The sequence below is a fragment of the Mugil cephalus genome, chromosome 3 (assembly GCF_022458985.1).
Source record: "Mugil cephalus isolate CIBA_MC_2020 chromosome 3, CIBA_Mcephalus_1.1, whole genome shotgun sequence".
Lineage (NCBI taxonomy): Eukaryota > Metazoa > Chordata > Actinopteri > Mugiliformes > Mugilidae > Mugil > Mugil cephalus.
In genome coordinates, this window is record NC_061772.1 from 17,710,874 (window position 1) to 17,854,061 (window position 143,188).

General features: G+C 42.2%; 6 protein-coding genes across 13 annotated transcripts; 4 read left to right on the plus strand and 2 right to left on the minus strand.

The window, feature by feature from the left end:
* Window positions 1-10,675: 10,675 nt before the first annotated feature.
* Window positions 10,676-52,969, plus strand: kif13ba (kinesin family member 13Ba). Of its 3 annotated transcripts, XM_047580327.1 has the most exons (40): window positions 10,678-10,734; window positions 11,805-12,006; window positions 12,260-12,620; window positions 18,054-18,147; window positions 26,766-26,778; window positions 27,306-27,366; window positions 27,979-28,071; window positions 28,335-28,515; window positions 29,433-29,520; window positions 30,079-30,213; window positions 34,140-34,252; window positions 34,625-34,736; window positions 34,857-35,069; window positions 35,169-35,279; window positions 35,391-35,525; window positions 35,927-36,057; window positions 36,214-36,300; window positions 37,399-37,589; window positions 37,673-37,952; window positions 38,064-38,226; window positions 38,321-38,476; window positions 39,730-39,879; window positions 39,976-40,101; window positions 40,196-40,369; window positions 40,452-40,609; window positions 40,685-40,817; window positions 40,914-41,069; window positions 41,146-41,245; window positions 41,407-41,533; window positions 41,667-41,722; window positions 41,814-41,938; window positions 42,993-43,268; window positions 43,358-43,498; window positions 43,593-43,670; window positions 43,780-43,827; window positions 44,398-44,554; window positions 45,334-45,464; window positions 46,218-46,277; window positions 46,886-47,462; window positions 47,544-52,969. In XM_047580327.1, the coding sequence occupies exons 3-40, from the start codon at window positions 12,551-12,553 to the stop codon at window positions 47,747-47,749; spliced, it is 5,406 nt and encodes a 1,801-aa protein (XP_047436283.1). In that variant the 5' UTR covers window positions 10,678-10,734; window positions 11,805-12,006; window positions 12,260-12,550; the 3' UTR covers window positions 47,750-52,969. The 3 variants fall into 3 exon arrangements, with proteins under 3 accessions (XP_047436284.1, XP_047436283.1, XP_047436285.1); XM_047580328.1 differs by lacking the exon at window positions 11,805-12,006 and having other exon boundaries at window positions 10,676-10,734; XM_047580329.1 differs by lacking the exon at window positions 10,678-10,734 and having other exon boundaries at window positions 11,699-12,006; window positions 45,367-45,464.
* Window positions 52,970-54,596: 1,627 nt separating this feature from the next.
* LOC125005114 (homeobox-containing protein 1-like) lies at window positions 54,597-72,314 on the minus strand. Of its 3 annotated transcripts, none has more exons than XM_047580121.1 (10): window positions 72,116-72,314; window positions 65,179-65,670; window positions 63,228-63,313; window positions 63,028-63,138; window positions 62,449-62,605; window positions 62,276-62,358; window positions 61,152-61,247; window positions 60,893-60,981; window positions 60,351-60,434; window positions 54,597-60,250 (listed from the first exon to the last, which is right to left on the minus strand). In XM_047580121.1, exons 2-10 carry the CDS (start codon window positions 65,667-65,669, stop codon window positions 59,918-59,920), a joined length of 1,530 nt encoding a protein of 509 aa, XP_047436077.1. In that variant the 5' UTR covers window position 65,670; window positions 72,116-72,314; the 3' UTR covers window positions 54,597-59,917. The 3 variants fall into 3 exon arrangements, with proteins under 3 accessions (XP_047436077.1, XP_047436076.1, XP_047436075.1); XM_047580120.1 differs by having other exon boundaries at window positions 60,893-60,984; XM_047580119.1 differs by having other exon boundaries at window positions 60,893-60,987.
* Window positions 72,315-73,441: 1,127 nt separating this feature from the next.
* On the minus strand, window positions 73,442-81,364 carry tdp1 (tyrosyl-DNA phosphodiesterase 1). 2 transcript variants are annotated; one of them, XM_047580117.1, is made up of 16 exons: window positions 81,304-81,364; window positions 80,126-80,725; window positions 79,944-79,987; window positions 79,494-79,549; window positions 79,248-79,344; window positions 79,122-79,156; window positions 78,792-78,884; window positions 78,437-78,607; window positions 78,222-78,300; window positions 77,571-77,747; window positions 77,266-77,314; window positions 76,981-77,047; window positions 75,865-75,972; window positions 75,252-75,354; window positions 74,982-75,087; window positions 73,442-73,669 (listed from the first exon to the last, which is right to left on the minus strand). In XM_047580117.1, the coding sequence occupies exons 2-16, from the start codon at window positions 80,721-80,723 to the stop codon at window positions 73,596-73,598; spliced, it is 1,857 nt and encodes a 618-aa protein (XP_047436073.1). In that variant the 5' UTR covers window positions 80,724-80,725; window positions 81,304-81,364; the 3' UTR covers window positions 73,442-73,595. The 2 variants fall into 2 exon arrangements, with proteins under 2 accessions (XP_047436073.1, XP_047436074.1); XM_047580118.1 differs by having other exon boundaries at window positions 81,233-81,324.
* A 1,069-nt stretch (window positions 81,365-82,433) lies between these two features.
* Window positions 82,434-102,827, plus strand: eprs1 (glutamyl-prolyl-tRNA synthetase 1). Of its 3 annotated transcripts, XM_047579977.1 has the most exons (36): window positions 82,434-82,578; window positions 84,150-84,234; window positions 84,360-84,459; window positions 84,550-84,706; window positions 84,813-84,949; window positions 85,215-85,309; window positions 85,389-85,515; window positions 85,620-85,812; window positions 85,901-86,072; window positions 86,160-86,393; window positions 86,483-86,567; window positions 86,754-86,813; window positions 89,976-89,996; window positions 91,280-91,390; window positions 92,224-92,360; window positions 92,445-92,652; window positions 92,738-92,850; window positions 92,932-93,049; window positions 93,427-93,606; window positions 93,683-93,850; window positions 94,128-94,400; window positions 94,877-95,125; window positions 95,215-95,445; window positions 95,517-95,782; window positions 97,959-98,010; window positions 98,112-98,321; window positions 98,475-98,547; window positions 98,696-98,775; window positions 98,914-99,015; window positions 99,186-99,341; window positions 99,465-99,662; window positions 99,903-100,076; window positions 100,565-100,725; window positions 101,468-101,546; window positions 101,634-101,698; window positions 101,813-102,827. In XM_047579977.1, the coding sequence occupies exons 1-36, from the start codon at window positions 82,536-82,538 to the stop codon at window positions 101,961-101,963; spliced, it is 5,064 nt and encodes a 1,687-aa protein (XP_047435933.1). In that variant the 5' UTR covers window positions 82,434-82,535; the 3' UTR covers window positions 101,964-102,827. The 3 variants fall into 3 exon arrangements, with proteins under 3 accessions (XP_047435933.1, XP_047435935.1, XP_047435934.1); XM_047579979.1 differs by lacking the exon at window positions 94,128-94,400; XM_047579978.1 differs by lacking the exon at window positions 89,976-89,996.
* Window positions 102,828-104,465: 1,638 nt separating this feature from the next.
* Window positions 104,466-109,496, plus strand: glo1 (glyoxalase 1). Its single transcript, XM_047579980.1, has 6 exons — window positions 104,466-104,631; window positions 107,658-107,740; window positions 107,894-108,034; window positions 108,247-108,314; window positions 108,538-108,627; window positions 109,097-109,496. The coding sequence occupies exons 1-6, from the start codon at window positions 104,563-104,565 to the stop codon at window positions 109,186-109,188; spliced, it is 543 nt and encodes a 180-aa protein (XP_047435936.1). The 5' UTR covers window positions 104,466-104,562; the 3' UTR covers window positions 109,189-109,496.
* Window positions 109,497-126,082: 16,586 nt separating this feature from the next.
* On the plus strand, window positions 126,083-132,072 carry LOC125004978 (putative gonadotropin-releasing hormone II receptor). Its single transcript, XM_047579839.1, has 4 exons — window positions 126,083-126,247; window positions 126,941-127,540; window positions 128,878-129,082; window positions 130,653-132,072. The coding sequence occupies exons 2-4, from the start codon at window positions 126,992-126,994 to the stop codon at window positions 131,084-131,086; spliced, it is 1,188 nt and encodes a 395-aa protein (XP_047435795.1). The 5' UTR covers window positions 126,083-126,247; window positions 126,941-126,991; the 3' UTR covers window positions 131,087-132,072.
* The last annotated feature ends 11,116 nt before the right edge of the window (window positions 132,073-143,188 follow it).

The window sequence follows — 143,188 nt, forward strand, 5'->3', positions numbered from 1 at the left end:
TTGAAAGGAAAGACTACATTTAGGAAGCGCAAGGAGTCAGGAGCTGAACAGGTGGAGAACGATATGCGGAGGAGGATGGAGTCTGTGACGGAAAGGGGCACTAATAGAGGTCAGAACCATTAGCTAAGAAATCTGGATGTGGACAGGAGGCCATAGCACCAGGGACTGAGATTCCCATCCCACTGTGTTTGTGAGTTATTTTTATTTCCCTCTAGGAGGTGAGTCCAAACCGATATGAGAAAAATGACTCAAGGACAGCTGGATCAGCAATACTGCAGAAATGTTTAATATAAAATTTTTAAAACAGTAAATGGGTCTTTGTCACACATGCCTGGGTAGACCTAAACACACACACACACACACACACACACACACACACACACATACACTAGTCTGCTTCCATTCCTCCGGGCTTTATCGGAAAGAGAAAGTGATTGGTATTCAGTAGAGCGGGGAACAGAAACACTCTGTTATCTGGCCTACCAGTGTTCCCTGGACGCCTCACTCCTGCAGTGTCTCTGTCTCCCACACACACACACGCACACACACACACACACACACACAGAACACTTGCTGACTTTAAAATGATGCACGGATGCAAGCACACACTCCCTCAGACACAACTGCAGCAGCCTGAGTTTGTGCAGCGTGGGGGAACTTAATTTACAGTTAAATCCTCCTGAAAACTCATTTAGCCTAAAATAGAGGACATATTTCAACTTAAGGGCTGAATCTGAAAATCCAGTGCTCAAATTCTAACATTTACACAGTGCCACTGCCCAACAGTTTATTGCTTATACAATTATAGTATGTAGAAAGGACTGAAGTGGAGGATGACACAGAAAATGGAGACAAAACTGTGCAGGCTAAAAATACTAAACTATGAAAGCTTTAGGAGCATTTCTGTTTCTGTGCATGTTACTGGCACCTGGCACGGACAGTTGATGGAAAAAATGAATTTCTTCCCTGGGACAATGAAGTCCAACCAACCAACCAACCAACAGGAAGTTTATGTAAGTTAACACTGAACATTGTCTCACTAGGGGCAACAGTTAGTAAAACAAGGAGAATAATGTAGGACCTTATTAACTGAGAAAGCTCATGGAGATAGGGAAAACTTTGAATGAACTAAGCGGTTTGGAGAATTCATGTGTGAATGAATGAAGTCCAAACTAGTTTGTGCACATGTTTGCCAAAACTGCTGCACACAGGGAGTGCCTGCACATGATGTTGTTTATGTTGCTATGTGGAAAATGAGAGGAGAGGTCAGAGGGCTCCACCACATCTGACTTCATTCATCTGCCTTACAAGCATTAATTATGGATTTTGATTGCAACTATACTGACTTACTTGTCTGTAACCTAATACCAGGCTAAAAGCTGCCTTTACTTTAATTGAAGGTATCATGCCTGTTTTCCCCTGTAACCACATCAATGATGTCATGATGTACCGATATCACCCTGGGGTACGTTTCTACGTCACTACAGTCTGGGGAGAAGAAAAACCACTGGAGGTCACACAAAACAAGATTCTTAGCTGGTACTGAATTCAAATTAAATTAGTGGGCATCATTCTGTCCACCTAGCACACACAGGGGAATATTACACAGTGAAACATGCTGTATTATCTGGGACAGGGGGCTTATCACAAACGCTGTGCAATTACACTCTGAAGAAAATCAGCAGCCGTAGTAGGTGTGGCAGAGTCAAAGTTGGCATTACAGAAACCAAAATATATCTGTTGTGCAATCAATGAATCAAATGTGAAATCGCATTTCGCCCTCACCACCACAAGCCTGTTCCCTAAATCCTAGACCGCTGTGTACCATCAAACCCTGGGTTTAAAATAACCCTGTCAGTGGCCGATGTGTGAGATGAACCAAACAAACTCCTGCAGCTCTCTATTGAACACTGCAGACCCAGGAAGCACCAGGCTGATGAGTCGATGCAGGAAGAGTTGATGCTGCTGCTGTTTTTCATCACTGTCTGCCAGACTGCTGGTAGGCATCAAGACAGAGCACACTCACTTGCAAACATGTATGCTGCTGTATTTGTAATCTTTCAAGGATCTCAACCTGTCGGTTACCTCAACACAAACTCCAAACTCATTGCAGTTGTTAAAGCCTGTGTAAATTGGAGTCGGCGTTGTGCCTCTGGTTAGTGGTTTTTAGGGAGTTAAACATGCAAGGCAGAAAATATGATATCTGTCATGCTGCACAGGGAAAACCCTTTGCTCCATTTTTACCCACAAACCAGTTTGTCTGTGGTCGCTGGTGCTGCTGGTGATTAGATTGGCCCGTCTAAGTAATGAGCTCATGGCCATAAAGCTGCTAAAGTCATTAACCTAATAGAGCTCGCTGTAATGGAGGGCCATATTCTGGCATAGACCTCCGCCACCAAGGCCATAAAGAGCAATCTCCACTGTCTCCTGACCAGGGCTCGGCTTTTAGCATATCTCATACCTCCACCCGCCCCTCCCCATGCACGCCCAGCACTAACTGCAGCCCTCACCCCAGCCATGCCCTCCTCAGACAATAGGCAATAAAGACAATTACATTTAGCAACCATTTGAGATCCCATTAAGGTTTGGTTGGATGAAGTTTTTTTTTTGGTTTGGATTTGGGATGTGGGAGATTTGATGCATTGCTTTACCTCTTATAATTGACAGGGTGACATCACATCTCTTGGGTCGTGATCATGTCTCAGTTGGACTAATTCCAGGCCACATGCAGAACGGTGTTGTTCGTCTTTCTGGTTCGTTCAGTTAACTGAGACACACTTGTTCAGCCTCCACCAGTTACAAAGAAATGTTGGGTCTCGTACTCTCATGTTCTTACAAGACTGTTTCAAAGAGTGATTGTCAGTGGAAACTATCATGATTGACATCTTGAAATCATCCCGTTTCCATAGCATCAAATAACAAAGGCAAACCTTAACTTGAACAGCATCAGCGTTATATTAACTACCTAAAATAACAGAAACCATCCTTGAAAACATTTGACGTGCATTTGAATGTTCTAGTTTGACCAAAGTCCCATCCACTATCATGGAGGAGGTGTGTCTTAGTACCACATGCTTTGGCTTCACTTTTCAGGAGCTGTCATGGCGTCAACTTTTTTCTCCAGTCTACGATATGGACCGATGGATGAGTAAATTACAGTTTTGGACACTTCCTCATCATGATCATCATCATTATCATCATCATCATCATCATCATCATCATTATTGTCGTAATCATCATCACCAGTTTATGACAGCTCACTGACAGCTGTAAAAGAAATACGCTTCAATTTTGTGAATTTCATTGTCAATTTCAAAGGCCGGATGAAATTATACATTCAGAATTATGACATTCAAAGAAAACGGCCAACATTAAAGGTCGTGCACTCTATAGTAAATAAGGAGTGAATTCAGAGACAGCTCGAGTGTCACACCGTCTAGTTTTTGCTCTCGATTGACTGAGGGTGCAGAGGGAGAAATCTCAACCTGGGGGCTAAAATGTACTAACCGTCTTCGGAGTGATACATCATTCATGTGTGTGTCTGTAGTACACTGCTGGAGGGTTGCATCGCTCAATTGTGTTGCCATCCAGCTTGGGCCTTTTGGGAATTTGACCGCACAGCTCTCTGATCACCAGCTGGCACTTGTAACTTGTTGCCACTGCTGGCAATATGTGGAACATCTAATTTATCACAATACGGCTTCCTGCTGTGGGAAGAAGAATCTAATTCTCACAATTGTCACGATGCCCATGTGCACCACAAATATTTTCATTTTTAAAATTGAAATGTTAAAAAAATTGGAGGAGAGAAGAGATGGATCTGCTTCTGAAAAAAAAAAAAAAAAAATACACACAGACACACACACACATATATGGTCCATGATTGAGATTTCATACACAAAAAGTGCTTTAACAAATATGGTTGGTCAAAAAAACTATCTATGGGGTCTGCCAGTCTGCGGACTGACTGCTGAGTGCGCACACACACACACACACACACACACACACACACACACACACACACACCATGTCCTGCATTGGTCTGATTAGTGGCCGGAACAATTACTGTAATCGTGTCATCTTAACAAAGGAACAGATAAGGAATAAAGAGTCAGGCCTTCCCCTCCGCCCCTCTGCCCTTATCACTCACATCAACATCGCAAACACACAGGCACACACACTCACAGCGGAAAAAACACAGAAAACACAGAATGTAAGAAAACTCCACTCCCTTAGACTCTCAGCTATAAGAAATACAAATGATAATATAGTAAGAGTAAAACTAAAAATAGTTACTTAAGTAGCTATTATGGTGCATTTCTTGAGTAGCCTAAGTTTGTCCATGTCAGTTGACTTTTTTTAGTTATTTTTTTTCTGAACAGGATCTCAAAATAGATGTCTTGTTTTTATGTTAGTTTTATTCTTTTATTTCTGTATTAAAAACTATGTGTGGGATCAATGTCCAGTTTGGTACAGATTCATAATCGTTTCAGCACAAAGTGAAAATAACTTTGGTCATTCCTTTTCTTTACTAACTAGTTCCGATGTAAGGTCACCTTTCAAGTTTATCGTCAGTAAGCTGTTGCTAGCAAACCAAGGGCAGTGAAAAAACACAACATCAGCATATTAGCATGCTTAAGCTAACGTGTCTGTGAAGGTTCTCAGTCATCCAGGTCATGGTAATCCAAAAAAGCGTTGAATAAGGTCAGCTGGACTTGTAGAATTTCTTGGATGAGTGGCGAAACGTCTTCAAGAAATTCTACAAGTCCAGCTGACCTTATTCAATGCTTTTTTGGATTAAGCTAACGTGCAGAGCGTGCTTCTTATGTCTGAAGTTTGCCTGTTATTTTCATCACTAATGATAAAATTGTGCTGAGTTAATTGCAAGTTAACGACTAGGTTGCCAGATTAGTCAAACATATTTAGAAGATCTTCAAAAAAAAAGAGAAAAAGATTTGAATAATGAAGCTATACTGTTAGCTTATCTATTACCTGTCTAATCACCTGACAGCTTGTGTTACCCTTTCTTATAGCACTGTTTACCTGGTAAGTAAAATACCATCATAACCAGTGATTATGGTAACTCTTTCATGAACTGAAATTATCCTTTTACTCCTTCACGTGTTCCCATCAGGGGTGCTTCTCCCTGGTGACCTCTGACCTTTCATTTGACATGTGTAGGCTTTATGTAGCTGTTTGATGGAGATAACAAGAGGCTAAAACATCATTACCCTCAGCAGAAGATGCTGATTGAAATTGAATAATATGAACAGTAATATTCTTCAAAGCCTCCTGCCCTTTGATATAGGAAAACCCCTTGGGAGTCTTAATCGCTCTCAGCCCTCCAGGTTTCCTTCGGTGATGGGCTGCAAACATTTACTTTAAATTAACCAGCTTGAAAGAAAGTAAACAGGCCTGTAGGCTATTAACTTGATTTTTTTTTTCTATCTAGTCATTCATGACAGCTGCGACGTCCGTCTCTCCTCCATACCCTGACCCCCACCTTTTCTCTTTAAATCTTCTATTTCCAGTTCTCCTACGTCCAAAGGGAGTGGTGCGTCTCACTAATCATTTGACATCCGCTCATTCACTTCTCTTCAGCATTTACGTAGCCAACTACGTCATTTGTGTGGCCACTGCAGGGAGGAGGCACAGGGTGGGGGGGAGCGGAGGACTGAAACGCATCTGGCCTTAAGCAAGCGTAAACTGAAAATAATACATGATGGAATAAATTCATTTAAACTGGAAACACAGGCTCTGTTTGAAGTGACCACTGACGAGAAGTCAACCAAACAATCACAAAGAGACATGAGACAACTACAAAGAGACATAATACAACTATAAATAGACATAAGACAACCGCAAAGAGACATAATACAACTACAAAGAGACATAATACAACTACAAAAAGACAAAAGACAACTGCAAAGAGACATAATACAACTACAAAGAGACATAAGACAACTGCAAAGAGACATAATACTACTACAAAGAGACATAAGACAACTACAAAGAGACATAAGACAACCACAAAGAGACATAAAACAACTACAAAGAGACATAATACAACAAAAGACATAATACAACTACAAAGAGACACAAGACAACTGCAAAGAGACATAATACAACCACAAAGATACATAATACAACTATAAATAGACATAAGACAACTACATACATACAAAATATTTACAAAGACAAACAATACAACTACAAAGAGATACAAAATAACCACAAAGAGACATAATACAACTACATAGAGACATAAGACAACTACAAAGAGACATAAACCAACCACAAAGAGACAAAACAACTACATACATACAAAATATTTACAAAGAGAAACAATACAACTACAAAGAGACAAAATAACTACAAGGAGACACAATACAACCACCAAAAACAGCTACAAAGAGACACAGGATGAACACACATTGACAGTGGAAACAACAAGAAGGAGATCCATCTAAACACAAGACAATAAACACTAAGTTGCCTCTTGAATCTCTGGCCCTTACAGAGGGGCCTGGGGGCTGTGTCTTCTATCTAGACCTGGTTGTGTGTATCATTGTTCACTTTTCTTGTCAGATAATGAAACATCAGATGGCAATGAGGATTCTCATCATGTGTGTGCCAGTAGCCTGGGGGAAGCTCCTCACTCTGCCAGTCACCTGATCCCACCGCCTATATCACATTCACCTGTCTCCCATTGTGCATGTAGGACAGTGTCATACTCCCCATTTTGTCATGTTGATTGTTGCTTCATTAGCTATAATTTTAGATCCTGAACACTGTGGTGCTACTTTAGACGACCTATCCACTCGTCTTGGCCTTAGTTTCCTGAATGCTGGCTACTTAATATGCAATATTACAATGTCATTCTTTCATTTAATCCATGCTACACAGTATTTATTGCTGTACTGAATCTGCTGTTTTACATATTTTATATTTATCATTGCAACTCTTTGTAGATACTTCTGCCTTATTACCTCCACAGCTGTTACTGGCAGCAGGTCTGCCATTACACACAAAATGCTGCTTTCATTTTATGTGCCGCTCTTTGCCCTCCAAATTACCTCCTACCTAATACCTAATAAAGTTTTTTTCCGATTCTGATTCTGAATTTATTATCCCTAATATGTCTTTGTAAGATCTCTGCACTCAGACCTGGTAGTTTCAGTCCAAACTACCAAAATATTGTGATGAACCACTACCGGTCTCTCATTCATTTGAATGAATGAATGAATTCTTCTCAGTCTTACCAGGCTGAAGTGTGGAAAAACATCGTTTTTTTTGTTTAATTAATTTAGTCCATAGTACATGCATTTTCTCCTCACTGCCTTTCTCCATTCACGTGTCTAGTATATTTTGCATGAGTATACTGTATATATCTGGTGTGTTACATGTTTATGTTTTTAAATATGATGCACATTGACCTCCCTTGTGGTTAAGTGCAGTATATGCTGTATGTATTTGAATTATATCTTAATGTCTCCATTATTATATCTATGACACATGATGGGTATATCTACCACTGATCTCACATTACATTAGACAACTGCTTAAATGTCTAAACTGCAACAGAGTGTGTACAGTATAATTAATCCCAGTGTCTAAAGCATTCCTTAAAAATAAAACACTGATTTGAATTTTACATTTTTTTTTTCTTTTACTGTATCTAGTGACTGTAGCTCGTGGAAACTAGTTAGACGCTTAAACACTAACACATATTTTACTGCTATTTTACACATATTTTACTACTTAATTTCAGTTTAAATATACCTTTTACAAACTGTGATTTCTAAGCCTCTGTTTTTTTGTACTCCCATATACAGTAGCACCGCAGCACATTCACAATAGAAGTCATCCAGTTAAAAGAAAGTGGAAAAACTTTGTGATTGATGACCCTTCAGACGTAAGCAGTGACAGCAAATGTGTACATGGTTCTTGGAAGAAGAGGCGAGGGGGCGGGTGCAGCTTTGACTTTTCTCCCCTCTACCTACGCTCTCTGCACTGTGACGCGTTCAGATCCCCGCCTCAGATAGCTACCACTCACATGGGGAAGGGAGTCTAGTTTCACTAAGCTTTAGTTATTTAACAATACGTTATAAAACTGCATAAGCTATGACCTCCAACTGTGTATCATCACCAAAACTAATGCAAAAATAATCCTATTTTAAATTGTGTTGTTAATTAAATATGATTTCAGATTAAATACAGTTTCATTTATACCAAAGAATTGCAGTATGTAATAGGTAGAGATGACCTCAACGCTACTCTGCAAGGAGGGCTTTTTACAAAGACACTCACCACATTAGTGAGATACATATTGTTGGATAGTGCCCTCTAGTGGTGTTAACTGCTAACGCTGATAACATACAGTGTCGCAGCATTTGCGCAGCTCCGGATTTTTTCCATTTATCCATAAAATAATTAAAAACATCAGTGGATTGATGCCTAGTCAGTAGAATTAAACAAATGAAGTAGAAATATTATGCTTTTGTGTTTGAGTATCCAAGAAAGTAAATCATTTGTGCTCTTTGTCTCTCTGCATGACACAGTCTCTCATAAGATTCACCATTTTTCTCCAGAAATTTGCTAATATAATTCAGAATCCGTTGGTCCGTTGATAATGGTAAACTGTCCTGGCCAAGATGCAGCAAAACAGGCCCAAACAAGGACATTACCACCCCCATGTTTCACAGACAGGATGCGGTTCTGGAACTGGAATGCAGTTTTGTTTAGTCTCCAAACACAACTCCTCTTATTTATACCAAAAAAATCTAATTTGGTTTCCCCTAACTACAAAAAATTTTCCTAATAATTCTCCTGATTTGTCCATGTGATATTACGTAAACAGCAGATAGGCATAAATGTTCTTTTTGGAGAGCAGTGGCTTTGTCCTTGCCACTTTACCATGCACACTATGCTCGGTCAGTGTTCTCCTCATGGTGGATTCATGAACATTAACCTTAGCCAATATGAAAGAGGCCTTTAGTTGCTTAGAAGTTACTCTGGGTTCCTTTGTGGCCTCTTGGACTATTGCCTCTGCTTATTTCTTTTGGAGTGATCTTTACTGATTGACCACTTGTTCATAGCCTGTCCGACTGTGGATTTATGACTTTTAAACTCTTTAGAGCACAGGTGTCAAACATACGGCCCACAGAATGAATTTACAAAGTGTCAAAGTTACATAGAAGACTGCAATAAAACTTCAAAAAAAAAAAAATAAAATAAATAGTTGCTATTCCTTATTTGTAATCCACTGTTTTATAGTAACCTCTCAGGGGTGAAGCATCAAAGTCAAAATCACCAGTGTGAAATTTCATTTTTTAAAGGATAGTTTATTAAATGGTAAACATTCTCCTAATTAAGTTGCTCTTCTTTGCACTAAAGCAAATGGAAATAATCTGGAGTTGCCATCCTTATAGGTTATTATACTGTTATCTTACTGGTCCAGCCTCACCTGAGATCAAATTGGGCTAAATGTGGCCCCCGAACTAAAATGAGTTTGACACCCTTGCTTTAGAGAATAGAGTGTTTTGTCACATTTTCCAGTTTCATTACACTTTAAGCACTTCCAAACAAATGAACTCTAATTTGGACTTCACATTAACTTGTAATCCCAGAGATGCATTTACTTTTGAACCTTTTTGAACCTTATAGATATGTAATATTGTCGCCTCTTCCGTAAAAAAAAATGCTTTGAATACAAATACTGTAAACTGTACAACAGCCCATAAACAAGAAGCAACTACTCTCTCCACTGAATCTTTGACTGTGTTAAGACAGCAAAGAAAACCAGTTCTCAAACTACTCTCTTTTGGTTCAAGCAGACAAAATATAAGACATTTTGCTCATGTCTTCCATCGTTGTCCTTTTCTTTCAACACGCCATCATTCAGAAACGTTCACCCTTCACTGTGGCAACTGATCAAGCAGTCTTTCACACCTAATCAATAATTGTCTTCTTAAGCTTTCAGTCTCTCACTCAGACGGAGCTCGAAAATGTAATGGCGCAAGATGTTCTAAAACAGTGCCTGAAGGGTCAACCTTTACTACTGTGTGTGCATTCCTCTTTCGTCCAGCAGGTGTCAGAAACCTTCCAGTAACCAGGAATCCTTTGTTTCACACGATGATGGGTCTCTACTTCGTGTACCAATATTATATTATATTATATTATATTATATTATATTATATTATATTATATTATATTATATTATATTATATTATATTAAACACAATACTACATACTCAAACTACATACTCAATGAAATGCCTACCTGTTCATCTGAAGTACTACAGTGGTAGGGACCACTAATAATATTTAGGTATTTAATGATTCCACAATTAAGTTAGGGAATTGTAAATTAATCCTCGCCTCATGTTTTCACATACTGAGGACGTCTCTCTCGGTCTGTCCTCAATGATGAGAGTATACGTGTAGCTGGGTGCATGGGTATGTTGTTATTTATTGTAAAAATATAAAAGCACTGCATGATTCATACACCAGTGATTTCTATGCAAAATAAGGGTCCTGAACGCCAACGCTCCACGACATTAAGGGTGATATTAATTGACGTGGTATTTGGTCGTGTGATGCAATGTGAATGAAACACATTAAATTTACCCGACTTTATTTTGAAATATACAGGAAGCTCATTTGACGGTGGTCACCGGAAGTGTCGCGTGACTGAGATGGAAAGGGCTGCTCTTAAATCTTGAACACGTTTGGGTAAACAGAACTTTTTTTTCTCTCCTACGTTTTATCTTTAAAAGAACATGGTTGCAATAGTTGAAGTGGACTTTTTTCCCCTCCTGGTTAGAGAGTGTAAAAGTTAAAAGTTATGAATGGACTAACTTTACCCGGCTGGGCTGGTGTAACACGGGGGGAAACTTCCTCTAAACCACAGATTAAAACCACAGATTTAAGAAATACGTTGGGGACGTTTTCGGTAGATAATTAATTCTAGGTACTAAATACAAACAGATACAGAACAGAAAACGAACCCGTGGTTATTATGAGTAATCGGTCAAACTTTTCAGTGGGAGCAGAAGTTGGTGAAGCAACGGAATCTGAGCCAGTGGCTGATTTCACTTCTGGGAGTCTGACTCAAATTTCTGGTTAACGCTGCTTTTAAAAGACTATTTAATTAGCTTAGTTTAGCTTTACTTAGCCGCTGTTTTGTCACGGTCCCCGGCTTCTCATTTTAAATGCTACTATTTCCCCCTCTCATTATACCAGCATTATCTTTATGCAGCTTATATTTCTTACTGCTCCAGAACCAAAGAGCTGCCAAGCTGCATTTCATTGTTTCTCACCGGACAATAAAACACACGTCACCACATCAAACTCACCACCATCCCACAGTAAATGTTCCTTTTGTTGTATATACAGTATGCACTGTATATAAACTGTATATACAGTGTGCACTGTATACACACGGTATATACTGTTTATACAGTGCATATACACACTCAATACACAAAATATGTACACTATATTTTTGTACTGAGTGGGTATGTTCACTATTTATTTTATATTGTCTTACACCAAGGCAAATTGCTGTGCTATGTATGAATATACTTGGCAATACAGTCTTTACTGATTTAGAAAAACTTCTTATTCTAATATTGGCGACGTAAAAACAATGGAAGCCATGAATAAATATCATTAACGTAAGGTATAAAGTGTGCAAAAGCGGTACAAATTAGTTAGCTTTGCAAACTTTAGTTGGGAAGCAAGCTGTCTTATTCAAGTTGGACATTTTTTTTTTTTTTTTTTTTTGCTTTTAATTCGTAAAGGGGTCTATCCCGAGGCGGAAGGGCGGATGCTGCAGTCTGTTTGTAGCTCGACACTTCGGGGAGGGAGGTCGGAGGAGGAGGACTCCGTCGGGAAGCTCGTCGTGCACCGCCGCTAGTAGGCAGATCTCCTCCGCGGATCCCTCTCGGTTGTCGTACTCGTTTGGTAATAACGGTGTCACCTCTCAGGGATGAACCCACCTCGGTACGTTGCTCGGGGATCGGCTGCTGACCGGGGGTGTTATGCGGTCAAATCGTAGGAAATGGTGAAAACGTGCTCCTTTCCTGCCGCTGCTCTCCCCTTCAGTTTGCCTGGCAAATTAGCTGGCTAGCCCGTTTTTTTTTTTTTTTTTTTTTTTTTTTGCCTTGCAGATAGCATATGTTTGCTCAGACACAAACCCGGGCAGCTGTAAGATTCTGCCTGATTTAACATTTCTCCTTTCCCTTTCCCTTTCCAGGCTCCACGCCCATGTGGATCTAAATTAGCCTGGAAATATGAACAGAAGAAGAGAATAAACGGCGGCTGGCTTCCTGCGGGATTTTGCCCAAGCTTTTATTTTTTTTGTTGTTTTTTTTTTTTGTTGTTGTTTTTAACCCCCTCCACAGTGGACATGCCTGATCTATGGAGCAAGGCTGCGAGAAGCTAGCTGGCCGAGAGTCCGGCTAGCGCAACATTTGCAGGGCTTTTGGATGATTGTTTGATTTATTTTGGATCCGCGCTGCTTTCCCTGTCTGGGTGAGGAGTCAGCATGGGGGAGCCCAGCCTGGACGACTCCAATGTCAAGGTGGCTGTTCGTGTACGGCCTATGAACAGGAGAGGTAAGAGGGGTCCAGACTGATCAGATTTGGGTGGCTGTTTATTTTGTGTGTCAAAATAATAATAATAATACAAATCCCGTGCAGGGATACTTCCTCTATTTGCACGGTCCTCAGCTGACATATCACATCTACACTGATTGTTATGTTGTCAACATGGAACCGCTAAAATTAAACATGTATTGTTGACTGTGCTATCTGTAGCTTAACTGATGCGTAGACAACCTCAGAGTTCGACTGCTTCTCACAATAGTATTGTTTACAGGAGATTGGCCTGATTTAAGTTCTCCCTATTTAATCTCCTAGAAATGGACTTGGCGGTCAGAAATCACCACCCATTAGTGAAATGAGCTGTTGCGGATTAATAAAAAGCCGTAGACTGGATGGCACGTGTTTGCACAGAGCTGCCACACAGCCTAATTTAAAGCCGAGCTTCTCCGTGAGCTCCTCGGTTAAAAGGTCTAGACTCCTCGTCTCATTTGCCGGGCGATTGAGATGCAAGTGCATTCTTTGCTCCACCTGTGACTTGTTTAAAGTGCCATTAAATTGAGGATGGTTAGAAAACAACTGTGTTTGTGGAGCATCATTGCGCATCATTTGCGAGTGCATAATGATAATGTGTTTTTCTGAGCACTGGCTTTCCTTTCGCTCCCTGCATGTACACGTTGGTCGTTCCCGGTCTGCTACGTCTCTATTATAAGAATAGCCCGGATAACAAAGGCACAGTGTTGCACGGATCTTGATGCATGCTCAAATTCCCTGGTCAATTATACTGCAGATTTTCAGGGCTCCACATAGGAAGGCACAGATGACATTTCTTGGTCCGTTGCCAAGTCGTGTTTGTGCCGTGGGATACCATGTGTCCCATGAAAAGGGGAGGAGGAGCAGGAGCTGCTAAGGCAGAGCTATGGTTGACCGACAACCGGCGAAATGAATCACGTGTGCCCCTCTCTAACCCCCTCCGGGCTGGAGATGTCGGTCACAAGATCAAGGCAGTGGAGCACCACGCTGTTGCCTTAGACAACACCGTGGGATTCACCGTGAACTAATGTGGAGAAACTCTGAAGCAGAAAGATGCAGTTTTGGTAGTGGATCTCTGTAAGATCATACATTTGTGTCAGTGTAGAAATGTGACTTCGACTGCATATATCTGAGGTACCTTTGAGGTTGTTGATATGTACATAGTGAAGGAGGGGGTGTAGAGTAGAATTAGCAGAAATCTGTGTCAGATCAGGTACATTTGAATTGACAGCGGCAGGTATTTACTATAAACACAAATCTCTTGCCCCATCCCTTTTGTGTTGAGTTTCTGGGTATGTGTGCTCTGATCCGGCAGGTGGAGGTGATTGCAAGCTGTCAGACAGATTCACGAGTCAAAGTCACCTTCCTTTCTGTTTGGTTCCAGTTGTTAAACTGTCAAACCCTCCCCACACGGGCGAGCAACGACCTTAACGTCATCCTTGAATCCCTTCTGTAAACTCTAGATGGTGGAGGTAGATGTGAAGCCAGGTCAAAGTCAATCTGCATTACCAGTAGCTATATAGAGTTTTTGCCTTGAATGGCGTACACACAGAAATGTCTGCATGTGTCTTTCATTACTCACCAAAAGAAAGCCAGTCAGAGCTTTGGTGAAAGAGAGCAAACTGGCAAATTGCTGGACGGCTAAAGGGGGCAGGAATGGAACCAGCAGTGCCAGGTTTCCAATGACTTTCTGTCGGGTTCTCTGTCTGAATAGGGCTTCTGTGTTAATGTAATATTTTTATGATTTCACATAAGTATCCAAAAACCAACTGGCCCTGAGTGGATATAGCCGTCTCTTTCATGCGGCGCTTTGGAAGAGGTAAACTCAAAAATCTAATCAATGATTGGAAAACTTCCTTTCCGTGATCTTTCCGAGTTTTTTTTTGTTATTCAGGTCTCGCCGCATTTACCCCTTTGAGCTGCTCGGCTCGGCCACAGCTCTTCCTCTGACTCCTGCTGTCGAACCGTTGCTTTGGGACGCAGAGGCAGTAGTTAAATGGTTTCCTCGCTCTCACATTTTTTTCCCAGCTTTTGTTGTGAGCCAGAGCTGTGGCTCTAAAAGAATAACTAGGCTTCTTTAACCTCGAGGCCACCATCCCCGCGTATCCCAGGTTTGAGAAGGAGAGGTGGCGTAGCTGCCTCGCCGGACAAAGACAGGAAGGGAGTGAGTCTGGAGTATTTGCTAAGGTTGCATAATGCTCCATGTTCCCATGGCTGAGGCCTTCGAAGAACAGAGCAACCTCAGGCATGGCAACGGCAACACCACGGCCAATTGCCTTCCTGGCTGATGTCTGTGCTGTTGTGCCAAACCTCAGCACCGGTAGCCCAGGAAAAGACCCATGAGGAGGCTGGTGGAAAGTGGGAGCTGGTTATGGAGCAACGAGAGGCAGATAACAATGGGTACATTTATCCTCTCGACCATAATGCATCACACTTTCCCCTCAGCTGAGCAGGAAGCACGGCATTTGCACAAGGGGAACATGGGTAATGTAGGCAGTAGCGGAAGAAGAGATGGCAGAGCAGAAACCCTTCTCAGTAAAAACCCGCTTCATCTCTGTCATTCTCCAGATTACCTTTATCTTCCGTTCCTCCGACTGTCTTTTTTGTCATTCACTCTTGGCTCACCCCACTTTTCTGCTTTGGAGTATCCTTGACAGCAGAAGAAACGGAGGGTGATTCAGGCCCTCTGACCTTTGACCACTAAGTTTCCATGGCTCTACCCCCGTGTTCCTGCCAGGAACAGTAGTGCTGAGTCTTTCCAAACAGACAATTTAAATGGAAATACCCAGTTCTTCTGGTTTGGGCGGCTACCGCTAGCCTCTCATCAGATGCAAAGATTGGCCAGGTTTGGGATTCTCTTTTGTATCTCTGTCAGGGAAATGATAGCTAGTGGCCGCATTTGTGTCAGCGTGTAATGGTTAAGTGTGTTTGGAAAAGACAGCGCTTATAATTAGGAATGCAAAAGAAAATAAAGCCTTGATGTCCACCTACACAGCAGCTGGAAATACTTTCGTCCGGGACAGTGTGGCTGAGTGGTGCTTAGCAAAGATTTTGAGCATTTACACTCATCACCAAAGCAATAAGTTGTCTGATGAAATCAGCGCACTCTGAGGGATAGTGTATTTGAAATTGCTGGACTCTAAACACTTTAATCAACTCCACGTAGCACATTCAGTGTTCAGCTTGTTGTTAAACGTGTAGCATTGGCACATGGCAAGCAGCTGTCTGCTTTACCGTATCTATTACCTTGTGGTCTATATGTACTATACTGCTTTACATTCACCTTGAGAAATGCAACTGAAGGCTGACGTACTGTAAAATGACACTTGTGTTACGTTATCATGTTTAGGCAGTTGTTGAAGAAGAAAGGAATTGAAACTACAGAACGTTTTCCTGTCCTAACGCATTTGCTCATGATTTACACCCTTGCATACTTTTGCAAACCTACTGCACAATGGCAACAATGATCATTGACATCTGTCTCCTTTGTGCCAGAGTTGCCTGTTAAAGCATCTTGCATTGTCTAAATATTATTAATATCTGGCTACAGGCTACATGAATCTAGCCTTAACACCCAACACAATACGTAACACTTCATGCTTACTTCTCTTTTTGTGTGCACTATATTTTGTGAATGTAAATACGCGTTAACCCTTCAGTTTGTACACATAAAAAGCAGTGAGTGGACTTGGAGCAGTGGGCAGTCATACTAGGGGCCCAGTGACCGTTCAGGAGCTGGTGTCTTGCTTGAGGGATTTCCTCAGAAATGCATAAAAGAAAGTGGTAAAAATACTGGTCCCGTTTGAAGGCCAGCTGAGCAATTTGGGCGTTTATTTACATGGGGGGCCCTGAGCAAGGTCCTGCAGTTGAAGGTTAGTATTTACTATCGGTAAGTGTCCTTGAGCAAACAGTGATTTGCAGCTGAAGGAACACTGTTGCAACATTGACCTCTGACCTCCATGTGTGCGCAGGATGGCAGTGTAGAGATGGTCTGTAAGGGGGAGCTCATGGGTGCTAAGAATCACAGCCCCATCTTTATCTTATCAACTCGGTTAAATAATAAATAAGTCTGACAAATAAACTTCCTGCTGAGATAATGGTCTGGATTATGTGACCTGCTGATACGCGGTTGATTAGAACCATTTCCATTAAAAATAAATCCTATTGCTGTTTGTTCAGTAGAAATCAAAGTGTTCTGTTCTGTCTGATCATGCTCTGTCTTGACTTAAATGTGCAGTGACGTTTCAAAAATTCAGAAATTCATTGAAGCCAGGAAGCGTGGAACAAATTTGGAACCGCTGGAAAACCTTGAAGACCGAAAGAGAAGGAAAGGTGGATATGACCCCACAAACTTTCTGAATCAAGCTGTTGCTTTAAGAATAAAAATTGCAGCTACTGTGCTGATTAGACGAAAAACCATGTTTGGCATGTTTTCATCTGCGTTTCTCCCACGTCTGTAAAGTGGTTACAGGTAGAGGGACGTGTAAACATCAGATCAGAATAGATCACCTCACATGTAAACAGGTGACCTGAACCCTTCAATCAGAATGAGAAAAAAGTCTCCATGTGAACCTGGCTACGGTCCTGGTTTGCTGTTAATAATTCCCACAAGTAAAACATATATGATTTTGCTACCGGTAAATTTGTCTTTGAAATTCCACTTACACTTCTGATGCTAAGGACATGCTAACATTACCTAGCTCATGCACGACCACCTTTATGGTTCACTGACAAGACCAGTGAATGAAGAGACTTCACAGCTTCACTGCTGCTGTTCTCCAGTTTCCTTTTTGCATTTTTGCAATAATGCTTACCTTGCAGTTTTAGGAGCAGTTCTTCTTTTTATTAAAAAAGCATATCGCCTGATTGTATTTGGCAATGCAGTGGTACTACAATCTTAATTAAGTAGCATCAGTGGGCTGCTTGTGTGCTGACAGATTATAGAGACAAATACCTGAATAGACAAAGAGATGTGACCACTCTTCATGCTGAGTTGGAAATGGCCGGTTGGTGAATTGAAGGCTGAGCGCTGCGTCCTGTGACGAACAGGCCAGGGTTAAAAACAGAGGTTGTGTAAAAGGGCCTGGATAAGTCCTGTTTTATTGATTAGCCTAATGCTCACTCAGAGGTAAAAGGTCTTTTTCACAGTCTGTGTTTCCCGGCCTGCTCCCACAGTTATTTGAACTTACAGCTGTTACTTAACTTTCGATCGATACCTGATGCAGAGACTAGAAACGGATCAAATGTTTGGCGAGGTTTCTGTGCCCATAAATCCAGCCTTTACACGGGACGCTGAATGTTTTTTTTTTTTTTTTTTTAACCATAATCATGACTGTTTGGAAACTGAGTGGTGACTGGGGTGCGTGTTGTGAGTTGCAGTGCTCTAATGGTAACACTGTCTTGTTTGATCAACAGAAAAGGAACTAAACACTAAGTGTGTTGTGGAAATGATGAAGAACCAGACGATCCTCCATCCTGGGGGAGCCAACCTTGGAAAAGCAGACTCCAGGTAAGTCTGTTAGTAGTGTGACTAAGTTCTGACTAATCTCAATGACTTATTTTCATGTACAAACCCGTTGCTACTGAAATAATGTGTCACCGAGGGCTTCCATCTTGGGGAGTACTAAATAAAGTGGTTTAGTGTTTGTAAAATTACATTCAATTTCAATATCCAGTGATGGAAATCTGTTCATCCATGATTATACATAGAAAAGAAAACATCACAATAGATAATGGTGCATGTATTTATTGCTTCTTGGCCAGCGTAAACTTGATGATGCTTTAGGGGCTTGGAGAGGATCCACAATGTCTGATTTTGAACAGCCTCAATAATCCAGCCGTGGAGCTTTGTGTCTTCTCATGAGCGGCCAGTGACCCCTTTCTGTTTCACATGTATACACTCAGTTTCTAGGTAGATTTACAGCTGCGCTGTACTTTTTACACTTCCTGTAATATGCAGTGCCTTGGGAATTGCCTTGTAGCCTTCCCCGAATCGCTGTTTCTCAAAAGCTATTTTCTCAGATTGGTTTGGAATGTCTCTTTGTCCTCATCGTGTAGTTTTTGGCAGGAAGCGGACCAACCACCTGTTGGGCCTCTCGAAGAAAGGCGGATTTGAACTCCCATCACTTGTCGCTTGTTTCCCCTTTTTTGGCTGTCACTCGGCCTCATCTTGCTAACCAGCAGCTGTCAGCGGGTAATGCTAAGTCAGGCATTGGGTCGCGTCTTTCAGTCCCTGCACTGAAGGAGGCACAAAGGGTTTGTTAGGATTCGTTACTCGGGGCACATCAGGGCAGATGAGACAAGTGCGCGCGTTGTCAGATCTGTGACATCTGTAGTGGTCAAGCCTCTGGGCGGACACGTTGGGGATCAGGCCACCTAAACTCCAGTGAAAATCTGCTATGAACCGTAACTATTTATGGTGAAATTTATCACGTACTGGGGAGCCTCCAGGACATGTTAAACTACTGACCCGCCATCTTGGAGCGAACCAGCTGCGTGTGAAAGAAAGATCTCCTTGTGACTGCAGACGGCTGGATCAGAAGCAGTCAATAACGCAGAGGTTCAGGAGCAGACGGGAGTGTGTTTCGTTGTGTGTGTGTGTGTGTGTGTGTGTGTGTGTGTGTGTGTGAGTGTGTGTGAACGAGGCCTCGAATAAAGACAGCAGCGCAGAGACACAGACAGACACAATTATACATGAAAAGGCAAAGTCTCCACTCTGCTGTTCTCTTCCCTCGCTCCGCCGGGTCGTAACTCCCCACCGACCGGCTTCCTCCTTTTTTCTCAACTCTTCCGTTTCCGTGGCAACACAGTGGGGAGGTTAACTCCGGGTCGCTGCCGGTGACCGTGAAGCCCCTTCCTTGAGTGAGGAAGATGGAAGAGGGGGGAAAAAAGCCTCATTTAGTGGAGCATCTGTCGACCATAAACTTCCTCCGGTGACTTTTATGGAGGACCGAACAAGAGCTCGGCCCTGGTTTCTCTTTCCGTCTCCCGGTGACAAAGGGGCGAGAAGTGACAGGAGGATGGGCCGACTGACTGCGGCCCTCAGCGTGCAGATGCTGTTCTCGTTTTATTTGTTTGGGCCCGAGTTACATTGACATAGTGTTTACATTAGAGGATTATCTTTTACTCAGTATTTTACTTGGGCTGTTAAGTTGAGAACGACTGGAGTGGGTGCACAGAGGAAGCATGCAATGAAGTTCGGATGTTGCAGGTGCACGCTGTTTGCTTAAGCCAACAGAGATTCTCCTTTGTTTAAAAGCGCAAGACATACTTCCATTACATTCTGTTAGGACGAGAACGTGTGCTATTTTAAATGCGCTTAATGACTCACTTAAGTTTTGGTACCTAATTGACTCCATTGTACCTTCAAATGATCTTCATTTCCTAGATTACTCACCACAGGGAGGTGCATCCTGCTCCGCTTCCTCTAACCCTCTTACGTATTGGCCTCCTTTCCATAGTGCATTACTGCTGTCATTTGATTTTATTTAACTTCATTTATGTCATGGGAGCGTGTCCAGAGTCAGAAGTCATTGACCTGCGGCCCTAATGGAGCAAATATTGCTGTGCATACAACATGTACGGAGAGGGGAACGTGTGCAGTAGCACAATATAGCTGCGATGGTTTCAGTTTTAATTTTCCAAGTAGCTGTAGTCGTGTGTGTGAACAAACGCATCCTTTATCATTTATTAAAACGAAGCCATGCAGTGTTGCCAGACACTATATTTGCACGTTGTTAGGTTTCTACTCTCTTTGAGTTGATCAAAATCTGATTTTCGAAGTTGGATTTTACCCCAAGCAACATGACCCCTACAAACTGATGTGTGTGTTGTTTTAATGAAGGGCTATTTCCAGCGCCCACTAAATGTGCTGTTATTCAGTGAAAGTTATCGGCTCATCGTCTGCTATGGCGTGTGTAATCACCTTCTGCTAGGCTAACTCCTAATCTCTCAGTTCAGGCACAGCTTTCAGAGAGTCTGCATTGGTGTTGTTTTTTGTGGGGGATGGCTCAGGATTAGTTCTGTTTAAATACAAATGAAGAATTTTCTCTTCCTCTTGGCCCCGTCAGAAAGGCTTTTCCGTCTGGAGCGAGGGGAAAGCCGCTGCTATTGATCTGGTATCTAGTGGTAGCTGAGAAGAAGAAGAGCTCCTGTTCGAAAGTGTTCATTATCTCTGTTGTGGAGTTTGCTCCTGGTTAGTAAATGCATTCAGGCAGACAGAATTATAGCTGGATTATAAGGCTGGCTGAATGCCCTGCAGCTAATACGTTAGCACTTGTTGTTTCAGTTTTAGAGTTATAGTTCTCGTTAATTTGAATCCCCCCCTTTTTGTTATTCAGCTGAGAACAAGTGGAGGACTTATTCTTAGAGGCTGTATAATAGTTAATTAGCTGTTAAACTTTATGTTGTTGTTCATTAGAAAAAGATATTAGGACACTCTGTCTTTTATTTAGTTTGTTGTGGACCTCTTGTCTACTTAACTTTTCCATACTACATAATGTATGGTTTAGGCTTTTTTGATCAAAATATGCTCACATGTTAGTTTTTGTAGCTTCTCTCCTTTGGTAACTTCCCATTATGCCATTTGAAAGGACTTCAAGGTCATTTCCTTTTTTTCTTTCTTTCTTTTTGTCTGGTTCAGTTTTTCCACCAGCGGTGTACACTGGGCAGACGACACTTCATTTGCTCCCCTGTTTTACGCACTGTAGGGGCGATTTTAATCTTGTCTATCAAAGACAAATTAACGATACAATGAACTACTTCTTTACAAACTTTACAGCAAAGATTTACACACACAAGCCTGTCGCACATATTACAAACATTTTCTCTGGTGTTCTGCTTTTCCTACGTGCTGCTTTTTTTTTTTTTTTTTTTTGGGGCCGTGCTTTGCTCTCAAAATAAAATTGATTGAATAATGCGCCGTTGCGCCCGGCCTCTCCGATTCTCGATGAAACAACTGGAACTGCGCTCACCTCCAGAGCCTGAGTTGCCGGACCAGGGCGCTTTGACAGACAACTAACACCGTCGCTGCCATTTGGCCAGACACTGTGGTTTGCATGATGACCCGAGGCTGTTTGCATTGGGCTAGTGAAGCTGGATGTTGACACACTCTGACAAAGACCGGTCTCCTGTCAGATGTCAGCAAGCAAATACGGGCAGCTTGGTTTCCAAGACGATACACAAAAGAGACTGTGTGGCCCTGTGTCTTGAACTGATGTTGGATGTTTTGTGTGTGGTTTTATAGTGATTGCTGAGATTTGTTTTTGAAGTGAGGGCTCTGTAGTGTTTTATGTATGTATGTAAATGTGCTGTAAAGTGAATGCTTAAACCTCGCTTGAACCAACCGTGTTATGGGAGTTTGTAACAGTCCACTAACATAATGACAGGTTTAGAAATGAAGGAAAGAGACTGTCATGCGTTGACAGACCGTGCTTATTCATTTTCTCCATAATTTTCCTCCTCTGAATTTTGTCATCTTGAACCCGTCACAGTCATGTCCGAGTTTATACCGGTTTTTCCATTCACTTTGTCACGTGGAACTTCACCGCTGAGTTAACAACATCAATGTGGCGAATAAGAGAGTTAAAAAAAAAAAAAAAGTAGAGCATTGTGAACCCTTTTAATCATAAGCCGGTAATGTTGTGTGAGGCATTCCTTTGCTGGTTGCAGCTCAGACAGCGACGACTTTTGCGTCAAGTGCTGAGCAAGCAGCTCATTTTGCGTTCTCAAAAACAACAACAACAAAAAAGAGTCATTAGTGGAAAATCAAGGCTTTTGTTGCCTGTTAAAATGATTGCTGTTCAGAAGCATGGGGCTGTACACAGTTAACCCATGTAGTAACTTTTCTAATCACGGCTTTTAGTCCTTTGTAGTTGCATAGTCGCACACTATACAAATATCCCAAATCCCCCATTAACTTACACTTTCACAGGGTTTATTTTCGTTTCATGTGTACAGCAAGTGTACACGGAACAGAATTTCATTTTATTGTTTCACCACATTATTATAATTAGAATATGCCGCAGTAGACTAGCTTTGTATAGTACTGGGTATGTTGATAGCAGCATGCAGGGTGCAGTATAACACACAGAGCGTTGCATAATAACCAAACGAACAACGTGTGTTAAGCTAGTGTTTATTACTAGTGCAAATAGCATGTAAAGTGTGAGGTGGCAGAACAATTGATTAATCAGTGCTGACTGTGTGAGAGGGTGGAAGCCGGAGTCTAGGAAATTAGCATCGAATTCACGTTTGACTTCATGCATCACGCCAGAAGGGAAGTGGGACCGTCTCGTTTGTATACAGGTGGTTCCATTACTCAATTGGCTCATGATGGAGGATGGTTAGCATTAAACGTGTTCACTATTTGTACTTTACAAGTCAAGTTTTCTGCATAATTTCCTTACTGCACTGGATTATATTGGAAATCTGTACATCCCACTGTCTTGACATGGCATCTGTAGATGTGTAACCCACTTCATGTAGCGTGGAACATACAGTTTGTGTGTATATTTACAGGATGTGAGGCCTTGTTGTTCCATAACATAGCAGTCAGCGTGGTCTGCACTCAACCGTTAGCCCGTCCCGTTGTCATGTGCCATCGGTACGTACTATGTGCTACGTTACTCAGTTGCCCTTTGTGCTTCAGCTTAACATTCCAGTCTCAGGCCCAGCCTCTCTCTTCCCTGAAGCCCCCGGCTACCTTCAACCTTCTTTCCATCCTCCACCCTCGTTCCTCCCTGCGCAGCGTGCGGATGGTACGGTCCGGGAGAGAGTGGAAAACAGAATGCAAGAACAGTAGAGGAGGAGAGAGGAGGGCGGGAGCAATCATGCATTAAGTTATTTTTTAAATGACGGCGATCAGAGCGGAGGAGCGGGCCGAGGAGAGGACGGACGAATGGAAGCGTCCGAGGACCGAGGGGGTGGTGGGGGGCGGGTTCACGGCTCTCCTGACCACCCCGTTCTCTGCTGTCATTGGCCAGGGGAGGGGAGCCCTAAGCTTCGCTAATGGATGTGTGAGTGCAATACACGGGTGACCCCTTCTCGCGTACAGTCTTTCAAGCAGTCATGACAGCTGTCACCGCTACGTATGTCAAAACCTGTCACGATTGTTTCGTAGCCGAAGGGGAGACGCCGCTGTAGGGAGGTAGTTGGCTGTGAAGAGATGCAAAGAAACTAAAATATCTGGGATTCACTAGCGTTTTCAAATTAGAAAAGGATTTAAAAATGTGGTTTAGGGCCTTGTGTTTGACAAATCTGTGCTTAAAGTGACCCCATCTATGAAGATTTCACTTTACAGAGGTGTCATTAGAGAATTGCCCCGCTTCCTGCCTTTGTTCTTTTAGAGGGTTGGGGTTTTAGCTCAGTTTAACTCGGCGTTAAACGCTGAAAACCCTCAGAAACACTGACCGACTGATTGTTGGGGCGTGTATGGAGAAGAAAATAGTGCAGTATAGTAGAAGCCCTTATTGCATCCTGATTTGAGCAGCTACTGTTATTAGTTACTCCAGATCAGAGTCACTCAGTCTGTGTCTGCTCTCTGAGTGCATCACGTCAAGAGTGGAACGTCAGTGAAATATGAAGTGTTGCAGATCTCTGGCTGGTTGTGCGAGGACTGCAGCTTTGGTGGTTTATAAAGAATGTGCACGGGTAAAAGGAAACAGGTGTGTGAGTGTCTTTGTGCGTGTGTTCTTGCGTTGCTGTCTTTGCGAGGGCCAGCATGCGCTTTAGACATTTGTATTGAAGACGTTTTTGCAAAATAAAAAGGGGGAAGAAAAAGTTTAGAATATGATACCAGGTTGTTTTAGAGTCGGTGAATGTCGTCTTCAAAAGGATTTATTCACTTCTTTGTTTGATGTGGTGGTCTCTTTCCTCTGGCCTCATCGTCTGACTTGACACTTCAGTTTGTGGACGGGTCCAGTGCAGGAAGAAGACGACAACAGGAAGAGTTTTTTTGTTGTAAGCTTTTGGTGCATTTCCCCTCAGAGACCACCTGTTCACCAAAAGATTGCCCTTTATAACCTAATTACATTTAGCAAGTTTTGCATGTTTTGATGTCTTCTTTCCAGTCATCAGCATGGCTAGTGCAGAGCTAAGAGTTGCTCTTCTGTTTAAGTGTTGTGAATGGTAGTACACTGTGTTGATGTTTGGCCTATTGCCCCGTGCTGTTAACTCAGACCACTGTCACCAGCTTTTCAGCCAATTCATCTTGTTGACTTGAAGACTGAATGAGTGGGCACAGAAAAGCCTTAGTTTTACCTAGAATGAACATTCAAATACATCGAAGTATTTTCACAATGACATACTCGTCCAGAATTAATAAACCGTTCGCCCACCTGTGACCATGATTCAGAATGAGCCAGTTCCGTACAACTGTAGCTTTTTCTAGTCCCTGACGTCCCAGCTAATAGTATCCCTTCTAGCTTCCCGGGTCTTTCTTAGCACAGTACGTTGGCGGTAGTCATTGCAGTGTGTTCAAGAGCAGCTTTTTTGGCCCGGACACCGGCAACATGAGATGACGACACAGTCAGCCTTCGTTGCTGGTAGTTGTTTTATTTTAGTCTGGTGTGTTCATGCTTTAAGGCCACGTTTACACAAATATGACTTTTGGGCAAAACCGCATCAGTTTTGTACGTTTCTGCCAACCGTCATGACGGATCCTGATTTTTCGGTGACTGGAACCGCACCTTTTTGAAGTTTTTTTTTTTTTTTGAGTTTTTTCATCCGTGTGAATGCTTGAATACCAACACGATGATGTCATCACCTCGCCCCTCGAGCCCCCGACGTCTCAAAACAACAACAAACAACATCAATGGTGGACTACAGTGCTGCATCTGATATTGACCCTTGTTAGGTGTCTAGCGCAATATATTCTGTTGCTTCATCACTACAATGAGCTAAAAAGGATTACGGACTATAATCCAGACTGTATGTTTGTATACGGTCTGCAAGGTTCTTATTGTGGCTGTGTTCTGTAGCAGAAACGGCTACGTAAAGGTCTGGGATATGTACTACTTTATACACGGTAGATGTGGTTTTGCAATGGATCAGTCTTTGCCAAGAAACTCCCGAAACGTCGCCAAAGAAAACCGAAGAAAAAAAACATTGTTTTGCTGCGTGTGAGTGACCTAATAGGCCGACGGTGTAAACCTGAGCATGTGCCGAATATAAAGCCATGCTGCTGTGCTGCTAATCAGAAAAGCTCTACCATGGTAGTTAACCGTGTCCTAACACCACATTAATATGAAATTGGTGTAATTATTTTCTAATAGTCCCATTTGAAGATGGTACAATCTTATGGCCAAATCTTTCTAAAAGCAAACCTGGCGTAATTCACTCTAATGAGCCGAAGGAACGTTGAGAGTTCTCTGTTTGCGTTTCATGTTATAAAGTTCTTATTGCCTTTCATTTTCATAACACGCTCTTTAAAATTAGATTAGCGTGATCTGGCCGCTCTGACATTTCCTCGGAGAATACCAGATGGCGTTGACCGCCTGTGTGCTGAGGAGATCACTTTTTAAAGGACATTGCTTTTGGCTGAATGCTGATAACAGTGATATGTTTGTATGTGGGTGTGTGTAGTGTATGCGTCTGCTTGCATGTGCTTTTCTGTTGTTTCTCTGTAAAAGATTAAACATGTCTTCAAATGTCTTCTTTTTGTGCGTTTGTCTTCCAGCTAGTTAGTTTTTTGCCCTCATGATTAATTTCTGTGCGTGGCTTTGACACAGTAACCTTTCTACGCCCGGTTCCCCCTCACTCTGTCTCTGCCCTCTGCTCCCTTTTAGTTTCCAATCAGCTCCACCACCCTGCCTCTCGCACACAGACACATTTATATCCACACACATGCACCGTTTTTGACTCACCGTATTAAAACAAAGTGCACACACACCCATGGATGATATCCAGTTAATTTTCATGACTGGTGCAAACAAATGAAGCCGAAAGCCTGTGACCTTTATCCGAGTTTCCTTCACTCCGATCCGCGTGCATATTTCTTCATATTTCTCATTTTTGCTTAGAAATTGTACGAAAGAAACGTGTAAGCGTTGCATCCCGTTTAAAGTGCACTAAACGTCATTCTGTCTTTCCACATGTTCCCGTGGACCTTGACCCTCCCAACATCACCAGGAGTCAGTCCAAGGTAACTGCATGCACAAACACACAGATACGTTCGACACCGAGCTAATTCCACGGTTGTGAATCATCGCTGCGTTAAACAAAGGCACCGCTCTATTTCTCCTACTCTGTGCGTGAACGCTGCAGCCGTGCAGGCAGCAATACAAAGCGGTGGTTTGTGAAACTATTATTAAGAGTCTTTTTTTAATATATTAAGTCCAAACCCTTTAGGAAAACTTTGAGTATGTTTTTGGCCGGCTCACTTTTACCGTTTTTCCCTTGGCCTCTCAGTCATTTGCCAACTCAGTTTAAAGCTTTTTGAACCGAACTTATTATTAACTTGTTAAGGAAAATAACACCTAGATCACATGTGATGATTCACTGTCAGTAACAAACAAGATATTACTTTTTAGCTGAAGCTTTGGTGTGAATGTAAAGTCCAGTCCGTTCATGAACATGTTAGATATGTCAGTTAAAAGAATAAATTTGAGTTAGAACCAGACTTATTTTCTCTTATTTCTCACTCTGCTGCTGTTTCCACTGTTTCCTCAGGTCTTTGCTTATGATTACTGTTTCTGGTCCATGGATGAGACGGATAAGGAAAAATTTGCAGGTGAGTTTTTGAAGAGAGATTTGCTTATGTTTTATTTTAATTTATTCTAAATAAAAAAATATATTTTTTCCTTTAAAGAGTGATATTCACCTGCTAATATACATTTGCTTGCCTCAGTTGAAACATGAAACAGGCCTATATCTGAAGCAGACTTGCATTAGAGACCTTTATTTCTGTCTGACAAGTACATTTGTTCATGTTTTAGCACAGCTTTGTTTTTGATGCGCTCCTGTCAGTTTTGATTTAACATTTCTTGTAACTGTTTCTCATTAAGGGCCCTCTGGCTACAGGAATTCCTCATTTCTTAACAATCTTTTCATTGTGAAACATTTGCATGCAGACTATATGTAGCAGCACCATAATGAAAGATTAAAACCCAAACTAAAATCTGGACGATATTATTTTACATGGGTAATTCAGAACAACATTCGTTTGAAAACAGCAGAATCATATTGAAGAATTTATGAAATTTTATGATTTGAGGGCACTATGCCTCTGGTTTTAATGTAGAACACTGCTTTTAATTTACTTTCTGTTTTTATTTGAGGAAAAACAGTGACTATGCAGTACAGATGTATACAGAACTATTCTGTGTTTGTTTCTTCCCTCTAGGTCAGGAGGTGGTGTTCCAGTGCCTTGGGGAGAGTCTCCTCCACAACGCCTTTCAGGGCTACAATGCCTGTATCTTTGCCTATGGACAAACTGGTAAATCATAAATACACACCACAGTATTCTGTGACCAATATGTTGATATATATATGTACAGAAAACAGTATATTTTATAACTGCGGCATGTAACAGTGAAACACTTCTGTGTTGCCTTTGCTAATGGTTTTCCTTTAGAGGTGTGTCAGTATAGATGTGTTTTGACAAGAAACTTTTCTCCTGTGCAAACAAAGTGCAAACAAATGCCAGCGTCTGTGTGTGCGTAAGGCATGTTTCAGACTGACGCTTGTCTGTGTTTGCAGGTTCAGGAAAGTCGTACACCATGATGGGTTCAGGGGACCAGCCGGGGCTGATTCCTCGCCTGTGCAGCGCTTTGTTTGACCGAACCCAGAAGGAGCAGCGGGAGGAGGAGAGCTTCACTGTTGAGGTTTCCTACATGGAGATCTACAACGAGAAGGTCCGAGATCTGCTCGACCCCAAAGGGTATGAGCTCACGCTGGTCTGCCAACCCCTTTACAAATGAAAGGATGATGTTATATCCTTGTGATATCCTTTGAATGCGGATTTTGTCTTTGTAACAGTATCCCGTTGATGCAAATGCAGCTGATTCAATGTGAAATTCTCTAACCAAATAGACACCAGGAAGGAGGAAGCTGTATTGAGTTATAGCAATGTAAGGCTCATTTCCAAATGCAAATCCATTTGGATGTGGACGATGTTATCGTTAACTGCCCTAAAAATAATCGCCAACCAGTTTGACAATGAAGTAATCGTTTAGGTCATGCTTCAAACTACCTCTCATAATAATGTACTTATACCTGTTTTATAGCATAAAATCTTTTGACTCAAACTCCTTTTTTTAGGAACATTTTATAAAGTAATGAATTGACTCATGAATAGAGAAAATAATCTGCAGATGATCAAATAAATAATCCACACATATGTTATCTGGCTACATTTTTGGTGGAAGGGCTAACGTTCGAGTTGCCTGATAAATCAAGGAGAGTCAGTGATGGATTCTGGTACCAGCAGCTGCTGTGGTCAGTGCATAAAAAGATGAGCCCTGCAGTCACCGCTCGAGGCCAGTTCATGTCCAGCGGGTCAGCAGTAAATCAGGGGCACTGGGCTGTGTCTGCTGGCCCAGACAATATAACCTCTGACCTCAACTCGCTGCACGACCTTTAACCTCAGTAAAATGGACCAAAGAGAAGCCGACCATCTGACGGCCATATGCGCCTCGCTGTGGTGCAGGGAATGATGAAGTTCTCAACCTGGAGCCTGTTAGAGTCGGGGTCAGAGAGCCAAGTTCTAACACAGTCTGTGTGAAGTGTAGGGAGCTCACATGATAAGATACTGGATACATAGAAATCTTTTGTTTTAAAATTCTCTTTTTTCTCCAGTGGAAAACAGACTCTGAAGGTGAGGGAACATAAAGTTTTGGGTCCTTATGTGGATGGCCTGTCTCGACTAGCCGTGGCCAGCTACAAGGTATGCACATTTATCTTCTTCTTTTTTTTTTTTTATATCATGGATTCACATGCCCACTCCAACCCTGACATCTACCGAACAGCTCTGAGTCTCATTCAGTCCAGAGACACCTGAGCTCAGCATCTTACATCCCCTCTTACACTGATCTTTACATTTTAAGGATTTGTAAGGGATTGCATAGCATGTCTGTCTGCTTAATAGTCGTTTAATCACGTTAGAAAGAGACTATTTATAAAGATTTGTTTGTACTGTGCTTTTCAGAAGACTCAAAACCAGTCTTTGAGATAAACAAGGTAAAAATAAACCAACGGACTGTGCATGTGGAGCCAAAACGACATGGTGTCAGTTATAGTAGCAAGAAAAGACGCATACAAAACTGAAAATATACTTAGATGCATATAAAGTCATATATTTTAGAAATTGCTCTACTACACAGATAATTGATTATACTTGAAACACGTTAGTTTCTTTCATCCACAGTCTGTATAATTATCAGCCTTTGCTAGTTTGGGATATTAACAAATTCCTTTTATTATTTGTTGCGTGTCGTTTCGTCAGGATATCGAGTCTCTGATGTCGGAGGGGAACAAGTCTCGCACCGTCGCTGCTACCAACATGAACGAGGAAAGCAGTCGATCTCACGCCGTCTTTAACATCATCCTCACGCACACGCTGAAAGACTTGAAATCTGGGGTAAGGTGTAACCACTCAAACACACACACACACACACACACACACACACATATAGCTGTGCTAAGACTTCAGTGATTTCAACACTAAATGTCTTGTAAACACTGCTGAGGAAACCTTTAAAACACAGGGTGTGGCTGGAGCCCGCTGACAGCTCCGGGGTCGGGCCGGGGCAGCCGCTGTTGTTGCACGGCGTGGAGCCGATGTAGTATGTCCGGGGCCTTCTTTCACCGCGGTAGGCAGGTTGGGAAGTCACTTACTGGGATCCAAGGTTCACTGTACCTTGGATTCTGATGCCACAATCTTATCCCATTCACTATTAATGATGCATCATCCACCCACTTACAACATACCTTATACGCATCATGCCGTCCACCCACATTAAGCCCACATCATTTTGGCGAGTTGCTTTCTAATCATTACGTCTTGTAAACCCACTTTGTATGAACAGCCGCGATATTGCCAGAATTGGTTCGTAATAGTTTTTGATCACTCCGCTGCGGCAGGCAGCAAGTGAAAAGGTAGCCATCAGATGGGATGATGATGTCAGCACAGTCTAAGAAAAGACCTCGATGACTAATTCTCCATCCTCACTGACCCACTTAACCACTGCGGCTCCTTCGCTCTTATTTCCCAATGAACTTGCTTCCAGTGAATCCTGTTAATAATTCACAGGCGTGACTGCGAGTTTGTCAGCTGATACAGTCTGCTCTGTTTTCAAGGCACACCCAGGATCGGCCACAAAGTTGGTCAGACAGTCAGTCATTATCAGACTAATCAAACAGTCTTAACAATCGGCTAATAGCTACCACGTCATTAAGTCATTAAGCGATTCACTCAGTTGGCCAGCTGACCCTCAGAGCCGACTGCTTTCTGTTCGTGTGTCCACTGATGGTTGCAGTGTCTACTGCGATTGTTGTTTTATTTTTGCAGTACTCTGACCTGAGATGTTGAACAAATACTTTTTCTTAGTGGGAAGTGCGTGTAAAAAAAAATAAAAACCTAATCAGTTTAGTCCATTTGCAGACTGTATAAATAAACCCTGATATGACCCGTATTATATTAAACTGTAGCCTTCTTACACAAGGAGCAACATGAGCCTTTATTTGGACTCGTTTCTGGTTTCCTGATGAATGTGGTTCAAAGTATTTACGTTTTACTTTTGGTTCTGTTTTGATCTCATCATCACACACATCACACACTTAAGCTTGCTCATCTGTTACTAATCCATTTCCACTGATAGTCTTAATATAGTCCTCTTTCATAAGGGTGGCCAGTAGGAAAAAGTTTTTCTGTATCACAGCTATGTGTTCAACACATACACTGACCAGGCATAACATTATGACCACCTTTCCTATTGTTGTGACTCATCAGAGAATGGACATGGGCCTTCTGAGGGTGTCCTGTGGTGTCTGGTAACATGATGTCTAAATCTGGCTAATTGAAAAAAAAACAACAACAGGAAGCCTCATATGTGCTTCACATCAATCTAACCATTCAAGGTTCATCAAGTTAAATAACTTCCACCATTCCTCTAGTGACTGTAAATCATCAGTCAGCTCATCTCTGCCCCCTAATGGTGCAGCCAGTGTACAGAACCTGTACTAAAGGCACATGTGGAAAGAAAACACCCATAGACAACCAGAAAGTCACCCGTTATTGGATGAGTCATTTCCAGCTCCCAGAAACTCATCACAAGACGTCCATTCAATAACATGCCTGTTTAGACTCAAGTGAAAGGCCTGTGACTTTGCACTTATTTGTCCCCTATTTTTTCCTTGCATTTACATGTATATGTGACGTATACTTCATCAGTTATCACGTGCAGCTGCGTGTTGATGCCCTGATGCTATTCTGTGCTGCCAGGTTGGCTGAGAAGCTGCACGCCCTGCCCACTGATCTGGTTACTGACCCAGGTATCAACTGTCCTGGTTGCAAAGTCGCTAATTAACCAAGAAAAAACCACATGTCACGTATTGAATGAGAAAAGTCCCATTTATTTTGAACATGAAGAGCCTCTATATACTGCACAATGTTCATAAAGCATCATGGGCATTCATGTGTTCATTTAAAAACAAACATGAGTTGGTTTCATTCCAAGTCTTGGTAGATAAGGCCCCCTGCTCTGAAAGTGTCTATTTTTGGATCTCATTCGCTCTTTTTCCAGATACACATCTATTGTTTGTTTTAATGATTGGCTGTTCTCTCTGGGATTAGAGGCCGCACTTGATCTGTTGATCTGTATCGTTTCTCCCTGAGGTAGATCTCATGTTTCCACACTGGGTCTTTTCAGGATTCGGGTTCTGAGTTTTCTCCACCAGAATTAAGCTCTGGATAAGTCCGTCCAAATGTTAAAGATTAAACTTGCCCTCCTTGCGCACATACACCCGCTAATTTTACAGCTCCACATTCATCACACTGCTGCAGCAATCTGTATCGTTTGGAGCCGAGTGAGGAAAGCCAGGATCAGAAGAAAAATGTGGGCTAAGGATAAGGAGAGAGAAGAGATACTTAATGGAAAGGAGTGAAGATGTGTCAGTTGCGCTGTTGTGAGGGAACAGTCAAAGGTCATGTCACTGAAGAAAAAAAGCAGGAGAAGCGTGGACTCTGGACCGACTGGTTCGTGAAGTTATTGGTTATCTTGTTCTACAAGAATGTTGTCATCACTGCATCAGTATGCAGTTTCAAGCCCCTCTTTGGAAAACATTTTAAATTTGTAGTCTTGGCACAAAATCGCCTAGTAGCTGTAAGAGCTATTTGTATTGTATTGGGTTATGTCAAAATACTTGCACAGAGGGGTGGTTGGACAGATTCTCTTTAAACACAGACAGAGGTCTGCTCATGTTTAGCTGACGTGTTCTGGCTTCACAGCGGGTGTTGATCAGTAGAGGTGGGCATTGGCAAGGACTTCACGATACGTATCGCGATACTTGAGTCATGATACATTTTTGCGATATTATGATATTGCAATAGTCTACATAGTTCACTGAGAAATTTTAAGTGCATCTGAAAATACACACAGACACATATTTATATCAAATGACTGATAACTCATTGGACAAATTGAGTCAAAAAAACAATATTAATCCAAACGATCCATTTCCAATTTATTGCATTTGTACAAAAAAGTGGTGGTGGAGGTGCGGAAGTTATTCACGATCGGCTCAAAACGTGACTTTTTCTTTTAAAATCAGTATTAAGATGTTCAAAATCACGATGTATTGCCATATGGAGGTTTAGGTATTACATTCATCCTTGTCACATTTGACTAGGAGAGGATCTGGCCCAGTACAGATAGGGACGTGATATCCACCTCTTCATGAGCCCTCGGGAAAATTGAAGAGACTGAAGTTGGTGATGAAGTCATCTGGTTTGTAGAATCTGAGGAAAGCACAAAAATGTCCCTTTGAACGAGAGCGCACCAGAGAACCTGACCCAGATACACACACACAGCAAAATGTTTCATGAAAACTCTCTATTGTCTGACGCTTTAATGCCCAAACAGAGGAGTGTTCAATGAAAGCTCTGCCCAGAAGCCAGCAGGTGATCGACTTGATGATGTGCCTCTGTGATTAATGGGTCATCGGAAATTTATCAGGCACCCATGTGGACCCCATGTGTTCCTGCTTCAGTGTTGCTGAGCGTGTTCTACATAAACATCCTACACTAGAGGTCTTGGATGTTTATGCATGTATGTCGGACCAGGACATTCCTCACTGTTGTATGAATGTCCTCTCTGAATACGAGCTACTGGTCGACTGTCAGTAGCCAGAAATGACGTACGCACCTTCGGCTGCGAAGCCCTGGCCAGAGCTTCATTTCCTTCCAGACTGCATCATGAAAGCAATCATTTTCTGATACACAGGAGCACAGTGCATTTTAACGTAGCTAAAATTAAACTTTTTCTGCCTCTGTCGTTCATTCTGCAGACGAGTGGGGAGAAAGTCAGCCGCTTGAGTCTGGTAGACTTAGCTGGGAGTGAGCGAGCAGCAAAAACTGGAGCAGCGGGGGAGAGGCTGAAAGAAGGAAGCAACATCAACAAGTAAGCAGAAGCAGTTAAACCGAGGCACCGTTGACACCTACACGTGTTTTACCAGATCGACCAGCTGTTTGAGCCAAAACCACAGATGTTTTCACCTTAGCTCGCAGCTTCCTTTCACAATATTATGATTTTATGCCACAAAGCATAAAGTGAGACATTAACAGTTGAGTCGGCCTGCATGACCTGACATGATATACAGTCACCAAATCCACATACATTCAACATAATCTTATTGCTAGCAAGCTTGATTATATATCACCTCAACACATGAATAGACTGGCATACTGATATAAACCCACAAACCAGGAAGGAAATGAAAAGCACCCGACCTCACTGCTCAGTATTCAATGTGTCTGACTGTTTGTTTCTCAGATCTCTCACTACACTGGGTCTGGTGATCTCTGCACTGGCTGAACAGGGAACCACCAAGAACAAAACCAAGTTTGTTCCTTACAGAGACTCTGTTCTGACATGGCTGCTGAAGGTACGTACACAGTGAACATCAGCGTCCACCACAGATGAGGGAAATCCCAACGTTTTCACTCTTCACTGCATGTTCAATACACATTTATCTGAATTAAATGCCCCTTCATTTCACTCTCAGGACTGCCTGGGGGGCAACAGTCGCACGGCTATGGTTGCGACTGTGAGTCCGGCGGCAGACAACTACGAGGAGACGCTATCGACGCTGCGCTACGCTGACCGAGCGAAGAACATCGTTAACCACGCTGTTGTCAATGAAGACCCCAACGCTCGCATAATCAGGGAGCTCCGGGAGGAGGTGGAGAAACTGCGAGTGCAGCTGAACCAGGCAGAGGTGTGGTGTCCTCAAAATGACACATATATATATATATATATATATATATATATCACAGTGTAGGACTTCCTGTGTTCTCATTTGCTGTCTGTTGTCCAGTCTTTGAAAGCGCCGGAGCTGAAAGATCGCCTGCAGGAGTCTGAAAAGTTGATTCAAGAGATGACCATCACCTGGGAGGAGAAGCTTCGCAAAACTGAGGAAATTGCACAGGTGAGACAAATAAGGAATGTGAAAGCTATTCCTTAGTTATTGGAGAAATTGCTATATTGTTTTGTGTACACTTTTGTATACATGTGCATATGCTTTTCTTTGTGTCTGTAGGAGCGTCAGAAGCAGTTGGAGAGTCTGGGTATTTCTCTCCAGTCTTCAGGGATAAAAGTTGGAGATGATAAGAGTTTCCTTGTCAACCTTAATGCTGATCCTGCCCTCAATGAACTGCTTGTGTACTACCTGAAGGTATACCTGCAGACACATCCTTACCGTAGCACACTTTATTGTGTAGTATTGTGTAATTTAATTAATCTTCTGTGTTTGTCTGTGGGTTTTTAATATATTATATTTGAACTGAGCAATAATAATGTAAACATAATAAAACTAACTCCTTTCACAAGTGTTGCTTGGATCATTCAAGTTTGACTTGTAAAACCGGCTGAGTAGACGTAAACTGTCATGTGACTGACAGCAAGTGCTTATAAAGTTGTGAAAGGTAAATGAATTCAGTCATACCAAGTTAAAAAAAAAAACAAAGCACCTTTCATGACAAAATAAACAGGCTGTAATCCTTGCCCAAATACACATGACTCTGCACTGTTTCACAGACTCGTCTAATAATTAACTTGTTGAACGTTGTCTCTCAGGAACACACAAAAGTGGGCTCAGCAGATTCCCAAGACATCCAGCTGTGTGGGATGGGTATCCAGGCAGAACACTGTGTCATTGACATTACAGCAGAGTGCGCTGTCGTCCTCACCCCCTACCGCAACGCTCGGTAAGGAACGCCAGCACGACAGAGACAAACTGATTGAGGAGGAGGGCCGAGGGCGATGTGTCTCTGGCTCACGGCCTCTGTGGCCTGATTCTTTTCCAGGTTTCAAAAGGTAAATGTCACTGCGTGCTAATGCCTCTACTTTGTTTGCTGTTATAGGACGTGCGTTAATGGTTCTCCAATAGCCAACGCTCTCCAGCTTCACCATGGCGACCGAATCCTTTGGGGAAACAACCACTTTTTTAGGTAACCTCCATAATCATGAAATAGTTTAACACGAACATACTTCAGATAAAAACAAAAAGAAGCTTTCATAGATTATAAAAATAAAATGGAAATAAGGATTCAAGGATTTTTATTTTGTCATTCGCAATTATTTCCCAGAAGTAACTGTAGTGTATAGATACCAAATAAAAACAGTATAAAAGACCATTAACTCATCTTCATCCTGCTCGACTCTCACTCTTATTCAATTTAAAATATGTCACAGGATTCATTATACTAAACAAAGACGAATGTATCCAGACCTTTTTAGATTCATCTGATCGATGTTTTTCAACCATCTACACATTCAACTCGCATGTTTTTTGGTGTTGCCCAGAGTTAAAAGAATGTTGTGACTCTTTCTTCACGTTTTTATCAGAAGTTTTACAGATGAATATTGAGCTGTCACCGCACATAGCTGTTTTTGGCCGACCTGGGAATAGAAATTAAATTGAATTCAATACAAAAAAAAAGATTTCTTTTTCATCCCTGATCACTCGTTGTCCTTTTACAGTGGAAAGATTCTTCATCTCCCTCAAATAAATCTTGGCTTGAAGATTTAATGTAATTTCTTAAACTAGACGAGATTGAATTTGCTCTGCGTGGATCTACTGAAAAGTTCTATAAACATTGGCAACATCTCACAACAAAGTTTGAAAACATGAACTGTGTTTCGGCAGATTGAAAACGTGAGCAGCTATTTCTGTCGTGTACCTTTTTTTTGTCGCTGTGGATTTCTCTTTATTTTTATTTTCTAAGCCTGTATGTGTGTAATCCTCATTCACGTCCATGGACTGAGTAATTATTATTATTATTATTATTTTTTTTTCATTTTTTCATTTAAATTTTACATTATTTATTTATTTATTCTTAAGTAAAAGTGATGAATAACAACAACAATGAATTTGTTCAAGTTTGTGCAAAACAGTTATTTTGATGTATATGTATACGTATGTATAATTTTGTCAGCATTCACTCTTCCTGTCCTTTGCTTTTATGGCGTATCAACGTTTCTTTGTGCTATGTATATTATTTGTAGCACATTACTAAGCCTAACGTGTACGTTTCCCCAACTCAAAGGATCAACCTCCCTAAGCGGCGCTCTCGTGGAGCCGATGATGAGGAGGGTGAAGGCGGTGTGATGAAGAACAGTGGCAGCAGTGAGCAGCTGGACGCAGACGGTGACACAGCCAGCGAAGTGTCCAGTGAAGTCAGCTTCTCTTATGAGTTTGCCCAGACAGAGGTCATGATGAAAGCCCTGGGCAGCAATGGTAAGATGTGTTTGCTTACTTCAACTCCGTCCTTTCCAGTTTCCCGTGTTTTCCTTCTGATAATGTGTGTTGTGTCCTGTCAGACCCAATGCAGGCCGTCCTCCAGTCTCTGGAGAGGCAGCATGAGGAGGAGAAACGCTCTGCTCTGGAGCGACAGAGGCAGATGTACGAGCAGGAGCTCCAGCAGCTCCGTAAGAAGCTCAACCCAGACCGCTTGTCCACCGGTCAGTCCGGAGGGCCGACGTCTGGCCAGCAGGTTTCAGAAAAGCAGTCACACTACCGCAGCCTGGAGAGACTCAGCGTGGGAGGGATGAGCCATTCAACCAGCGCTCAGAGCAGGCTGAGGCAGTGGAACGAGGACAGGTGGGAGTGTTCGGCCGCGTGTTTGTGTTTTGTTTGTTGTGTTGCTGATTAGCTTCCTCATCCGTATTTTACTGTTTCCATTTTCCTCTCTCGCTTCCTGTCCCCTCGCAGGGAGGCGGTGTTGGTGAGGAGCCTGCGGAGGTTGAGGGAACAAATAGTGAGAGCAAACCTCCTGGTGCAAGAAGCGTGTTTCATCTCTGAGGAGCTGGAACGACACACCGAGTACAGAGTCACCCTCCAGATCCCGTCGGACAACCTCAACGCGAACCGCAAGGTCAGGCACGCGGATGTGAACGCTTCACGTCGTGTGTGTGAGTGTTCTGCCTTCGGTTTGTCAGCTGATAATCTAACTACATCTTTCTGTTCAGAGGGATGCGGTGCTCAGTGAACCAGCGATCCAGGTTCGACGGCGGTGTCGAGGAAAACAGATCTGGAGTTTGGAGAAGATGGAGAACCGTCTGGTCGACATGAGAGAGTTGTACCAGGAGTGGCAGGAATACCACCTCCATCATCAAGACGACCCGGTGAGTAGGCTGAACATACACTCACCTGTCACTTCATTAGGTACACCGGTTCAATTGCTTGTTAACACAAATAGCTAATCAGCCAATCACATGGCTGTAATTCAATGCATTTAGGCGTGTAGAGGTGATCAAGACAACTTGCTGAAGTTCAAACAAAGCATCAGAATTAGGAAGAAAGGGGATTTAAGTGACTTTGAACGTGATGTGGTTGTTGGTGCCAGACGGGCTGGTCTGAGTATTTCAGAAACTGCTGATCTAGTGGGATTTTCACACACAACCATCTCTAGGGTTTACAGAGAATGGTCCGAAAAAGAGAAAATATCCAGTGAGCGGCAGTTGTGTGGATGAAAATGACTTGTTGATGTGAGAGGTCACAGGAGAATGGGCAGACTGGTTGGAGATGATAGAAAGGCAACAGTGACTCAAACAACCACTGGTTACAACCAAGAAATGTAGAATAACATCTCTGAACGCACAACACCAAGAAGAAGATGGGCTAAAAAACGTTGCCTGGTTTGACGAGTCTCGATTTCAGCTACGACATTCGCATGTCAGGGTCAGAATTCTGTGTAAACAACATAAAAGCATGGATCCATCCTGCCTTGTATCAACGGTTCAGGCTGCTGGTGGTGTAATGGTGTGGGAGATATTTTCTTGGCACACTTTGGGCTCCTTAGTACAAACTGAGCATGGTTTAAATGCCACAGCCTACCTGAGTATTGTTGCTGACCATGTCCATCCCTTCATGACCACAGTGGACCCATCTTCTGACGGCTACTTCCAGCAGGATAATGCAACATGTCACAAAGCTCATATCATCTCAAACTGGTTTCTTGAACATGACAATGAGTTCACTGTACTCCAATGGCCTCCACAGTCACCAGATCTCAGTCCCATAGAGCACTGCAGCAACTGTGTGATGCCATCATGTCAATATGAACCAAAATCTCTGAGGAATGTTTCCAACACCTTGTTGAAAGTATGTCACGAAGTATTAAGGCAGTTCTGAAGGCAAAAGGGCATCCAAACTTTTACTAGCAAGGTGTACCTAATAAAGTGGCCAGTGAGTGTATCTGGTCTTAAAAATAAACCTGCCCAGTCACATTTATAGTTTTGTCATAAAGTTGTACTGCGGTTCATGATATAGCTATATATAATGGGAAATGAGGCCATAGTTCTTTGTCAGCTCTTACAACCATAAATCACAAACGCCTTTGGGACCTAACTGTTGTCAACGTTCTCCTCTCTTCCAGGTCATGCGCTCATATTTCCGTAGAGCAGACCCCTTCTTTGATGAGCAAGAAAACCACAGTTTGATCGGCGTCGCCAACGTCTTCCTCTCCTGCCTCTTCTACGACGTCAAGCTGCAGTACGCCGTGCCCATCATCAACCAGAAGGGAGAGGTAGCGTCACACCATTTACTTCAGCATGTTGACTGATATTTCTGAGGTTTAAACTCCAACTTCTCTGCATGTCTCCCCCCTCCTTCCTGTGCTCAGGTTGCAGGGCGCCTGCATGTGGAGGTGGTGAGGGTTGGAGGAGGCTTAGAGGACAACATGGCTGGGGGAGACGAACCGGACGGCAACCAAGAATCTGAAGTGCAGGATCGCAAACTGGTCTGCATGGTAAGAGACGCAGCTCAAACAATCACATTTTACATTTTAACCAAATAGAAGTGGAGATATGTTTGGTGACTTACGACGGGTGTGATCTCTCCAGCTTAAGATCCTGCAGGCCACCGGTCTTCCTCAGTACTTGTCCAACTTCGTCTTCTGTCAGTACTCGTTCTGGGACCAGTCTGAGCCCATCATCGTGGCCCCTGAAGTCGACCCGTCGTCCTCGTCACCCAGCACCAAGGACCCACACTGCATGGTGGTGTTTGACAGCTGCAAGGTGAAGAATCCTATAAAAGCTATCCTGATCTTTGTATTGTTGAACCACAATAATAATAATAATATGTCTTTGGGTTCTGTAGGAGATGGCCGTGTCTGTAACTGAGGATTTCATTGAGTACCTCACCGAAGGGGCGGTTGCCATTGAGGTGTATGGACACAGGCAGGCTGATGCTGGAAGAAACCCTGCCCTGTGGGACCTCAGCATCATCCAAGCCAAGACGCGCACGCTGCGAGATAGGTAATCACACCCAGAGACAACCGCGTCTTAATCTGCGTGATGCTCAGATCTGCTAACGGGGTTTGGTTTTTGCAGGTGGAGCGAGGTAACGCGTCGCCTGGAGCTGTGGATTCAAATCTTGGAGATAAACGAGAACGGAGACTTTGTCCCGGTGGAGGTCGTTCCTGCTAGAGATGTGCGGACCGGGGGAATATTCCAGCTTCGACAGGTAGGGTTAGCCCTAAAATGAGCTTCGGTAACTTGAATAATTCGATCTAAATATTCTGACTAGCGCCTTCTGTCTGCTCCACCTCCTCATCTTCAGGGTCAGTCACGGCGAATCCAGGTAGATGTTCGTTCGGTTCAGGACTCGGGCACTATGCCTCTCATAGCAGAGATCGTGCTTGCGGTGTCGGTGGGCTGTGTGGAGATCAGAAACACAACCGCAAATCAGGAAGGAGATGAGATGGACAGCTATCAGGTACGCCAGTTAAAATCGACTCTCCGCTCAAGTGAAGAAGACAATGCTGTGATTAACCGAGTGGTTTGATGGACAGGAAAGAGACCTGGAACGGTTGCGGCGACAGTGGTTAGCTGCTCTCACCAAGAGACAGGAATACCTCGACCAACACCTGCAAAGTCTGGTTAGCAAAGCAGGTAACGCACAAACACACGTCGTATTTACAAATTACACATTCAAGGTCTTTAACACCACTTTGTGTCCCTCTAACTTTAGTTTAGACTGCTTCTATTACTTCAGTTCAGGTTTTTAGTTGATTTAGTGTGAGAGGTGTTTAATGGACACGTGTTGCTTGCAGAAAAGACAGAGGATGACATGGAGAGGGAGGCCCAGCTGCTCGAGTGGCGTCTGACTCTGACAGAGGAGAGAAATGCCGTCATGGTGCCCTCTGCTGGCAGCGGCATCCCCGGAGCACCCGCTGAATGGTACGACACGTATGCAGGGCGGTGCACGCCTTTCAGATTAGTTACGTGTTTTCTTGAGATTGTAAAGTAAACCACTTTGAAGCACAAAGCTACAGTCAAACACATACAGATGTGTTGTGTGTTTTATTGCCAGGGTTCCTCTGCCAGGCATGGAGACGCACATTCCTGTCCTCTTCCTGAACCTCAAACGTACGCAAGTTCTTTTTATTTTTTTTTTATTCTTACTCGTGTAGTTTTATCTACTCCCAAGTTTATTTCTATTATTTTGTTGATTCTCTAGCTGACGACCTCAGCTCTCCGGACCAGTTTGAGGTTCCAGAGGCCGGAGGTTGGGATGCCACCTTGAGTGGAGAGGATGAGGACGACTTCTTTGACCTGCAGATCGTGAAACACTATGACGGAGAGGTGAGGACGAGCCTCAGTTCTTAGGCACTTTTCTGAGCCCACTGACACTGACTTTTTCATTGGCTAGACTAGTGGTGTTGATGTGTTTCATTTGTACTCAGAATTTAAAATTTCTTAACTGAGAAGTAACTGAGAAACCATACAATAGTGTAGCATCCGACTGGACGTTACAAGGATTGAGCTGAAATAGTTACTGTCGGCCGTAACTACGCCACAACATCCACAAACTTATCTGAGAGCCCTCCAGAACATAACTTAAGAAGTCATTTAAGGTATGATTTCATCAAAAAATACAGCATAAATTAATTATTACCTGACACTAAATGAGAACCACAACATCAGGTTTCAGTGCCTGGATTCCAGTTGTTATTTCTAATACAGCGATCAATTTACTTCTGCTTTCTTTTTTTTCTTTTTTTATTCATTTTATAGTTATTTCAGCCAATGATTCAAATTGATGCTACTAATCTCTATGTTCAGCTGTCACCATTTGCCACTCAGTGGCCGTAACCACGGAGACGTCTGCTTGCTGTGATGTCACGTGCATACCCACTATTAGAAGTTCTTGTAATATTCCATTTATCAGCTCTTCTGATTAGTTTTTGTTGCACTAAATTGGTCGTACAGACGGTATTTATCCACATATATATTCAATTGCTATTATTGTGTAATTTAGATTTTCATGTGGTGCATGGGAACTGCAAGCCCATGTCACGCTCAGCTAACAATAGCTAAAAACAATAGCCTGTGATGAATAGTGTGTTTTTTTCTACATTTAAATGAAACAATTAAAAATTTCTACCTTGTGTGGATTTCATCACTGTAAATAATTTTTGTAAAAAAACTCAAGAGTTGGTTCAAGTTATTTGTACCATTTACAATTTGTGTAACTTAAATGGCCTAAATTTAGTTTAACGTCTTGGCAATAATGTCAGTTAACATGAAGACATCAGAAATTTCTCCAAAAATGTAAATATTGAACACAACGAGTCATCATTCCTAGTGTCGTCCGAGGTAAACGGAACTCACTTAAACTGTGCTTGTTGCCTCATAGGTGAAAGCGGAGGCATCGTGGGACTCCACTGTCCACGAGTGTCCTCAGCTCAGTCGCGGGGGAGCGTGGCCGGAGCATCGAGTCTATCTGACGGTCCGAGTGGTGGTTCAGCTCAGCCACCCCGCTGACATGCAGCTGGTGTTGAGAAAGAGAATCTGCGTCAATGTTAACCCGGGCCGCCAGGGTTTCGCCCATAACTTTCTCAGAAGGATGTCAACCCGCAGCACGATACCGGGCTGTGGACTCACCTTTGAGGTGGTCTCAAATATTCCTGGGGTAAGTTTACACCACAAAAGAAAAAGTGTCATTTAGAGATTTTGAGGTGAATTATTTAACATCAACCTTTTTAATGCTGTGATCATCAGGACGCTCCCGGTTCAGAGGACAGGGAGATGTTGGCCCGTCTGGCCGCTAGTCAGTCGTCTGAGGATGAGGCCGCTATCGAGAAATACCTCCGCAGTGTCCTGAGCCTGGAGAACATCTTGACTCTGGATAGACTCAGACAGGTAGATCTGTAGGCAGATACATAAATAGTTAGAGAGTAATTTCTTTTTACTTTATCCTTCTTGAATTTTTAATTCTCTAATCTGTGTGTTTTAGGAGGTGGCAGTGAAGGAGCAGCTGACTGGCAGAGGAAAGAGTAACAGACGGAGTATAAGCTCTCCTTCTGTCCACAGGGTAAAACATGATTACAGGCCGAAGACATGATACCAGAACATGATGCCATATGATATTGCAGTAAGATACAATTATTCTTGTTATACTTACTGACTGTCCCGTCCTTTAGCTTTCTGGAAGTAGACAAGACCTGTCCACGACCTGTCTGGATGATAAGGTAATATGCACTTTTTTGCAGTTAGAACTAGGGCTGGGCGGTATACCGGTTCATGATATTAATTTTTAATATACTCTAGCACCGTTAGACACTGTTTCAGACTGGACCACTTTCAATGTAGCGCTTAAAAACATGGCGCGACATGTAGGTGTAGTGAAGATAGAAATGTCTGAAAAATGAAGCGGCAGAACAAGAAGACTAGTGCGAAAAAAAAACAAAACAACCGTGTCGGTTGTTTTTTTGCTTTTTTTTTATGGTGACCAGACCTCTGATTTCTGGGGACAGTCTCTGTTTTGAATGACCTGTCCTCTGGCTAAAGATGTCCCTGAAAAATGTCCCCAGTTGTAGCTTTTTATGAATGATAAAAAAAAAAAAATGTTGCGCACAGACTACAATTATTACGGTAGCAGGTTGCATTGCTGTTGGCGTTAGACGTAGCAGTTTAAATATGAATAAATAAGTTTAAACTACTTTGTGTGTAACTGTGGAAATGAAGGATTAAACGTCATGTAAAAACTAAGGTGTGTGTAAACTCATGTCCCGCCATCTTTCCCTTCGTCTGATTCTTAGGGGCGATGGGAGAGTCAGCAGGATATCTTCATGCCATCTCAGTTCCAACGCACTCTCCCCCGTCCGGCCTCGTCCCCTTCCACCTACTCCACCTCCCCCTCTTCATCCCCGAGTCCCTTCGCCATGAGTCCCCCACAGAACCAGGAACCAGAACAAGGTAAGCCTCCTCCTGTCACACTCCATATATCTCTCTCCTATAAATGCCATTTTTACTCGACATACCGTATACTCCAGCAGTTCTCCGCTATTTTACTCTCTGAGCCATCCATCTCTTCTCCTCTTCTTATTCCTCTGGGTTTTATTCAGTTTGAAACCCTCTCCCTCTCTCGAAAACACTATATTTTACCACACTATGTCATGTTTCATTGGAAAGGTCGATTTCCACTCTTCTCCAGCAGAAGCGTCCTGCAACATCTTACCTTTCCTGCTCCTTTTCCAGCCATTTTTGCTTCGTTTAATGCAGTGTTATCATCTTTCTCCTATCCTCATGATCAAAGCTTTGTGATGTCTGGTGTGATCAATCTGAATATTTGACTGTCTGCTAGTTAATTCATAGTGACTTCTTTTCCATGTCACACAGATTACATGTTACTGTGACGTCTTTTAGATTAATTCTGCTTTAAAAATGAGCAGGATTAATCATTTTTGCCAAATGTGTGTGTCACGGTCCACTGTGTTTATAAATCATATTTAGCGTAATGGCTAATTCAACCATTTGTGTGTTGGTGTGTTTTGCGGGCAGCTTCTTCTGTCAGCCTATCACTGTGTTTGGGGTATTTGCCATTTTCTGGACTCGCTTTCAACTTTCTCTTACTCTTTCACACCTGTCCTGCCTCCCGGACCTTCCTTGCTTCTATCCCCTCTTCCACCTCCTCCTTCTCTTCCTCCTCCTCTCTCGCCACGCCTCCCCATCCTCCCCCTCCTCCCCCTCCCCAGGTCGTTCAGGACTTGCTGCCTCTTATCTTTCAGTTAAGGCGCTGGTTCCTCAGATGCCGAAACTGCTCAAGTCTCTGTTTCCAGCTCGGGATGAAAAGAAGGAGCTGAGACCTTCGCCGCACAACCAGCAGGTCAGCGCAGATGAAGGAGATCATTCAGCTCTAATGTCTTCCTCATTCAGATCATGTTTCAGTCAGAATGTAACACAGGGCTTAAAGTGTGTTGATGCGGGATATTGTCCGGTTCTAATTGAGTTCACCTTCCAATGGAATGAGAGTAAGGCAGCTTTCCATCTCCAAACTAACATCACTAGCCAATCAGAATTTGGATGGGGATTGGGTTGGCTGAGATCCAGCTTAAGTTGATGCTGCATTCAAGACAACTTGGGAAAAAATGAGCTCTGTTCTTGTCAACTGCTTCCAAAATATAAATAAATAGCTGCTGCACGTATTTTAATGTTCAGCAAACGGTGACAATATACCAAACTTATTTTTTCTCCTCTGAGTTAACCTGTAAGGTGAACGCTACGATATCAGAAGTCTGAGATTTCCGAGTTGGATTATAGAATTTCCGAGTTTTTGTGAAGGCATCATCCAAGCATGCATTTTTTTCATTGAAGTTAAAAGATGGAGTACATTTATGAAGCTAAGGGAATGAGTCCTAACTGCAAACAAAGGGCTTAAAAACAGTAAAAATAATAACTAAATTAAATGTAAGCATGTAATTGTTTGCAGTTAGAATATGATCTACAGTTGTTCTTCTATGAATTCAAACTAAATTAAACGGTTAAATTGCTAATCGAAAAACCGATGCTCGATCGAACCGAACCGAACCTGAATAACGTGCTGTATTTCATTGTCGTGATCCTATTTGTGACTCCGCAGCATGTGCCACGCATCATGACATCATCAGGCGGGGACGACAACAAAGCCAAGCCTGAGACGGTGAGATTGTGACCTGTCCTCTTTGCCCTGACATGCTAACCTCAGTTTTTATTGCTTCTGTTGGAAGATTTTTTTTTGATTGTAATTAAGTTAAGGTTAATTAAGTTATTTCTGCTTGATAGCTGCTTCAGTATTACAGGAGTCATATTTAGCACTGAAGTTCCATAATGGTCCTAAATACGTCCATATTAGAGATAATATAGACTGATTGCAAGGTTACTTGCATATAACCTCTTGAGTCATAATAAGGAAAATATAAAGCCCTCTCCTTTTTCACCTGATCAGAACAATCAAAGGGGTTTCTTTCAGAGTTTTATTATAAAAAGTTATTTCAAACTCTAACTATAGGAGCTCTGTTCTTATTGTCCAGTATTGAGAGGACGAACATTACAAAGGTTGTGTTCTTATAGGTTGTGTAGTCTAAGATTTTTAAATTAATTTTCACGTTGGCACAAAAACAACGAGATCACAGACTCCTTTTGGGCCAAAATAGTGAAATATACTTGGGGAAGCTGATTACTATTGTTAATTATTGTTTTGTTGTTTTGCCTTGTCTGCATGCTCTCGTCTGTCCCTCCGTTCCTGTGGCAACCGCTGGTTTCTTGTAGACCTCTATGGCGCGGCCCCCCTCCAAAGACAGACGGGCAGAGTTCCCAGAGGTCCCTCCTCTTCCTGTGCATGACCCGCATGACACCACCCCTCTCAGCCCCCTCAGCCAGTCGTCGAGCGGCTACTTCTCCACTAGCGTTTCAACAGTTACCCTGTCCGACGTTCTCCAACCCTCCTCCTCGTCCTCCTCCCTCCTGGCTGCCGAGACCACGTTGCCCACAAACCCCCAGCAGCAGGGCGCTGACAGGAACGATGTTGTGACCTCTCCTTCTCAGTGTGTCGCCAAGGTGGCCGCCGTCGCTCCGGCCGCCTCCCGCGGCTCGGCCAATCACAACAACGCGGAACTCTCCTCTGAGCAGAGGCTGGGGAGCTCGGGGAGAGGAGGCGAAGGCTTTGAGAGGCTGGAGATCTTGGTGGACGACGAGGAGCGCAGTCACGACGGCGCGCTGCCCGAATGGCTGACTGAAGGGGCGTATGTTACAGTGGGAAGCAATAAGGCGGGGACGGTGCGTTACGTGGGAGTGACGCAGTTCGCCGAGGGAGTGTGGGTGGGGGTGGAGCTGGACACTCCTGTAGGTAGGTATACGATAACCCATTCATTAATATACTGGTATTGCTCTGTGAAAGGGGTTGACCGTTACAATTGTCCTCACGCAGGTAAGAACGACGGCTCAGTCGGAGGTCAGCGGTATTTCCACTGTAAACCGGGCTACGGGGTTCTGGTCCGCCCAGACCGGCTGTCCTGCCGCGACCGCGCCAGTCGTCGGACAGGAGACTCCGTCCCGCCCGCTCACGTCCCCGTCCTGCGAGGAGAAGCTATTGTTGCACGGCGGGGGGAAAACCGCAAGTCCTGGAGCAGCTGAGACAGGAAAACTAGGAGCTGGATGTGAGAGATGAACTCCCCACAGTCCTCCTCCTCCTCCTCCTCCTCCTCCTCTCCTCCTCCTCCTCTTCCTCTCTTCCTCCTCTCCCAGCTATGCAACAGGCTCACGCATCCGAACGGACCTACTGCCTAACCACACGTAGTCGGAAGCTACACTCACCGCGAGCGTTCACAGGAAATGGATGGAAGCAGACTGAACGCAGTGGAGAAACTTTTCCAGAAAGAATTTAAGTAAGTTGATGTGAGACTATGCAGAGCATGTTAGAAGTCCGTGGAAGGAGTGCTCATGTGGGAAGGTGATACTAAGCAGGTAGCAGTCAGTGGGAAGACTGCTGGAAGCGAACGGAAGCCGACTTGGGATCATATTTGGACCTGGGCGCGAGGATTAGACGGTGCAGTGCTGGATGGATGGTTTGACCCGGAGGAGCTTTTTGAGACGTCATACAGGGATGCAAACGGCTCGTGATTTAATTGAGGAGGGGCACATTTCATTAACATCGGCCGTCGTAGCCACTAAAAATATAGACAAACCTGAATGAGGCAATAGATTACGCTAAAAAACACTAAAAAAGTGAAATAACAAAAACCTCACCACTGTGAATGCAGGATTCTGCTGCATTTTCACGCGTTTGCATCCCTGCATACGACGCCTCCGCCCCGGTCGGACCCGAGACTCGACGTCCCAGAATTCCCTGCTACAGCTGCCACTCTCCTGTGCTCTGCAAGTCCGGTTTGCAGACTTAAACCTGGACTCACTGTTTGAGACACGTCTCTCCCTCCCGGACTCCTTTTTCTTTTGAAGACGGATCCTCCCAGAATGTGCCTTCGCTATGGCTTTGGTTTGCATTTGTTTTTTTGTTTTTGTTTTTTCTGTGTAATTTAATTTCTCTCAGCTGTGTTCGTGTTGAAGAGAATGCCTTGTGCTAAGTGTGAGGTGATCTCAGGGACTGCAGAGAGGGAGTGTCGCGGGGAGGGCGTCGGTGACGTGGTGGGGGCGTGCGTGTCTGTCTGTGTGCGTTTGTAAATGTTGTACAGTGTCGTGCACAAGTAAGTTCGTGTCGTCGTGTTTCGTGCCGGTGTTAAAAGTTTAGACGCGCAGGACGGGAAGAGTCGGACGAAGCCACTATGGGAGCGAGCTGCTCGTACCGAGAGGCTTTAAAAGTCGATTTTGCACTGGAGATGTCAGAGAAGAAGCTTCTGCATGTGAACGGGACGTGTCTGTGGTGACGACGCAGCGAGTGTGGTTCAGAATGAGCTCTGACGAAGGTGTCGCTTAATGTCGTGGTGGAGACGGGGCGTGAGTACGTGTCGAGGAAAAGGAAGCGACTGGATGTTTCAAGCTTGAGAAGAAGAGAATTAATTTGCCTCTATGCATTTTATCTTTTTAACCTGGTTTAAAAAAAATTTTAAATACTGACGCAACTGGGAGAGTGAGCTACTATTAGTTTTAGAAGCAGTTCAGACTGAACATTCCTGCAAAATACGAGATGACGTGGGAGATGTTTCTTTTTTTTTCTAACTTATTTTTTTTCTTTTATATCAAACATTCCACGTGCACTGTAACATTTTATCGTGACCTTGCGCGTTCACTTATGGAAAGGAATTCTCAGCACACAGCAGCATTTTCGGTTACGACCCGCGTGCGTCCGTGAGGGATTCAGGTGGCGCCCACATGTGCTCGCTGTGGTTAAAGGGCCGCTTGGCTTCGATGTTTTCCACATGGAGTTCGGCCTGCGACGCCCTTTTGTAGCCTCTGACTCCTGGAGGATGTCACCGGGGGTTACTGCTGTACAGATCTGTAACAAATGCCACGGTGGTGTCCGTCACGTGAGGAGAAACGCGCAAAAGTTGCATTGTGGGAGATGCGGGAGAGTTTGTAGCGTCTCGGCCGGTTTGGCTTGTTGTAATCGCAACACTAAGGCCTCGTTCAGACTTTCCAATAACATCCAACCTGGGGAATTCAATCTCAAGTGTCCAGCTTAAAGTGCAGGTATGAACACACCTGGGAGGCATTGAGGTCTCATTTGAGGGATCTGATCTCTGATTGGAGGTGGTCTGAGACACACTGGACCTCATTCCTTTGGTGGAATAGCTCCTGGGTCACATTAGCGGCCACCTACTCAGAGTTTTCCCTCATTCATTCAGAAAAATAACCCAAATGATCTCTTAAATAACATAAGAGAGATAAATAAATTAACAAAACACACACAACTAGTTGAGTTGTAGAGGTAGGAAGTTATCAATTAGAGGCTGCAGATGTTATAATATTCTGCTACATTTAAAAATGATGCGCTTGTTTTGTCCAGGTTGGATGTTAACGCGACGTCTGAACGAGGTTCATGTCTCTGGAGAATCCTGACTTTACGATGAACGTTTCACATCCCGATCACAGCCGCCCTGAATATATTGTCATGTTGACATGCGCTGAAACAGCTTTTTACCGGATGTAACGACGTTCGGTTTATTCACGTGGAACTGAACGGAGAATCTCTCATGATGATGATGATGATGATGATGATGATGTAATGAAGCCTGTATATTCACTGTACACTACCGTCTCTATGGATACGTGACGCCTTCCACTCATCGTATCGCGCGTCTCTTCAGTTTGAGGGCGTTAAATCTACTATTTATATTAAAATGCTTGTACACATGCCTTTATCGCGTGGGAAATCGTTAAAGCCTTTTTTTTCTCTTTAATTTTAAATAATGTTGCACAAATTATTTTATGAAAATTGCTGCTATTAGCATTGTAAATTTACCTGTAAATGGATCCGTTGATTTATCTAACGCGCTCTATCTCTTCTCTCTTTTTTTTTTTTTTTTTTGATGCCCAAGCAGACGAACTAAAGTTGGCACTTTTGTTTCCGTGGTCAATATTTTTTTTTTTTTTTTTTTTAAATGAAGCAGTTAAATTCCTACAAATGAGGCACTTTGTCACGTGGGCCTTGAAGGAGAGAGGGTCGTCTTATTTTCTGGGTTGTTTTCTGTAGAGAAACGAGTAAACTATAATGTTGCAAATGGAAATACGAGACCGGGCAGCAATATATTATCGTAGTCTAGTTTATTATCAGCGTATTTATTTTCTGGCCCCCGAACCCTGGAGCCCTCTGATTGGCTGTTGTAGGTCGGCAGGCTGTGAAATGATCTGTAAGCTGGGCTCTGGTCCCGGTTATAGTTTGGTCATATTTTTAAAAAAAATAAATGAAAATAAAATAATATTGTGGTTCATAACAGTTACGTTGGTAATGAAGGAAGGGAGAACAGTTCTTATGTGTGTTTGTGTCTGTGCTTGTGTGTATGTTTGGGAGGATGTGTGTGTGTTGGGGGGAGGGGGGCGTCTTTACTAAGATGGGAAACGATCACATGTTGTGGCCGTCGTGGACTTTCCCATCCTGGTCTCGGCTCTGACCCGGTTCAAGTGGTTTTGAGATCACTTCAGGCTTCTGGATGCTCCTTTATGTTATTGTGCCTCAGAAACCATGTGACCATGTATCTTCCACACACTGTTTTTCATATCAGTGCTTTGACTCATTTGCACAAAAGTCTCCAGGGGGGAACTGGAGAGTTCATTTCTGGAACACTTGTATATGTAAAAAAAAAAACAAAATACAAAAAAAAAACAAAAAAAACACACAAGTAAAATACGAACCTTTTTTTTTATGATTCAGTGTCCTTAGGTTACACGTTCCTCTCATTTCAGTTCAAGTCTTTGATGTTTTGAAGCAATATTCTCCATTTACGTTCCTTCATTCGCTGCTTCAAAGTAGAAAATAACACAAACTGGTTAAAAAAAGGAACAAGCCAGGTGTTGGATGAGGCGACAAAAACACAACAACGCACACCCTCCTACTCCACACGGGATGAGTGCATCAGGTCGAGCTAAGACGTGATCTGTGGCATTTTCTATGACGAACTTTACAAAGGAGGTGGAGTAGCAGCAGCAGCAGTTTTAATTTAATGTCCGCCTCCATCCTCCGTCGCCATGGAGACGGTGGCTCAACTGACAGTGTTATTTACCGAAACTCGAAAAGTCGTGATCCGTTTGTGTTTAAGCGATTTGGATATGAGCATATTGTACTGATCTTCTGCGTGAGTCTTTTTTTTTGTTGTTGTTGTCTTAAGTGCTTTTATTTCGCTCAGAGTGGATCCCATATGTCATAAGTGTGGGACGACTGGTCTGGAGCAACCCCTGCCTTAACGTGGCCTTCAACCTGGAACCTTTTTTTTTTTTTTTTAAGCAGCTCTCTACCTAAACAGGCTGAATTAAGCAGGAAGCATACGCAGCTGATTTTGGTCTAGTATTTAAATCTAAAAATGGTCAGTTGGGAGTCATGTGGCTGCAGGGGGAGCTGTCAGGTTTATTATTATTATTATTATTACTGCCTGATCCAGCAGAAGGAGGGCTGTGTCGCCCCCTAGTGGAGCGCTCGGACCAGGAAAAAAAAAAAATCCTCCGGTCTTCCTCCTCTGGGAATTTTATATGCAACCAGGAAAAAAAAATACCACTGCCTCACAGCCACCTGGGATAAAGCCACATCTTCTAATCAGCTGTTTTTTCGGTAGTGAGCCTTGGAACTACCTCTGTCCCAGCTCTCGGCCATCCGGACGGCTCTGCCACCCCCTGCTCCCCCCTTCCTGAGGCCTTTCTCTGAGCTGACAGCATCAGTTCTCAACTACAAGAATAAACGCCACAAGCAAGCAATACACGGCCTTGTTGCAGGTGCTCCCCCCTCCCTTACACACAAACGCGCAGTTGTTTATTTCAGACTCCTCGGCCGCCGTATTTAATGATGATGGCGAGGACGAGGTGCTTGCTACGTCAGGGAGTAAACTCCTGCTAAAGACAACAGCTCCTCCAGGAAAACAAAACAAAAAACAAAAAAAACTTTTAAATAGTCCTCACTGTGTGTTTTTTCACCCCTCCCACCCCCCTCCAGGTCGACAGTGTTACTACATCACCCTGACTAATCATTATCAATCACACCGCCACTGTTGACTCCGCTTGCCTCGACGTTTGTGTACGCGCCATCGGAGCGGTCGTGCTGTGTTATGTGTACATATGCGTGCATATTAAGACTCCATAAAAAGGAAAAGAAAAAAAAAATCTGAGCACAAGTTTGGGTTTTTGATTAATTTAATTGTTTTATGTAATTCTATGCTGCAATCCAAAGAATAAACGTGTATTATAATACGTTGATCATTTTCTTTTTTTTTTTTAAAGAACCGCCCACTAACTACGGGACATAGATGTGTCTGCGTGTGATCCCATAAACTAAAGAAAAATAAATGGCAAAATATATCCAAAAGGGACAACAGGATGTTTAAAGTATAAAGTTCTTTTTAACCATGTGTATTTGCTATTAAAAATGATTTATGTAGGAATCTGTTTGTTCTGGAGAGCTGCAGGGAGCCTGTGCTTTCAGTAAACCGGACCCAGAGATCCTCAGTGTATTCAGTATCTTTTATGGATTTATTGCAGGAAGAGAGATGCTAAGAGACAATAAGACGTACTTATATAGGTTAATCTAAACCAGAGGAAGGGCAAGGTTCAACAGCACCATGTAAGGAGTTGCTTTTCGCTAGGTAGTTACTAGCTATCCCAACTGATAAGGCATGTGCACGGTAACCATCACACAACTCCAGGAATATCTCTGTAGGTTCACACACGGATAAACTCAACTATAAGAGAATGCAAAGCATATATAGGGCTATGTAGATTATTGGTTAATGTCCGTTACAAAAAGATAACCGGATAATGGGAACAAAAGATCATGTCCACTCACTGGAATGAAAACCCTTGAAAGGCTTCTGGGTTGACCTACTGCATGTTCTCATTAGTGTTTAACCTGGTGGCCCCATCCATGGGTTCCAGCTTGGATTTTCTATATGAAGACATCCCAGAATTAAAAGGACTTTCAGAGACAAATAATAAAAATAAATATATGAAACAATTCTAAATGTGATACTTGTCTGAAGGTGTCCTGTTTTATAATTGTGCCAATGTTATTTTAATTATCTGATTATAGTTTTTCTAACCTCCTGAGATCTGAGCTCTTATTTGTTACATTTGTTTATTTGGTACATTCATTTCTCCAAGATATTTGGGATTAGTTCAACCTAAAAAGCATAAAAACCACGTATCACCTTTGAACAGGAAGTATTTTTTTTGTTGTTGTTTAAAAAAAAAATCAATGTCATCAATGTGCAAAAAAATATAAAACTATATATTTCAATACCTGAACATGGCTGTGCAAAAACAGGATTGCAATCAATAAAGTCCCGATGTCCTCAAACGAGTACTTGCTAATTAGTGACATTGTAGCTCATTACTATTGATAGAATGTGTTAAATCTTCATGTCATATTAAACTAGAGAAGTCAATAAGCACAAATAAACATGTTACAACCATATAATTTGATGAGGTTTTGTATCTTGTTCACTTACAAATCCTCTGAAAAAGCCGCTGTCATGTTCTCACACAGAGTAGTGTACTGACCTTTTGCTACCACTAGATGGCAAACTAAAACGTCCACTTATGAGGACAACGGGTCTAAATGAAACAGAATAAGAAGCTGCCACAAACCTAAAACCTGAGGTCCCCATATGAGGACGCAGGGTCTCAGGAGGTTAAAGTCACCAAAGCAGAGCACATGGAGGCGATGAATATCTGTTCAATTTACGACAGGAAATGACCTCTGGTTTGGAGCTACACTCTGTAGTTGTAATAACTTTCACCAAGACTAACACGTCTTTGAGTTCACTCAGGTCCAGACGGTGCAGAGATGATTCTGACTTTGGTATAAACAACACGGAGACACGCCGCATGGAGTCTGATCAGTTTTTATTCCCTTGTAAATAGAATATCAATAAAAACGCACCTTAAAAATAACAAATAAGGTTTATCCAACAGATGAAAAAGTAACAAAAGGCATATGTAGATTCTCTACATAGCGATTACACAACAGTCTACCGTCCAAAAAAGGCACTAAATCTTGAAATAGAAAAGAACAGGAGGATAAAAAAAAAGAAAAAAAACAAAGAAAATCAATTGAAAACCGATACAACAAACATCCTGCTGAGGTTTGATATTTTTCATTTTACACAGATTTATTGGAGAGCTTATTGCCGGAGTGGAATGGCAACCACCGTTTATTTATGTTTTACTCTTGCGTTTAATGTCGACTGCATTGATGAACACGAAACAGTATTTCTGTACTGTCCGTCAGAAGAGGCAAACGACGACGACGACGACAACATGAAGGAGCTCTGGCCGGCGCCACGTGTGCGTGTGCAGGTTAGCATGAGAGCGAGGGAGGCTCATCCTTTCAAAACAGAACAGCACAACAAGGCAACAGAGGACTGAAGGCAGATGGCAGACACTGCACTCGAACCAAATGAAAAGACACAACGAAGGCGGCAGCCCTGACACAACTGGAGGCTCCTTGTGTCGCCGTCTCATCAGGACTTTGGCTTAACAGACAACTCATCAAAAACACACTGTGGCACAAAAATAATAATAATAATAAAAAAAAAGAGGCAATAAAAATGGACATCTAGACAAACCAAAGCAATGAAAGAAACCACAGAAAAGATCGTGAGGTTGCTGTTCGGTAATATGTCGTTTTGGTTTTAATTCGCAACATCATTAGTTAGGTATGTTTTAAATACTGCTAATTAAATCTAAGCGTTTCCCCTCTTGAATGTTTTGAACACTGCAGTGCGTCCTGGTGACCTTTCACAAATGTTTGACACGTGACAAGATTCACCTTGGACCCTTCCAGAGGATAATACCAATAATTCATGACGTTCGTTTATGCTTTTTTTTCTTTCCGTTTTCTTTTATTCTAAATCCATCATTCTCTCGCCTTTTTTTTTTCCCTCCCATCTCATAATTTGCGTCATGGATTTGGTTTAAATTTGCATTTCCTAAACTAAACAGAAATAAACTAAAGCCGATCTGCTGCCTCAGACCTCTTAATACCATGACCGCGATGGGAGAAATGATTTAAAATCCTGGAAGTAATCTCAGAACAGCATGTTGTCTCAAATGAATCCACAGATTCATTTCAGAAAGGCTTCTGCTTAGCAGATTATAAAGAAGAAGAAGAAAAAAAAAGACACATTATTTAACCCTTTGTGGGACACTATATTGTCATGTTTCTGTGTAAATCACTCAAAGAGATGACCAGTGTTTGGTGGTAAAGTCTGAAATGCTTAAAGCAAAGACACCTGGGACAGCTCGGCTGCCGTACAATTAAAGAGACATTCCACAAAACGTCCATTTTCTCTGGGATTGGGGGGGTAGGTGAGGGGGGGGGGCTATTTAAGTATTTCACGTCTCAGAAGCTTATGAATGAATACTTTTTTTTTTCTTTGAGTGGAATTTCCCTTTAAGTTCAAACTTAATATTTATTGGCTCAAGTTCGAGGAGGAATTTCCCTTTTAGAAGACACTGAGCGTGAGTCGTCTTTACAGCCTCGTCACAGTTAGCCGTCAGTCTCCTCCGAGTTAATCTGCTCTACAGTTCCATTATCTCTCCACAGTCCAAACTCTGATTCACATTGGAGCAGCCGTGGAGGAACCAGTGGGGTGTAGCTTATAGCTGAGGGGGACGGGGGAGTGAGGTATTTGTGTTGAGTTTTTAACTCTGAACTAGTAGCTTAGCCTGAAGAGCACCTGGTGATGGACTATGATGAACCGGTTTGAATGGAGCCACTTTAGTGTTAGCTGTAACAGAACATCATGAGTTTAGCTTTCTTTACTATAGTAGAAGTAGTTGTAGTAGTAGTATTAGTAGTAGTAGTGGTGGAGGTACAGTGATGTGTGTACAGCCACTGGAGAAGTCTGCACTGAGCCCGTGTTGGTTCACTGCAACGAATAAGGCACTTGAACATAAAAAGGTCTGAGCAGAAGTCAAGATTTAGGATTGGATCTAATGCTATGTTTACATGTATCATTATTTAATTTTTAACCACTAAAAAGTGTCAGTACACTGTAAGGAGACTCTAGTAATGCATTAGAATTAGAGACGCTCCTCTCTTGGTTTTAACTCAGCAGAGACTACAGCCAATGGCAGCTAATACATATCGTCCTCTTCTTAAAATAACGGCCTAAGTCAATTTTTTTGACAAAATTACGTTTTAATATATTCAATATTTGGTTATGTTTTTTTTTTTTTGAAAAACCTGAAAAAAAAAGACTGGCTATTATTTCAAGAGGGTGTCAATACGTGAAAGGAAATAACTCTCCACACCAGTAGGTGGCAGTAGTCAACGCTCATAGCTTAAAAGCAGCTAGTCTACATTTTATTCTTCGTATGTGATCATGTAGAAATGTAGGTTTTGATCAACATGTAAATGTGTGACTTTTAAACTTTTAAACGTGTTTCGTTTATTTTCTCTTCTGAAAAGACACCGTCTGAATAATTAACCAGAATTAATCAGATACTTTGTGACTTCTGAACCAATAAACGAGAACACTTGCTGCTGTTTCCATTACCCTTAGAAATGCGCAAAATCTAAATATTGCGATAAAAACCTGCTAATGGAAACACCTACCTCTCAGATATCTCTAAAACACTTTTATGCTCTCACGATGTGTTTTTTTTTCCAGATGTATCGATATAAAAGTTTATCGCAAAAGTGCAATGGAAACACTTTTTTAGCAATTTCCTGTCACCTGCGTCACCAGAAATAAAAAATCTCGAGTGATCAGAATTTAAGAGATTTATGAGATATCCACGAGAGTTACAGCTCATTCACAAAACACCTTTCAGTGGAAACACGTACAAAGCGCAATTGTACTTTATCGAAATTTCTGAAATAACGCTTTTATTTTGAAAAAGTGTAATGGAAATGCAGCTATTGAGCATTGTTTATGTATTTATTCTTTCTAATATTTGAATGTGGTTAAATATGCTTGGACATGACTTCATGGTTAAAACAAAAAGGCAAACTGTGATTTATAGTAATTGCTTATAGAGATCTCAGCGTATGGACTTCTACAGTGGCTGTAAAAACTGAAATATTTGAAATTTGATGTATATGAAACCTTAACTGGAGTTTTTTTTTCCTTTTTTGCCTCGTTCGGGAAGAGTTCATTAAACGCAAATTACTGTTCTGAGGAAAACATTCGTTTCCTGCCGTCGCTCTGATCTGATCTGATCTGATCGGTTGGTCACTCACAGTGATCAATTAAATGTTTAAACAGGGGCTCTGAGCACCACGGTACTGATCCAATAAAGTGTCGATTCACATACAAGTTCAACGTGACGGCGTGTGTTTACAACACATGGCATATCGAGCACAGACACAGATATACCTACGAGGGAAAAAGGATGCGTCTTGCTTGCGATTATTCGACACATCTGATGTGCCCTTGATTAGCATATCTCTAACACATAGATCCAACATACACTCGGAAAAAAAATACACAAATTATAAAACAATACTTTGGCTAATGTTTCACTCAGCTTTCACCAACAAGAAAGACTCATACTGATAGTTTCTCTCATTTGAAGCTAATAAGTCTACATACTGTATATAGAAATGGATTAGGGTACATATACTGTATATAAGTACGTGTGTGTGTGTGCTTGCACGCGCCCACACACACACACGTCGTATATGCGTGTATTCACGTCACACTTTAGTCTGTAGTATCTAAACAGCTTTAGGACACTCTTGGATTCCTCCCACCAAACTGATCTATTGTACTGATACAGATTATCACAGTGATCCATCATTCTGCCTCATTCAGGCACGAATGAATAAACAACACCCGCTCGCGTGAACGTACACGTCTCTTGATTTTTTTTTTTTTTTTTTTTTTTTTTTTTTACACAACTCTTTCAACAGTTTTGGCTCTTCTTGTGTATCAAGAAACGTAAAGTACGTCTTACTGATATGGAAGCAAAGCTCCGGGCTTATCGGAAACAGTGAAGACCTAATTGTGAGTTTCGCTCTCGACTGAATACAGCTTTTTTTTTCTTTTCTTTTTTTTAAATATTATTGAATTCATAGTATTGAAATATTTTATTTTACTTAGAAAACCGTGTATTTATGAAGTTTAAAGTCTGGTTTGAAGTATCTACTGAGTGCATTTTAAAAACACTACATGAAAAATAAGTTATGTAAATGATATCGATGTTGACATCAAACACTTGAAATCTACGATTATTTCAAAGTGGAAACTGAAAATGTTAAATATGTGGAATAAATACAGTAATATTTAAATGACGTTAGGTATTCAGTAGTGATTAAAAGTCCTAACTAGGTATTCAGTTATGTAATAATGCAAATTATGGCATTTCATTGCTTCCATATATTATTGGGCTTATTATTATCATCAGACGGGAAGTTGACTCTGTTTTTTTTTTTTCCTTTTGCACATCATCTTAGACTCACAGCAATATTCTCAACGCGCTGTGAGCTCAGACGTCTTCCGCCGCCTCAAACTAAATCGGCGGGAATCTGAAATATAAAGAACTGAGATGAAATGCGCTACATCGTCTTAAAACCATCAGCGAAGATGAACTTTCCAATTAATGTATTCTCTCTTTTGAGGCAATTCAGTTGTGTTGTGATCACAGTGCAAGACCCTGAAACTATTTGAACCCCGTGTCAAATACAGTGTTGTCCTGCTGTGAGAAACGCAGTTTATGCAGGACAATCCCCACGAAGCGGCATGTCCTGTTCACCAGCTTTACATGGAAGGTTTAAAATGCCTCGATATGACACAAGTCAACAAAGAAATTAATGGAGAGGAAAAACTTTTACAGTTTCCTTATATTTGCTGAATATCATAAGTGATTCTACTTTCTTTGTTGAGTTTGTTTTATGCACATTTTAAATCTTCCATAAATTGCTGAACACAAATAAAAGTATATTTATAGATTTATTATTATTATTATTGTTATTATTATTATTATAGTACATTAATAATGCCTATAAGAGCGTAGCGGAGCAGGTTGGTGGTTGGAGGTAGGGTTGGGAGGTATCTCAGGGTTGGAGTTTACACGACTTTTGGTCATTTTTTTTTTTTTTTTTTTTTGTTTGTTTTTCAACTTGTTACATTCCTATAAAATCTGCTTGCATATAATGACACCTGTTCATCTCTCTGACAGCTCCGGTATCCACCGTCGCTTTCAGTCATCCTCCAGCGTTTCCGTCTTGATGTCACTGCCCAGGCCGCTCCCCGCTCCCACCACGTGGCCGGCCACGGCCTGGTTGCTGTCGCTCGCCGACGCTGCTTTGTCCAGAGCCACCGGGTCCTGGGGCTCGGACAGCGCGCTGTGGATCGTGGGTTCGTCCTGGAGGGAGGGAGAAGGAGGGGACCAGGACACGCCTGTTATCCTGGAGCCTTCTGGCTGGTGGCCCGCCCCTGGCATTATGGAGCGGCCCATCAGAGAAGCGCCCCTCTGTCCGGACATGGCTCCTCTTCCCAAGGCGGAGAACCAGCTGGGAAGCAGCGTGGGGACCTAAGAGAGGAGGAGAGAAGCGAAGGGGGGGGGACATGGATGTAGCTCTAACTGAATTTACTAATGAATGCGTGTGTGGTGTGGAAATAGTCTCGTTTACCTGGGTTGGAGAGGACAGATCAGCTCGACTGAAACCAAACTGCCTGGCTGAAGCTCTCTTGTCAAATAAGGACACCTCACAGGCCTGTAACAGAACCAGCACACAGGTTAATCTGCGACCATGTACATCTGTATATCACAAGGAGTATCAAACAGGCACAAGTTAAAAAACGATCCATCTGGGAACCAAATGAAACCAATTCTGTGTTCGTAACTACACAGGATGAGATGTTACAATCCCTTGTGCTATGATCCGAGACAAAACACATTTAGAAGCCTAGTCTGACTGAAAAGCCAACCAGCAGGCTAGCAGTCAGCTACCAGCTAGCAACTAGCCTAGCCAACAACAGCAGGTAAGAAGTGATGAGACATGCGACGACACTTCAACCAACACTTCCCCCTCTGCCTAAGAACGAAAGTAAAACACTAAAAGCCACCAGCTGTAACCTCAATTCAATTAATTCAGTTGTGTTACTCTGTACAAATGCAGCCACGTGTGTTTACGTGTGTTGTCAGTTGAAGCTCTGTCTGCGTTTAGTTCACCTGGTCTGGGAAGTCGTTGCCATCCACCTCGTCGCTGTTGGACTGACACCCAGGACTCTGAACCTCGATGCCATGGCTCTCCAAGATGGCTGCTTCTTCAAAAACACAAACTTCATCATAGCATATCAGCTCTGCACAGCAACACACTCAGACACAAGCAACGGCGCTCATCCAGGAGAACGGCTTAGTCTGTACAAAGTAGAATAATATCTAATACTTCTCATGCATGCACACAATCAAACATAGAGATAGACATTACCAATGTTGGCACGTCTCTTGATGTCTTTGCGACGGTTGGCAAACCAGTTGTAGACCTTCAGAGATGTCACCCGCTCCAAATCAGACAGCTTCTTTCCTGTAACGCACATTTTTTTTTTTAGTTTTTTTTTTTTATTATTGTTACACTCTTTGGTGAATCTTTGAGTGAAACATCCATGCAACTGTTCAGTTCTTCTAGGTATCGGTTTGCACTGGAATCTGTCTGGAAAACAATCAGAATTTACCCAGAATTCACGGCGCTACCCAAGAGAGTCAAGAGGTAAACAACTTGCCCAACAGATAATTGTAGACATCTACAGACATGAAGCATCCGGGCCAGAACAAACAAACTGTGCAACAGCTTCGGGCCATCACAACACTCTCCCCACTCCAAAGACCCACTAACCCCTGCAACACACTGCACAAGCCCTACGCGATTTGTTTTCTACTTTAGAAATGATGCAGCAATATACTGGATATACACAGTAAATGTGGTAGATGTTGGAAGTTTGGACGGCAGTCCAACTTCTCACACTCATAAAATGTTTGTGGTGGAAAGTTGGTCTGAAGTCGCAAAGATCAGGGAGGGAATGAAAATTTACTAATAATGTATAATCTCATATAATCCCCTTTGTATTCTCTTATACATGAGTTTAGTGTTGTAGTAACCGACAGACACACATAATGGGATGATTACCGTGCACATGCAGTAACCGCCAGGATAGACTAGATAAGAGGACTTAACCGATAGTAACTATCTCTAGTGAAAAACAACTCCTTATACGGCACTGTTGAACCTTGCCCTTCCTCTTGTTTAGATTAACCTAAACAAGTACATCTGATGCTCCCTATCAGCAGAGATACAACAAACTCCGAGTCTCTGAGCATCTCTCTTCCTGCAATAAATCCATAAAAAACACTGAATACATCCAGTCTGTATTTTTCACTAGAATCCATCTCTGCAGTGGAGGACGCTGTTTCCAGTAGTCATAAACTCCAATTTCGCTCTGAATTGAATTTGTTTGCAACAAAGTGGCTCAACAAAATATTGTGGCTGTGACAGTAAATGCGACTTAAATATAGACACGACAGTAATGTAATATTTCAAGAAGTTAAATACGGTACCTGGCTTCTGAATGACGGCGTTGCAGGCAGTGGCAATCTCCTCTCGCTTGGCTTCATCAGGATACTGGTTATCACTGAAGTAGCTGCACATAAACATATATACTCCATTACTTTCAACGCTTTCTCAAGTGAACTCTATGCACTCTCGCTGAACTTTCTTCTTCTTCTCTCACCTCTCCATGACGGTCAGACACTCCTTCCTCCAGGTGAATCTGCTCCCTCGTCGCAGGCGGAAGCCCCCGGGGGCCGAGCCAAAAGGGGGCGGGGCTTGGTGCCAGTCCATCATGTCCTCCAGAGCCAGTGGGGCGGCTCGCATGGCCAGAGTGGCACCTTGAGTCACAGACGTCACAGTGTTAATGATGTTTATTCTACTGAGCGTTCCTACATCGGTTCATTGTGAACATCATCATCCCGTGTGGAGGCACAGAGCAAACTGTTCCCAACTCTGATAAAAGTCACAATGCTGGTTTTCCCCCTAGTGAGAACAAAGGCCAACTTGAACCAGAATGCAGTGAATTCCCTCACTGTGCATTCCACAATGCTGACCTCAACGCAGCACAATGAATGTAGTCACTGTTCAATAAACACTTCACAGTCTCGGTGTCTATGATTAGGACCGTCTCAAGATGCAAGCACATGTCACGGCTTGACAATTTGCAGTCTTCACTGCCCCTTTCGGTGGAGCCCAAAAATAAATCTAAAGTGCAGGTTAATATACGAAATGTGGGCCTGATGTAAGAAATTGGTGTTACCAGGGTTGGTCTTTTCCAGCTGGTACCAGCGGAAGAAGGCTCGTTTCTTCTGTTCGCTGAGGTCTGATCCCTGTTGTAGGAGCCAGTGGGAGATCCGACTCTGACTGATCCCTGGAGGAAGAAGACACGAGTCAGACCTGCCAACGCTCCACTAATGTCTTAGTGGACTCGACTAAAGTACCACTGAGGCGGATACTCACCTGTTACCTGAGCCACCACAGCCTGAGAGATCCTCCTGTTCGCCAGAAAGGACTTGATCTCCTCTTTGATCACAGCACTGTCCCTCCTACAAGTAAAAAAAACAAAGTAAAAAACTGTAACATTAATGTAAGCATTGTCCTTCACACAGCCTTACAGCACCTGGAACAGAGACACACCTATGTCTGGATACTGTTCATCAATTACCGCTCAGATCTCTACACCATTATTTTGACATCCTCACTGGGAAACGTCTCCTCACATCTATGCTCCTAGATCCCGGATTTCCTCTCACACACTGTCCCCAGTCTGTTAAAATGGGCTCTCATCTCTTCCCCTCACTAACTCTAAATACAGGCCATCTATACATTTGAATGTACACTTACCTACACATCAAACACTACAGATAAGACCACTCAACCATCATTGGCCTCATCTAAACTGAACATGCGGTGCTCTGCAAACAACTTGATCCTAAACACCAACAAAACAAAAGAACTGATTACAGACTTCAGGAAGACCTGCAACATATGGACTGACAGTCTGGTGTGCAGGCTGCACAGCAGCAGAAGGAAAAAACGTCTCTGCAGAGTATAGTAAAAACAGGAGAAAAGATCATCGGCTGCCCTCTTTCTTCCCTGGAAGACGTTGCAGATGCTCGATATCTATCCGGAGCCAAAAACATTTTAAAAGACTCCACACATCCCGGTCGTACGATGTTTGATCTCAGGGAGGTGCTACACAGCCATAAAACACAAACAGACTCCTGAACAGCTTCTCCCCGAGAGCCATCCAGTCACCAAACAAATCACACTGATAACCCTGGGACAATGTGAAATAAAGAGACTGTGCAATAACATTTTATTTTACTGTTTAAATTATGCCACTGTGATGAGGCCCTTCCAATTTCAATGTATCACTAAAACAGTGACAATAAAGGCATATTCTATTCTGTATTCTAAAACAAACAACACAGCAGTCAGTGTACTTAGCAGATGTAGCTACCGTGTGCCAGCTGGATGTGGACAAGAAACAAAGCCTGATCCTGCTGTAATATTCTCTGCTCTCCCTGTGGTTTGATTCCATCTTCTTCACATATCTTCAAATCAATACCGCTCTGATTGCTGCCGTCTGGCTGCAGACTACAGATGAGAGGCACTGGAATGCACGTGTGCATCTGCGTGTTCGATTCAGCGTCAGCTACAGGCGGGATTGTCAACCAGCAGGTCATCTGCTGCCATGGAGCTCGAACGCCACATGGGTGTTAATTCAGTTACTGATTACTCTGATGGCTGCAGGAAACTGAACATATTTGGGTTTTAATCACGCGTCAATCTTCAGACCTCATCTGCACATAGAGGATGAGTGAGTTTCAGTTGTTATGTCGTAAAGTTAGTTCCTGCCATTTTGCTACATTTAACTACTAGTAGTAACAGCTGCATCTGCTGGAGAATCTGTTACCAAGCATTGTGGTCAACTCGCTCAAGTTAAATCTATGGTACTACTGTGACATTCAAAGTATTAACCAGTGAAGGCTCTTTAAGAGAAGTGTGGGACATAGATAACTATACCATTTTGGCTATTACACTATCAGTGACATTTGTTTGCTGAAGAAAGGTATCTGTCCTACAGCTGGAGTGCTAGTCTGTCTCCTTATGGCATCGCCCACAGAAACAATTGTTTTGCTACTGGAGTTGGAGAAGTTAACTAAATGAACATTTGGCCAAACTAAGTAGTTGATCCTTGCAAAAACTAAGACACCAACTGTACTGATGGTTCTTAGAGTGAGATGAAAAAGATCCCCCACACAAAAACTTAGTCAGGCATGAATGAATAAAGCTGAACTTGGTTCTCAGTCTGACGTATTTTCAAAGTAATCTAATTCTCAGACCTAATGTGGTTTGAGCTGGCCTGAATCTGTTCTAGGTTAATCTAAGTTAAGTCTGATCATACCTCATCAAGTCCTCCACCTTTTCATCAACGTCCATGTCCTCTTCGCCGGCCTCAAACCCATAGCCCGGCGTGGTCACGCTGCCACTAACCACGGCGAGGGGGAATCGAGGCGGCGAAAGCTTTCCGTTGGTCACGGCAACTAGGCCGTTCTGGGCCACCGCTGCCATGGCAACGGGCGAGGCTACTGCCACCGGCAGAGGTGGGGAGGTGGTGTCGAAATTGTTATTAGGCGACAGCGAGAGCCGGTTGTCGGGGAAAGTCGTCTGAGTGGAGGTGGAAGTCATGGAGGAGGAGGCTGCGATGGCGTTGGAAGACGAGGGCGGCATGTAGGAGGGTTTGTGGGCCAACTTGTGTCCATGCTGGCGGTCCAGGTGGTCCAGGGTGTCCAGCGCGTGGAGGACCTCGGCCTGGGTGATCCCCGTCCTCCGTAGCCTCTGGAGGAGGTCGATCTGCTCAATGGTGAAGCGAGGCTCCTCACACTGCTGGAACATCCTGGAAGAGGTCAATATTTTACCGTTAATGCTAGAGTACTTGAACCGTTACAATATGATGTTACAAAGGATCTACCAAGACAGTGAGTCAAAATAGTTTGTGCAAATGGTCAAAGTGTAATTTTGAATGAAAAGGTGCAAAGGTGGTTCTGCACGGAGCACTACATGCACCCATCAGCCACAACACTAAAACCACTGACAGGAGAAGTAGATAACATTGACCATCATGTGACAATACAATGTTCTGCTGGGAAACTTTTGGACCTGGCATTAGACGTGTACCACCCACTTAGACCAGACCGGTCACCCCCACCCCATAACAACAACGCTCCTAGATGGCAGCAGGATGAAGCCTGACACAGACCCACACAAAAAAGGTTTAGGAACAACCAAAAAAACATGAAGATGCCCCTCCCCTCAGCCCATAGGACCCAAAGGGCCCCACTAACAACATCCCGTTGACAGACACCACGGACACCCTCATGTCCATTCTTTGATTAGTGACAGCTGTTTTGGAGGCACAATATTAGGCAGGTTTTAATGTTATGCCTGATCAGTGTACTACACAACCACGCTTCAAACCATTCTTAACAATGCATCATGCAGAGATTTTTGGGACACAGTGGTTCAAGTTCTGTGCATGGTTACAGCACAAATCACATTCTGGCACTGGTTTAATGCTGTTGTGGTGGAAACCAAGAGCATCTGAACAGCTTCTGAATGCGTTCAACACATCACTTAGGGAGAGTGGAGAGAAAAGGAGGTCGAAGTGGAGAGGGCTGTGGAGCATGGAGGCTAGTAGGATTAGATTTATGACAGGGGCTATTTATGATGTGCTGCCATCACCCCAGACCCTAAACCAGTGGTCAGGGGAGGATGCTGCCTGTCCACTGTGTTCGTCTTGTGTACGTACAATTAGCCACATTCTGACAGCTTGATTGTAGCCGACTGCTAGCCTGCTGGTTGGCTTTTCATTTGGACTAGGCTCCAAAATGCGTTTTTTTTTTTTTGCCTCGGATCATTGCACAAGGGATTGTAACATCTTGTCCTGTGTATTTATGAATGCTTAGACTCAATAACACAATACTTAGATAATAACAAATCTCCTGTCATGATCATGGAACGACATCTTAGATCTTTTTTATCAAGAGTTTATCTGAATAAAAAATAAAAAACACACATCCACAAGTGGAGACAAAACATAAAAAATGTCCCGTCCAGACTAAAATAGAGAGTCATCAGGATTGTCCACCACAGTGACACTAACCTTGTGAATACAGCTACTATAAACTCCAGAGAGGTAATATATTAGATTACTTTTGCAAAAACAAAAGGCAGCTCTTGAGAGAGCCGTAATGAAAATCATCATTTTCGAATTCTGATTAGCTGAAACATTTTTAGCTCATCATTGACCTCCCTCTGCACACGAGCCTCACGTCTCTGAAAACCTCCACCAGTGAACAGACATGGCAGAAGAGTCACATCTGCTAGCTTCCTGCCTGCAGATACACAATACACACATATGCATACACTTTAGGACATCACTGCTCAGCAGCTGCATTCCAGATTTAAAGAGCATTCCTCCAGACTGAATAACGCGTTTATTATCGTGGATATAGTTTCAACCTCAGTAATTATTTAATGTTATGCAGATATGTTATAGACCCAGTTCATAATGTACCACTATATGGTACGAGTTCAGTCAGCGCAGCTTTAGCACGTCGACACGGCGTATTTTTAAAGCCGAGAGAAGAGAGAAGAGGAACATAAGCAGAGAAATTAGAGATAACACATCTGTCTCGATGCTTTTCTTTCTGACGCAGAGAAGAAAAACAGGCCACAGCACAAAATCAAAGTCAGCAGACATATCAGCGCTTATAGATGTGAGGGAGGGAGGTGGAGGGTGAGTGAGTGCGTGTGTGTGTTTGTGCGTCTTGGGAAAAATGCCAAGAAAAATTTACATCTCAGGCAGCCAAGCTTCATGCGTTTTCTCCCTGCTGCAGAGGATGACTCATGCTGTAAGAAGTTAGGCCGATGCAAAGGATCGATACGGGACTGCTAAAAAACCGAGTCCCTACATGCTACATTTCACTTTGTGACAAATGATCAAAATTATATTTGGCTAGACAGACAATATTTTGGAATATTTTGTCATACATTAACAAATGAATATGCTAATGGTATATTTTCACTTGTTTCAGTGTAATATGTCTTAGCCTTGTCTGCACTGCTTTCTGTGATGTAATTAATACTGAAACACAAAACGATTATTTTGACTTCTAGTACGGCTGCAACGTAAATTATTCTACAGTATATGTAGTCTTTGTAATGGGGCGTGCAAGGAAACTTGAAGTATAAGAAACCGACTACAATTACTGTAAAAACAAGCAGAGGATAAGACTGGAACTTTCTTTTTTTATTTTTATTCCTTACGCAAACTTGTTCCAGATATTTTATATGCTTGTATATTTTATTTGTTTTAAGAACTATATATCTTAACAGCCCTGTTTGCAGTGTACTAGTAACACATGGGGACTTTCTTCTCTGATCTTAATCCTGCGCCAATCAAACATGTCCAAAATTTGCAAAGCAAAAAAAGACCCAACATATGCCTCCAAATGTTCGGGGACTTTTATTTCTTCTTTTTTTTTTTCTGTCTCTGGCTCGAGAAGGATGTTGCTTCATGTTACGGGTTTCATCACGTAATGCATTAATGTGTTCCACACGACAGTGAAGGTGAAGCTGATTCATTTAATCTCTCACCTACCCCCCTGCCCATCACTCATTGATACACAGGATAAGATGTTAGAATCCCTTGTGCCAAGATCCCAGTCCAACTGAAAACCGACCAGCGGGCTAGCGGCCAGCGGACCAGCTACCAACCAATGAGAAGACACCAGATGCCAAGCGTAGTCAACAGCATACAGTACGCAGCATGGCACTAGCCCTTTTTATGTAGCAATCAGAGCAAACGATCAAACTTTAAGGTGTTGTGAATTGCCCCATTCATGAGGACTGAACTACGACCGAAATACAGCCCCTTTAGCGAGCGCCCCAGCTAGCGTGATTCCTCTTTACCCACAGCCATTCGACTGATCGCACTGGTAGATTATGCCACAAACCCACCTCCACCGGCTGGACACGGTTCCTCCAACCTTACTGTTCTGCTTCCATCTTTGCACACGTTACTCTAATGTGGCTCATTAGCCCCCTTCACTATATCTTCCCACGGACAGTAAGTTCAATAAAACGGACTACCTTCTCTGATTCAGACCACAGTAGAAGATCGGGCCGTAGCAGGGTGCTAACTATTTGGGTCGGGATAATGAGCTGCTCGTTTAAGTCAGCCCTCATCTCCCAGGCTCCTCCTATTGTCTGAAGCACCTAAAGTTATTAAAGTTTATTAAGTGTAGTGGTGTTATATGGCCAATCTAAACCCCTGGCAGAGAACTGAAGAGCCTTGACATAATATCCGATGTCGGTGCACACATGCGCTTCCTGTAAATAATACCTTATCTGCACTTCTGGTTAGATGCTAACTGTATTCCAGCGTCTCTGTACCTGCACTCTGCACAATGACTATATTCTGATCTAATCAAGTGAAATACAGAGTTTGCTTATCCCGTTCAAATGAACCACGCGGACACACAAAACGCAGACACAGGCGAGCAAATGACTTGGCCAGGTAACACTAATCCCATGAGGACATCACTTTAGATAGCTGTGAGTAGAGAGGTGACAGGAAATGAAGGAAGAAAGAGATCTGGAATGACACGCAACGAAGCTCCTCTGCAGGATGCAAACCCAGAATGAATTGGTTCATAGGCGGCAGATTAAACCCGAGGCCACCAGGGTACTCCACCACATTAGTGTAACTTTTAATTAACCCTACCCAGCCTCACAACTATTGCCTCACATTACGTGGTCCATTATTGATCCTCTTTCAGTTTGCCTCTAGAGATGAGTCTTTGAAGAATTTAATTGGCTACAAGCGTCTTCTATTTTTATGTCTTCGTCTCTGCATGCACTGATAACTGTGGGGAATAGATAATGTGTGGATGTGTACTGATATATATAAACCGGGAACAATTTAGAACAATCAAAATGCAATAATATGTATGATTTCTAGGGAGGCTCAGTGAGTTTTAACATCTGCCAGTGAGCCCTTAGTGTGAATTATGATAAAGGATAAAACTGATTGAAGCTTACAAAACGCACATAAGAACATTTAAATAAGGAATTATAAATAAGGGGTTATTATGAATACATTTAGATTTTTCTTTTAGGAGAGTTGGCTGGCACACTCGTAGTTAACTGACGATAAAGGCCGAAACCAGACATGCCGCGCCAAAGAAATCTAAAATATTGCTGCATCCCTAGAGAAAAAAAAAATGAAACGCAAGAATTTGTTTATCATTCAACAGCATCGAAGAATTCTTTGAAAAACCAGCTGGACGGCAGCTGCTCGTGGTTTTGACATTTTCATGCTTATTTGTTAACAAGTCTGTTTTAATGTTAAAGTGAAGTAAAAAATAGACTACAAAGGCTTGCAGCAAATCCGCTGCTGGCATTTCTAAATGCTCCAAAATATGTTCCATGAGGACTGTGTGGCCGTGACATCTCTGAGACTCAACTGATAATTGATTTTTCCATCTGTAAAAGAGGTTCCGATTGTTGATTTGTATTTAAATGCCGTATTTGATTACAGTGAATGAAATATTTTCACCCTCTCCAAATCTGACAGTCGAGCACAGGCCTGGTAATTTAACTGGCTGACACACACACACACACACACACCTCTAACCTAAGTAACTTCATAATGATTCTCATTTCCCCTAGTTCCCAATATAGCATTAAGATAAGCAATAAGAAATCAAATTATAGTGTATGTTATTCTTCAGCTATTACCTGAAAGTCATGCCCACAGGTATGTGACTTTCATCGCCAAGGGATTATATTTAATCCAGGTCCAAACAAAGATTGAGTTGAAGTGCATTAATCATACTTAAAGCACATGTACTGTATGCACATGGAGTGGCAGAGTTGACCAAGTTTGACTTTGAACAAAATTGCAATCACTCACCACCAGAACACTCGGGTTAGTGAGTCACTTTCCTAAACCACACAGGCACAATCAGGTATTCAGTACAACGATTTGATCCTCTAAATTAATCACCGCTAGACACCTTTGTCCTCTTTTAAAAAGGTGCCGCTAATGTAAGACATTTTATATTTACACACAAAACTAAGCGTCTTCCTTCCCGTCTTGAGAAAACCATTCAGATAAAAAAGTCCCACACATTAAAGTCACCCACTCATTTAACACTTTGACCCCCAAATAGTGTGCCCTTCCAAAACGACCCCACCCCAAAGCGCCCTTCAAAAGGACGCCGAAGCTCGACCAGCAATCTGACTTCCTCATGGGGCAGAGAACTTACCAACAGAGTTTCCAACAGCAGATTACACTAAAAACCAACAAACTTTGCAAGTGTCTCCAAGTTGAGACTAACCAAGCGCACCGCGCAAGACTGGACTGTCACTTGATCTGGTTTTGTCTGTGGGCTGTTTGTCCAAAATAGCTCCATGTTTGCTTGAGGGCTTAGTTCTATGAAAAGTCTAACACAGCAGAGATAAACTTTATTGCAGCGCCTCAACTCAGTGACCTGCCTAAGCTTCAAACCAGACGTGGCATGAACTACTGCATCCTGCTTGCAGACATGTGCCAGCTGAGCACATAAACTCACAGAGACATGAAATTGCAGCATGCAACTTTGTCACTGGATTCGGGAGAAACATATAAAACAAGCAAACAAACAAACAAAACAAAAAAAAAACAGCTGGTCTTGTCCGGAGGGGGGTACGATGTGGTAGTCCCCCGCTGTCAAAGTTACACCCGAGAACAGAGTGAGACTTTCGACTGTCACGCCGAAGCACGTTAATAAAAACAGGTTTTTAATTTTGCCCCCCTTCCAGCGATCTTAGTCCGCTCAACAGAAGACGTCTTAAGACGTTTTACACATAATGGAAAACAACACATAAATTCGGCACATATCTTACAAACTAACCCATCGTAACCACAACAAAATCGTACATTTTACGGCTGGGTGCCTGTTAGGCGTAATTATCACCCTGTGCTAGGACACAGTGCATGGCATTGGAGAGCGTTGTAGTGCAACTGGAAAAGTTGACATTGTGTTTGATTGACTGTTTCTTAGTGAACTACAAACACGCCGAATGACAGCCGGACTCTTTGTCATTCAGGCGAGATCGTCAATGTCAGATAAGGTGGCGTGAAACTTCCCCGACAGAGAAACAGCGGCAGGCGATTTTTTTTAAGGAGTTTGCATTTAACAGCGTAAGGAAAGAAGAAAAAAAAAAAGGAAATGCAGCGGGCTAGCAGGACCGTTTGAAGACAGCAGTAGTTGGAGCTGCAGGACTTCACTTACCTTATTATTCCAGTTTAAGAGCCTCCACAGACGTCGTTTTTTACCATGTATCTGTCGCCTTGGGGCACAGGGACACACGGACACTGACAGTTTTCCCAAAATGTCTCCCCTGCTTCTAATTGGGCTTCAATCCGCCGTCAGACAGATTCGCCTTTTGTCCGGTAGACAGGCGCCATGTTGACACAATGACGCAAGGAACGACGGGAGTCGCAGTTTACAGAATTTACTGTAAACACTGCCAGTTCATTAGGCACACCTTAGGGAATTGTGCACGGTGATATTAATTTTCCTTTACTGACAGTGATAAAGAGGTGTCGAATGAAGTCTCTAATGATGACTTTTACTTTTTTTTTTTTATATAGGTGCAGCCAGATTTTCCCAAATATTTTGTCTTCCATGTAACTTTACATTGTTTATATGCACACCGCAACAAGCACAAACAACTTCTCAGCTAGTTCGTGCTTTTTTTCCCCACAATGGCTAAAATCAGTTATTTTTACTATTTAATTTCTTGGTTTTATTCACAACGTAAGCATTTAGAGGAAAACATTAGTCTGACCACAATTACAGATTAAGAAAAAAAAAGTGAAACTCAACCAATTGCCTTATTTCACATCCAGTGTCAAAACAGTGGGATGAAGAGAAGTGCATATTGATCCAGTGTCATGTGATAAGAACCACCTGTGAAACTTTTACCCAATCATGGTTAAATACAGTAAATGCTTTAATCATCCTCCCTACAAGTCTCCCGCAGCTGACAACCAGTTCTTCTAGCTCTTCTACCCAGAATGTTGTTCATGTGTCAGGAACATTAGACGTCTGTGTGGCTTTTTCTCATAGCATTGGTTTGCTTTCAAGCCGTGTACTCGGTTACTAATTTACACATGGTGGACCATGAAGATACAATCATCAACATGGCAGTTGAGAAACATGTCATTAACAATAGCAACCTCCTTAGTGTGCAAGGAGACATGTGCTTCAAAAGTCCCAGACTTTAATATGTGCTCGGGACATGGGATAAATCCTCCCTTTTGACATTTTCCGATGCAGTGATTTGATGATATTCAGGAGCAAACACTTCCTGCCAAATCCACAGATCTTGAACCGTCATGAAGCTGCTGTGCAGCTGTTTTTTCGATTTGAAAGAGGTGATTTTTGCTGAGCTGTCACTAAAGATCGTCTCCCCTGTGATGTAAATTCAAGAACAACGCAGAATCTACAGCAATGAGGCAAAATATGATCCCAGTGGAACTTGTAACTCAAACTAAATGGCACTTCTTATGAAATTTCAATCTTGCTGCAACATTCGCAGAAAGAGTTATCGTAGTTGGACAAAGACAACACTTGTTTTATTTATTGGTAGAAAACATGTTCGTCTATGGTACAGTATAAAATATCCAAAGGAATGCTACTAAACTAACACCAAGACACAGTGTTGACAGGTACAAACAGCAGACTATTAAATGAGAAATGTGTGTGTTCAGGAGGGAACCCAGATGTTGCCGTGCGTGTCAGGAGCTTGGCTGTAAGGAATGTTCCAGATCCAAGGCTGATCTGAAAACAGTGAAAGGAAAGAGGTCAGGAAAATTAAAATAAAACTTGACTAAATAAATGGGACACAGTTGGAGAGAGCGCCTGTGCATTTTTTAATACATAGTGTCCCGCTAATCACATCGGTTTCAAATACCAAATGAAAGTGCAATTGTAATGAATTAATATAAATTTGAATAATTATAAATTTCTTACACCAATATGTATTACTAAAACACGGTAAAGTAACACTCAGGCCGTCTGTTTCTTTAATAATAATTTAGTTATTAAAATCTATCCATCCATCCATCTTAAAGATTATTGCAAGTGTTGAAATGGGTTAACAATATGCTGTCATTTCTGAGTTCAGTTTCACTGCAACGCAAAACACTCACAAGCTGCCACTGTCTGTTTAAATATGAACTGAAAATTAGCTTGAAAAGCTAAAAAGTTCTGCTTGCAGACCTTCCAAACTTTATTGCTGTGTTGACTTTTATTCTTTTATCAGTTGTTCTATGTTTGCCTCCGCCACTAGATGTCGCTACTGATACGCAAAGCGTCCCTGTGGAGTTTAATGATGAATGGATTCTTTTTGTTAGTCTTGTCTGTGTGTAGACAGCATAATTCTGCCATCTATGGCAAAAATGAACACACCTGTGGGGCCAGAATGGTGTTTTTTTGGGGGGAGAGGAGAAATATTCAGCCTTTGTGTGTCGTGAATCAAATGTCTACGCTGAAGAAAACATCAGCTTGAACAATGAGATATAAGACGGTGAGGGGATTTAAAAGCACACACCAGGAAAATATAAGAATGTGGAGACAATGTGACTTAATGGATTCAAAGCACTGTCGTGTATTTCAGATTTTGAGTGATTCCACATGGGAAAGGCGTTTATAGAACATTAAGCTCAGCATTCACGACGCGAGGCTTTAATCCAAGTCAAAATAGGTGAGATATAGAGAGGCTGCAGGCCCCGCTGTTGGAAAATTAGACATTTGGAATGAATTAATCTAAATCTCACCCACTAAGAGAGCAGACGGTGTCTTATACAAGTTCACTGAGACTGAGCTAAGTGTCCTTGTTAGAATAAGCACATGTAAGAATGATAGAACTGGTGTTTGTACACGGTGTACACAGTATACGGCTCTAGTGTGAATGTATGTGATATAAACACTTGTCTATGTATTAGTGTCTTTAATTTAAATCCATTCTTGCAGGAGGTGAAGAGAAAATAAAAATAAAAATTCTATTTCATGAAAAGGAATGAGTCCAGGCGGAACCAGGAAGTAATCCGTCGATAGAGATTTCACGTACACACACACACACATCGTGTACCTTTAGGAGAGTAGCATGTAGGGGGGAGGTCAAAGGGCACCGGGAAACCAGAGGAAGATGAGGAGACAGGAAATGGGTTTCTGTCAACTGGGAAGGTCTTCATGTTCTGTAAGGAGGAAACCATCACATCATGAATTATTACACAAACCTCAACCAAAACCAACGGAACACTCGTCAATCACAAGTAATATTTTCTTTTCTGCATTATGTCATCACGTCTCCGGGGGTCTGACATGCTGGAACAGAGTCGCTGTTGTGTGTTGCTCTTACGAAGGCGGACGGCACGTAGAGGACCCCCAGCTCGTAAGAACGGACCATGACCTGGGTGTTGTTCTTCTCCAGCGCACCCCACGCTGCCTTGGACAGGTTGGCACTGAAACACACACAGCACACATGCACTTAGTTAGGAGGATCTGACTCAAGGAAACCTGGAGATACAACCACACTGTAAACATTATGAAAGTATATTAGGTTGTCATGACGTCCAACACAAGATTTACTCTACTTGTGGAGTTGTAAAACCTCTATTGTTTGTCTTTGTAGAGTAAAAGACAAAATCTGCACGTTTCTATGTGAACATTTATGGCAAAATTAAAGACTCTTTATGTTTAATAGGCCAGAAAAACAATAATAAAATAACAAAAGAAATAATCCCTCATTATATAATGAATATATAAAGGGTAATTTATAGTCTTCTCTATGTTCTGTGTCTCATTGATAGTGAAAGTTACTGTTGATCTCCATTTATTAACTTATGCTACAACATGAGCTGTTCAGTTCCTGTTGTTCAAGGTGCTGGACTGTCGCCACCTCATGTTTCAGTGGCGTAATTACAACAATACAGAAAACATCGCCGCCGTCATCATGCAATGGTTGTACCCACCTGGTGACGAGGAACCAGGCGAGCTCAGTGAAATCCGGCGATGCCCTCATGTACGTCTTGATGTGCGGCATGGCATGACTCCTCCCTGTCGTATTTGCCTTCCAGCGGCTAAACAGAAACGCAGAGTGTTTCATTGATGTGTTCAGCTGTTCTCAAAGCTACGTAGTAAACTAGAGTCATGCTGTACATAGGCTTCTCCCATAGTTTTCACACAAATGCCAAAGCAAAAACATACAGTATGTGTGTGCAGATCTTGTACAGTGTGTACAGCTACAGTGGAGGGTGACCATTTCTTGGGTCATATGCAACACGCGACTGGGTGGATTCAGGTAACATAATAACCTGTGTTTATATATAACTATGCAATTCTAAAAAAAGATAAACACCCATTTTCTTTATTTTGAACGTAATGCTAGGCTTCTTCCATCTTTTTTTTATTACGTTTTATTCTATCCTGTCTGCTCTGTCTCAGTAAGTTGTTATTAAGTTGTGTAAAGTGGCTATCAAACCACTGACTTGTCTAAACTCCTAAAGGAGGAAAAAAAACACATGGCACTGGAACAGGATGATTTTCTTTGGAGTTGTTTGCTTTGAAGATCCACTCCTGTGTCACCGTCTACTCTAGTACTGAGGTATTATAAATGTTAAGCAAAAAGCCTGCACAGCAAAATCACCCTGCCCCAAAAACTGCTGGAGTAATGACCCATAAGGAAACCACTCCTTGCTGCTAACCGTTAGCCACAGCTTGGTAAATCTATCTAGATAAGTCATCATGTCATGCCATGCTGCATGTGGCCCAGATATATTTTGCTATCTGGGAATGAAAGCTGGTTAACAAGCACGTGGTTATGAGAGACGGGCTCGTCTCAGCAGATGTTAGATTAAATAATCATATCATTAATAACAGTCATTAACTGTCTGCTTTTTTTAGCCTAATATAGACAGTGTATGGATTACAAATAGCTTTTAGGCACTGAATCGTGTTGACTTGCAACCAAGCTGTAAGCTTGGTGAAAAATAGAAACTGACAGATAATCTCAACTAAATGAGTAAAAATGTCTTGCAAATAATAGCATCCTACAGGAAGTGACTAAGTGCTAAGTACAATGAACTCACTGGAAGTAGGCGTGCAGCCAGAGCTGTTTCTGAGCGGTCTGGATGCTGTAGGGCAGAGAGCCTCCAGCTGGAGGGCAAAAAGATTAGCATCACAACGGAGTACGAGACAGCGCGATCAAAGACTGTCAGAGCTGGCGTAGCAGGAAAATTAAGTTTTCATAGAGGTCACGGCCCCTGACGCTAATATTAAGCTCTTTTGGAAAACTTAATTTCATTTGCATTCTCCGGGATAATATAATATCCATTATTAAATTAATGTTTAAAACATTAGTAAAGAATACCGACCTGGGTAGCCTTCTAAACTCGTCCTCACATCCTCCACTGATGGATAAACCTGCAAATGATTGCCCCATTACCTCCTTTTATTAGAAATTCGAGCCTTATTGTCCCATAAACATTTAACTACAGTCATATATGACAGTTACATGATAGATTAAAAGGTTAATGTTCAACGGAGAAAACACAAGAAACTACTAAACTGCCTACAATTTAAATTATAGCAAAATCATCACACAGCATTTTTAACATTAGAAACCACGAGCTATTCGATGATCTGCCGACCACGTTACAGTTGTTTTACGGAAACGTACCAAGTGCATGGAGGGATCTGGGCGAAGAGAGGATTTCCCCAGAGTGGTCAGGGTGCGCTGAAATTCCCCCGTCAACCATTTAGTCTTATCCAGTCCCATTGAGCCGATGCTGGAAAACTGACCAATCACAGGCCACCTTTCCTCGCCGGGAATAGGGTCTGTGTGGTTGTGCAGCAGCTACGAACAATAATGACAAGAGGAGGATGAGAAAATCCACTTAGGTGCCAAGTTTTAATTTAAAAAAAAAAATACAAGCAAACACCAAACACTTGTTTTAAAAGTGCATATTGTTGCTGATGTGATAAAGGCCAAGAACTGTTTATGTCTTAGTCCCTTTATGTCCACAGTATATCAGACCTTTTAAATGATATCCTGAAAAAGTCAATATTGGGAGGTAATGCAACGTATGATACTGGGTTTCCTAAAGTCAGCAGCGGGATGAAACTTCTGGACGACAAGAAACAATGAAATTCACATTTACTTTTTCCACTTTTATTTTCCAAAACTCTACTTGAACTCTAAATTTTTCAGCAGCAAAACTATCCCATGTCCGATGTCCCACAAAATATTTAATATTTAAAACAAAATATTGCAAGCAACCCTGACAAGTTGAATGCAAGGGAAGCAGAAAAAACAAAAACAAATCGTTACCTTCCTCAGCCTCAGGTGGCCCCAGCGCTCCATATTCTCTCCTACATATCTGCCCGGGGTTGAGCCGACCAAATACACCCTGACAACAGAGAGTAAGATGAGAGCAAACCCAGATATTACACTGATTTCTGTTATAACTGTTAAATCTTCTTAAATCTTTAGAAGTGTTCACACAGTAGTCTGAATAATAACACGTGCATGTGCCTCGCGTCTACCTCGTCTCTGACAGGTCGTGCTCTTTGATCCGTTGGATCCACTCTTCGAGTTCTGGTGCTCGGTACGATGCCAGGTACTCCAGTAGATCCTTCTTAAAGAAGGTGGGCGACTCCCCGTCGCTTGCACTGCTTCCTTTTGGCAACCGTGGAAACAAAGGACTCATCCACATGCTAGTTTGGACAAAGAAAATACATTTAAGGGCATTTCCACAACCAAACATAGTTACTTTCTAGCTGGTGATAGCTTTACTTCTAATGTGTCTCATTTTAAGTAGGACATACAGTCCAACCTACGGCCAGTCAGGCTGTAGCCCCCCCAACGCTTTTTCTGTATAAATTAGCAGTGAAGACCCACCCTTGTGTTTTCTGGTACCAGTCAGCTCTGATGAGGTTTGAGGTCAGAATGATGACTCTGAAGCCTTCTTCATACCACAGCAACATCATCTTCCTGCACAAAGACACACAACAATTTTCAGCTTCACATGAGAAATAACAGTAGCGTCAAAGACTATAACAACAGCAGCGAAAGTTTCTATAGTGCTGAAATCTCCATGAAAACACATGCTCCTGGTATGATGAGTGAAAATGTCATGAAAAATAAACACTGCATTTGCGGTAGATCAATGAAGATCTAGTGAAACAGTCCAATAACAGGGAGCAATGCCGGTGATATAAATATGCTTACGTGTGGTGAGTCCCAAAAGCGATGTCGAGCTTGGCCTGTCAAAATAAAAAGAGCGTCAGTAACACTCCTGCACCAGATTTCACATGCTATCGGCCACAAACGCTCTCTGCGACGGTGAGTCTGTACCTGGCAGAAACGAACATGTGGGAAGGGCTGAGCCTGCTGCAGCAGCCGGGCCTTGGCCTCCCGCTTGTCTCCGTGGACGATCAGAACCGGGCGATCCCTGGAAACAACAAAGTGAGCATTGACCTGTACACAGTATATCATTACCTTCCTCCATGCACTTTGTAATTTTCCACTACTTCTCATAGAACATCATTTTGTAATGTAGTTTGTTGCTAGGGTTACAGTATCCAATTAAGCAGAACTTACCTAAACTCTGCTGGGTACTGTTTCACCATCCAGGCGATATCAAAGCAGTAATTAAACTATGGACAAAGACCAGTGGGTCAGTATTAATGGGAGGGTCCTTACAAATCTACTAAATCAGCATAAACAAGGTTATACAGGAACGTTTGAATCTCGTTGTTTGAAAGCTTGTTGACTTGATTTGACAAAGTGAATCATTACGTGCATCCTGAGGGGTCTCTAACATATCGTTGCAATAGTCGTTGAGATATATCTGAGATATATCACCACACATTTCATAACATGGTACTGGACCTACATGATGAGTATGTGAATCAGTAAAGTCTCTGAGATTCATCCTCTGGGGACAAAGAATGTCTCCACAATTATCCTCAGCAATCTATCCAGGAGTTATTGAGTCTGGACTGAAGAAGCATCACTGCCATGAATATGATTATAACACTGGTTTCTCACCTGGACAGATTCTTTCAGAGTCCCAAATAACGGAGACAGGATGTCTGGATGGAAGTAAAAAGTTGTGCTTATTAGATAAAACTGATGATTAGAGGCTGTAATGGCACAACTGGCATTACATCTCCAGTGAAATAAACACTCATAAACAAGAGATTCTTGAAATGTCAAACCAGATTTCTCACCTTTGATGTGCAGAGCTCCACTGTTGTACTTCTTGTCCAAGCCCGTGACTTTGTTTAGGTAAAACCTGTAGGTGTCATTCAGACAAGGAATGCCCGATTCAAAGAAGTCCTCTGGCTCGTCGATGTAGTAGAGCCGGCCGTGGGGGCTCGGAGGACGCTCGTTCTCCACCTTTAGTTTCTTTGCTTTGGGGCTGGGAGGTGCCTTCTTTGGGGGGTTGCTGAAACTCTTCCTCTTTGCATCTCCGTCGTCTTCATCACTATCTGACAGAGCCCAGCCGCTCCCATCAGACGCTTCTTTCTTCCGCTTCCCAGCCAGCGAAGGGCTAGTTTCAAACTTCACAGGATTTAGCTGGTTCTGTGCAGCTGACTGTCTGGCCTCGGAGCCGACGACCAGCGCGGACACGGGCGGTTTAGCTGGTTCTGGTTTCACCTCCACGGGGAGCGTTTGTGGTGGTGGAGATGCAGACCTATGGGAGGTGTGATTGGACTGAGGAGGTCGACGGGACTCAGACGTGGTAGTTCCTGAAGGAGGAGGGTACTCGTCGTCGTCATCACTGCTGGAGATGGTCCACTTTCCATGTTGACTGTCCTGAGACATGGCTGATCAGGAACAGAGATTAATAGGATGAGAGTGTAAAGTCACACAACTATTTAAAAGGGCTGCTGCTGGCATGCTGGTATAGCTAAAGTTGTACCCTGATTTAATCTGTTTTTTTTTCTTTTTTTCGTTTTACTATTTTAACATTTAAACTCATATGAAAGCTGTTGTTAAGAAAGACTTTGAAGCTGTTTTTGCCATTTCATTTTAAAAGCTATGATGGTTTGCAGCTGCAGACACAGCTTGAGTGACGGAAATGTGGGCGTTTCTATAGCCCTGTAACCTGATCTCTACATAAAACCCGCGCGTAAATAACACCAATGAAAAGAAAATGCATTGCATTTGAACCAATGCCTGACTTGGTCCAAAGTCGAAACATAAAAATGTTTAGACGTAAATCACGACTGAGGAATTAGCAGCACCAAGATACTGAAGATATATTAAAGAAAAACCAAATGTATTGTGGTTCGCGTAAATAAGGTGCAGGCGTCGTGAGATGTTTGTTTTACCGAGTCAGTAGCATTGGTTTATTCTGCAGTGAACGTGGAGACTCTTATCAATCCACCGTTATCAAACTTACCAATACATGCATGGGGAAAAAACAACAAACCAGCGCATGCGAGTCGCACAAAGATAACGGGTCCGGGTGGAAACTCGCCGTCTCTTGTAGTTCCGCCTCAACGACGGGCGTTGGTACATAAACATAAATTGTGTGTGATTTTGTATTCATTATTGATTTATTACAGATGGTTTTTATTATTTTGTTTTCAGATGTCGAACGTGACTAAATAACTACTTTAGTTTTTCAGTTGTTTAATTAAGTTCCATGCTACTTGACACATATAAAATGTGATCCACTGCTGTAAGACATGTATAAATTGGAGCTAAACTGATTAAATATTACTGTCCAACTCATTTTTTTCATGTAACTTTTGACTTTTTGACTGAATTTATTTCAAGATGAGAGAGAAGCAGCTTTTCGATTCTTCTTTTTGTTTTGAAAATATAGAGAACTGACAATAAAAGTCTTTGAATCTTGAAACTAACAAAACATTTCATGGCACCACCCTGTAAGTGGACATGTGTTGCTATATCTTGTCTTTATTAGATAGAGATGTTGAATTTTATTATTCGTACTTTAATAATTGTAAGGTTTGAACTGTTGGTTGGATAAAACTGAAAGTTCACTGTAAGAGAAGAAGGAGAACAAATATTAGAAAAGTAAAAATTGTACTTTGTCTATCAGAGAGTGAGATGTATAGGTTGTGCTGACGTCTTCCTGAATTTTAGTGTATATTTTGTATGATTTGCATTCCAAGGCATTTTATTTGATTCAAAAAGCCAACTGTATAGTGGTGTATCATAACAACTGAAGACTGAGAGAGATTGCTCTGTCATCACAAAAAAAATCTGAAAAATTCAAGAAAATGCTTTTAACTTGTTTAAATAATTAACTGGATGCCCCTGGATTTCCGGGCACTCATGATTTGTCATCGTCCCCATCATTTTTCGCAGAAATACAGGGGCTAATTTGTTGTGAGACTCAAACCAGTTTTTGGGGTATGCTTCTGTAAAATGTCATCTGACATGATAAGGTTTCTGATTTATCACCTAGTTTTGATATTTATAAAATGAATATTGTGCCAGTTCTCCAAATCTAGCATGTGTTTGTACTCCCGTGCAGTTGGTGGCAGTGTTGCACCTCTTTGTTGTCTTCAGCTCAGGAGTGGATTTTTCATGTCTGCTTCGTGGAGTGAGTCTCTTCACCAGTGTTGAAGCTTCACCACCTTTGTGGAAGAAGGATCTCGCAGAATGGCGTTAAACCTCACCATCAACTCAAACAACCCACCTCTAGGTGAGTTGCAGCTATTCCTGGACATGTCTGAATAAAAATAATAATAAAAACATAGGACTTCTTCAGTAACGTTAGCCGTGAGTCTGCATGCATGCGCCCAGTGACAGCTGGGCTACTTTAGCTACTAGCTTCTCTACGTGTCACCCTAACCCACTGTTAAGTGGCCTTGCTAAATGTGTCTTTGCGTACATTCAACAGTGAATAGTTGAAGTCATCGTAGCGGCTGCTGTGGTTATGTGGTAACGCTGCAGACGCAAAAGCAATTTAAACCGACAAAAGTTCACCTTTTCTTGTTAAATAATGTAAACCAGCCAAATAAATAAATAAACTCAGAACATATCACCATTTCCTTTGAACAGTGGCCTGTTCTGTAACCTGATCAAACGTGTCTCTATATGTTCAAATGCACATGAGAGCACAGTGTGTATGCTAATGCTAACGCTAGCTGCCGTGTATTCGTGGCACTCAAAGAAGCACAACATGTGGACAGTTGGTAAAAAAATAAATAAATGAATGAATGAAGACCACAGCGTTTGACACATTACATGTCACCTTTGTTGTTAGTTCATCTAGCGGGTCGCTATACAGAAAAAAACACGTGTGCTCTCTGAAACGAAACATTGATAAATCACATGATTCATTGGGACGTATAGTAGCGATAGGTATTAATTAGCCCGAATTAGCCCAGCTGAGTGGCTGTAGGTGTTTATATGTTACATGTGTCCATGATCTGTAACCCGGACAGTCCACGATGCGGTGTCAAACTCTTCCAATGACATGGTTTAAAATGCATTTATTGTTTCAGTGTTAGCTAATACACCCAACAGCCTTGTTTGTGGCTGAACAGCGCCGCCCTTGGGATATTTTTGAACAGGGGGCTGATGCAAGACCATGAAACGTGGACTCAAGTTCATGTGTTTTTTTTGCGCATTGCTTTGTGTTTCGTTTGTCTACATCTTTTTTTTTTGGTTTGGTTTGACATTGTCTGTTTATTTCTGGTTTTGTAATCCCTAACCGTATTTAACTAGAGACTCCTGTGGGATAAGGGGACCAGTTTTCTGAAATGAAATCCGAGAACACAAAAAATAAATAAATAAATGAATGTTATCTAGATGAAATGAAGAAACAAGGACAATTACATATTTAAACTGCTCTGTCTGTAATGTCGATAGCAGCGTGACTGGCTACTGTAATAACTGTTGTTGTAGCCTGTGCACAACATTTTTTTTTTCTCATTCATAAACTGCTAAAATCAAGGACAGCTCCCCAGAAATCATGAACGTCTGGTCACCCCACTGTAAGATTGTTTGTGCAGAATTAACTAGGATCACATATAACAGCAATATAGCCCCAGTACTGTCATACGTATTTATATCCACACCTTAAGCTAAGCACTTTTCCACTGCTGACATGTTGAAGGCCCCTGCACGAGGTGCAGTGTCGGACTACTTAGTACCTAGTCTTCAAAAGACTGTGTTTTCAAGTCTGTCTTTAAGGACCAATCCAACTGGTTGCGAGAGATCTGTGGGGATTTCAGTTTACCCAACATTCACAAACGCTGTATTTTGCAGGAGCCCTCCTGGCTGCAGAGCATGTGAAGAGCACTGTGCAGGTGTCTGTGGAGGAAGCTAAAGATAACCGTCTTCACATCTCAGAGTAGGTGACACAGTGGACTTAAAAAGCTGCTCATCAGGTTTCAGCAGGTTTTCAGCAGGTTACATCATATTGTATCGAATGCGTGAAAATACTTGACGTTTCTTTGTTTTCTTTCCTCCATACAGTTCCATCCAGTTCAACGATGCCAATGCCATCAGTCGCTATCTGGCACGGGTGGCTCCTGCTCTTGGCCTCTATGGAGCTAACATGATGGAGCAGACTGAGGTGTGTAAATATTGTGTGCAAACTTAAATACGTTGTAACCGCTTAGGATTTGTGATCCTCGTTTGAGCTTCTGTTTGGTGTCCTCCTCAGGTTGACCACTGGCTGGAGTTCAGCGCCCGGCGTCTGTGTGATCAGCCCGGTCTGACTGTGGCGCTGGGTGAACTGGACAAGGTCCTGTCTCTACGCACCTTCCTTGTAGGACATGCCATCACCCTGGCTGACCTGTCTGTCTGGGCTGCCCTCAAAGGTCAGTAGCACAAGATTTTTTTTTTTTTAGTTTTGTTTGTTTTTTTTTTTTTTGTTTTTTTTTAAAGTAAAGTGCAGCATGTCAAGTTGCGTTTAAATCTCTGCAGGTCATGATGAATGGCCAAGCCAGAGCAAATCCTTCTCCCACGTCAGCCGCTGGTTCTTCTTCCTTAGCTCACAGGTTCCCTTCACTGCTGTGTGTAACAAGTACGCCAGCAAGAGAGCTCCACTCAACAAATCCAATGTAAGCGGTTTTTGTTGGTTTTTACAATTTAAAGAATTGAAGTGGAAGGTTTTTAACTATGAATGTTACGTTGGGTGAGGTTGGCTTGAGCCTTAAACTGAAAAAAATAATAATGTCTATGTGGAAAATGTTTTTAAATGTTGTATCACTATATAAAAGCAACACTGATTAACAATCTCGTAGTATTGGCATAAATTATTAGGAGAAGATTATGAGATAAAAGCTGTGTTTTGGTCTTGTTCTTGACTGCGTTTGTCTTTGACAGTCGGACGACAAGAAGAAGGATGTCGGGAAGTTTGTGGAATTGCCAGGGGCTGAGATGGGCAAGGTAGTGGTTCGATTCCCTCCCGAGGCCAGCGGGTAAGGATTCAGAACGAGCTCCTTTTTATAAATGGAGACCAATATGTTTCTTAACCCTGGACCATTTCTTTGTGAGCAGATACCTGCACATCGGTCACGCCAAAGCTGCCCTCCTCAACCAGCACTACCAAGTCTCATTTAAAGGAAAGCTCATCATGCGTTTTGATGACACCAACCCTGAGAAGGAGAAGGAGGACTTTGAGAAGGTGAGATATCCATGGTCCCAGAGACCAACCCATGAGAAAGTAAAGACATTCCTGTCCTGTCTTATCACGTCTTGTTTGGTGTTCTTATCTTCTCTTCACCTCAGGTGATCCTGGAAGATGTCGCCATGCTCCAGATTCATCCGGACCAGTTCACCTACACCAGCGACCATTTTCCCATCATAATGAAATTTGCAGAGAAGCTTCTTTCTGAGGGCAAGGCCTACATCGACAACACCCCTCCTGAGCAGATGAAGCAGGAGAGGGAGCAGCGCCTTGAGTCCAAGTGCAGAAGCAACAGTACGCCTGAGACAGTCATAGAGAATGCTGACACGCTACATCGTGTACATATTTATGCAACTTCACTCTCCCTCTTTTTCTTCTGAAGCTGTGGAGCAGAACATGAAGATGTGGGAGGAGATGAAAGCAGGGACGGAGTTAGGTCAGAGCTGCTGCATGAGGGCCAAGATGGATATGAGCTCCAACAACGGCTGCATGAGAGACCCCACCCTCTACCGCTGCAAGAACACTCCCCACCCTCGCACCGGAAGCACCTACAAGTATGCCTGTCACAATTAATACATGATCGCCTGGCAGCAGTAATTTCAGCTGATGTAAAACTTAACACACCATCCCTTTTCCTGTAGAGTCTACCCAACGTATGACTTTGCCTGCCCCATCGTGGACAGTTTGGAGGGTGTCACCCATGCTCTTAGGACCACCGAGTACCACGATCGTGACGACCAGTTCTACTGGATAATCGATGCTCTGGGCCTCAGAAAGCCCTACATCTGGGAGTATGCCAGACTTAACCTCAACAACACAGTGCTGTCCAAGAGGAAGCTCACCTGGTTCGTCGACCAGGGATACGTCGACGGGTGGTAGGTTTAACTTGTTTTTTTTTTTTTCTCATGTTTTTCCTCTATTTTCCAATGTTTTGTTTTAATTATGATTTCATCCTGTCTTTCAGGGATGACCCGCGCTTCCCCACTGTCAGAGGAGTCCTGAGGAGAGGAATGACTGTGGAGGGACTGAAACAGTTCATAGCAGCCCAGGTACATCTGTCAGCCTGTCATTAGTTAAAGAGAGACGAAGGGGGTTTATGTACTTGAGTAGAAGCAGTATTGAATGTCGTATCCTTTTATATCAGTATAGAGTATATAAAAATTAAATCAATGTTCAGCCATAATGTCACAGTTACTTAAAAATAAAAAGCTTTTCTTGTATCTTCCTCTTTCTAGGGTGGATCAAGATCAGTGGTGAACATGGAGTGGGACAAGATCTGGGCCTTCAATAAGAAGGTAAATCTTTTAATGCTGTCATTTCACACCTAGGATTGATTTTCTGAACCTAGTGACAAATAATATTCTGATAATGAGTTTTGCTCCATTGTCAGGCCATTCAGCTTCGCCGCAGCAGTACAAATAACATTTAAAAACGTTTTTATTAATGTTACATCATTTTCTAAATCAATCTTTTTAGCTTTACAGCAGGTTTGACCCAGACTGAAAGACTTATTGTGCTTCTGTTTAGTGCTATTTTGAAATATGTTAACACACTAAACTAAGTGGATGCCTATAGTCAACACCTAAACCACATAGTGTTACTTTTGTTAGCGAATTTAGCATATTAGCATGCTGATGTTAACATGATGGGTGTTGTTAGCGTGGCTGTACACTCTTGTTAGCATACATGACTGATCATTTTAATGAGTTATTTTGTATATTCTGTATCCTTTTTGAGGAGTAGGATTACGTGATAAAAGAAGCATACGAGTTGAGTTCATTCACAATCACATACTATAAATAGACGAGAACGAGACGCGTTTAATGAACAAAACGCAAACCTTCAGGGCGGAAGCCGGTAAACGACACAGGTTCAGAGAATTGCCCGTGTCCTTCACTGCTGGCATGGCTTCTATCTGCTTCGCTGTCTATCTCATTCTGTTTTCACGCTTTCATTTACCACCTCCTCTCTCCTCGGCTTCATTACAGCACACCTCACCCTTCATATTAACCCCCGTGGCTTCAAAAAACAAAACAAACAAAAAAAAAAAACAGACGCTTTGTTTTTAATGTCCCCCATTTCTTTGTATTTGTGATTTGTTGTCCCCATGCTTTGTTTTTTTTCTTTTTTATCTGAACATCAGTGTGGCTTCTTCTGCGTGTTTTACCTTGCTGGCACTTGCTGCTTCATCTCAGAGTCCGGTAGATGGTGTGTCCCTACCAGACAGTCAACTTAGTTTCCATTTCATTTTAAAAAAAAAAAAAAAAAAAAAGTGTTTTAAGGTTTCTGACAGGTGCAGACGGATACAGTGGTAGACAGGACAGAAAGGATTATTCAGAAATATTTACAGTTAAAGCCAGTTTGACAACTATATCTGTTCCAAAGGGCTTCATATGCATGTGCAACTAACCCACTCCACCAGGCCCTCTTTGGACAGTTTCATGCCCCTAAACTTGAATTGGGGTAATTGAAAGTTTCCGTATGTTTAAATGTGGTTACATGCATTTTTCACAGGTGTTTGTTTTAAATGTTCTAATCCTACATGCCTCATTCACATGATTTAGTCACTACACTATGTAACTGAAAATATATTTCCTAATTGTGTTAGACTACTTAACTGTGAGTAGCCTGCTGTACACTAGTGTCTACTGTTGTGGACACTTTTGTCTATAGAGTCTTATACAGATTGATGCAAACGGTTGAGGATATTTGCAGAAAATGAAAGTGAAAGTATTTGATTAACTGAGTTAGTTTTAAGCATGCACATGTAGGTTATATAAAATCACTTCTGGAAAGGTTATTATCTTTTTACAGATTGGTTGGAATAGGTTGTTTTCTGTCATATCTGTTGTACTGGGAAGCAGCTGAGTTTTAGAATCAGGACAGTAGATGGCATCTGAATCTCAAGGAAATGCTCTTTGTCCACTGCTTGTTTCAGACTCAGATGCTAGAACAGGTTTGTCAGGCGTCCACTGCAGTTTTCACAAATGTTGTACAGCACCATCGTCTGCTTGACGTCAGACTGTTTCCAAAGTCAAACACTTGAATATCACTGAAGTAATTCAAACACCCTTCTTCAGTGTGTTTGCCTGCTGAAGCTCACATGCACACATATTATTGCTGTCTTGTCTCCAGTGATCTACTGTTGATTTTTTCTTACTATGCAATGAAAATAATTCACAGTAACTGAATGTACATAGAGCAGCCGTTATGACCCGAGATGAGATGAAGATGTTTTTCATCTTCAAAACTGCGACTCTCGTGGGTAGTTCCTGGTCTGCTGTGGTCAGTACCCAACAAAAGTGGTCTACTGAAAGGAAGACGGTGACCTACTAATAGGGGATGGAAGGCTGGCCCATGTGGTCAGATCCAGATGAGCTACTGTAGCTTAAATGGCTTTGAAACGTTAATGCTGCTTCTGATGGAGCAGTGTTGGAGCACACATTGCATCGTAGTTTTGTTGCACGTGGACTTGGGTAGATCAGTCAAAGCTACATAGGCCACGAGAAATTTGCTCTCGCATCTTGTTCTCGACACATCAGTCGGGCAGAACTTTTTTTTTTTTCTCCCGTGTGGTGTTCAGTTACTTTTCCATGATTGGTCAGAAAAAGGAGGACTTCCTCGGAGTTCAGCGCTTGAGCTTCTTGTGAAGTATAAATTTCTTGGCCGAAACAAACTTTTTTTCTGGCTTCCTGTGGAGTATGTAACTAGTTTCAGGGTGTCACTGCTGACTCCTCTCTACTTCTGACAGCTCCTACAATGGTGAAGCTGAAATAAGGTGGCCCGTCATGATTTGTAGCATTTTCTTTTATATCACATGGACATTTCATTTAAATTTGGAAGAAGGAAAGTCGGCAGAGCTAGCTCCATGCCTTGGGCAATGTTCTGCTTGGAGACCTTGGGTACTGCCATTCTTTGTTGCCGACCATGCAAACATTTTAATGGAAGTAGTATCCCCTGATGGCAGTAGCCTCTTTCAGCTGGTGAAGAAACATGCCACAAAGCAGAAAAATGGTTCAGGAATGGTTTGAGGAACACAACAATGAGTTCAAAGTCTTGACTTGATCTCCAAATTCCCCAGATCTCAGTCGCGTCCAGTAGGAAGTAAGATCCATAGAGGCCACACCTCGCAACTTACAGGACTTAAAGGATCTGCTGCTAACGTCTTGGTGCCGTCACAGTATTAGTGGGAAGTCACAATGTCATGGCTGACCACCGTATATACACAGCTCAGAAATCTTGGTCTCTTTAATTTCTATTTTTTTTGTGTTGCATTTTGCTCCAAAGTCTTGGTTAGAGGCTGAGATGAAACTCAGGAAGGAGTAGCAGATGTCAAGGAGAAATTATGTGACCAACCCATTCTGTGTAAATGTGTCTCTACCTCTTTCCTCTTTCTCTCTCTATCCCTCCCTCCTTGTATCTGACATTAAACGGCATCTCACTCTTCTGTTTCCAAGCTGCCAGTTAGCTGTCTGAAGGTACTCCTCCACCTCCTGCTCCCCCCTGCTCTTCCCCATTTTCACGCTCCCCGCTCTCATAATGCGTCCATCCACGGCCTTCGCTATTTTATCAGCCAAACAGATGCTCAGAGAGGATAAGGGTCTCTAAACTATCATTAAAACAGAAGTTCGAGGTAAAGCATTTCTTTGTATATGCTGTAATGTTCTGAATAGAGACTAGCTCCAGAAGTAAATGCATCATTTGTGGTTGAGATGTTATTTGTGGGTTTATCATTTATATTTTTAGTCTTAGTAGTCTAACCTTTAATCACGCAATATAACTGAATCATTTAATTATTTAATAACTCACAGGAGATTCAGCATCACTTCTTGTCTCCTTTACTACTCCCGTCCTTCATCTGTCACTAGACTCACATTTACACATACACATACACATTTTCTTATCGGCTTTAGAGAAGTTGTCCTTTCAAACACTGATGCGTCTCTAGCGTTCATCATCATAGTAGTAATGGCAACGCTTCCCTTTTCACTTTCTGAGTCACCAACATTACGAGCAACCATTTCTAAGGAGGAACAATAGACCTTTGTCAAAGGGCTCCACTTTGGAAATTCACAGAAGAACGCCACAGCCTAACTAGGGTCAAAGAATATAAATTAATGAAGATTTTATCAGCGAGAAAAGGAAAGATGAGTGTAATATAGTAGTAATCTTTAAAAAACAAAAATATGCTGATATATTTGCTCAAACTTGACACTGTGCAATAAAAAGTTATGTATTAATGTCTAAAGAGGGGCTGTTTTGAGCAGTAGAACTGGTCCTGGGTCATTCAACTAGATCCACGTGTAGTTGCTGCTTTTGTCATGTTTTCAGTGTCATATGAGGACGTTTAAAGAGTAACATCCACCACGTCTTTCATGGGTTGATGTTCACCCCTTGTTAAGGAGGATTTTTCAAACATCTCTGCTATCACTGGCTTAACCTGGCTGGTAAAATAGTGCGTGTCAGTGGCGTTTGAGTAAACAGCTGAGCATAAGCTTGTGTCCCTGGGCTGCATACAGTCATGCTGGAGTCAGTCTTGCGGTCAAATTTCTTTCTCCATCTTTCTCATGTGGCCTGCTTTCTTGCTTTCTTGTCACTTACATCATACTTTTCACTCATTGTTTTCTGCTTCAGCATTTTCATATATGGAGTTCTTTTTTTATATACATATATATATATATAAAGTAATATTGCACTGTTTCTTTTACTGATCTGAGTGTGTTTGTGTGTGTATATGTCTTTTCCTGTGTTGTTGTTTTAGGTCATTGACCCTGTAGCTCCCAGGTACACAGCTCTGTCCAGCTCCTACGTGGTTCCAGTGTCCATCCCAGAGGCTGCTGAAGAGATGAAAGAAGTGGCCAAACATCCCAAGGTTAGCAATTTTTCTAGCCTGATTTTAGCTGAGCTGATGCGATTGATCCACCCTTACAATTAAGTGCTTTAGACATCAAAAGATCTTTAGTTTTGTAACAACCACTGTTGTAATTTCAGTCATTGACTAATTTGTGTGGCCGAAATGTATTTTATGAGAAGCCACACCTTGTTTCTAACTCAAATATTGTGGCTAAGATGTTTGAACAGTCTACTAGTGGCAGTCAAACCGCTCCGTTGTGGATTGTGTGGTCCGGCATGTGTTGCGGTTCATGGGCTGTATGTAAGAAGAGGTGTGACGTCATCCATTGGTTTGTGTTGGAGCTGGTGTGAAGCCCAGAGTTGCTGCCATCTTTTTCCTTAAGGCCTTCCAGATGAAGAGTGCAGGGTGTGTGCTTTCACTCACTGGAGCTATAGACTGCCACCTCATGCTGACGTGAACATTTTCACTGGAAACACAGACTGTTTCACACATACGATAGTACAATGTAGCCACAGGGAACGTGTCCTAATTATGGGCCAATAAACTCAGCAAAAAAGGATGATGTGAAGGACAATGGAACAATATGTCTGGTGGAAAATCACTGTTTAAAGAGCAGAAGAAATGACATCAACACTTGCATGGATTGTAAGTTTTGAGCCACAGGATTTAATTGACTGATGGTTCCAAACCACTGATGTGGTCCTTCCTCTGTGATGGGAAATGGTGTTTCTTGATCCAGCGTGAAACCGCGTGTAGAAGTGTCCAATGCGATGTAGTTCAGTGGTGATTTGCCATTAAGACTCTGTAGTACTAGACACATTGAACTGAAGACCGAATCTATACCCATCCAGAACGCAGATGTCGGGATGAAGGAGGTCTGGTATGGACCTAGAGTTCTGGTTGAAGGAGCCGACGCCGAGACCTTCACGGAGGGAGAAGTGGTCACCTTCATCAACTGGGGAAACCTCATCATCACCAAGATCAACAAGTTCGTACGGTCATTGCTCACGCATTCTGTGTTTTTGAGAACTGTGTCGGGTTAAAGCGCTAATGAGCCTTTCTCGCCGTTCAGAGGGCCTGACGGTAAGGTTGTGTCCATGGAAGCTCGTCTGAACTTGGAGAACAAAGACTTCAAGAAGACGACCAAGATCACCTGGCTGACCGACACAACCAGCGCCCCGCTGCTGCCCACCATCTGCATCAACTACCAGCCGCTCATCTCTAAAGCCGTCATCACCAAAGACGACGACTTCAAGGAATACATCAACAAAAACAGCAAGGTCAGTCCTGTGCTGTGTGGGTGCAGCCTGTGTGTGACATTTCCAGAGTCGTTCCTGTCTCATCTGCTGTCACTGTTGATCTCAGTTAGAGGAGAAGATGCTTGGCGATCCCTGTCTGAAGAACCTGAAGAAAGGGGACATCCTCCAGCTTCAGAGGCGGGGCTTCTACATCTGTGACCAACCCTATGAGCCAGTCAGGTGAAACACTTTGGAGGGTCTGTGGCTGCCTCTTCGATTGTCCTGTCGGCGTTTGCGTCTAACTGTGCGTTGTGTGTTCAGTCCTAACAGCTGTAAGGAGAGTCCCTGCGTCCTGCTCTACATTCCCGACGGCCACACTAAGGAGATGCCAACTGCCGGCTCCAAGGACAAGAGCAAGAGCCAGGCCTCCAGCAGCACAGTGAGTTGCTATCATGCACCGACCACCTTATCAGTGTGTAAAACCTAAGAACAAATCATTAACAGTGTTAAATTGAGCTAGGACTATGTCATTTGCCTCAAGGCAGCTGCTATTATTCAGACACTAATGTGCTCTGATTTTTTCTTTTGTGGCATTCACCTTTTGAGAGAGGTACAGGGAGTAGGCAAACATAACATTAAACACTCCAACCGAAACTAAAAGTACAGCACACCCATGTTTTGGGATATCCGTGGGAAGCAGCATTATGTGGTGTTTCCTAACTTGTCTAACCAGTAAAGTAAAAGTTTAACACCTTTTAGACACCTGGGATAAACTGGCCCCAGTAATTTTCTTTCTCTCCTCCTCGTTTGTCTTAGCCCGCCACCAAAGCCCCTTCACCCTCTGCCCCAGCCCCAGCCCCAGCCCCAGCCCCAGCCTCAGCGTCTGACCTCTTCTCAAGCATCGTAGCGCAGGGTGAAGCTGTCCGCCAGCTAAAGGTTGCCAAAGCTCCTAAGGATGAAGTGGACAAGGCTGTTCAGCAGCTTCTCTCTCTCAAGGTATGTCAGCTTCAGTTAAAACATGTGACAAAGACGTTCAGTCAAATATTTCAGTGATTTGCATACTTGTCTGCAGGCGCAGTTTAAGCAGCAAACCGGTGTGGACTACAAGCCAGGCATGACTCCTCCTACATCTGACCCGGCCCCACCTACCTCTTTGTCAGACTCTACCTCGTGTCCTTACACCCGCGTTTCCCAGCAGGGTGAGCTCGTCAGGAAACTGAAAGCAGAGAAGGCTCCTAAGGTATGGAAACATTTCGCTAATCTATAATCCATGTTCTCGCCTGCTCTGTTTACTCTCCACTCACGTCCCATTTGAGTCATTTGTTTGTCATTTACATCGTGCTGTTTTGCGTTTCATTTTGCGTGTCCTCGTTTGTGGTCAAAAATCACTTGTCTGGTCGCTCCCTTCACGTGTGATTTGTCCAGTCACCGTTAACGTCCCCCATGCCATTTGCATGACAGCCACTATTATTCTCGCCAATGCCACAAACTGTACGATGATTTGTCACTGATATTAGGACCAGGTTGACGCTGCAGTGAAGCAGCTCCTCGCTCTCAAGGCAGAGTTTAAAAAGCTGACCGGTCAGGATTACAAACCAGGAATGGTCGCGGCCTCCTCCTCTTCCTCCTCCTCTTCTTCAACTCCGTCTGCGACCTCCTCCACCACTTCCCCTCCCCCTTCTTCTTCTTCTTCTTCTTCTTCTTCTACACCTACTTCCGCGGGCCTGTACGAGCGTGTCGCACAACAGGGGGAAGTCGTGAGGAAACTGAAGTCTGAAAAAGCTCCCAAGGTATTCAGGAAAGGAAAGGCGTCCTTTACAAGACAAAGGTCCCAACATGTGGGACAGCTGATTGTCTCTTACATTGTCACAGATATTGCGTTTCCACTTCGCTCCTTTGCAACTCCTCAGTAAAAATAAATGACTGTTCTGAACCTATTATCTATTTCTGTTCAGAAATTCACAGTGTGGAAAAAAGAGTGTCTTCTTAAGAACCCTTACCATATTTTACTTAAATCAAATCCTTGTATCTATCTAGTAAATCTAGTTTCTTTGTTAATCAACATAATAATATTGGTTTATTCTAAGGACCTGGCCTCCAGACTAGAAACAAAAAAAGATTAACCAGCATAAAGCTGCATTCACTGTGCATTGGATTATAAATATATTTTTCAGCCCTGGTGTTAATTCTGTGCACGTTCACCCCCTTTGTAGGATAATAAAAGTGTCTCTGAGCTGAGTTACATTTTCCTGCCGTGTTTCTCCAGGACCAGGTAGATGCTGCAGTGAAACAGCTGCTTGCCCTGAAGGCAGAGTACAAACAGACGACTGGTCAGGAGTACAAGCCTGGAGCGGCCCCGGCTCAGAAGGCCCCGGCTCAGAAGGCCCCAGCTCAGAAGGCCCCAGCTCCGGTCCAGAGCAGCCCCAGCCCTGTCCCTGCCGCCTCTGGCCTCTACGGGAAGGTTTCTGAACAGGGAGAAGTGGTCAGGAAACTGAAGGCTGAAAAAGCTCCTAAAGTGAGATTTCATCTTCCACCCCCTACTTTCAGTGTATTCCTCCCACTTTTCTCAATTTGACTGATGTTTGTATTCTTGCTGTTCACCAGGATCAGGTCGACGCTGCGGTGAAGCAGCTTTTGGCTCTGAAGGCAGAGTACAAACAGCAGACTGGACAGGATTACAAACCAGGTGCGCAAGCCCCAACAAGCCCCCCTCAGACTCAGACCACCTCTGCATCCAACCAGTCCAGCTCTTCCCCACAGGCCCAAGAACTGTTCTCACAGGTTGCCCAACAGGGAGAGCTGGTGAGAAAGCTGAAGTCTGAGAAGGCCCCTAAGGTAAGGAGGCACTCGCAGTGTGAAATTGAATATGTTAGTGCGGCAACGGCCAAACAAGTGCTCCGTTTCAGGACAAGGTGGACGAAGCTGTGAAGACTCTACTGGACATGAAGAACAAGTACAAGACTCTCACCGGAGAGGACTACAAACCGGTGGCAGCTGCTGGAGCCACCGGAGGAGAGGACAAAAACCGCAAGGAGAGGGAGAACAAGTCTGAGAAACAAGGGGGAGGAGGAGGCGGGAAGAAGGCTAAAGGAGACAAGGCCGGGCAGGGCAAGGAGTCGTCAGGAGGAGCAGGAGGCTCAGGAGAGGGTCAAGGACCCAAGAAACAGACACGGTGAGAGACTGGAAGCGGGTGAAAGGAAAGGGAAGAAACTAAGGAGTGTCCATAAAAAGTAATCTGCTAGTCAACTAACACAGTGTTCACTATAAATGACAAGTTCTTATCTGAATTCAGTTAAAATGATAATAATTAATACAAACAGCAAATGACATGACCATCAGTATGACGGGCATTGAGGAACAAAATGTTATTTTACTTATTGCATCTACAAGCGCAAATTTATCTTTGTCACAATCTTCAAAAAGAAAATGTTTACAGTTGTGTTGTTTACAGGTGGATTCAAAATAAATACACTACAGATGAACAGATACGTGGATCAGTTTAATTGCATTTACAACTGGTATTTGAATAAATTGACTGGAGATGTTAGCATGTTACGGCCAATTTTAAAAAAAAAAACAACAAAAAAACAAAACAACTTTATAGTGGGTCACAGTTGAGTGAGCTGCATGGTTCGATAGTACGTGTTCAAGTTACTGGCAGTTGAGTTGTATATTATCGGAGGACTAGTCCCAGAATGAACACAACTCCAGGTTTTAGAGCAGTGCCGAAACACAAAGACGTTGGTACTTGGGTGTGTTGATTTGGAAGATGGAGGCGCAGCTGTACGACGGAGGGGGTTTTTGAATCAGATTTGGTAAGTCTGAATGTTTCATGTGGTTTAGAGACTTGCTTACTCTGTGATTGTTGTCTGCTGTGAGCTGTGAGATTTCTAGCTTTGTGATAGTTCTGCACAATTAATTGTCTACATGTTTGGCTTTTATGGCTCAGGGGATGGCAATGTCGGTCTTGTTTGGCCCAGACTGAAATATCTCTCGGATGAGTGAAGATGTAATTTTGTACAAGCAGTCGTAATCCCCAGGATCGACCGTACACTTATTTTTTATTTATTTATTTTTAAATCACCGTGTGCCAAGATGTTGACAGTTTGGCTTGTAGTGGAGGATTTTGACAATTGTTGGAGGGATTTTTAAGGAATTTGGTGTAGAAGTTGTGTCTAAAGTCGGCCTTTATTCACTGTGCACAGGTTTACATAACGGTAATGTAATGTGCTTGAAATTTCTATTATTAGTAAAACCTCAGTTATAGGGAGTGAGGGTGTGGTACGGACACAAAGCAATAGGGGCTGAATCATTATGATGGTTTGCTGATTCGTAGATAAAAATCTCCTGGAATGTGACTAAATTCCTTCAAAACTGACATTCCCATCAGCTCAGCTGTACTTTGTGTTATAATTAGCTAATACCGGCATGCTAACACCCTGATCGTGAGACTTTTTTTTGGCACATTAGCGCTTTTTAACCTTCGATTTGAAAAGAGTATTTGACAAACATTTTGATATAAGATGCAAAAAAAGTCCATAAATAACTTTTGTTCCTCAGCTGTGTAATAAATATGACCGTATTGTGCCAGTAAAAGGGATTGTCGTGTTTCTCCCCGTGGTGTCTGTTGGCAGCAGAAAACTGGTTTGCTGTGAGTTACATGATTGATTGGAATGACTACCGCAGCCATTACTCCTTTGTGTTTGTGCACAGAGGAATAATGATCCTGAAACGTGCATCTTAATTATTAACGCCGTGTGAACTAACTAAGCCGGCATGACCCGACATATAAGCGTTTATGTTGTAGTCATTTCCCCCGTTTGCTCCGTCATTGCATCTGGGGGAATACTTCATCACCACCACCTGTCTCACAAATAGTCAAAGATTCAGTTCAGATAGATTTCATTTTGTGTTTTGCACACCGCACTAATGCTTTTGGATCAACCGCAGCATTTAAACCACGTGCCTCAAATCCACTTGTGCTGCCAATGAACATCTGACCGTTTGGGGCCCTGATAGGGGATCTCTGGGGGTGTCACCTGACACTGGAAGTTGGCGGTGGATCCTTTGGGTCCTGTCGGTTGCAGAGTGGCTCTTCAGGCTTTGAACATATTTTGCATTGTAGGTCTTAAATTACATTAAGTCTTAAATCCTGTAGGTCTTAAATTGAGCCCATAATGATCTTGAAAAGTCTTAAGTTCCTCATGTTCAAACCTGTTCAAACCTGCAGAAGCCGCTCCTGACCAGGAGCACATTGGTTTAGAGTCATTTAACAGTGGTTTAAATGTTGTAGTTTCTTACTTCAAGGTTTGTTTCACACTAACTAATTTCTTTGTCTCATGTCTCAGGTTGGGCTTGGAGGCTAAGAAAGAAGAGAACCTGTCTGATTGGTACTCTCAGGTGAAACCACTGTCCTCTACGTCTACTCGAATGTCCACCGTTTATAAAATTCTCTCACTTATGTTCACAGAATTCCTCTTTTTAATCATCTCACTCTTCAGGTCATCACTAAAGCGGAGATGATTGAGTACTACGACGTTAGCGGCTGCTATGTGCTGCGTCCGTGGGCCTTCTCCATCTGGGAGTCCATTAAGGAGTTCTTTGACCGAGAAATTAAGAAGATGGGTGTGGAGAACTGCTACTTCCCCATGTTCGTCTCTCAGGCTGCTCTTGAGAAGGAAAAGTCCCACATTGAAGACTTTGCTCCTGAGGTGAATAAGAGTATTTAAAAGAAAAGAGATGGAACCACGGATTGCAGGGAATTCAAAAAATACAAAACCCCTTGGTCAGAGCTCCAGATTGAAAACATCGACCTTGAATGTGTATATACTTTCTTTTAATGGTGGTGGTTTTCCCCTCTTCAGGTCGCCTGGGTAACACGGTCAGGAAAGACAGAGCTGGCAGAGCCCATTGCTGTCAGACCCACCAGTGAGACGGGTAAGAATCACAGCTCTGTAGTGGAGTTTAAGACCGTAACTATGCAGGCACACTCAACATGTAGCCTCTAAAACATTCAACCTTATTTTTAATGAAGCAAGGTGCATGTTTATGCTAATTTCCTGACTTCTGTTTTCATTTACCTCAGTGATGTACCCAGCCTACGCAAAGTGGGTTCAGTCCCACAGAGACCTGCCAATCAAGCTCAACCAGTGGTGTAACGTTGTGGTCAGTGTTGATATAAATGCTTAACCTTTCATTTTTACTTTAAACATACACTCTTGTTAATAGACTGGTGTTCTCTCAAACTCCACGCTCCTTCACTCTCTGTTTTTAACTCCTACATTCTTCATTGTCTTCCTTCAGAGATGGGAGTTTAAACATCCCCAGCCGTTCCTGAGGACAAGAGAGTTCCTGTGGCAGGAAGGACATACAGCCTTCGCCACAAAAGAGGAGGCAGCTGAGGAGGTAAGAATCTGCTCCTTGAGTTAAAGCTGAATGTCTGCGTTCAGATGTGTTGTGTTGTGTGTTGTCTCACTGACCAAACCCTGGTCCAAACCAAACTTCAGCAGTGCAGCAAACGTACTACTTTTTATTTCCTAAAACTGTTCTCTTTTTGTTGCCTTATGTGCATTTAGGTGTTGCAGATCCTGGATCTGTACGCCAGGGTGTATGAAGAGCTGATGGCGATCCCCGTGGTGAAGGGGAGGAAGACGGAGAAGGAGAAGTTTGCCGGAGGAGATTATACAACTACGGTGGAGGCTTTCATCTCCGCCAGCGGCCGAGCCATTCAGGTAACGCGCTTTATTTACATTTATTCACTGCATGCTCTCATTCTTGAAGCGAGCAGAAAGTGAAGTGTAAAGAAGTACTGAGCCGTGATTTGTTGCCATTGTCACATCCTCCTTCCTCCTCAGGGAGCGACGTCTCATCATCTGGGTCAGAACTTCTCCAGGATGTTTGAGATTGTGTTTGAGGATCCTAAGAGGCCTGGCGAGAAGCAGCTGGCTTTCCAGAACTCCTGGGGAATCACGACCAGGACCATTGGTGTCCTCACCATGGTCCATGGAGACAACATGGGACTCGTGCTGCCGCCCAAAGTGGCCTGTCTGCAGGTAGACCATAGATTACATTCTCACACACAAACTTCTGAGCAGCTTCTGCTGTCCACCGTCAAAAAAGATTTGCTTTAAATTAGTCTAACCTTCACAGCTTAGGTGCATGCACAGAATCTGAATTTGACTGAAATTAACGGACTCTTCCTTTAGGCACATGTTTTTCACCCTATTTATTACAAATGAACAAACCGGCGCTGGCTTAAGAAACCGGCCTAACATCACTCTGACCTTTCCCAGGTTGTCATCATCCCATGTGGTCTCACTGCATCCCTGCCAGAGCAGGATAAGGAGGCGCTGTTAGTCCAGTGTTCCAAATACCTGAGCAGGCTGCAGGAAGCTGGAATCCGAGTGAAGACCGACCTCAGAGACAACTACTCCCCAGGCTGGAAGTTCAACCACTGGGAGCTCAAGGTTATTAAGACTGTTTTAATAACATTTTTCCACATTACACAAAGGGAAGTTGATACATTTACATCATGATGCATTAAATCCATAAATATTTTTACATTAAATGTAACAGTTAAGATGTTTCTCTCATTTAAACATGCAATAATCACTGTGAAATGTGTATTTACTGCAATATCAATGAATTGTACTCGATAATTATTAGACAAAATTGTCATGACGCTACTTTCCTATGTGCTGTTTAGGCTTAATAGTACTAGTTCTAACTTAAAATAGTAAATGGTGAAAAATAGTAAAAGTCAGTAATCAGGTCAGAACAAATTAATTGAAACTTTTTGTCAAATTTTATTCTGCAAACCCTTACTACTTTATTTTCTCTTGCTATCTGTTGCCATGTCCAGTGAATGTCTCCAAAACCCAACCATCAGATGTCTTAATAGCCTTTTTAGAGGAATAATAGTGTAATATTTTGACTGTGGCCTGTGCCTCTCCAGGGCGTTCCGATCCGCGTGGAAGTGGGCCCTAAAGACATGCAGCAGCACCAGTGTGTCGCAGTGAGGAGGGACTCGGGCGCAAAGGTGACGATTCCAGAGGCGGAGGTGGAGAAGAAGCTAGTGGCCATGTTGGAGGACATCCAGAACAGCCTGTTCAACAAGTAAGCAGTATAAACATCAGAGTCACATTAATGCTTGGCACACAATGCCCTTCAAAAACATAACATTAAAAAAATACACTTAAATGATAGCTTTTTAAATACACAACAATAAAAATTGTCACACTGCTTCATACATATATATGGATTAGATAAACACATGCAACTGACTTTTTGAAGTTGTTTTTATTTAATGAAATGGGCAAGATGAAGACGACTGCACCACTGGTCGGCATTGGCTCTCATAAAAACGCAGATAAGGAAGCACCAAACTCAATAGAAATGGAATAGAAATAGAATTGAGAAAACCTTTATTTGTCCCACAGTGGGGCAATTGCAGTTTGCAACAATATACATAGTGGAGAAAAGTAACACTGTGGACTATGTAAAAGAAAAATAATGAGATAAAAAAAATAGAAAAGTAATGAATAGCAACAAAAAGTATTACATGACAAGCCTAAAGTATTGAATTGCAAACAGATGCAGCGACTGCAGGATATTGCACAGGATTGTACACAGTGCAAAGTAATGAAGTGCAACAAAAAGCAATTGTATTGTAACAATTACTTAATGTACATTACTTACCTAATGTGGCCCAATGAGCTGTTGACACTGTTGCATTAGAAATGATTTGCACAGATTGTAAGTGGGGAAACAAACATAATTTTGGCAGCAAGAAAAGGTGATTGCATGGTAACCATTAACATGTTGATAAAAATGTACTGTGTGTGTGTGTGTGTCTCAGAGCTTCAAATGACCTGAAAACTCACATGGTGGCTGTGGACACAATGGAACAGTTCCAGAAAGAGCTGGACCAGGGCAAAGTGAGTAACACAACCCACAACACAGACTTCTTACTGTCTGCCTTCGTCACAGTGATTAAGTGATTATATATTTGTCCTGCTTCATAGATTGTCCAGATCCCGTTCTGTGGAGGCATTGAATGCGAGGACTGGATCAAGAAAACCACTGCCAAGTACGTCCACAACGTGTAACCTAGAAAAACAGAAAGGCAGCATTCACTTCAAGGAGAACGCTTTAAATTTAAGCCACTAAAACCTTTTTTTCTTTGTGCTTTGTTCTTGTATAGGGACCAGGATCTGGAGCCCGGTGCCCCATCCATGGGAGCCAAGAGTCTCTGCATCCCCTTCTCTCCCCTGAAGACCCTGCAGCCCGGCCAGATGTGTGTCAGTGGCAAGGAGGCGGCACAGTACTACACACTGTTTGGTCGCAGCTACTGAACACCTGCTCCTCTGAAGCAAGACAAAGAACTCAGTAGAAAAGGGCTTCCCCACCTTCTGTTACCAGTTTTTGTTATTGTTTTTTTCATTACAGATCTCTTGTAGGTGTCTTGTAGGTGAATAAACTGCAGGTTTTCAGTACGGGAAGTTATGTTTTAACAGACATTAACATTGTTATGAAGCATAGGGAAGGAGGTGAAGGAAAAACAACTAGTTTACTCTTCTAATTCTGTTATTATCCGTTATTACGGCCCCTTGAATGGATTTATTGACTGAAGGATGGAAATAACTACAACCTCTAATGTGTCATCCTCTAGAGTCCTAAATATGGCTAATGACGTAATAGTAGCTAGTGGATTTGGAAACCCATTTATCTATATTTCTATATAACTCCTGACTTAAAAAAAAAGTCACATTTTGTATTAATTTCACATGTTTTGGTAAGGATTTATTCATTTGGTGGGTTTGGGCCTTTTGAAATCATGAAAACTCTCAACAAAAAAGAAACAAGCAATTTAAAAATAATAATAATCCAGTACTATCAGTGGAAAAGTAATCTCAGCCTGCCAACAGTCCCATTTTACAGCCACGCTGTCTCAGGAACTTAGCGGGCTTGTACTCAGGCTTGCAGTCAGGGTGTCGCTGTCGCAGCTTTGTCAGCCCTGCTCCATCTGTACGGTTGCAGTATGCAGCTCGTGGTCCACAGCTGAAGGCAAATCTTTCAGCTCCCCCAGAGCCAAGTTACGCATAACTGTGACAAACTATATATATATATGGTTAATAGCCAGTGATGTAGCCTTCTGTCACTTCTCTCAATGAAAGAACTCTGCAACTTGTCTGTAATAAAGTCATTTCCACGGTAAACTTCCCTGTGTGTGTGATCCTGGATTAAGATGGGTGGAGACGACTAATCCCCACCCATAACCGTTGGTTATCGGTTGTGTTGGATTGCAGGAGTGAACAAAGCAAGAAAAGTGTGTTCCATCAATATGAGTGTTATGCCTATCTTATTATGGCAATTATTACCTAATAAATAAATAAATAAATAATTAAGTAATCACCAAAATATAATTTAATGTGACTTTACACTGATCATAGCACAAGCTTCACAATGATGATTACAGTAGTAGTGTATCTGATGAACTGGTTTGCAGGGAAGTGGTGAATGAATAGTGAAGTATGTAGTAACTGTGCATCATGCCTCCATAGGAATATGGTTACATAACAGACACTTCCTGTCTTTGTTCAAAATAAAACCATTGTGCATAAGGCTGCAAAGTGAATTGAGGACGTTCATGATCAGATCACAGATACATTGTCCTCATATCAGCATCTCATTTTAGTAATTCATTTAGTGAAATTTAAATGAATGAGTGGAATTTTCTATCTGCAGTTCACTTGATTCTGGTCCATTGCATTGAAGCTGAAAATTGTGTCTCAGTGCTTCCTTGATTTGCTGCAGTGTTTCCAGATGGTCATTAGGATACATACTTTTACTTAAATCACATACATCTTATTTACAAATGACTCCTAAAATTGTCATGAACTATAATCCAGGAATTAACAGGTGTGTGTTAACCGACAGCCTAGAAAATTATGTTGGTGCGCAGGCATCTAGTGTTGAATATGATTCACCGACCTAACTGTGGGAGAGAACAGTAAAAGTCTGAATAAGCGCCTGTTCGTCCCACATACTCCCATTAGTAATCCCACAGTATCACTCAAGGTGAAGAGCAGATTTTATCAGCTCAGGAACCACAACCAAATTTATACCATTACTATATATATATTATTTATTTATTTTTTTTTTTATCCTGTTTTCAGTTCAGTTCAGAGGCTTCCTAATTAAATTTATCCTTATTTTGTCTTTGCCAACATGTTTCACCTTGATTATCTTTTGTTTTTATGTCCCTGTTTTTCACCCTGTTCTATTGTGTTTATTGTGATTTTTTTTCTAATTATACAAGTAAATAACGTGACTATATTTTATACAGGTAAACAGTACATGCCGGTAACTAGTAGGTATTTTTTGGAGCTATCTGTTATTCTTTTGTAGTCTTGTTTAAATATTAGTCATTTGTTTTTCAAGCTTGGACGAGTAGGTTTATAAACACATTAGCATTTCTGTTTATCTTGATTATTTGTTAGTGCTTTTATTTTGAAGGCTTTGATAAGTAACTGGAGCACTCTAGATGAAGACATAAAAAGAGGGAGAAAGGGACAGGTGAACTAGGCACTGGGAAGGGTTATGGTTTTTTAACCAGGGTGAGAAAGGCAGCAAAAGCCATTGCTGTATGTTTTGTCTTTGCCAGTCTAAGTAAATCACACCAAACGCCATTTTTTTCCTGGACAATGGTCGTTTTCTTTCAGATCTAAATCCCTGAGTGCCTCAGTGGTCGTTTGATTTGAATGTAGTTTTTTTTTTATGAAGATTTTTTTTGTGTTTGTTTTGTTATTAGTTTGAGACAAATATCCAGTACAGTAGTAGTATTTTGAAAAGCACGCACCGGAAGTGCTTCCTCCTCACGCTCCCTCAGGTGAATCCATTTCTCTGCACACTGAGCTGCTGCGTCCAGCTTTCAATCGTCAGTCGGCAAAAATGAGCGACAAAGGTCTGACGGACGATGCAGTGGCTGCAGCTTGTAAAGATGGAGACCCGATAACGAAGGTAAGCTGAACTAAACTTTTACCAGACGTTGTCAAACCTCCAAACCCAAACAAACTGCCGGCTCCCAAAGAGCTTGCTTTGCGCCTAGCGTCCATTATCGGACAGGCTTCTCCAAGGCAAAGTTTATTCCCCTCGATACAAAGTATTTCAGTTAATCTGGTCGCGTTTTTCTCCTGGCGACAAAACCCGTCTGCTTTCATGCCAAGCTGCTGCTAGCTAACAGTTGGCCTAACTTTCGTCTGGCTGCTGTCGCGTGGACATAAATTTACTACAAACTTCGTGGACACGCTCAGACGTCATTTGTCTCCGCGTACGTCCAACAAGTCTGTGCGTAACCGGAGAGCCGCTCTCGCTCGGGAGAGAGCTGGTATTTAGGCGCGGCCAGCCCAGACTCACGCTGCGGAGAAACGCAGCCTGGCTCATTCGGTGGGAAGTGTTGCAAGGCAAAATGACAAAATATTGGACGTTCAAGGATGGACGGTGTTTTATGTGTCAGTTATATGCTCGTGAACACGAGACGGTATATGTGTACTATGCATTTACATGCATTTACGTAGCTGTCAGTCACTTCCTTTGACCCGAGCTGAGTACTTTCAGGAATGTGTTACTACTAGTATGTGATAGTATGTGCACACTGGTCACTGAAGAGTCAGCTTTGAGCTGGAACGTGAAAGAGACTCTTATCACACAGTTTCAATGCCATAGGTTGTGTTGCTTAGTATGTGTAGCATAATTTACCACTTCCCTCCTGAACCAGCCAACCACCACCACCTCAACAACAACACTGCCCTTCATGGTGCTTTCAAGCCCCGTCAGGAGTAATGCATGTGCACGCAACACTTGGCAAATATGTGACGCGTACATGTCACACTGTGTGGAGAAGTGCACACTGTGTGGAGAAGTGCACGCTGCTGCACCCGTATTTGAGGAGTTTCTGTGGATGTGGTGTTATTTTTTTTCCCCCACTGTGAAAACTTAACACTTTAGGAGGAAGGGTGCAGGAAGGAGGGGGTGGAGGGGGGGTCTGTCAGTCGGCGGCCGCAGAGATAACACTCGGCTGTGAAACGCACATGCATGTTGAAGACATGAGGAACTGTTCAAGTCGTGCAGAAACGGGAGCCCGCGAGAGCTCTGTTCCCCCACCGCTATATTTCTGCGTGGAAAACATGGAAATGGATCCAAGCGGTCCAGAGACGCGCCAGGCACCCACTGCTCAGACAGCAATATTCACTCTGTTGTCAGGTTTGTCAGTGCTGAGGAGTGTAACCCCGACCTTGTGTGTGTGTTTGGTTTGCACGCAGATGCAGTTAATCTGAAATCCCTTTTCCACAGCCGAGTGGCAGGGTACAGGTTTTCAAGTGGCCAAAGATAGATCTTCTCCTTCTGCATGACTGGGCTTTTTCACTCCACTGTTATCGCAATCATAACGTGCTTCATTGACCCACATAAGACGTGGACTTGGCTCAGATTATTTGTTTTTATTGCTTTCGATAAAACAAGTTGGTCCGAAGTTCAATAGGTACATGGAACCCTGGACATCCAGTGTTCTTCTGACCTTCCCCAGTGTCCCCTCCTGAGTCAGGACACTGCTTTCTTGACTTGTATACAAGGGATAGGTTTGCAGTACTTTGGTTTTCATTTCCCAGTGATGTTATTGTTTCTCTCAAGTACCTGTAGTGGGAGTAAGGTTCTACACTTTAACCAGTTCCTAACCAAAACCATAAAATGACTGACGACTTAAACGACTGCACGTCGTACTGAACCGGTAGGGTTTGTACGGTGGAAGGCCTCATGGAGGGACTGTTGCTTTTTGGATGTCGGCGTTACCAGCTCGGGGGATCCCGCTTCCAGACAGTGATGTGGCTGGGCACAGATGTGCAGGAAGTGTTTTTGTTTGAGTAGGCGACACTTGTTTGTAGACAGCCCATTCCTGGTCCACAGTCTTGTCTTCTACTCAACTCAGAAACTTCACCACTTGCTTTCCTCCACTCGCCATGTTGAGGTAATGTTAAGTCTGTCGCTAGTGTTGTCATCACCCCCCAAGTCTAGGACGTAGTCATTGGATATTTACTCACAGAAAAGTGATTTTATTGTCCCAGCGCTTGGACTCACAGTCCAACAGCGAAATATAATGGGAAACTAGTTATATATCAAAACCTAAAAACACCACCGTTCACACACACGTACCGAACTCTTCAATGTTATATTGCGAGTCAGCAAAGAACAGCATGTTAGCAGTGACGGCGAAAGTTAAAAACAAAAGCGGCACATTTAAACTGAAGACATGCAAACTACGTTAACAGATTATTATAGTTCTCTGCTGCGAATGGAAACTTTTCTTGTGTCTGGTTGTTTTGGCATCAGTGTTGTGTAGCACCAACCAGAATGGAGAAAATGGAACAGCTTGGGACGTACCGTGGATCTGCAGCCCTTTCTTGACTCTGGGCCAGGATTTGAGCGCCGGTTGGGGCCAGTGATTTTTTTTTTCCCTCTCTGCGGTCCCATCTGTCTGTTGCCCATCTCTTGGGAAGACCTTGTTCTAGCAGTAACCAACTCAGACTTTTTAAAGTACCAAATTCTATTGTTGAAAGTTTGAATATTCATCAATAGTCTGTGATTTTTGGAAATGCCAGCTCACAACCTTCGTGATTGATTAACAATGTTGGGAAATACTTGACCTTAAAAGGCGTGAACACACACAGGAAGAGACCAGCAGCGTCCTGTGAGGTTTAAAGACGTTCCTTGATGCTAAATGGGTGGGTACCAAGCCAAAACTAATCTCAACTTTGAGTTGGCGCCCAAGGGTCAGTTCACATATGATGCAAACACAGAGTTCCCTGTACATTTAAACAAGAGGAAACGATACATTCTTCATCACAGCAGACCTGGAGCTTCAGGTGAACCCAGACGGAACATTGTTGATTGTGTTCGTCCACTAGCGACCAACTGGCAGCTACAAAGTTGTGGGTGACGTTCTTTGTATGTGGACGTGTGTAAAGATCTGTTACTGTGTTTCTTTGTCTTAGGACTTCATGATGCAGCAGACTATGCTGAGGATTAAAGATCCGGTCAAATCCCTGGACTTCTACACCAGAATCCTCGGCATGACGTGAGTATCAGCGTTGGCTTCGGCTCATTCAACATAACAAATCCTAAATGTATTCAGAGCACTTTGGACCGTGTGAACTGTGTGTTTAACCGTTTCCTATGCATAAAGCCGACTTTGTGAACATTTTTCTCTCTGGTGTGCAATATGTTACAGGCTCCTGCAAAAGTTTGACTTCCCCTCCATGCATTTCTCTCTGTTCTTTTTGGGCTACGAGGACAAGAAGGAGATCCCCACCGATGTTAAGGAGAAGACATCGTGGACCTTTTCCAGAAGAGCCACCCTGGAGCTGACACAGTGAGGACGAATTAATTGATTTTCAGCAGTTTTAGCTCTGAGCTCAGTCACATTAGAAGCAACAGTACTTTCCTGCTCTAGTGGGATCTGAATAATCCTCTGTGTTTTTGAATTTTCCTGTTCTACCTTTGTTGTACTGTGCAGGGGTAGTACAGTATGTTGAAGACAACATCTTAAGCGTGTCCCTCTTCCCTCTTCCTCCTACCTTTCAGTAACTGGGGCTCTGAGTCTGATGAGAGCCAGTCCTACCACAATGGAAACTCTGATCCACGCGGGTTCGGTAAGACTCTTCACATGCCAAACAAACGTGGTTTACAAAACAGGTTCCAAATGTAAAAGTTCTCTTGCATAAAGGGATATCTATATATATATATTGTATAATTGCAAAGTTGTAAAAAAACAAAAATACAGTTAAGCCACAATATTATGAAACACCATTAACAATAATTTACCCGATCTGTGTGTTCAAACTGAACACTGTTTGTCTACTTGACACGTGACAGGACATATTGGAATTGCAGTCCCTGATGTCAATGCGGCGTGCAAATTGTTTGAAGAGCAAGGAGTAACATTTGTCAAGAAGCCTGATGATGGTAAGGAAGGGAATGGGAAGCAGATGGATCAGAGCTTCTTTTTTTGTTTGTTTGTTTGTTTTTTAAATACAGAGTACCAGACGAACCTATGCATTCTCAGCTACTACTCAAGTGTGATTAACAATGATTTAATTATTATTCTTTTATTTTCCTATTGCCTCAGTGAGCACACTATATTTTGGGAACCGTTCTTTGGTTCCTAAATGCACCAAAATGAGGCAGAAGATGTTAAAGCTGCTGTACAGCTTCATCATCATTATTTTTTGCTTTTTACCTTTTTTAGTGACAGATTAGAATTATTACATGATTACTGACTCCATAGCCTGCTCACCACCTGTACCCACATTTGATGTGTTAATGTCTTATAATTTCTTTACCTAAATCGCATGCTTTTTATGAAAAAGAATTTATTTAATGTCGTTTTTGCAGCTCATTTTCCACCCCATCCTGTTTATTTTCTTCCCCTCAGGTAAGATGAAAGGCTTGGCTTTCATTCAGGACCCTGATGGATACTGGATTGAGATCCTTAGTCCTAACAATATGGTGTCCATCACCTCCTAAACACATGCTACCTGCTGCAGTCAGTGGAGGCCTGCACCGCTGTGGCTTCATTGGGAGATCAAAAACGTTGGGGATTTAACAGCATGTGCTGAAGAGCTGAAGGCAAATGGAGCTGAATCCTTTGCACAGTGGCGATCAATGTGCCCTGCTACGGGCTGGACTAGTATAACAGCTGATGAGCACATAGATTAGATGAGTAGCAGCTACTTTGAAGTTTATCTGCCATCATTTGTTTGTATTTGTTTCCAAAAAGTAATGCTGAAATGGTGTTGCTGTCTAATAAATGTGAAAGCCACGGTTATATTAAATGGTTTTATGTGTTGCTTTTCTTTTTAGTGTTGGGGAAGGGTAAAATAAAATCCCAGTTAAAAAAATAAGGAATAACATTTATAGTGTTTTGTAGACTTAAGCCGTTTTTGTTGTAAATGGCTTTTACAGTCATGCCCTCACGAATGTCCTTGTCCTGTAGTCGAAGTCTCTGACACAGCTGTTTAGACAAAATGAATAGAGAAATGTTATTAATCATCAAGAAGAAGCTGGTCAATATTTGATGTCAAGGTCCATGAATGCCAACGTTAATATGATCAGCTGCTCTCCTAGATTGTACACTGACAGCACCATCCTCAAGCTATGAGATCCCCTCCCCTAATAGAAATTGTGGAGAATATACGTCACCTGACCCGCGCTGCACATTTTTCTGTCGTCATCTCCATATGTGACACGCTCTGCTTGGTTAACTTTCCATACACTCTTCTCCACCGGTGAATTTTTGGATTTGACCAGAAATTAGCTCAGAAATTAGCATCAACTGGCCATTTGAATTATAACTGCCAATACGGCTCCAGCTGCATTAAATATTGAGATTTACCAGTTGCACCCGATTGCTGCAGTATTTCATGTGCTAAATCACATGCAGACACGAACTATTAAAGTGTTTAATTTAATGTGTTTTTCTTTTCAAATGTCTTGTGCCATGTGGTATGGAACCCTGGATCGGCCGCCCTAAAGGCATGTGACCTGCTCCAGAGTATTTCGTGGGGAGACGGAGGTCGGTGGTTTGAACCCAGACTGGGACAAAGATGGAGAATGGTTAGAAAAGCTGAACGGCAGCTTATTGTACAAATATAATATATTCTATTCACAATGTAGGCATGCATACACCACTAAAAAGAATTATTTAAGGAAAACTTTTTATTCTTGAGTATAGCATCGAGTCAGCAGCATCATAAAAAATATATACAGTAGTATCAGTATCAGTTATATGATATGAATTAATTAACAACAGATGTATTAGAGGGGCAACAAGGACATGACCCCCAAAGCATTAATGATTATTGTGTTTTTTTTATTTTGTGTTTTTAACTAGTTTTGCATTTAGGGTCAACGTCACTACTGGTAGCATGAGGCAATACCTGGATCCTACGAAGGTTGCACAGGGAGTCATACACTCCTCCAGGATCAATAAAAGCTAAAAGTAGTGCACTCAGTAGAGGTGTTGAAGAAGACATACTAGTTAATTGTATTTATCAAAGGTATATATATATGAGATTACATGGCTGTTACTCATGTCCACTGGAACAACAGACTGGACAGGAGGACAGACAATGAAGTCAGCTGACCCTATTTACAGGGGAAGCACGGATATTTTAAATGTGCACAGGCACAAATTGATCCTTGAGACTTTTTCCAGCATTGAGAACTTCTCTCTCCACATGCCAACATGCCCTATGTTTGCTGTTTCAGTTGTGAAAGGCTTTGTGTACATTCATTCATCTTCAGAGTATCTGAAGGAAAAAACTCACCGTGGGTGGGATGTTAATATGTGTAGATACTTGTGGTTGAAGAAATGCCAGCAGCTTGTATTCAAATAGTCCTTGCATAATATTGTTTGCCACTAGAGGGTACTCCAGTACAGTGACTCAGATAAACTTGAGTACCATCACTTACTGTGAATTCATCTTAATTTCTGCATGCACTGCCAAGATTTTGATCCACTGGCTGTTTTATATGAATGGTCTTGTAAGCATGCAAAGAAATTTTGTCACTGATATTTGTCAGACGTAACACAGAGCAAATCTTCAGCCCAACAGTCTCTTTTTCACCTAAAGTATGAAGTTCTTCATCACCTTTGATTGGTGGCTTGACATGATATTGTTGAGTTTTTATTGTCATTTACCTAAATCTCTATTGTGCGTATAAGTGTAAATGCACTTAAAATGTAGGTCCTGTTTCATCTAAACTGAACCGACTGTGGCCAGACTTGTAGGTAAAGTTGCACAGGATGAGATGAAAAGGTGCAGGGAGTCAGATTTGCATTAACTTTAAACTAAAAGCATTGTCCCGAAGTCAGCTGCTAATCAACGCAACACGTCCTAAGCAGTTTAAACTGTTCTAACCTTAGTTCATGCTTGACTGATGGCCATAATCAGCGTAACTTCAAGAATCATGCGCACCCCCAATATCACAGGCACATCTATGGGTTTAAATGATAGGTTCAAACATGTGGGACCCTAACATGTAGAAGCAATGAATCTGTGTCTGTTAATAAGATATCCGGCAGGATATAGTATCGGTGATTCACTGCAGTGGTGGATTTTGGCTTCAACATAAACAAGACATTACCTTTTTAGGGATGAGGGTGATAATATAATTTTAACTAGCTGTTCATCATATGTGTTGTTTTGCCATGACATGACAGAAACATCTGGACTCCATGAAGGAACAAACGCTGCCTTGGTAATAACTATTAGACGGATCACCGTGAAAATTGGAACAGACATGTTTCCCAGATAGCCATTTCCTCCTTAAGTTTACAGTGTCTTGATTATTATTAAGTCCCCATTAAGTCAAAGCTACCACGTATCCAGGAAAATAGGTCACCATGTAATAAATGAACTTTAACGTTGGTCCGTACATGCATATCTCCTTTTAGATGAGCTGTAATAAAGAGAGAAGGGGGAGGGAATGGAGGGATACACAGCAGTTAACATGATGTACAGTAGTAGCGCAGGACTCCGTGACTCGTAGTAGAGAAGAAATTAGATAAGAAGGTAGGAGCTTTGTCTGGGAGAGAAGAGAGTAGAGGACATGTGCTCAGTGTATCATCCTCCAGCAGCCTAGGCCTATGACTGCATAACTACGGGATGGTTAAATCCAGCCCTAACTATAAGCTTGACCAATAAGAAAGGTCTTAAGCCTGACCTTAAAAGTAGAGAGGGTGTCTGCTTCCAGAGACCAAACTGGGAGCTGGGAGAGAGGAGAGGAGCCTGAAGACTCTACCTCCCATTGTACTTTATGAAATTCTAGGAACCACAAGTAGACCTGCACTTTGAGATCGCAGAGATCTGTTGGGACGATATGGTCCAGTGAGGTCTTTCCGATATGATGGAGCTAGGCCTTTCATGGCCTTGTATGTAATGAGGAGGATTTTAAATTCTATTGTAGATTTTAATGGGAGCCAGTGAAGAGAAGCTAAAATTGGAGTAATATGACCTCTCTTACTAATTCCTGTCAATGCTCTAGCTGCAGCATTTTGAATCAGTTTGAGGCTTAACAGAGCTATTTGGTCAGACAGACAGACAGACAGACAGACAGTAATGAATTACTGTAATCCAGCCTGGAAGACACAAACGCATTAACTAATTTTTCAGCATCACTCAGGATGTTCCTAATTTTAATGACATTACACAGGTGAAAGAAAGCAGTCCTGGTCCTGGCTTCATGTGTGAATTAAAGGACATATCCACGTCAAATATGAGGCCAAGGTTTTTCACAGTTGTACTGGAGGCCAAGGTAAGGACATCCAAAGAAACCAGGCGATTAGATGATGAATCTCTGAGATGTTTGGGAACAAATACAATTCTGTATCTGTTTCTTCTGAATTTAAGAGCAGAAAATTACAGGTCATTCGAGGCTTTATGTCTTTAAGGCATGCTTGGAGTTTAATCAGCCGAGTAGTTTTATTTGGTTTCATGGATAAATATAGCTGGATGTCATCTGCATAGAAATGGAAGTTTATGTCACGTTTCCTAGATTAACGTAATTGTCATTTCTTTCTGTTGCTAATCTCTGTTGCTATGGCACGTGTTCGTGGTTTGACAGACAGGTAAAAACTGAACTGAAGAAGAGGTATGATTCACACAGGAAAATAACAACCACGGACAGGAACTCAAAATAAATATGCTTGAGTCTTATTTAAGTGACATTACGGTGAATAAAAAGGTTGTGTGCCCACAGCGGATACAGCCACAATATTATTATTATTCCATGACCTGCTTCATCCAGTCCACTGAAATCAATCTTCGTCAGGACGAGGACCCACAGCGTTCCTCTGCCATGTCGAGGCTGTTTTGAACTTGTGCGTTGTGTGACTGACTGATAAAGTGGACCAGCGCTCCAACAACACTGACTCATCTGCAGCTCAGCTCTTTGTCCTCTGTCTCTGTGAACCTGGGATGACTCTCGCTGGCTGAGTTAGCCCTTCGTTTTTCCACAGAGGGAAGACAGGAATGGACAAGCTTTGGCACTCTGGAAGGAGCGAGACAAGTCTAAAAATACTTTTCAATTTTTCTTTTTTTAATTCATAAACCCCAACCACTTGAGGTGCTGTCACCTGCAGCAGAGCAACAGTGATGCAGGATTGGTTTGTTTGCACATACCACGAAAAATACTTAATTTTAGGACAATCATTCATATTCTTTTTTTTATGATTTGATTGTTTATCTGCATCCATATCTTACTTCTAATCACATGACATTCTTGCTTGGGAATAATAATGGGTTATTCCACAATGTTTGCACACTTGCAATTAATCTCTTCCCATTACAGTTTTACTCTGTAGCTGTTACACGTAACACAAAACCTTTTGTACAGCAGTAAACTTTACTGTCACCTTGTCTCCCAGATTTTCATTGGACACACTGCACAACAAAAACGCAATTAATCTTGAACTATGACCCACGATTTTTCTGATGGCAGGGCTTTTATCATCATGTACTTTTGCATTCTATTATTTTTGTATCATACCTTCTTTCGTTGTCGTCTTCCTGCTGTTTTCATCAATCAGCTACACTACTACACATGCTGTAACCACTAATTTATTCACGCAGCCGATAAGAGACAACCAATTTGTGGCTCTCATGTTGCTGTAAAGCAAGCACATCTTGGGTTGGAGCTGCTATAATGAAAAGTAATTTCCCCCTGGGATCAATAAAGTAATTCTGATTCTGATTCTGATCTTCCTCTAGATTAGATCACTCTAACAGAAACCAATTGCATTAAACCAGCACACTCACGCTTCTTGTCTTTACAATTAGACTTCTGCTCACTGTGACAATTATGGTGATACATGTCAGCGTTTAAGGGCACAGAAATTAATAGAGGTGACGTAACATTTCAGATAATTTAATTCATTTTTATATATTATTATTATTATGATCATAGCTGATGATGAGTGAATGCTAGAGATAACTTTTAAATGGAGCATGATAAAACGGCATTAAACGTTGTAATGTTTGCTATAAATAACTGCTATTAATTATTATTTTCTCCATATACTAAAATCCATCCATGAATGGCGGATGACCGTGATGCACTCACAGTTAATGCAGCTGACCACACTTCAAATTTTGTTAATTGTGTTTATGCCAGTAAATAGTTGCAGTCATGATCTGAGCCATACCGTGAGGTATATTGAATGTTTTCACAATGATGTTGGTTCATTTAATCATCCAATCCAGGGGTGGACCCTAGAGGGTCCCTGGTGGAAAGGAACATATGGTAGCATCTGTGCTTAGCTCTTTTTTTTAAATTTTTTTATTCAACCTGGCAAAAAAGACACATCCATACAGTCAGCAAATAACACCTTACAACTGACTCTGTGGACAGGAGGCCCTCGGGAGAAATACAACTGCAACTAAAAAAAAAACAAAACAAAAAAAAAACAGGCTGATTGTTTTACTGTAGAATTCTATTGATGATGTAATAATAGCCTCAACTGATGGTGCGCAGAAAGTTTCAATTCTTTTGTCCGTGTGATGATGTGGCTGCGGGGTGATAGGAATCATGCATTTTTAACAAAGTCCAGACTGACCAGATGACGCTGGGGTAATTAAAATTTGAAAATGTAGAGATTTTGAAAATTAACTTGGAAAAGTGTGCCGTTCAGTTTGACGCATTATATAAATCAGGACAGACAAACGCCTCACAACCTTTATTAATTTTACATATCACTATCGGGGATGAAGGCAAATCAAGTTAATGTTAATGGAAAGATTACCTTGGCGTCATATTTTCATCCAGACCTTGCTACACTCACCCTAGTGTCTTCACAAATTAGACTGAATGTCATAAGAGAGATGCAAAAATGTCACAGTAAAGGTCATACCGTGAAGACTTCGTACGCGGTGTCTGTTACAGCCCCAGACAGTTGTTTAAACTCAAAGAGACAACGCATGTCAGTGTATTATCATTACACCACATATTCACGTGCTTTGGGCTGGTGGCGTTCAAGTGTCCGCATTGTGAATAAAATATGGCTCAAGTGATAGTCCCCACAAGCACTTATTCTCTCTGTGCATGCCCATTCCTGGAGCAAAAAGCCACACACTAGAAAATATTTCATCCACATGCAGGGTTTTCTCTAATCTCCATGTGCAGACAAGAGAACCGCTTGAGTGCGAGTTGTATTGAGAAGTGTGCATTAATTATCTTTCTGCCATTCTACACCCGAAATGGTAAATGGGACAGAAGGCAAAAAGCTTTCTTGCTTGAGATAATAAGCAGACAACTGCATGTGTGGAGCGGAGGCAGACTCATTCAGGTCAGCCTGCTCCGCGAACTAGCGAGCGGTTAGTCAACCCTCTGTCATTAAGAGGCTGAATCTGTGGCGCTCCTAATAGTGAATCTATGATTTAGCCTGGTGAATGGTAAAAATGGAATGGGTTTCATGACTGAAATAAATGAACAGACACAAGGGAGAATATATATATATGTAAAAAAAAATGAAAAAGAAAAAAAAAGGCTCACGTCAGAGAGTGCACAAAACACAGGCAAAATTACAGTCTGAGAGAGACACTGAGAGTCATTTTATTATTACTGCACGCTGCTCAGGGGGAGAGCATGAGAATCTTTACTGAAACATAATACACACAACATCCTGCAGGGGCTCTCCTGTGGTTTGGCAAAACAGCCCTGCAGGGATGCCTTCCTGCTCATATTTAAAAAAGGACAAAAGCAGACCTCAGGATGGAGACTTTTATCTATATGTCCTCTATATATTCGATGCCTTTTCAGATCTCTTTCTAAGACCTTCCATCACTTTGATGAATGATTAATTGACTTTTGATCGACGCAGAATTTCAGGGAATAATAATTACTACACTAGTTGGTTCTTTAGTGGCACGGATCCTGTCCTCTTACAGTACGTGCTCTTTGCCTTCGGTTCACTAGTGTGCTCAGCCTCCAAGATGGTACATTCAGATCTGTTGCTGAGGAGCCTGTTAATTATTTACTGTTGTCGCTAGCACTGTCTTTAAATAAAGAGACAACGCTCTGTATTGTTCACAACAAGGTACTGACTCAATAATTAATATTGTTAATAATACTTCAATGGAGTTAGTTCAGTCAGGTGACACGTCCGCTACGTTGACAAACCTGAACACATCGAGACACGCGTCAGTAAAGCATAAAGCATGAGGGTGAACGTAATTTATTCATAATCTATCCTGAAATTATATTAGCTTCAGTGATCGCACAGATATAGGAAGAAAACGCAGTGCAGGTACATACGGCGGATTCTTTTTGCATCAGCGTTTTAACGTCACCAACACATGGGAACACGTGTAACATTGTGTCTCTATCCCTTGTTAAGAGAACTTGCCATATGCACTCGGTGCCGAACGTGCTGGTTCTGCCAGGAGAGTTTCAACTCATCGCTGCGCAGTAGGAAAAGAAGAAACATCACCGGTGTTGCGGTAGGGACACTGCAGTTATTTATAGCATGCAGGCTTTTGGGGAGGGAGAAGCCATACTCTGCTCTTTGCCCTTCAGTTCCCATCAGACTCCTCACTGCTTAGACAGCTGACAGGTACACCAACAGATTACCCTTCCAGTGCATTAGCCCCTGAAAACAACATGCAATAATGCACCATATACTGTACAGCGTTGCTCTGTATGCACATACAGTGGGGGAAATAAGTATTTGATCCCCTGCTGAATTTGTAAGTTTGCCCACTTCCATAGAAATGATCAGACTCTGGTTTTTATGGTTGTTTACTGGTTATGGGTATAGACAGAATATCAGTCGAAAATGCATAAAAAACACACAATCTAAAAGTTATAAATTGTTATGTATTTTATTAAGGGAAATAAGTATTTGATCCCCAAGCACAACACAAGTCAGTACTTTGTAGAGAAACCTTTGTTGGCAAGCACAGCGATGAGACGTTTCTTGTAGTTGGTCACCAGGTTTGCACACAGCGCAGGAGGGATTTTGGCCCATTCATCTTTACAGACAGTCTCTAAATCCTTCAAGTTTCTTGGCTGCCTCTTGGAAACTCGGAGCTTCAGCTCCCTCCACAGGTTTTCGATCGGGTTAAGGTCTGGAGACTGACTAGGCCACTCCATGACCTTAATATGCTTCTTCTTGAGCCACTCCTTTGTTGTCCTGGCAGTATGTTTTGAGTCATTGTCATGTTGGAAAACCCACCCACGAGGCATCTTCAGTGTTCTTGCTGAGGAAAGAAGGTTTTTGTCCAAGATGTTACAGTACATGGCTGCATTCATTGGCCCCATAATGCGGTGAAGTTGCCCTTTGCTGAAAAACAGCCCCAAAATATGATGTTTCCACCTCCATGCTTAACCGTGGGTATGGTGTTCTTTGGGTCATACTCACGTTTTTTCATCCTCCAAACACGGCGGGTCGAGTTAATGTCAAATAGCTCAACTTTGGTTTCGTCAGACCACAGCACTTTCTCCCAAGCCTTCTCTGAGTCATTTAGATGTTCACTGGCAAACTTAAGGCGGGCCTGTACATGTGCCTTCTTGAGCAGGGGGACCTTGCGGGCACTGCAAGAGTTCAATCCATAACGGCGCAGTGTGTTGCCAACTGTTTTCTTGGTGACGGAGGTCCCAACTGCTTCCAGATCATTAACAAGCTCCTGCCGTGTTGTTTTAGGCTGCTCCCTCACCTTTCTCATCATCATCCTCACTCCATGAGGCGAGATTTTGCGGGGAGCTCCAGACCGAGGACAGTTGATGGTCCTTTTATGGGTCTTCCACTTGCGAATAATGGCACCAATAGTTGTCACCTTCTCACCAAGCCTTTTGCTGATGGTTTTGTAACCTATACCAGCCTTGTGCAGGTCTACAATCTTGTCCCTGACATCTTTTGACAGCTCTTTGGTCTTGCCCATGGTGCTGTAGAAGTTGGAATGTAAGAAACTGATTCTTAGAGCAGGTGTGCTTTATATACATGACGAGTTAAGATCAGGAGTATTGGTAATTAGTTGACTGAGCACAGCTGTGTGCCACATGCGCACCAGCCAATCTGTAGGAGCCTGAATTCTAAGTGAATTGTTGGGGATCAAATACTTATTTCCCTTAATAAAATACATAACAATTTATAACTTTTAGATTGTGTGTTTTTTATGCATTTTCGACTGATATTCTGTCTATACCCATAACCAGTAAACAACCATAAAAACCAGAGTCTGATCATTTCTATGGAAGTGGGCAAACTTACAAATTCAGCAGGGGATCAAATACTTATTTCCCCCACTGTATACGGTATACTAAATTGAGTAAACATCACTTTGTTGTTTTTAATTTATTTCCTCAGTAAGTTTCCGGTTTATGAGGCACGCCAGGTTTCATCTCCTGAGGTCAGATACTGAAGCCCAGCACGTTTCTTACATCTTTATCATTATTATTATTCTCAAATAAACTACTAACATCTTCTGTCTTATACTGTGTGTGGTGTATGAAATGCAGCCCATTGAATTAAGCATGTTACATATAGTGGTGGTAATGTTAGACTGCTAGAAAAGCTGCCGTTAATTTATATGCATCAATCAGCCACAACATTAAAACCACCAACCAGTGAAGTGACGCGCATCTCTGACCGACTGGATCATGCAGGCGGAGAACATGCCACTCCTCATAGCCACTGAAATCCTTCCACTTCCACCATTTTTCCTGCTTCGAACACATCAGCCTCAAGCACAAAATGTTCACTTGCTGCCTGATACATCCCACCCACTGACAGGTGCCATGGTAACCAGATAATCAGTGTTATCAGCTTCACCTGTAATTATGATCAGGTGGCCGTGTTTTGTAATGTTAATTGGTTTATGCTATTCTGGACATTTTACCACAAGAAACTAAGAATATGTTTCTGTTTCACAGAAAAACTGTTTTTATCAGCACACTTGTTGGCTAACTGCAGCTTTAACTCTCTCTGTTCTTTTCTCTGTCACAATTCTTCAAAGTCAGGTGAGAATTTCTCTACCACAGCGGTCACCCCTTTCACTGACTCTCACTGACTGGCTGCATAAACTCCATAAAAATGAACATATTACTAAAGTTTACATATCTGCTTTAATGTTTGCCTGTAGTTGTTCCCAAATCCCACTTTACTTCATTGGATTCGACCATTTCGTCATACATATAGCAGAATAAGAAACCCAACGGTACTCCAGCGGTCAAAGAAAGACGGAGGCATGGGACTCCCTAATATATGTTCCTACTATTGGGCTGTAAACATCCGTTCTCTGGCATTTTGGTAAACCATCCGATTCCCAAATGAATAGAGAACCCAGGCATACGTTCCACTTTGAGGGTATGGACCCAATTTAGGAGAACTTTCGACCATACTGAATTTTCCATTCTCAGCCCTATTGCCTCCAGCCACTTTTTTACTCCATCTCAATGTGACACCTCCTTCATAGACTGGCATAGAAAAGGTATCACTTCATTCTCAGACAATGATAACGGTTTCTCCTCCTTTGAGGAACTTACAAAGAAATTTCATCTCCTTCAATCCAATCTAAGAACGCACTCTCAACATTATATCAAAACGTCACCGCGTTAATCGATCCATAAATCATCATTATGTGCGAGACATTGCCTGATACAATTTAAAGTGATTCATAGAGCTCATATGTCAAAATTCAAATTAGCCAGCATGCACCCAGACATTTCCCCCATCTGTAGCAAACGCAAAACAGGGGATGCAACACCTTTTCACATGTACTGGCTGTGCCCTCAATTGCAAGCTTTTTGGAATTAAGTTATTCATACTCTTTCAGAAATTCTGAAGCGCAAACTTGATCTGAACCCAGTGGTAACTCTGTTTGGTGCTTTTCGGGGATGCGGTTCTCTGAATGACTTGCACTGAGAGGAATATGTGCCAACTGCACTTTTTTATTTGTGATTCACGTTCTCAATGTACCGTTGTTATTTTTATACTAAATCTGAAAATAATAATAAAAAATTTTGAAACAGAACTTTTACCACTGTTTTTCCCACATCTTGCAAATGTTAAAATGCTAATGTTAGTTTGCTAGTTCTTTGTGAAAAACTGAGAATGAGGCCACACATGCAACCTCAGTAATCCCTGAGCATTTCTTATGTATATAGATATAAAGTCTATTTCTTGGATTTTTACACTTTTCATACTTTTCACATATTAAGATACTAAAGCATAGTTTAACACACAATCAACGTGAGGACCACACCTGAGGAACCCTACTTTCCAAGTGGCTAATGCTTCAAGTCCCCAGATGTGAGTTTTGCAGTTGGACTAAAATAGCTCCCAAATGGCTTTTCAGTTCAGTAAACTCAACAATAACTCAACAATAATCTCAACAATAACTGAACGCCAGAACTGAACTGAAGACCGGATGGATGTATTTACGTGTACCTGAACAGTTTCTGATTGAATTTCATATATTTTTATTTTTCAGTGTAGACCTGCTGGATGATTTCTCCTGGTTCATCATGTCTTTAATCTGATTTTACAACGCTTTAAAACACATCTGTTTACGTTGAGTACGCTCTTCGTATCTCGACCTGTCAGCTCCACTTTTAGGGCAAGGTTGACTCCACTTCAGCATCTTGTTTGTAACATGATCCAGAAATATTGATTCTGAGGACCTCCAGCTCCAGAGCTGCCTGTCCACAAATGATTAAAATGCTCTATCACTGACATGTATGTTTATTAGATCAGTTTTAACATTTGTAGATAGCGCCTGTTCACTGCTCTCAGGGGAAAAAAAAAAAAACTCAAACACATGCTGTACTTTAGAGTGCGGCTAAATGTGGATATACGGCAGCTTACCTCAGCCTCCGGCTAACATCCATCACAGAAACCTCTTCTCTGGTTGCAACAATCAGCCATAATACCAGCTGAAGCGATCGCATTATGTCCCGCGCCATTTACTTTTTACTGTCATCCAGCAACTGCAACAAGTCGTGGCTCGGCGACATTTGACGGTTTTATTAGATTCAACAGATCTGACACACCTGTTGAAAAATATCTAATGATGACGATTACATTGAAATTCACGGTAAGCAATGGCGCATGCACTCGAGTGTCCTGAACACTTTGCATTTTGTACCTTTGGTGTGTCTTTCCAGTCAGCACCTTTTAGTCTGTGGACACAGAGACGCACATTATTGCGAAGACTGATTTGACATTAATTTAAATTTTTGGTTTAAATGAAGATGGTTCTCAATTTGAGGAAAAACTATAGGAAAACTGAACATAAAATTGATATGCAATATGTTGTGAATTGTTTAGGCAGGCAGAAATAACACAAAGGTGCCTGTACAATCTGTGCACAGACGTAAGGCCGTAATTGAAAAACACACACAAACACACCATGCATTTGCAGAATCAACATAGTGTCCATATGTAGATTTTACCCTCTTTTGTTAAGGACACTCAGTGGAGGCTACCAGCAAAACATGTTTTCCTCCTCATTAGGAAAACCTAATTGACCCACGGCATAATTGTTGGTGGCAGGCAAGCTGTTGTTGCTGGAGTTTACTCAAAATAGTGTGGAAAAAAACACCCAGTGAGTAGGAGTCTGCAGATGGCCTTGCTTTGCTGAGGGTTCAGATGAGAATAGCTGGACCGACTGGGGCGAACAGAAAGTCCTCACCAACCCAGAAGAGAACTCTTTCCAACTGCAGCCGAGCATCTCAGAATGCACAAACCTTTAGGTGGGTCTTCAGAGGATCGGGGGCGGCTTCTGTCAGCCAAGAACAGAGGTCTGAGGCTGCAGTTGGTGAGTTTAGCGTTTGGTCTTAACAGGAATAACACTCGGTCCAGCCTTACTTGTGTCAAAGGTCCAGATGGATGCTGCTGCTGCTGGAATTAGGACGCCTTAACTGAATTTGCCCAACAGCTTCTTCTAGCATGGTCATGCAGGATGTCACAATGGAGAAATTCGTACGAAATAGTTTCACAACCTTGCAAACGTTTAGCAAACTATAGAGACATCCCCAGTGGCCAGCTCTGAATCCAATACAGCGGGAGATTCATAGCTACACAAAAACGATTTGACGCAATCCTGTCAACATGGAGCGGTTTCAGAGAGACCTTAATATCTAACACCAAGACCTGAGATTGTTTGGTAAGTACACTCAGTGTTACTAAAGCGCGGCGTGTGTATAGATGTGTGCTGAAAATGTGTAAAATGAGGACACTTTGAAAAGCAATTTTCAACTTCAGGTTTTTCAAGGTATTTTGCAGAGAATAACAGTGGATTTAGTCTCCTTTTCATGGAATCAGGGCGTCTCCACACTGTTGAGGTCAAGACTCCCTGGCGCTATAACTTCTGTCACAGGGCTCCGTGTTATTTTGTTGCTCAACATAATTCTTTACGGTTGTGGTTGTGTGTTCTCATTCTCTTCCTGATGGTCATGAGTGTTGCACCTTTTAGTGGATAAACATCAGGACGAAAGGGAACAATCAGCGGTTGTATTTGTAGACTGGGGAAACAAAGGGATTCACGGCGAAGCCATGAAAGGTGATAATCCTTAACCTCATCACGTGTGGCACAATTTCCGTGGATTAAACTGAAGCGCTGTCTGATGTCTGTGGAGTTGGGAAGATGGTGGCCTGTTTGGACGGCAGCCCAGAGGGCAACATCTGCACAAATCGCCAGCCAGCACCAATCAGCTCCTCTATCATTCTGAATTGCTGATAATCCACCACTTCAGTCAAAACAGATGGGAATGACCTACCTAAAATGACCTAGGTCTATTTTCCCCTTCGATAAAATATCAGTGCACTCTTCGATTTATCTTATCTATTAATAACCTTTTTCATCCAAGACGGCAGTAATTATATCAAATGACTGATTCCACCTACAAGATTAATCTTTTCATTAAATAATTAACTAGAATTTTCAAAGAAGGTTCTGACCCAGACAGTTCACTCAACGCTTTAATAAAGGTTTTATGTATGAAATTTTGTTTGTCCTTGTGCGCGCTCTCTTCTCTGGTGGACAGAAAAGATGCCGCGCACTGTTTTCTCTCAGAAGGAGCGGCGCAGGTTGAATGTCAGCTTGAGAAAGGGCCTTGTAGATCCAAACCAAAGTGTTTCACCCGCTTCTACTGTGTCTCACAGTTTTCACCTCAGGGGGTCACAGGGGGATGAACAGATGCTTTTCTCCCCTCTGTTAAAACCAGATACCTTATCACGCTGTTAAAGCAATCATCATGCAGTGGAAAAGATGCGTGCTGATAGCTTAGTGGTCTGTGTCATGGCTTACTTGGTTTGAAACCAGGTCGCGACCTTTCCCACAACCTGCTTCCTCATCGTTTCCATCACGTTCTCTCTTTGTGCGCTTTACTGTACTGATGAGCACAAGGGAGTAAAATGTTTCTAACCGTGCATCAGCTGATCTGATGATCTCAAATAGCACGTCATATCTATAATTGAGGAACACAAAATGGTTATTTTGTTATTATATACTATACTACTATACTACTCGCCCATGAGGGAAAAGTGGTGAAAACGTACACTTATCAGGCATAACATTATGACCACTTTCCTGATATTGTGTAGGTCTTCATTGTGTCTCCAAAAACAGTTGTGACTCATCGGTGAATCCACATGGGTCTTCTGAGGGGGTCCTTTGGTGTATGGCGACAGAATGTTGTTAGTGAGGTTTCTTTGAGTCCTGTGGGTCGAGGGGAGGGGTCTCTGTGGATCAGGCTGGTTCCAGCTCATCCCACAGATACTGATTTTGGAGGCCAGGTCAACACCTTGTGCTGTTCGCATTTTTTGAGTTGTTCCTAAACCGTTTTTTTGTGCATGTCTGTGTCAGGCTGTCTGTGTCAGGGTGTCTGGTCTGGGTCTAGGTGGGCGGTACATGTCTAACATCCACTGAATTATCACAAGATGGTTAATGTTATTTACGTCAGCTGTCAGTGGTCATAATGTTATGCCTGATCTGTGTATTCTCTATACAGCATTCAGAATCCCTTTGTACACGTGGAAAAAAAATAATGTCAGAAACTGAGGCTGTTGAACCAGATATTAATTGAGGCAAAAGAAACACCAGTATGTCATCAGAAAGATGCTGCTGTCTTTGGGTTAAAGACCCATCTCAGTCCCTCATTCTCTGAAATGAATTCATTTGAACAAGTGGATCTAAAGCAATTACATGACTCTTTAATAAATGTGGAAGGACAGGGCAACTGTGCCCTGACAATTATTTATATTAGCCAGTAAATTACTTATTTATCCATTGTGTAATTTTGGTGAAAACAATAAATAAATAATAAATGCTAGTTGTACATGCAACTAACATAGGGCTTTAGACTTTTCTCGAATCCATATGAGCTGAATGACTTTGAAGCAAATACAGAAACAGAAAACTGAATTCTAAAAGTTTGCTTTGCTAGTTTAAATCTTATGGAAGAGTAGTAGGGTCGCCCATGAGAAAAAAAAAACTAAGAGGAGGTAGACTTTTTTTTCCCATCATGCACTTTGAGGAAAAAGTCGAAATTTCGAGAAAAAAAGTCGTAATTTCAGACAAGGCAGCAATATCCACGCCATAATATATCAGCAATACAACTGGAAAAAAAAATACAATTTTAAATTCTTAACATTAATTTAACCAATATTCTTCTATCGGCGGCACCATAAGATGCTTTCGACTTTTTTCTCGAAATTTCAAAAGTGCATAATGAAAAAAATTCTACTTCCTCTGTTTTTGTTTCTCATGGGTGGCCCTGATACTCTTCCGTACAATCTGGCAGCAGACAATGAATCACAATTACCTGCACAGTCTGTGGAGACGACTGTGTGTGTATCTGGTTGTGCAACTTAACTTAAACCTCGCAGCCTCACAGCGATGGCAAAAACTCCCTAAAGATCTTTTCCATTATTTCAGTATTTTAGGTCAGCTAATGGAATCTTGATGTAAGTCTGGGTAAGTGAGCCTCTTACTTTGTCGGGGACAACGAAAACGTGCATCACAGGAGAGAACCGCGCTGAAGGAATTCATCCATACAGTAAACAGCTGCCACGCAACGTCACAGCGTGATCTAGAAAGAAAAAAATAAATAATAATAATAAAAAAAAGCTCAACAGAAAACGAACACTTGTCTCAAATTAACCTTGCGGGGCAAAAATGAAGGCAGCTAAGAAAGAGCAGGTTGGCTTTGATGACAGCGACGCTAATAGGGGGCTGCGGTGTCTCGTTACATTTATTCTGGCAGGGTTAAATTTAGAAACTTTGCCCGGGCTCGGGGTTCATTGAACTGACGCTCCCGTGATGCGGAGATGCTCGTAGCCGCGCCCACAGACGCGCACAGCGGAGGGAGTAGCCTTGAAAACGCAGCTGAAAAACTCCCGAAAGGCACACAGGGATGAAACTCCAAAGGGGACAGTGGAGAGTCGCCAGGCTGACGAACGGACTATTCAAAAACTGAGGAGGGTTTAGTGAAGGCGTCTTGGACATCCAAAACAGAAAAAAAAATTGTTTCATCACTCTCTGATTTGGGAAATAGATTTTTTTTCCATGACACCACGGAACTAATTGTGAGTCATTTGTCTCTTTTTATTATATATTTGTTATATTTATATTTATTAGCAATAGTTACAGAATTTAGATTTTTATACAATTATACACACAGTAATGTATTTTATAAAGCAACCTTGATTTGTTTTATTTTATCCTACCACATAAGCCAAATTCAATTCAAGGGGATAATAATATAAATACATAAATATTTAACTTCTCTACATGAGTTCTGATTTTAACAAACATATCCTACACATCTTTTGTTAAAGTGAAAATGTTGATATTATAGTTTCTCTAAGGCTCAGACTCCCCACAAAAATGAATGTTTCCAAATTTTGCTAAAACTCCTTTTTTAAAACTGTGATTTCGTCAGGATGCCATCCTTTCATTGGGTTTCAGGTGGCAAAGTCTGGAGAGTTTTTTTCCCCCTTGCGCATGTGTGTGTGTGTGTGTGTGTGTGTGTGTGTGTGTGTGTGTGTGTGTGTATGTGTGTGTGTGTGTGTTAGACAGTCATAGCTCTTCTCACTTCAGTGAGCATCAGAAACAAGTGCCTACGCAGCAGCCCGCTCCCTCTCTGCCAGACACTGTGTTACTCAAAACAACAATATTTTTAGTCTTCTTATGCAAATCCATACATATTATGAACCAACTTCATGCAGAAGCCTGATGTGTAGTGTCATTTGTGATTTATCTCCCTCCGTCAACACCAGCCTCTGTGTATCCACAAAAAAAGATGCCGACTCCGTGGTGAGGGTCAGAAAATGAACGCCTCCTCCTGCTGTGATCCTCCAGTCATCATGTACCAGCAGAGCTCAGGATTTGACCTGAACACCAGCTGTGACTGGTTGGCGGCTCACTGCAACTGGACAGCGGTGGACAGAGCTCCGCAGCTTCCCACCTTTTCCACAGCGGCCAAAATCCGAGTGATCATAACTTTCATCCTGTGCGGCATATCCACGTTCTGCAATTTGGCTGTGCTGTGGGCTGCCAATGGGCACAAGCGCAAATCGCACCTCCGAGTGCTGATCCTCAACTTGACAGCAGCCGATCTCCTGGTTACCTTCATCGTGATGCCCGTGGACGCCGTGTGGAACATCACGGTCCAGTGGCTGGCTGGCGACCTGGCCTGCAGATTCCTCATGTTCCTCAAGCTACAGGCCATGTACTCCTGCGCTTTTGTCACGGTGGTGATTAGTCTGGACAGACAATCGGCCATCCTCAACCCTCTGGCCATCAGCATGGCTCGGAAAAGGAACAGGGTCATGCTAATGGTGGCGTGGACTATGAGCGCGTTGTTCTCACTCCCTCAGGTAAGGTCAAAGACGAGACAGGTGATCACAGCTTGACATATCCGTATTCTGCATATGTATTAAAGACAGTGCTTCACGGAGCAGAATCAGTATTTGAGCAGGACTTCTTTCCTTTTACCAGAGAAACCTCTCGGTCCTGATAAAAGCCTTTTCATCTGGCAGCATTTGCATGCATTATCTCAGTCCGGCAGAGCTATTAAACTGCAGGCACCCGCATTCCAGAGAAAAATGAAATCGAGCTTTTTTTAAATAATCTTATATGTGTTTCATCATTCCCTCTGTTTACATATCTCTGAGCATTTACATAAAATATGGCATTCTCTGAGGGTTCCCATTTAAGAGAACCTGCTGAATGCCTCGAGGGGGCCCACAGAATCTCAGTGTTAGGGATTAGTAGCTCTATCATTCAGTTACATAAGGCGAGGGATCCATAATCCTGGCCGTATAGATGCTTCCTTGTAAACACTGAAATATTTTGATTCCACCTTAAAGGGCATATTTCAAGGGAAATGGAAAACGTTTACTGCTTCTTATTATCTTCCTCTACAATGTTGGTTTAATGTTCATCTCTACTTTCATTACTGGCTTGTGGACTGTTGGCTTCGTGAAGGAAGGAAGGAGTTTCGGTTGGAACATTTCACAGGCATTTCTCGCTGTGTTTTGGCATTTTATATCTAAAATCATCAGTTAATATAATAAGCGGTTATGACTGGCATGCCTAAGGCAAGAACTGACTGCCCCGCGATAAGAGTGGCTGTTTTACCACTTAAGGTCTTAGTGAGTCCTCAAACTGTGACAGGTCTTGGAGCAGGACTTCCATTTCTAGCAACGAACCGCTTCGGAAAATACCATAAAAAATACCATATCCACCTACCATAATTGTATGTGTTTAAAAAGAAATATATACCCAATGACTAAAATTACACTGACAAAAATTGGATATAGCTGTATTTTCCCAGTCAAAGAGCGTGCAGAGATTTATGTACTGCCATCTATGGAAAGATAAAGGAGGAAATGCTTTTATGATGAGAACTATATGTGGACTAATGCATTTGGCTGGGATGTCTAGAAAATAAACATTCCCAAATTTAATAAAGGATTTAAATCATCCATATTCAGTTTTCACTGTTTGAACATAAACATTATGATAAAAAATAACTACTTCTTGGAGAAGGCAACTGTCAAGTCTGTTTATCACCCCTGAGACATGGGGCATGTCAGGGATATCAGTCAGTCATGATACTTGACTCTTGAAATCAAAACCAAGACAAAGAAAAGGCTGCATGACAACTGCCTCCAGTAAGATCTAAATTTTTATTTATTTATTAATCCCACAGATGTTCATTTTCCATAATGTGACCATTACCTATCCGGCAAACTTCACGCAATGCACTACTAGAGGGAGCTTCGTGACACACTGGCAAGAAACTGCGTACAACATGTTTACCTTCTCCTGCCTCTTCCTGCTGCCGCTGGTCATCATGATCGTCTGCTACACCAGGATCTTCATCCAGATCTCCAAACAGATGACAGAAAAGAATTGTGAGTACACAAACGAGTCGGGGTCTCAGCAGCAAATTGACCTGAGGTTACATAATCCACTTCTGCCAAAGACATGTTTCCATTTATTTTTCTGCTTCCTTTTATTTTCGCCCGTCTGTGTTTTGATTGTCCTGTGATTTCAGACCCCATCAGTCCCACTTGCCATGCGGCTAGTTGCGTCACCAGCACACCTGCAGCTCTTTCCCGCTATCATTTACCTGCCTTGTATACGTAGCAGCTCTTTACTGCATTTACATGAATGCTATTATTCTGAATATCACAATATTTTGGGTTTGATATAAGTCATTTAAGCAGCAAATCTTGGAGTATGCAGTATGATTATGCCCTGTCCTTAGTCTGACATTGTGTCCTTAGGCAAGACTTTGAGTGTCAGTGATAAGACGCTACATAAAACCAGTGCATTATTATTATTAGCAAATTAAAACAGGAATGTTTTACATTAGTCTTTCGTACTTTAGGAGTGTTCTTTTGACATTTAGATCGGAAGTCTTACTGCAGTTTGCATATGGTCACATGGTCTGTGTCTGGTTACAATAAAACCTGTGCAATGCACACAAAACAACAGACCATCAGTTTGCAAATCACACCAGTTTATAAATATTATGAAAGGCTTGGACATCAACCTTTGACTGGTACAGGTGTCAACAGGTTTTGGACATGTCTGAACATAACAAAGCTGCATTTTTCAAAGAAGGCGTTTAAAGTAATGAAATAAGGAGGCCGTGTTTGTATGATGGAAAAATCCTGCTGCATGTAAACAGGGACATTAGTGGAGTATTACCATTCACTAGATATGCATGGAATATGTCTAAGTGCAAAAAAAAAGGAATATATGTTTTTTTTTTACATGTAAATGTAATGACCATTTTCCTGTCATCGTCATCTTCCTTCATCTTTTACCTACTCAGTCCCCGTCTGTCCTGTCTGCCTCTTAATGCTTGTGTCAGAGCTGCCGGTGATTCAGTCGTCCTTAATGTTCCGTACAAACAAACTGCAGGTGAAAAACACGACACCAGTACAACTCAAAGAGTGTCCCCTGATCTGTCCACCCCTTTGGTTCAAACAAAAATACCTGGGAACCTACAGATGCATTGCTATGAAATGGTTTTCGGTACCTAAAGGATGACTCTTGTCGACTCTGAAACCATCTTCACCTTCTCTCCATCACCGAAGTGAAGTCATTTTAGATTTTGACAACAAACAACATTTGGATTTGTGACACATTTTGAGATTAATGATAATAATTCTGTTGATCCACTGGCTATTTCTGTTGTGGGGTTATATATCAGCAAACACCCGCTACTCTGCCTTTACTGCTAATTACCATATTCGCATGCCTTCCAACAGCAAGTATTAACAGAACTGCAGGAGTGCCCTTTCCACCCCCTCCAATTACGAAATGTTTTCTGGATGCATAAATTTCACAAATTCTCACATCACTATCACCTTTTATGATTCATTTAACAACCTTTGTCAGAGCAATTTGATGTTTGATTCACTCTTAAGGAAAAATATCCTCATGCAGCTAATTGTCCTTCCCCTCCTCCAGTGTCCTCCGATGAGCCCCGTCTACGTTGCTCGAAGAACAACATCCCGAAAGCGCGAATGAGGACCCTGAAAATGAGCATCGTCATAGTGATCTGCTTCATAGTGTGCTGGACACCGTACTACCTGTTGGGTTTGTGGTACTGGTTCTTCCCAGACGACCTGGAAGGAAAAGTTTCGCACTCCCTCACCCACATCCTGTTCATCTTCGGCCTTTTCAACGCTTGCCTGGACCCCATCATATACGGCCTGTTCACCATCCGCTTCAACAGGGGGCTGAGAAACTGCTACCGCAAGGCCACGGTTATGTCCGGCCTGGAAATTAACGCAGTGAAAGCGAAGTCCTCGAAATGCGGTGCGGCTCGAGAGCTGAACACCGGTGAACGGGACAGCAACTGTGAGGAGGCTGAGCCCAAATCCAATGACAGCTTTGTTTGACTGTCATGGAAGGGGAAATCTATGTCTGAGTCGTATCAGCACTACAGAATACCGAAGAGTAGAGACAAGAGACCTCATTCTCCTAATGAATTCATTTAATTTTCACCTTCTTATTAATTTATTGGACTCATTTGTTTCACAATCACACTCAGTATGCATGTGTAGAGGAAGAAGTCTCAAGACACCATCTACTTCTTTTGTAGAGAACTGTGTTTCATTTACAGCTGTGTCTTTGTGTATGTGAAGCTTGAGGCTGTACTTCAAGTTGCATAACCCCTTCATAAACACACCAGGACATGCTTGGAATTGCATGTTGTGTAACGGCCCGCCATATACAACATACTACTGTACAAGCACAAAGACAGAAGATGGTGAGTGCCTGGTGACAGAAAAGTGCTTCCTGTGTTATGATGTGCGTGGTTACTTACTGTACCAACAGCTCTGCAGTATCAGACGCACTGTCTAGGTAACAAACTGAACATAACTGAATATTTTACTTACAGTAACTATAAAGAAAAGCAGAGAGCAGTGTGCTGTTATCTACCTTATTTCCTTAGAAAAAAAAGTGCTAACTGTGTTTTAGCTGCAAATTATAGAACTGTTTATGTGATTCAGAAATGAGATTCTGTGTGCATCAACGCTAAATGAAATGATCCCATATGTGCGTTTACGAGCCCTCAAATGACAAACACAATAAAACTTTTTACACATGCACAAACGAATTCTGCCTGTTTTGAAATAAACAAATCAGGCATAACATTATGACCACAGGCAGGAGAAGTGAACAACACTGACCACCTTTTGACAATACAATGTGCTGCTGGACCTCACATTCATGTGGATGTGACTTAGACTTGCACCACCCACGGCATGCACGCCTCGATGGCAGCAGCCATCCCCAGCAGGATGCAGCCTGACACACAAACAGAACATGAAAAATAGCACAAGGTGTGGACCTGGCCTCCAAATTCATTAGATCCCAAACTGATCAAGTATTCGTGAGACGCACTGGAACAAGCCTGAGCCACAGAAGACCCTCCCCTCAACCCATAGGACCCAAAAGCCCCCACTAACCGACCCATGTCTATTTTTTCTGTCTCCGCAGTTTTGGAGGCACAATATTAGCAATGTGGTCATAATTTATGCGTGATCTACGGGTAGCAGTAGATTTTTGTAATTCGTAGAAGACAAAACCAAAGCAGGTACCCACGTTTTTAACTGTGCTGGCCACGTTTATTGTCATGTTTACTCTGATGTTTACTCCAGGTGGAGCAAACGTGCGCAGACCGAATGTATTTATTCCAACCAGGGAGAAACTGTCGGATCACTCTTCTACATGGTTGATAGACAAATGTCTACTCGTCCTTTCTAAATATTTATATTTATATAATATAAGTAGGATTTTCTGCATCAGGCAAACCATTTTTTTTGTGTGTGTGTTTATGAATTTTGTGTTCCAAAACACAGACTCGCCAAAGGCTCCACTTAATCACATGCAAAGCAAACAGCTGGTGCATATCTCTGCGCGGATCAGCACTCACTAAATCCTGTGTTTCAACTGTCTTGACTATGAGACCAATAAAGACAATGTCATTCTTCATTTTTGCTTCTTGAGTTCACCATGATATTGATAGATAACATTTTCTGAGTGGCAGTGCCTGAAGTCACAAGTAGCTCATCTAACTGTGTGATGATATTTTCATCTGTTCCCATAGTTTTCCACTTTCTACTGTGTAGTGTTTGCAGAGGCTGTGTCGTGGAAGGCACGCTCTTGGACAAGCCTGGGCCTGTTTTCTCACCCATACTGTGACATGCAAGCGCATACGGCCCTTTAAACAAATTATTCATCGCTAATTATTCCCAGCACTGTTATTTTTCATTTTATTTTGTGCGGCTGATGCAACGGCGCTCACAAAATGCAGTTAAATGAGCCCAGAACGTCGAACCCACCAGAGATAAAGTTCTGTGTCTCTGCAGTGGACAGGGCCACAAATCAAACTGTGTTGTGCTCCCTTGTGCACAACAAAATGAATGTACCATAAATATGAACGTGGCACAGTGATCGCCTGAGGAAAAACAGTCACATTTGGACAAGAAAGTAAACCAGACAGGTTTAATGTTAATGCGAAAGATCTTGGCGACGTATCCATTAGCGCTTGCGTCTTCCTCAGGTTAAACAGATTCTGAGTTTACATTTTGCGCTGTTTTTTTTTTTTTTTTTTTTTTTTTGTCAGTGGTCAATAAATGACTTCTGGTATGAACCGACCATATATCACCCTCCTCTCATCTCCTATCTAGTTCTTAAAAATGGTGCTCCTTTTCTTTGGCCGCCAGTGACCAGGAACTGGTCTGCCTCCTCCTGTCCGCCGTCTGGGAATCACCTGCTGGCCTCTGACCAAAGTGAATGTCAGCATCAAAGATGTGAGCTGATTAAATCTTTATACAGAAAGCATTTCGGGAGAATACAGGTGACCGTGAAATTACGAAACGAGGAACAAAAGGTAACGCAGTGGCTTGTATTGGACATTATGTTGTGTTTTCGCCTATCTGTATAAAGCATGCTGGTGGCACGGTGCATGATCTGCAATTATATTGTACCGCGGAGCTAAAAAGAAAACTGAGCCACAAGGCAAATCTAACATTTAAGTGGACAATCTTTACTTCATGATCCCCCACTCTTCTGATAGCCTGCAGTCATAAGTGAGGGACTGAAAGAAAAAGAGAGTGTGATCCAAACAGCCAAAATGATGTGTCACAGGAGATTAATGGTGGTGCCTGTAAATAAATGTGAAGCATGTTGGTCCTGACACAGATGAATGATGCCTCCCAGTGACGTGAGCTGGAAACATGCAATCTGGGAACCCACTGACTGCGGTGGAGTCGGTGGCCAATGTTTGGGGGTTTCCCGTGTGGCCAGGAACGTTAGACACAAGAATGGAGTTTAAATAGAAAGGCGACATCTTTAACCGGACACTCTGTGAGAAGTAAAGCCACCAAATGTCACTCTGAAGCCTTTTGCACCACAAACTGTCAGATGTAACTGTAACTAGAAATCTCCCTGTACCGTAGTCTTGTCCCTTGTCCCCACAGATGCTGTACAACCTGTGCAGGCGTGGGTATACTGTAATAATTAGGAGTGTGTAGATAATCTGAGTCGACATGCCTGCAATGCTGTGTTAGTTCACACTTCACGAGATCAAGCCCTTGAGTTCACACAGATTAAAATTAATGAGTTCATTTTGGAGCTTTTGAAATTCGACCACAGTCATAGTCATTTGTGCCATTTCTTTGAATGAGCTGCTCTGGGCTGTTTCTTTTTCAGATTAAACTCCTTCCACCATCCATCACCATCCCTCAGCGACGGCCTCTAAAATAAAAACAAAAACTATCCCTCTACAGTTGTACATCTGCTATGGATGCACAGCTTCGCATGTTATTTGAAGAAATGCTTAATCACTGGTTAAAGAAATAAATACTGAAAGCCTTTTTAAAGGTTAATACTTAATTTCAGTGTAGCTCATCTCCCTTTGAGTGTGGCCTTATGGGTAATGCTGTTTGGAGCCTTGGAGAATGTTGGAGCTGCATGAAAGAGCATGAAAACAACATGCCCCGATGAACAGCGCCATCGCTTGTCTCTTTCTTTTTTTTGCAGAATGGTGAACATATGGTGTGTAGTTTTGAATGGGAAGAAATAATTTATCCACGTCTCTGCCAGAGTCTCGACGAGGACTTAATTGGAAGCTCAGAATTTTTTATGAGTGATTTTCTGAACTCACAGCCGGCCCTTTGAAGCTCAAACCCTATTACCAGAGCAGCGAGCACATGTGGTCAAGGGCAAAATAAAATAGTCAGTGGCTTAGTGCAAAGCATTAGACAGAACCGCAGTGACCCATGACAGTACTCTTTTAGTTTTAATCTGGCTGGTCACCTGCCAGGATCCATATCACCTGAGTGTTACTGGAGTTGTCGTTTTTTTTTTTTTTTCAGCCAAGACCAAAAAAAAAAAAAAAAAAAAATATCATGTGCTTGCTGCTATTTCATTGTATTGAACTTAGCCCACATTATTTTCTCATCACTTGCCAGCTGTAGAAAGCCAGCTCATTCTCTGCTCACTGATCCTTCCCAGGCCTGTCCACTCCCATCACATCTCTTCCAAGTGAGAGGGGGAGCGCATCGCTAGAGAACACATCAGCACACAGGCCTTCTTTCAACATTTATCCCCGTTGCACTGCTCCAAAAACAGATGCGTGAACCTGTAGCTCACTGCGGGACAGCTGCTGCGGACAGGACTCCTGCATGCTTTGCGTGTTTTTTTTGTTTGTTTTTTTCCCCTCAGTGCTGCCACCGAGTCAATGATGTGATCGAGCTGAAACACAATCACACGTATGGCTTCCCGAGGATGGGATAGTACTACAGACCAATGACTCTGTCTAAGTACCGTCCTCCACTACAGATTTAATTTAAATGTGCGTTGTTTCAAAGTGTTGCGTCAGCCAGCTGCTGTGGTCAAGTCCGGCCCGTGGCCAAATCCGCTCCGCTCAGTCACTTTCCGCGCGTTATTTCACACGACAGCCGGGGTCATGTGATGCTAGTGCGCAGTAAATACTTTAAGATGAGAGCAAGCGCATGTAACACAGCACAATGGTGCTTCCACAAAATCTGACAAGAAGAAAATTTAGGAAAAAGTTGTTACTATTACAGTTAAGATGTGTTTATCTTCTTTATCTGTCTTATGTTTATTCAGTTTATTGGACTGATACAAAATAAAAGTTAAACTGATGCGTTCTTTTGTGTCAAAAGCTACACAAATAATCTAAGTTAATAGCATTATGTCAGCAGTGTTTTTAGTAAATAAATACAACAGATTTATTTTATTTTCTTTCTTTCTTTATTGTCTTTTGCAACTATTTATAAGGATGATAATAACATGAACATGGTCCAGGACACTCCAAAAGTGACCTGTTTAATTTCATTATGCCAGCTGAATAATGGCTGCAAAATAAAAAATGAAAAAAATAAAAGGCCGGGTGTGAGCTGGCTGGGTAAATAAAATACCTTTTGAATTCACCAGATGACAAACTGAAAGCAACCAAAGCAGGTGATGCAGAGAGAAAAACTAGAAAACAAGCCAACAGAGTGCATTTTCTGAGGAAAAACAAATCAGCAAGCCGGAAGCAATTTCGAGCGTATACAAAACTGTAGTGCTGAGCATGTAAGTGCATCTCATTGTTGTGTAGACCACAACCAATTGAGCGCCCTTTGTCCCAACCACTTGTCCCAAAATCTGTGGATGCCATAATAAAAACACGCAATGAAAATCTAGAGCATGAAAGAATCCTTCTAGATGATAAAAGCACAACAATTTGTACCTGGTAATGTAGGTGATTACATTAAAAAAAAATCACAGTTAGTACTACATTTTAGTAAATTTCTGCAAACATTGTCAGGAAAACATGTCAACATGCCTACCGTTGAAGACACAGTAACAGGTGATTTAACAGGATGGTACCACCTGAATTTTTACCTGGGGCCGGATCACGTTTTATTGATGGATACAACATTTTAATCAATGAGATCTTGTTCAGGCTCGGACGGTATTTGCTCATCTTGCCTTGTATGTGCAAATACACGCCATCCATGTGTGAAAATGACGTCTCATGCTCACTGAATCATTCTTTCACATTTTGAGCCTGAAGAATTGTCATTGTCATCTTGGAATATGCCCGTGCCATCAGAGAAGAAAATAATCCATTGATGGAATAACCTGGTCATTCAGTATATTCAGGTAGTCAGCTGACCTCATTCTTTGGGCATAATGTTGCTGAACCTGGACCTGAGCAACTGCAGCAACCCCAGATCATAGCACTGACTCCACAGCTTTGTACAGTAGCCACTAGGATCATGATGTGGCATCACTTCATTTGCCATCACTATAGAATGGGCTAAATCTGGACTCATCAGACCACATGACCTTCCTCCATTGCTCCAGAGCCCAATCTTTACGCTCCCTAGCAAACAAAGCCTTTTTTCCAGTTAGCCTCACTGATTAGTGGTTTTCTTATTTCTTCACAGCTGTTCAGATCAAATCCCTTCAGTTCTATTCTCATTGTATGTGTGGATTATATTAAACATAGCCCTGAGTCCTTTCACAACTTTTGTAAGAAATTATGTCAATGTTCTCGATATGGAAAAAAATGATAACTCGTAAAAACATTGTCCTGAGTTCTACTGTTGTTTTTCTTCCATTTGATTTGACCAAACGTTTAAGTCGCCAATCACGATCAATCAGGATTTTTTTCCTTGAAGACGATGGTTCCCTGCTATCCTTTCAGTTTTTAATAATGCGTTGATTTGACCCTTCTCATCCACTGGATATATCTTTTGACAAGAAATGAGAAGCTACCTACTGCATCAGTTGGGGTTAAATAACTTGATACCAGCTGAAAGATAATCACCCATGCAGTAATTTTCCAATAGGAGACTTATACTTATTTCCTTAGATCGATTTATTTATTCATTTATTTATTTATTTATTTTTTTTTTCTGACAGCGTTTAACACTGACTGACTGTCAGACTTGGTGACATTTCTTCTTCATGTACCAACCATTCGTGCATGAGTCCACATGTTCTCCCACAGAGCAGTGGGAGAACACCTCACCCTACTGTTTGCCGCCACCACCACTGCAATTTTCTGTGCACTATTTCGAGCAAGGCAGCTTAAATGATCGTTGGGTAGCTTTCACCTGGGAAGTCTTGAAAAATCTTGCTTGAAATGTGTCAGCAAATGTACCTCCTTTAAATCAAAAAGAGAAAACGCATGAGCTCAGACCATCTGTTTTGAAAGGTCACTGTGGGTTAATGGCAGATTTGTTGGGGTGACGACTTCTATCTGTTCAACTGCTTTGTCATACAGACTAATGTAATTTTCTCTGTCAAACGCCGGTTCAGATAAAGTGCCGAGATAGCTATGGGTCATTAAGGCCTCAGCCCTGCCTTATATGTCCACATGCGGGGAGCTGCCATCATTGGTAACTGGTTTTGTCATCTCAAACTGACATTTAACACGCAGTGACCTTTTCAAATGTGTCAAACACCCCCAGAAACTTGACTGTACTTTTGAGTTCAGCTACAAGCTAAAACCTGAGAAATCTGAGAGTTCTTTACCTTTATCAGATGAACAGGGATTTAGTTATTTTACAGAGTTTAAATAAGTTGTGAGTGTAAGTATAATAATGTGGGATCTTATCTTATGTCAAGTTAACTTTCACCCTCCCACATTTACTCACCAGCTTTCCATTTCTTTCAGAGTTTTCCAAGCTCCATCTATCTTTAGTTGTACTTGTACACCATGCCTCAGAGTGGTTATTTTCTACCAGGTGTTTGAACCTCCTTCGCTGCCTCCACTCAGCGGAGGAGCATCTTCCAGGCAGGCTGAAACCCTCAAAACAACAGGAAAAACAAACCTCAGCAGCAGATCAAGCGCTTTGCCTGATCTCCGCGCCTCCTCTCTCTCTTTACTTTGGCCAAATACACCTGGGACAGCAGCCTGCTCAGTAAGAACCCTCATCCTGACTCTCTGGGCTAAAAGTGTTTATTCACTCACATTGTTCACTTGGGGGTGTCATGTCTTCTCACACTCGCACTCACACTCACAAATGTGTTGAAGTCCAGCCACTCTAGATACCCTTGCTGCACTTACAGTATGACAGGTTATCTCCCAGCACTTCTTTGTAGAGAAACAAACATGTTCATAAATCATTACCTCTTGCAAAACACAGGTGCCGTTACCTATGCCAGTACGAACCATTTTTACCTGGGCTCACTAAATACCAGAAAGCTAACTGGCGCAGTGACTTTTTTGCCAGTCATGTTAATTCACTGCTTCACTTTCAAAAATGACAACTGGAACTTTTTGCTTTTTTCTCCTCAGTTAACCTTTCCTTAATTTGTTCCTTCTTCATTGATCCAAAACAATCAGTCAAAGAGCATACGCAGACCGTGCACAGTCTCTAGTCTCGAACTGATTGTTTTGAATCAATAAGATGGAACACATCAAGGTACTCACAAATGTTTCAGTCAAAAGTTTCAGTTGCTACTGTTGAAAGTGAAGCTGAAAGTGGAAACAAAAATCAACTGGACTGTCAAAAAAGCAAAGCACTGACTTCTGTTTGGGTGGCGTTTTTACAGTTTGGACCAGACTGACACATGCACAAGTATAAATGGCTCGCACTGATGTAAGCTACGTGCATAAGTTACGACGTCTATAGCCCAGTTGTCTGTGGCATTAGGGTCTGGGCTGTCAAACTGACACAGAAGCCTAAACCGCCTGTTGTTACTCTCCACACACAGGTGGTAGATTTAAAGGTAAAGAGTCCACATTCATGCAGAAATGCTTCGGCGTGTGGACAAAATATGCCTCTGTGTGCCTCGTCATCCTCTAACAGCAGTGCACAGTCAAGCCTCAGTCCTATGTTCAACACACTAGTTCAACACTGTTAAAGCTCAGGGTAACTGCCCCGTCCTGTCACAGTTGGGCCCTTGAGGAAGGTCACGATGGCCTGTCTGCTGCAGGAGTGACTGTGTGCTCTGGCCCCAAATTTATTTAATTTTCACAGTACTGTAATATATGTGACAAATAAATCACAGTTATTACGTATGATGACTGAAATACACAGCAATGTCACGGTCATTTTAGACTATAAAGCGTTTAAATAATAGATTATTTATGTTTAATTAGTTATTAGGTAGTTATGCGGGAATATTGGATATTTTGCAGATTGAAAATCAATCCAAAAGCCTAAGTATCCCTCCTACAGTCTAAAATGAGATACTTTTAACAATTTATTGAGTATTCTTGTTAATTTGGTGTGTTAGAATTATTTTTTACTTCCCATTCAGATGTGTGGTGATTTGTTAAGATTTGATTTAAATTCTTTTTTAGCTTATATAATCAGAACAGAGGATGAGAAGGTACAAAGCATCAATCCCGTGTAAGTGTTACATGCGAAGAGCTTTTACATGTAAGATCAGCTGAGCAGGATGGAGCAGAGGGGAAAGATACAGTGAACCTGTGAGGAATAATAGAGAACAATAAGGAGTTGTTTTGAAGAGATAAAACGGTAGCAAAGAGGTAGGAGGAGCTGTAGGGAGAAGGAGAGTCAGAGAGTCATATGAATCTCTCCAGGGCGCTGTCCCAGGGGATTGGAGGACCAGAGTGGCTGGGGGCCGGGACCATGACTCCTCTCCACCTGAAGTCAACTAATCATATTCATGGTGTGGAAACTAATAAATGCTGTGAAACTTTAGAAAAACATCCTTTTCCTGGAGGTTAGCTGAACAGATGGGGTCCGTGCATGCATGATTATATTTATATATTCCAATAAATAAAAATAAATAAATAAATAATAAAAGACAGCAATAACTCGCCTTTCTTCTTGACAGGTGATAGAAGGATAATGTACTAGCCCATCCTTTAAAGCTCAAAGTAAATAGGAGCTGCATACTGTGTGAAGGCTGTACAAAAGAATTTATTTATTTTTATATTACTGCAGTCTCAAATACCAGTAAAAGGGAAGTTGCATAAATCCCAATAATGCAAATCTTAACTAGACATTTACTTTGAAACCTAAATGACAGAACATTCTGCAAATGCAAAGAACAAAAAACAAAAAAACAAGTTGGTTCTTTTCTGGCCTATAAACCTGAAGGACAATTTAGTGACAAGTCTTCTTATGGTTTTCGATGCCTCCAATAAACTCTCACGTTTAGGAAGTGTGAGCCTGCAAATCTTATGAGGGAAAAATGTCAGCGGGATTTTTGTGTGGAAGTACGAGATTAGGATGAACTTTAAGAACAACCTCTCCTAATTGTCTGTGGATTTTTTTTTTTCCTGGCCAAGAAACTTAGCAGCTGTTCATGTTTTTGACCTCGCTCTAAACTCACATTACCAAGACAACCTCGGCGAAGTTGTCAGTGCAGTAAGTGGTTTCTTTTTGTTGTGTCTAAAGTCACCTCAGTGCATTAATGAAATGCATGAATTTGACTATTTGCACAGACACTCGGCAGGCGGGAAAGGAACTTTGGTTAAAAAAACAAAAACCTTGCTGTTACTGGGGGGATTAAAGGAGCTTAGCACCTCCTGGTAGAGGGGATTAGCACTGTTAACATGTTTAACTGTTTGCTGTAAATAAAACTACAAAAGTCAAATGAGGAATAATTAGAGTATAATGACAAACAGATTAGCAGCTGATGGGCTTTAAGACAAGCTGTGACTATCCCATGAGAACAGGGTTTCTAAAGATGTTACTCTTGAAATCATTAAATGCTTGAATTGAATGCAAAATCTTTGGTTGATCAGACATTTTTTATATATATATTTTTTCATTTCCCCCCACAATTTGAAATTTCTCTAAATACACATTAACATGAATCCAACATGTATTAGTAGAGGGATGAATGGAGGCAGAAAACATTATCTTCCAGTCAGCACTTCACTCATTCAGCGATGCAGGAGATGTCTCAACAAAGCAATGTTTCACGCAGAGCGCCATGCTAGCTGAGACCTGTCAATCTAAGCTTCCTGTGCACAGTAGGACCCGCCCCTATTACTGCTGAGCCAATCACAACGCCGCATATTACACATTGACTCTGTCAGATTCCCCACATCTGGCCGAGAGCCTGTTCATTCCCCAGTTGCTCAGCCACCCTACTGTTGCACAAGAGAAAATTCGAAGCTGTGTGTTATTTGAATAACTTAATATTCAATGTAGAATGATGATAATATATATTTATAAATAGCACTAGGCCAAGTTTAATCTATCCATTAGTTTGAGGGTCCTTGGCCTGAAAAATATTGATGACCCCTGCTTTACATTGGACATGTTTTTTCTACCATCTTTAAAGTACACTCACCAAAAATAGTATGAAGAAATTCAAAAGTTGGCACGGGATGGAGAAACACCACAGAGATGTAGGAAGAGGTTTATATTTTACATTGTTCATCCCTGCAAAGCTGGAACTTATCTGTCTTTTTTTTTTTTTTTTTACTTTTATCAAAGAGAGCTATGACATGGAGATTATGCATACAAATAAACCACTTCCATATCTTTTGATGCTAATGCTCAGTGGTTCCGTTTTGCTCCCTGATCAAATCTTTTAAATTAGAAGAACTTCAGTAGAGCCTACTGCACGCAGTCCAAGTTTATTTGGGGTTTATTATTGTTAAATTCATCTTTTACGATGGTTTATCTTATCAGGTCTTCACATCCGTTCACAAAATAAATAGACTTGCAAAAATAGAAAAAAAAAAACGAATAAATTGGATTTGCCAGTCATACTTATCAAGTCAAATAAGTAGCTTTATAATTTGGGAGATATGTTTAATCTCTTTCTTAGCGTTACAGGAGAAAATCAACATCACTCGTGGTCACTCATGTCTGTGTGAAATGTTCACTGTGAAGACACAATCCACAGCAGGTAATCCACGCTTGGTACAGAGACTGGAAACAGGGGAGATAAAATTCAGTCGATCTTGTGGCACTTCTAAGGCTCATAAAAGTACCTCATGTGTCATGTCTTGTATGTTTAAGCTTTTCTGTGAGATAATCTATCTTTGCTGTTCATTGGGCATAAATCCCTGGATTCTGTGTATGTCACTATGTCCCCAACCAACTGCTGAGCTGTAGCTGTAACTGTAGCTTCATAGACTGCTTACACACAGAAACTACAAAGATAGGTATACAAAGATGTCCATTGCTACAACCGCACTGTATTTTCAAGTGAGTTTTGAGATACATGCTCCTGAATGTTTTTCAGTTGTTTGGGTGCGAGTTTATCAGCAGATACGAAATAGGCTACTTATTTAAATAAACACGTTAAAACGAATCTATGATTCAATGTATTTATTCTTATTTGGGTGAAGAATTGGACATATGAAGATGATCTTCTCCCTTTAGCATATGCCAGCTATCCGCTAAATGTGATCCCATTAAAAGATGAGCAGTATATATACATATATAGTCTACGTATATGCAAACCTCACAGCAAGCAACACCCCCTGAAAAGGCACTCACATCAATACACGCGGTGTCGTGTCTCAGCAT

Excerpts from the sequence above, each read along its gene's own strand:
- kif13ba (XM_047580328.1), top strand. The coding sequence starts at position 12,551 with ATGGGGGAGCCCAGCCTGGACGACTCCAATGTCAAGGTGGCTGTTCGT. Across the intron at positions 30,214-34,139 it reads TGAAAGACTTGAAATCTGGG|ACGAGTGGGGAGAAAGTCAG; the intron begins GTAAGGTGTAAC and ends TTCATTCTGCAG. Across the intron at positions 46,278-46,885 it reads ACAAAGCCAAGCCTGAGACG|ACCTCTATGGCGCGGCCCCC; the intron begins GTGAGATTGTGA and ends GGTTTCTTGTAG.
- LOC125005114 (XM_047580119.1), bottom strand. The coding sequence starts at position 65,669 with ATGTTCCAGCAGTGTGAGGAGCCTCGCTTCACCATTGAGCAGATCGAC. Across the intron at positions 63,139-63,227 it reads TGTGGTGGCTCAGGTAACAG|GGATCAGTCAGAGTCGGATC; the intron begins GTGAGTATCCGC and ends TTCTTCCTCCAG. Across the intron at positions 62,359-62,448 it reads TGTCTGACCGTCATGGAGAG|CTACTTCAGTGATAACCAGT; the intron begins GTGAGAGAAGAA and ends GTTTATGTGCAG.
- tdp1 (XM_047580117.1), bottom strand. The coding sequence starts at position 80,723 with ATGTCTCAGGACAGTCAACATGGAAAGTGGACCATCTCCAGCAGTGAT. Across the intron at positions 77,315-77,570 it reads CAGATCCCTCCATGCACTTG|GTTTATCCATCAGTGGAGGA; the intron begins GTACGTTTCCGT and ends AATCATTTGCAG. Across the intron at positions 73,670-74,981 it reads TACATGCTACTCTCCTAAAG|ATCAGCCTTGGATCTGGAAC; the intron begins GTACACGATGTG and ends CACTGTTTTCAG.
- eprs1 (XM_047579977.1), top strand. The coding sequence starts at position 82,536 with ATGGCGTTAAACCTCACCATCAACTCAAACAACCCACCTCTAG. Across the intron at positions 85,310-85,388 it reads TTCCCTCCCGAGGCCAGCGG|ATACCTGCACATCGGTCACG; the intron begins GTAAGGATTCAG and ends CTTTGTGAGCAG. Across the intron at positions 95,446-95,516 it reads AGTCTGAGAAGGCCCCTAAG|GACAAGGTGGACGAAGCTGT; the intron begins GTAAGGAGGCAC and ends GCTCCGTTTCAG.
- glo1 (XM_047579980.1), top strand. The coding sequence starts at position 104,563 with ATGAGCGACAAAGGTCTGACGGACGATGCAGTGGCTGCAGCTTGTAAA. Across the intron at positions 104,632-107,657 it reads ATGGAGACCCGATAACGAAG|GACTTCATGATGCAGCAGAC; the intron begins GTAAGCTGAACT and ends TCTTTGTCTTAG. Across the intron at positions 108,628-109,096 it reads TGTCAAGAAGCCTGATGATG|GTAAGATGAAAGGCTTGGCT; the intron begins GTAAGGAAGGGA and ends TCTTCCCCTCAG.
- LOC125004978 (XM_047579839.1), top strand. The coding sequence starts at position 126,992 with ATGAACGCCTCCTCCTGCTGTGATCCTCCAGTCATCATGTACCAGCAG. Across the intron at positions 127,541-128,877 it reads CGTTGTTCTCACTCCCTCAG|ATGTTCATTTTCCATAATGT; the intron begins GTAAGGTCAAAG and ends TTAATCCCACAG. Across the intron at positions 129,083-130,652 it reads ACAGATGACAGAAAAGAATT|TGTCCTCCGATGAGCCCCGT; the intron begins GTGAGTACACAA and ends CCCCTCCTCCAG.